We start from the raw sequence: 144,179 nt of genomic DNA, 5'->3' as shown, positions 1-144,179 counted from the left end.
CTCCGACCAACTTGAAAAAGATCTTGCTTCATTCCTCAGAGACAAACATATTCACAGTCTGATTTTTATGAGCGAAAAAATGCACGTCATCTACATTATAAAGACACATGGTGTCTTTCACCCCAGGACGGACTGCGACAACTTTTTCTGTTTTCTATAGGTAGAGCTTCTGCGTTCTGTGTTGCACAGATGCATTGAAATTAAGCTGACCAATCAGAGCTTTGCTATCATGGTTGTAAAACTAACAAATGAGCACCAGGATGAAAAAAGAAAAAAGGAAGACAAGCACACAGTATAGCGCTTAGTAACCCCCTCTTGAGCACCAACATTGAGCTGTGGAGTAGTGCATTCTCTGGAATGATGGTTGGTGCTTCATCCAATACTTTTGGGATGAGGTAGGGCAATGATCATCCAACATCCTGACTTCATTAAGACTCTAGTCGCTAAGTGCAATCTAATCCTTAGAGCAATCCTCCATAAGAAAATCTTCCCTGCACAGTAGAGACAGTTTACAGAATAGACTCTTTTTGAACCCCCTTAATTTAAGAAAAAACAATGAATAAGCAGGTGTCCCAATATTTTTGTCCAGATAGTGTATGTAGGTGGATGATTCATAGGTCTAGCCTTCACACAAACAAACTTTGCTACTACTTTTAGGGACTGGTCACAGCTAAATTCAGTAGGAAAAGCAGAACGTTTTGGTGTTACTTATATGTCACATCCTCTGATTAGCAAATGCAGTGGCCTAATTGGATTGAGATTTGAAGAGTGTTTTTGGTGGTTTATGAATGTTGAAAAGACAGAAAGTTCTCATCTGGATTAAGAACAGAAAGTCCCTCAGGAGACCGCCGGAGACAGCCTGTCAAACTTCTCCAGAAGTCAGAAGCCAAGAACATCTTTAGTCCTCATGTAACCCTATAGACCAAAAAAGGCTGATCCGTTCAGAAGCTGCTTTATCTCTTTTTGTCAACTTGAGGCTTGAGGTATGACTGTGTAAGGGATTTGGGTAGGGCTCAAGTTTTGGAACGTTGTCCCTGTTTCCCCTTTTGAAGAAAGTACACTTTGGAACACTTTGGAACTATGGTCACAAAAATAACCCAGGAAAAATAGCAAGTACCTGTGCATTCTCTCACGTAAGAGGCAGCAGTTCAACCCTGTGGTTATAAGAGACGTTTACGTAAGTCAAAAACATATGTTTTTAATTAATTCATTTATTTATTTTTTGTCATTTCAGTTCCTTACATATGATGTGATTTAGCATCTTTTCAGTTTCAGATATATAATAAATGAAAAAGAATGAATGGAGTATTTTACAGACAGAAACTCTAGCATGGTTCTTCAATGGCTTAAGTAGAACCCTTTTCTTCTTCTTTAAGCCATTGGAAGTGTGCTCAGCTTTTTATCCTCTGTAGTTTTAGAGGACTCATATTTAAATTTCAGTTGACAGTCACAGCCAGTTATTCTCCATATATTTGACAGACACAGTCAGTTTGCTCAACTCTGCTGTCACTGCCGGTTCTAAACACCATACTCTGCAACGGGCTGTGCTGATTCTCTGCAAAATGAATGCTTTATCCCCATGGTGTCAACTCTCTATAAGAAAGCATGCATGTGTGTGTTCTTATGGTTCAGTTAAAGTGAATCCACAGTGCTGGTGCTGGGTCATATGCATACTAATATCACAACAATACTGATTTTCAGTTTTAGTAATATGTATAGATATTCATCATATTCAATGAATTATCAGTGTAGATTGTTTTTAGATCTTTAATTTCCATTTTGTGCTCCTGAGTAGTGCAATTGTCTAGGTTAGTCCTTATTGTTGAGAGGTTATGAGTTTGATTAGCCACCTGTGAACTGGAAGTGCATGAAAACCCAACTGACCTCAGTCTCTCTGGTAAGGTAGCATGGCCCTTCCTCCACCCCATCACTTCACACAGTTCTAGCCAGTGCGGGATAGATTAGCCAACGTTATTTATTTTCCAGTTGTCATTCTCCAAGTGCAGACTTAAGAACGGCCTTGGCATCACTGACACTGTAGTTAAATGATTTAGATAATATCTGACACACAGACAATGTGCAGTCTCTATTTGCAATTTTAGGTCTGAGCCATGTTGACTTTCCTGTGGTGTTCCCCAGAGGTCACTACTTGGCCCTTTATTTTCCAGTATACACAGCTACCACTCCCAAATCTACCTATACAATAAACCCACAGACAAACTCCCACATGATGCTTTGATTAACTGCTTGCCTGATAGAAAGAGCTGGATGTCTTAAAATTCTTTGAATGATAAATCTGAGGCCACACTAATTGCATCTCCAGACACCGTGAGGTAAATCCTACATTCCACCCAGGCTGTCCCAGATTTTACTATGTACTTTGTCGCCCAGGTTAGGAATCTTGGTTTCATTCCTGACTCCACAATGCCATTTAATAGTGTTTAATTAAAAAAAATCAGCACATTTTCATCTTAAGAATCTGACCAGGTTACATTCTTCCTTGCTGCTCTGTAGCTAAAACCCTTATTCATGCTTTTTTTATATCCAGGCTTGTGTACCGCAATGCTGTTCTTTTTTGGGCTTCCTGCCTGTATACTGTAGAAGTTGCAGTATGTCTAGAACACAGTTGCAAATCCAGTTAGTGGGAACATGCACCTCCAACTGTCAAATACATGTTATAGCTGTCTGATTACTTAAAAAAAAAAAAAAAAATATATATATATGTATATATATATTTTAATTATTATTATTGTACTCATAAAATGCATATACTGTCTAGTATCACCTATTAGTCATTGCATCACACACCGTCACACCTCACACCACTGCATTGCACACCCCAGCATCACACAGCCTTTACTTTTTACTTTGAGTAGTTTTGGATATCGAGACCTTTTGACTTCCACTCAAGTGCATATTTGGCTCAATTCTTCCACTTTAACTGAGTACGATTTTGTACACAAACCTTTTACTTACATTTACTGTACTTATTTCACCCCTGCCTTACAGTTCAAAATACATCAAAACTAAATAAGTCGTGTCTTTTTAGAAACCTGTATTCTGGGTAATGTTTACAGCTTTAAAATTCTATCAGTGTTGAGTACTAACATGACTTCTTGACAATCCTAAAAACCATCAAATACTGTAATACAGTAATACATCTGCTACTGAATAATATCAGTGCTGCACAGCTCTACACAACGCCTCCCTCTGAAACAGGAGACTGGATCTGGAGCCTTATGAAGATGGCCAGCTCTGCTTTTTCTCTGCTTTTCTCCGCACTGCAGAGGAAGGTGAGCACGAGCATCATGTTCGCGCTGGGCATATCGATCTAGCTAAAGCTGCCGTACCTGAAATAGCACAGAAACAGATGCAGACATGCTGCTGAATTGACGGGAGGAGAGGAAGTGTTACATTCATGAACAATAGGGGCGCTCATAGATGGGATATCGCACACCTGTCCCACTGTCTCCTGCTGCTGTTCACACATGTCAGGAGGAGGTGCGGACAGGGGCGTGTATATCTGCATGACGTTCTTAACAAAAGACAAAAATACCCTGACGCCACTGCTCTGCCACGCTGAGCTATATATGTGCTCCCAGGTGGCTTTGTACGAGGTATATCTCCGTCCCCATCTTCCCTGAACACCTGAATCAGCCATAAATCAAACACAGGGGATGGAGCTGGTTTTGGGGGCGGGGGCTGTGAGGAGGATGGAAATTATTAATGAGGTGTTGCGTGCCGAAAGATCTCAAAGTGATGAAGTCAAATGGCCGTGTTATCCTCCCACTGGAATTTAGGAGCACGGCCTGGCCTCTATTTGGGGGAGTAATCCCGCCCCCTCCATCCTCCCTCTCTATGAAACATCCTCATGTTTTCATGTCTCGTAAAACCACTGGCCTACTTCGTCTGGAAACAATGCAAATCCTATAATCCACATATTTTTGACATGGTGTGATTAAAATGGGAACTGAGACAATGAGCTCTGTTTTTAATAATGCAACCTAGCACACTTCCCCAAGGACTGGGGGAGCAGACAGGAAGGGAAAACATGGAAAAATAAGGAAGGACATCCAGTAGACTAGTTTGTCTAAGCGAGGCAGGAGAGGACGTTTTTTACTTTATTTATTTTTATTTTTTCATTTGTCCTTTTTCAAATGTTGCACATGACTAGATATTTAGGGCAGACTTTCTCTAGATCCAGATTAGGTCTAACCTTAGACTAAAATACTATCCAAGACAGTATTTACAGAATTTCACTGTGTTGCCTTTAGAAATAGCAAAACATAGCAAAACTCTGAAACCTTTCTTTATGCAAAATTTGCAAACACTGTTATCAAATGCTTACGTCTTTGTCCTACTATTAGGTTTTCCAGTGTCTCCTTGTTTTGTATCATTCTTAATCAGACAGCCTAAGTATGAACTTGTCATCTTGCCATAGTCACATATGAGTCTTATATTGTTCTGTAGCAGTCAGAATGACTTAATCCTATATTGTCCTGTAAGATTAAATTCTTCAAAAGATCAAAATCTTACTGTAGACCTAGGATTACATTACTGACCCTACTATTACCCAACATCTGGGTCGTTAAAGCATTAGAGTAGCAACTCATTGTTATAAATCTACACACCTACAATTATGAAAAATGATCGGCCCCTGGATGCACAGAATGTGTTTATCAGTAGATAGGTGCAGGTGGTATCGTATAGTTTCCGTATAGTTTCTTCAAAGCAGATGTGAAGCCATTGTATAGGGTCACTGACTCTGAATCGATCACACATAAGCTTAACTAACTACTTAGTTAACTAAGTAACTTAGTCTTTTCTATTTGCCCATTGCAAAGTATTGTCTTTGTTTATTCATTGCATAATGAGCATACATACCTGTTGGATACTTGTTTACCTGTTGGATACCTACCTGTGTGGCCTTATTTCGTCCATTTTTTTCTCTTTTGGATTGCCCTTGGACTTGTTTTGTTGGTTGTTTTTTGTTTTTGACTGGGGTCACCTTTTCTAATTCCTATTGATTGCTAATCACATGCTTCTGACCATGTCTGAATGTTTACTCGACTACTGTCTTGGGTGATTCTAACTCTAACTGAATATTTTAAGTTGTTTTACATCCATGGGCATCTGTTCAGTCCATCAATCATTACATTACCAAATTGTTCAGTTCAGCAAATAAAAAAAAGTATACACATTATGCTAAAAATACTGAAAACCACCATATGTAATGCCATGATTAACTAAAGTTTCCTGTAGAAGATTAATGAACATATTTTCACTTACAATTTCAGGTCAAACTCTTGCATATGACTGTAGATCAATGTTTTTTTTATTGACCTATGGCAACTTCTAAGGGCTAACAGGAATGCACACTGCATTTTTACTCATGTTTGAATGTGGCCTTTGGCTCATGCCGGTCCTTCTGCAGCCCTGTTCCCATTCACAGAGTAGAACTGTTCCTTTTGTATGTCACTGAAGGGACGCATGCCGCTTGTCTTGCACTGCCCTGTAGCCATGTGAATAAACAGGCTCTGATAGCCAACCACAGGCTGCTTTAAGTATGCCCCCTAATTAGCATTTTTGGCGCCCCTCACATCCTCTTTTTTCATCCTGAATGGAGGGATGGTGTGAGAAAAGCATGGGGGGTTGGAGGGAAGAAGGATAAAAAAAGAAAATAAAAGTGGTGCTGGAAAGAGGAAGAGATACACTGGCCTGTAATGCCTTAAAGCGGGCTCTAAGATAAGAGCTAGCTCTAAGCTGCATCATTAGAGCACCAGAGCCATGAGAAAGAAGGGGTGGAGGATGGGGAGTAGACATTGTCTACATTTAAGATGGTTGTTTGTGTTAGCCTGTCCCTTTTGCAATTAAAGAGCATGACATTTTAAACACTGCAAATAGCCTCTGCCCCAGCACATTCATATCTACCCCAAGGACGTATTAATCAGTGTTTGTAATATGAATGAAACCTCAGACTGTGTGATGCTGACACACAAACACACTCTTAACCAGAAATGTAGAGAAACTCCAAAATCTAAATATCAGGGTATTGATGATAAGGATGTTTTTTGCACCCTTATCTGATCTGAGTACCTTAATACTAAATATTAGCAACCAATCAGTTTTTTTTTTATTTCTATAAATAATACAGCTACACAATTTAAGTGAGAGCTGCAACAAATTAATACTGAAATAAAATCACTTAAGTAAATAATTTTTACAATGTAACATTTTGTACAGATTTTATTTGGTTTGCTTATTGTAAACTTATATAAACTTATATTTGCTTTATATTATTAAACTTTCCTTGAAAATAATAGAATAAATGCAGCAAGGGCTAGGTATGGACAAACATTACAGAACAGTCTGTGTAATACAATAAAACAAGCACATAAGCAAGTATATTGCGCTAAATAAAACATATGTTCATCCCTTTAGTTACAGCCTCATTTACATGTTAGATTGAAATGTAATGTGTATAGCTACCTGTCTAGATAGCTGTAGCCATAGCTATTTAATAGTATATAATATGATGGCTATGGCAGAAATAATATTACTAGTTAAATATTTATTGTGTAAAAAAGTAAATGACTATACTAATGATATATACTAATAAAATGCCAATCAGAAGAAATCGCATAAAATTCAATCTAGCAAGAAAATTGGTGATATTATCTTGTGCTGTGTTTATGCTGATGTTTACCCTAACTGGGCAAATCAACCAAGCAGTCACACACTCTTTTTAGGGTAAAACAGACATTTAGTTATTTTTCTAATAAAAATGTAATTTTTAAGGGGTGTGGAACATAACATTTGCTCATTTTGTCATCAGCTTTCCATGTAGCTTATCTGAAGAGCCTCAACTTTCAAAGAAAAATATCATTTCACAATACTGCAACAGAGTGGATATTATCAGCATTACATAGTCTATTCAATGAGGGTAAAACAGTCAAATGTCCGAAGACGGGTTTTGTCAGGTTCTTATTACAGCAATTTGATTGTGAAAAAAGATCTTCCATGTTGTTACAATGCATGTTTAAGGGTTAAGGAAGAGTGGCTTAATTACAGTCAGAGCACAAGAACCACATATATTCTGTTTCACTGTAAAAGAGTTCCACACTGCGGACCCAAACTGCTTTGTTATCCTCTGAAAATGCTTCTCATTGCTGCAGGTTGGTAATAATGTTCGTTAATGGCGCCTGGAGGACACCATAGAGCACTCTTCCAGAACAAAACAAAGGATCGGAGCTGGATCAGGCTTAAAACAGACAATACCCAAGCCATTAAAATATGCCTGGGTTGGTCTGACATCCCTAATTCATAATATTAATACACACTCTTCTCCTCAAACTTTTCCCAATTTTTTTCACTCATTATCACTTCTGAAAGTTCTTCCTCATAGCATGGATAGATGAGAGCTCAGGGAAGCTCTCAAAAGTCTTTGATATCTGCCCAAATCCCAAATTCAGCGAGTCAAATCACATACCACTTGTGGGGACGCTGCTGGCTGTCTAGGGACTGGCAGACTTAGCTGTGTTTTTAATCTTTGCTGCACATGTTGCACACGATCCCATGCCTGACTTTTCAGCGTGGGAGGCCATTCAAGCATTCAGTGTGGTGTTTATGACCAAAGCACAGCAAATTAGGAACTAGAGGACCTAACATCAAACCACTTTCTTATCAGCAGCAAAGGCAGAGAATGTGATGCAGTGCATAAGGAAGCGCCCTGCAAGTTAATGACTTATTTCACTGGCATGTAGAATTACATTTTCTGGTTTAAAAGCTCTGGTTTTGTGTGTTTTCTCAGTGTGTGGAGCTCTTGTTGGGTTATGCATCCCTGCCATGCTCCCCGTTGCACCTGCGTGTATTTAAGAGCCGTATTTAAATCACATTGCAGGTGATATAGTGGATGAAGCATGGAAATCACTGTGCTTGTGTGAGCAGGCTGGCACAGAGATTTATTCAATCCCATTTCACATAGCTTTATGCACACACACACACACACATACACAGACATACAGCAGAGCAGAAATCTATACAGACTCCTGCTTTCTGCTAGCTCTGCACTTACCAGCAACGACCATATCATTAACATGTCCAGTAACACTCGTTGCAAATATGTGAATGTTCACAACAACCTCTATAGACATTCCATGGTGAATGCAGGTGATGCTGAATATAAATGCAGGTAAGGCTGAGTGTATAATTGCAGACTTCACCTCAGGATGAGCAAGACCATGTCATACATTATTGCTAAAGAGAGCCAAAAATAGATTTAAAAAGGAAGCATTACCTTAAGATTCCTGCAGCTTTTTTCCAAGCACACTCTTGGGTTGAATTTAGATCCAGTGACTGTGAGGGCCAGTGAAGAACACTGAACATGTTGTTGTTTTTATGAAACCAGTTTGAGATGACTTTTGCTTTGTGACATGATGCATCATAATCCTGAATGTATCCATTTGAAAGAGGAAAATTGTGGTCCTGAAGAAATGTACATGGTCAGAAACAATATCCCAATTGGATGTGGCCTTCAAACAGTGATTGACTATTAACGGGCCCAAAGTGTGCACATGTACACCAACTGGACTGCTGACCCAAGACATGTTGAGTCCATGGATTCATGCTGTTGGTGCCAAACTTCTGACCCTACCATCTGTGTAATCTCGTAGAAATTGAGATGAATCAGACCAGGCTATGTTTTCTCCGGTGTTCACTTGTCCAGTTTTGTGGAACTTGTGCTCACTGCAGCCTCAGCTTTCTGTTCTTGGCTGACAGAAGTGGAACCTGATGTAGTCTTCTGCTGCTGTAGCCCATCTGCCTCAAGGTTTACATGTTGTACATTCTGAGATGCTTTTCTGCTCACCACAATTGTACAGAGCGCTTATCTGAGTTACCACAGCCTTTCTTCCAGTTTAATTTCCTTCATTCTCTGTTGTCCTCTCTCATCAACTAATAGTCTTCATCCACATAACTGACGCTTACTGTAGACACTATGTGCATGTGCATAAACAAACCAGCTCTCTTGTCTCACAGGATTGTATAATTATCTACCAACATAGCAGTTAGCATGAGATGGATATAACCTACGGCCTACTGGTCACTTTATAATTTAATATAATCTTCCTCTTTACTATGTGGGAATGTGCAGTCGATAAAAAATGACTGACGATGGATTCAGATGGGACTTTAATCACAGAGCCTCTCCATCTAAAACTTTTCAATAATTTTGAGTATTTAAATTATGTTAAATTAAAAAATTTCAATCACTACTATAATCACTACTGCTCCTTTATATTTAGAACTGAGTGAACTGCAATTGTTTTTATTGCAAGTAAAAAGAGAATTGCTCCATAAATGTACTGGGTAATATGAATGCTGTATATTTCTCATACAATATTTAACTATAATTGTTTCATATATTCAGTTTTATAATGAACAAGTCCCAGGGTTAAACTAAACTAATTTCAAGGTGGGTGCTTTTGGGAACAAGGTGGGAGATTGATTAATCAGCGCCTTGTGATTAAGTGGCCATCCAGCAGTATTAACACCATCATTCGGCCCTACTGCCCATCCGTCAGGTCCTGCTGCTAGATTTATGGTCAGCAGGGTGCTTAGGCAAGGGAAGGCTGGGGTCCAGAGGAGCCAGGCCCCAACAGCCACTCTGACTTATGAGCCCTACTATACTTGTGTGGAGATTTATGCACTAGTTGAGATCCTGCCCTGGATCCCACACCACCAGTGCTTGATGAAAATCTGGGATCAATAAGCAGGCCGAAAGGAATGGAGCAGGCGGGAGGTGGAATTTACTGGACTAAAGGATCCATGAGCTCCATTAACTGCTGTACAGCTGTCTCCTGCTGCCATGTCTGATAGCAAAGGCACATCATTCTACGGTGTTGATAATTGGTGCTATCACCACTAATCTGACATACTTGCACACACACACACACACACACACACACACACACCATAAGGCAGAGCCGCCACACCCTAGTTGTCAATTAAGCTGTCAAGAACATTCTGTCAGTCTGTACTGAGCGACAGAGGACCTCATTAAACTTTACAGCCACCATATATTATTCTAGTTCAACTATTCTAGACTGTACCGCTTATTGCTTTCGGTCACTGTGCTACATACACATGTAGGTGCTAGGACCTTTACACCTTTAAAACAAGTAAAAGAAGACTTTAATGCATGTTTTAAAAGATGCAGGTATTCGGTGCAGTTCTTGCAGTTCACAATGTTCCGAGGATATATTGTTTACTTAGGAAGCTCAGTAAAAAGAGCTATACATGAATCAATTCTACTTACAAATGCATGGGCAAGTTGCTCTGCATCGCTCTGGGATTACAAGATTTCTCAAATGATAGAAAACGTCTTTAGTAACTACATTGCTTTCTTCAAAATTTATTGCCAACGTTTTCATTTTTAATTGTAGACAACTATGAGACATCCACTACAAAATATCTACTACACACTATCAGCAGTGTTTTGAGTTTAATAATGGAAATATATAATTTCATATCATTAGTATAGCTATGAAAATTAATCTTATATTTCTTGTTGATATTACCTTTAAGAAACCCGTTCAAAGAGAAGACTAAAGGTCCTAAAATTGAACCTTGTGGGACTCTGGTTACCTCCTGCATCACCTCCATCTATACAGACTAAATACAGACATCTATGAAGACATTTTTACATTCTGGAGAAGATATGAAATATTTAGTTTGTGGATATTAACTCAAAGCTGAAATTCATTTTTGAGTTTTATTTCAATGTATGGTGTAGCTCCAGAACCACTGTTGCCTGCACACTGTTTTTAGTGGTACCATTTCATTTTAGGATCCAAACATGATACAAATGAAGTGTAACAATGCTCATTATGCTTCCTACACCTCCTGTATATTTGTTTTGACCTGAAACATGCTGCATTCTATTGTATCTCATTACAGGGAGGTGGCCCCACCATGGGTTATGAAAAAGTCTTTGCTGCAAACACTATATTTTTCAGCACTCTGCCATAGCAAAACACTCAATTCCATCTACAGAGAAAACTATTTACTTAGCTCAAAGAGAGGCAAATCAGGATGCTCTCTGTGTCACTCTCCTGCTACCAATATGTAGTAGGCTCCAGCAACGTCTGGGAGAGGTGGGATGTGTGAATTCGGGTTTAGACTGCTCTACTCAACTCTATTGAAATTACTAATAATCTCAAGGGTGGAATTAGTACATTTCTCTACAGGCCAATCAGGACTGGTGGTGAATAATGCTCCACTGTGTCTGGCTTAGAGTTGCCCTATTTGACTGTGGCTCTGGGTCAATTCTCTGATATCCCCCCACTGGCTCAGACCAATATTGTCTCAGCGGGGTTGAAGAAGGCATTCTGGTTTTGTTTACCCAACCATCGCATCGCAACCCCAGGACCCATATTTGTGAACTTGCAATTGGCACATGATAAGAAGGCAGGATTTGTATTCATCTAAAAAGGCATTGTGTCAGGAGCCGAGCTGAGCAAATAATTCCGCCTGCCGCTCGCTCCCACTCCGTCCATTAAGTCGCAATAAAAGCGGCTCAGCCTAACACAAGCAAGCATTTGGACACAAAATCCCATATTCCCCAGACTAATTCAAAAACCAGAACTGCATTTGAATACAAGTTGGCTTGTGTAACACAATCTGCAAATAAAAAAGGAGAAAATAGTGCTTGAAATAAGCAGGGAGCTGGAGTCCTCATGTTACTCAATTAAAGGGAAATTAATTAAAAGTAAAACAAAGTGTGACAGGATCAGGTCCCTGTGTGCTTGACTGCCGTTGGGAAATTTGTACTCTCAACCACCTCTCATAACGCCTTTAATTAATTTCCTGCTGCTGCAAATTCTTCACATTAAAAACTTTAGAACACACACGCCCTCTTCCAACACACACACACACACACACACACACACATACACTTCATGCCACTCCACCAGAGCACCGAGGTGCTGTTTTCTCTTGTTTTATCTGTAGCCAGACCAACAAAAAGATTATTAATTGATGCTGCCAAATTGCATTAAAGGAGTGACTGAAGCATTGAGACTCGCAGCGCTCATTCATAATTGTCCCTCATAACCGCTTGAAGACTGCGGGATAGAACTTTTGGAAGTTAAAGATTTACAATAGCAAAATAGAGCTCTTCACTTCAAAGGAATCACTAACTGATTTCAGAGTGCAGACACAGCAGGGGCTGAGAGGCAGATAAGGACGCAGAGGCGAATAGCCCACGCGTTGAGATATAGATATAGGTCTTGTATTGGTCTCCAGCATCTCAATGCACCCTCTCACCCTTCTTACGGTGCACTACAGAGCATGTCCAGGCCTCAGGAACAGACGGAATCAGTATTTTCCATAATCATATTTGTGTTCAGAATTCCTGCACATTAAACAGCACCAAAGCAGCATCTGTATGTCTTCCATCTCTGATTTACCCCATACATTATTCACTATCAAAACGGTAGTGGACAAATAGTTTCAGGCAATGGCAAGTTAGTCAGCTAGTAGCTGAGAATTCTAATAGCTGGTTATGTCCCAAACTGTGCCAAAGAAACACATAACAAAGAGGCTGTTGCTAACTGTGGTTTATGGTATGTTTTTAATGATAGTAATTTATTTGGACAATATATTGTCCCAGAAAAAATGTGATGAATGACATTATTGTACTAACACAATAAAAATACATTTTTATGCCTCTAACATAAAGATAATAAAACAATATAATTATAAAGTTACACCCTTTTTAAGATCAGTACACTTCTAATTATTTTTCTGACATTGGAATTGCAATATAAAATATGCTTAAAATTCTAAATAAATAAAGCATTGATAAAATACAAACACTGTTTTTAAAATAAATGTATATTTTTGTATTTTATATGAATAGATAGACAGTTATGTGTCATAAGTAAAGCATCAACTTAACAACCTTAACAACCACCATCCACCATAGCAACCACCCATAACCCAACCACCTGAAATACATTACCAACCGCCTTAGAAATCACCTGGTATATCAAAACAACCACCTAGGAACATGTTAGCCACACCATAGCACCCACTTAGCAAATGCCATGGCAACCACAGGGGCACCTTAGCAACCACCATAGCAACCACCCAAAACACATTCACAACCACTTGCAATACCTTACCAACCACCATAGAAATCACCTGGTATATCAAAAAGACTAATTATATTAAATAAAATACCAACACAAATGAGACGTAACTGGAAACAGTTTGAGCAGTAAAACAGATCTGGCTTTGCACTTTTACACAACTAAGAGTATACAGCTTCACATCCCCCTGTGCCCTGTCTTTTGATGCTATATTTGAAACAGGTTGGCTATTTGAGCTTGAGTCTAGCAAATGTCAGCTGTCAGTCATTGCTGAGTTACCAACAGAGAGCATCTTGAAATGTAGTGTCCTAAAAAACAGTGTTGCCTTGTTTTTCTTGCCTGTTTCCAATGTAGAAAATTCAAAGATATTTCTATACAGAGAGCAAAAGAGTGAAGCATTCTCATCATGTTTCCATTGATACAGGGGAAAGAATGAGGGGAAAAGAGGGATGAAGGAGATTGGGCCCCAGGGGCAGATGAGCCCTGACAACACACAGCACCACTGCAGTGCAGACGGCTACACTCTGCTACAGAACCTGTATTGACTTCCACTGAGCAAAGAAAACTGCATGAGGATTCCACAGAGCTCAGTATTCAGTTCACTGAGTGTATGACAGATTGAACGTAATAACAAACCAGCACTGTTTGACATTTTCTGTTGCTACTGTCAGCAGGCTTATGAGCAGACAAGTAGTGCAGCTCCACAATAGCTGTGTTAATTAAAGGAATGGTCTCGTCATCATAAGACGAGCAAAAACCCAAGACTAATGAGTTTACCCACCCTGATGAGCACCAGTCTGGGGAGAGATCAAAGGGCTGCGCATCCTCTGCAAAATTCACTCCGGAAGGGACCACACACACATACAACACACACCGCAATTAAAGCAACACAGCACAGACCCCCCTCAAACACCTGGCCTGAGAGGTCATTACACACTACTCAAGCTCACTCTTACTAATTAGCTGAAACACTTTACTGAGTGGCGCTTCCAGGTTTTTAGACAAGCAAAGGCATAGAGGGTGCGAGAGCACACCAAGGAGCGGTACCATCTACACTATACGGACAAAAGTATTGGGACACCTGCTCATTCATTGTTTCTTCCAAAATCAAATGTATTTTACTGTGAATAGGTAAGCAAATAATATGACCTGATTTCCAGAAGGCATCAAGTTAAATATGACATATTTTTAAGCAACATATTTAAGTAAGATTATTTCTATCTTGTACATTTTCAAAATAACTAAAAAGGAAAAGGCATCCTCTATTTTATTGCTTGTAAATACTTTTTGAAGCCATCCAAGGCTACGTTTACACCGCAGGTAACAGTGGCCCAAATACAACCTTTTTCCCATATTTGAAAGCTGTGTTATCTGTGTGACCATGTGAGCCACTTTCACATGTTATATTTAAATCCAATACATATCTGGTATGTGGCAGTGCGACTCAGTCCAAACAGTCAGATCAGATCAGATCATTTATGCGACTTTTATGAAATCCAACTCATTTGTCATAAATGCATGCCAAGGAGATTTGATAAGGAAATCAGATTTTTCTCACTTCACCTGTTGAGTCTTTAAATTCTCTAGTTTTGAATTTTTGCTTATTTTTCTTTATCCTTTATTTATCACTACACAATAAAATTGTGCAGCACCACTCCTGAGTCTGCTTAACCCTTAACACTCCAAGGCTTATTACACACTAAGGTGTATTACTCTGTAACTACAGGGACGTCTGTAGAAACTGGTGGGGCTATTCTCTGGTAACAGAGTTTGTAATAGGCTTTTTAAGGGGAGTTAATCTTCTTGAAGGTTCTTTGCAGTTTGCGGTTCTGGAATTTCTATCAACAGTTCTCTCTAAAAGCTTTTCTGGTTCTAGTCTTCCAGACTTGAACCTCCATCATTTCTGTTAACTGCCATTATGAACTGAAGAAATGGCTACCTAATAGTGCCTCACTATCTTTTTCATTCTTTCTCCTGCTTTGTGGACATCAATTGCTAGGAAAAGAAAAGGAGTGCTTTTGAGCTGCTTAAAAAGAGCCTAGGCTGCTGATTGTGAAACAGAGGGTTTGAGATATTAGAGTATCTATAAATCTGACCGTTCCTATCGATGATTGTGAACCAACCTTAGCTGTAACAAGCTAATTAAGGTCTGAGACCTTGGTAAAAGTCATCTGAGACTTTTGCACCTGAGACCTTGTCCTGTGTACACATTCTTGGGCATCACAGCTCGACTTGGATCCTGAACTGTAACTCATAACTGTGAAAATGTCATCGTTGTGTTAGATAAGATAAGATCTGCAGAGCTGAGCTTAAATGGCAGTGCAGAGCAAGCTCTTTCTGCACCTCTTGGCCACTTAGAGCAGAGTGAGGAGCGCTGCTGTCCTGATTTGGGGAGCGCGTGCTGGTCGGCAGGACGCTGGCCAAGGGAGGCAGAGCTGCTGAAGCAGGAGTTTTGGAGGTTAGCCCTGCGACAGCACTGCAAACACTCTTCATGTCCATTCCTGACATGAAATATCTGCTGTGACACCCCGCAGAGAGAGGGTGATTCCATAAAAAAAATCTGCTGATATGTAGAAGTGTCTGTGTCTATTACCATGCATCCATCAGGACTGGTGTCTTCATGTGGGACTTTTTCAGAGGGCAGGACCTTAAATTTCCACTTACATACACAGACTTTCAAACACCTAAAATATGCTACTCTAGCAGGAACAAGACAAATATATATCAGCCTTGTTTTTAGCCCAAATTTACCAATTTGAGTCAGTAATTAACAGTGTGAATTAATAGATTTTATATACACTATGTGGACAAAGTATTGGGACACCTGCTCATTAATGTTGTCTTCTAAAATCAAGGGTATTAAAAAATTCTGATTTTGCTGGAGTCAACTGTCTACTGTCCAGGGAAGGGGTCTACTAGATTTTGGAGCATTGCTGTGAGACTTTGATGGCATTTAGTGACAAGAGCATTAGTGAAGTCAGGATGTTAGATGATCACCATCCCACCTCATCTTCAACTCATCCTAAAAGAATAAAGGCAGCTCCAGCTGCTATTTCTACTCATCCCAAAGTTATTGCATAGAGAACCATCATTCCAGAGATGCTGGGGGTCTTTTTACCCTCTTGCCCATACCTGGCATTAACCATGGTGCCTAAGGTTCATGTTTATCTGCTCCAGAGAGTCCTATTCTATTGGCAATACTTCTCTACATGGAGTGTATGCACATCTGCACATCTGTGTTAGTAAAGGGTGCAACTTGAAGTAGCTGAATACATTCATTAGAAGGGATGTCCACAAACATTTGGACATATTGTAAGCATAGTGACATTTGGCAGAAGCATTTGTCCAGAGTAACAGTTACAGATAGATAATAGATAGATGTAGTCAGCTGTAGCATAGTTATAGGGTTGTGTGCTCGCTTGGGCAGAGTATTAAACGCAAGTATTGTTGTTACCCAATAAGCAATACCAACCAACCTTTGATTCCAGTCCGGTAAAGATCTCCATGTCTACTCATGCTTAAGAACTGTTGTGCAATGTTTGCATCTGGTGAACATCCTGTAACTTTCTTTCATGACTTAACATTGTTTGTTCCTAGAGGTTTACATCAAAGTTCTGGGTGCAGGTGCTCATTAAAGAATATAATGAGAAAGTCCTCATTTGCAGGGCTGAAATATGGGCCTCCTATATGAGTTGCTTACTTAAGTGATTGTCGCCCCTCACAGACCATTATCCAGAGTGAATATGCTGAACTAGCATGCATTATGCATGAGAGAGTAGATGTTACTGTCGTGTTTCTCTGTGCACTTTTAAAGCCAGCATCCTGTTCTCCGTCCATAATAAAAACTGATACTTTAATGCTTTAAAAGGGGTGGGGGCTGTTTGCATTATGTTACCCCCAAACATGATTGAAAGCCAAATGGCTGCAGTAGGATATAGTTCAAATATAGTAGTATTTAATGTGTCATGGACATCAGCATGGTTTGAGATCAATCTCAGGCCTCTTTTCCATTGCAGGGCCAAATGGGTAACCGTTCCGGTGGCTTTTCCATGCAGACGCAATTCGGCATGGTGTGCTTACAGCAGCACGGTCAGCTAAATGGTCTTTGGGCCAATGAACCATTTGGTGGGAGTGCTTAATGGTGTAGGGATCTGCTGATTGGCTCCATATTTGAGCCACCATTGTACAGCAAGATCCGGTGTCCTTACATTTCCAGTACAGGAAATGGCGGAGACTGTATCGAACTCTTTATATGCACTGATCATCAGTGTGATGACAAGTACACTTTAGTGTTCTGTAGCATAATAAAATTTAGCATACTTGAGTCGGCTCTGGGCCTCGTCCAACATCACTACTGCAGCGTTAGCATGGCTCGGTTACTGGGATTGTTCAGCATTGCTACTGTGGTATTAGCACAGCCGGGCTACCGGGCTCATCCAACATTGCTACCGTGGCATTAGCACACTAGCTATGGGCCTTGTCCAACAGACCTACTGCAATGTTAGCACGGCTCTGTTACTGGGCTCGTTTAACATCGCAACCGCAGCATTAGCACAGCCCAGCTCGCTTAATGGAAACTAGTATTATCTTTCTGTATATCATCTTTTCTGTAGGGACTACAGCTAAAGCTATCCATTATATAGCTATCCAGTGCTAACTGCATGTGCTACACCTGTTTAAGTGGATGCCAACATTTTTGGGCACACTACATCTATAAAATGGCCTCGTTGGCGTGGTTTGAGATGAGTGGGATTTTTGCATGCAGATTATACGATGCTAATGGGTGAATTGCAGCTTCAGTAAGTAGTTGTAGTGCAAGACTAAAGAATGAACCTGTAATGTAAGTTTTATAACACGCCATGCATTTCCTGGTCCTGATTTAGCAACACAACAAATGGACAAAGAAACCAGAACCAATAACCCGAGTCCGCCCCAGTGCAGAACACTATGGCACATCCTAAGTAAACATTTGGCCCTGCAGTGGAAAAGAAGCCTCAGTGTCTTTTAGGACTGATCCGTGCTCAGTAGAATGAGAGCAAGAGAAAGTAGATGGTGCTCCATCACAAATTCATAATTGCCTTTTAATTACCATCCAGCCAAAAGACAAGCAAACTGCCATTTCTAAAGCCCTTCTACCACCCAGGACAAACTGTAAAAAAAATGTTTCTGCTAATATTATCCAACTCATCTGCTCTCCAAGGCCTGAGCCTGAATCTCATGAGAGCTGGAGATTGATCAATTCTCTAATGAGTGTTGAAGGCACATATTGCCAGACAGCGTAATCTGGCTACACAGGGAGGAAAAAGCTCCTTGAATGCAAATTGCCTCATGCATGGAAACCTGATGTGTCTTGCCACTCGTAAAGTCGATCGAGATTACTCATGTGCAACTCCACGCTACATTGTGTCTGCTACCAGGTGAAATGCCAAAGGTCAGACGGCAAAAAAGGTCAGTTGGTATTGGGGTGTAAACCTATTTGATAAGGTCTTGGGTGGACTGGACCATTTACACAGTAATCCACTTTATCCTCCCCCAAACTCCCCCAATCCTTTTACTATAAGCCTCCTTCACAACCTTAGCCTATACGTCACAAAGCCGCTCCCAAGGCAGACAATTAAACAGACAATTAAAATCAAATAGCATTGTTCCCTCTCTACAAAGCTCTTTCCTGAAATAGAGTATCTTTGTGTTGGAGCACGTGTTCAGCCATGACAAGATAAGACCTGTGCCACACATGCACACTTGTGGACATCCTTTCTTGTTTACTGCACAGCTACTGCCAAATCTGTTATTGAGCCTAGCTCCGCCTAGGAAGAATTAATGCTAACCTACAAATGTGTCAGTTGTGTAAGTTGCCATCTGTGGTTCACTGACTTCAGGTGAAGTATTCAAAAGATCCAAGACCCCATTTACACCTGGTAATGTGACTAGTATCTGGATTGTATCCTGATAAAATTTGCATAACCACATGCATTTACACTTGGTAGTCAGTTGCCGGTTAGTCAGACAGAAATTTGACTGCTATGTGGGATGTAATCTGCAGCCAACCTATTGGCACAATGCCTAATGCCAGGGGTGGACTGGGGGTATAAAGCCCCCCAGAATTGAGTTGTGGCGCAGTAGAATTGTGTTCTCTCTAATGATGGTGCTCCATTGAATACTTCTGGGATGAGCTAGATAGTTGGGGATAAGGTCACGAACCTCACGAACGCTCTTGTCACTGAGTGCAGTCAAATCCTAACAGCAATTCTAGTAGAAAGCCTTCCCTGGACACCAGAGAGTTACTTCAACAAAGGTTTTTAAAAACTTTGATTTTGGAAAAAAACAATGAATGAGCAGGTGTCCCAATACTTTTGACCTTGGATGCAAACAGACATCTAAAGAGCGTAGCCTGACTAAAAACCTTTGAACAGTATGAAGCTGGTGAGGCAGCGGAGATTCCTGAAACTCTTGATTGGCCAAAAATAAGTGTACCTTCAGTGTTTTTACCATAGACCACAGCAGCTCATCAACTGCACTAGCTACCTTTTAACTAACCTTTTAGTTATCCTGATACAATGGCACCTGGCAAAGGGTGGAATCTACATATTAGGCAGCAAGTGAACAGTCAGATCTTAAAGGTGGTGTGTTGGCAGCAGGTAAAAATGGGTAAAGCATAAGGAATGGAGCCACTGTGTCGAGGGCCAAATTGTGATGGCTAGATGACTGGATCAAAACATCGAGCAGGTCTTGTGGGTTTTTGTTCTGGTATGCAGTGGTTAGTAGCTACAAAAAGTGAGGAAAGAACAGCCAGTGAACCGGCAACAGGGTCATGGGCACCCAAGGCTCATTGATGAGCTCCATGGAGGCTCCAAATTGCAACCAGCTTACAGGATTTAAAGGATCGGCCACTAAGGTCTTGGTGCCAGATACCACAGCACACCTTCAGAGATGTTGTGGAGTCTATGCCTTGACAGGTCAGAGCAGTTTTGGTGGCACAATAGGAACCTACACAATATTAGACCGGTGCTTTTAATGGTGTACTCAAGTGTGTGTTTAGTGTAGCCAGCAAGGCTGTAGACGTCTCTGTACATGGCCAGTGTTGCCTCATTAAGGCTTTTGGTCTCTTATCTGATCTAGGCGGCCTAATTTCTCCATGAAGCAACAGCTGTTTTCTCCAGACTCCAGTGCGGAAAGGTAATTTTAGATCCTCTCCTTATAAATGGTCAGGTAAACAAACATGGGCAACCCCTTCAACAGTGGCACAGAAAATACAGTAGTGAATACAGTGAGTGCTATCACAGGCTAATTATGGCTGGATAATGGTATTAGACTATTAGAGGGCTGCACAAAGGCTTATGAGTAGGCGAAGCATTCACACACACACACACACACACACACACACACACACACACACACACACACACACACACACACACATGCACAATGCTGCTACAAGCTAGTTTGCTATATAAACAGAAACCACCCAAGTACACTACCAGTCAAAAGTTTTAGAACGCTCCCATTCATTTGGCAATTAAGCAGTTCATGTCCAGCGAATAATCTGAAATGATACAAAGTCCAGTAACCTAAAATACTGACTGAGATTGAAAAAAACTGAGGTACGGCACGCTCTACCCCAGTATATACACAACATTGCATGTCTGGATTGCTCTCATTAAGTCTAGAAAAAGACAACTAATTAACTAACGATTGATAGACCATCATAACTCTTAAACTTGGAGCTTTTTCTTTAGAGGAATCACAGTTAAAGCCAGAGTGTGGTGAGTACAGTTCCTTACACAATAAAAAGACTCTTGGAAACAGGGGATAAAACTGGTATAGAGGTCAGACACACTCAAATCCACAACAGCATCAGAAGACAAGTTTCTGAGAGTCAACAGCTTGTGTGTTAGACATCTCACATGCCATGACCTTGTAGCCCAGCTTAACACTGGACCAAGTCTCAGTTTCAACTGTAAAGAGAAGACTTGCAGTTGCAGGTTTGACAGGTGGAGTTGCAACAGGGCTCTGTTTCCCTGATCCAGATAACCCTCCCAGTGGACTATTGAAAAAATGGTAGTGTTCTAAAACCTTCGACTGATTATGTATCTGATGTTAAATATTACAATTATCTCATCATTAACTATATATATATATATATATATATATATATATATATATATATATATATATATATGTTAGGGTAGTTAGAACAAGCAGTACTCCAGGTCCAGGGTTAAAGACCTGTGTATTAGACCAATGCGTATACTTATGGCATATGTGACCCTACCCCTCTGTTGTCTAGCGAGCTGGCATCTAACATTCTGCTCAAAGATATTTGGATTTTTAAATCATCCTGTATAAATAAAAGTGTAAAGCATATTAATGTGTGTGTGTGTGTGTGTGTGTGTGTGCCAATGCAAGTGTGTGTGTGTATCTTTATATAAGTCATGTGTTTGGGAACAGTGTGTAGCTTGTGTGTGGGGCTCTTAGCTGAGGCTGCTCTCAGAGATTTACTGACAGTGTGACAAGTATGCTGATGTGCAAACAGGCCCATGATAAATGTACACGTCATTCAGGACACAAGAGGCCCGTCTCTCACCTACAGATTGCTGGAGCAGCTCGTTGCGCACTGCTCAGCAGGGACACAGGCCTGAGGGAGACCACTGCACACGCACATAAATATTCAGTACACTTACATGTGTTTTTATATAATGCCAGAATGTGGGGTCAAACATTTGTCCCAAATGTATTGTATATATTGTAACTACCTATAGGGGATCACCTGTTTACTTTAGTTTAAAAAAATTAAATGCAGTTTTTTTTCAAAAAGCACTTTTATATGCGGAGGCCATTAGATTTGTCCTGACAAGGTTCTCCCTGATTTTCTTTGGTTTTTGTATAGTCACACCATTTTTGTCCTGTACATTTACAAACACACACACAAACACACACACACACACACACACGACATACACCATTGTTGCTACAGCAGGCCTAGAGTGTGTGTTTATGTGCTATAGTTACCCAGTGGCATGCAAAAGTTTGGTTACCTCTGCTAAAAAAAATATTTTAGTGTAAACAGCTAAGGGGGTAAGGATTTCCTAATTTTTCCAGAAGGTGTAAAATAGAAGGTGACACATTTCTTTTAATTTTTAAAGGGCGATTACTTTATATATTTTTTAATTTCTATATTTTATTTCAATGTTTAGAATTTTTCCATTTTGTCTGTGGGATTTTCGCCCTTTTTCGACTGTGAGAATCCTGGTCTTGCATGCAATGCAAAGATCTATGCACAGGTTTTTGATGATTTTTAGATTGGGGGACTGGAAATGCCATGGTAAAACCTTCAGCTTGCTCCTCTTGGGGTAGTCCATTTGAATTGTGATTTTGATGTGTGTTTATTATTGATGTATTATCGATATCATTATGTCTGAGACCTTGGTAAAAGGTTTTTGAGAGCTTAAATTTCTTAAGGTACCTAAAGTTTTGAATGTTGCTTTTCTCATTCTAAAATTAAACAAACTAAAACTCATCAACTTTTTTATGTCTGTTTTTGTTTGGGTTTTTTTTTTCTCACCCATTTGGAAACAATTAACCAAATTAACTCCTCCCAGCACCAACAATGCTTCTGAAACTAGGAGGGTGAGAATTTAACACACCAGGCACTGCCTCTTTTTTCGAACTGCTCTTTTTTCAGGCAGCCAACTCACTGGGAGGAAAGCGCTAGATTCCCAGCTGAGCAGCACCAGAGTGCTGCAGCACTTCAAGAGTGATGATGGGGAAGAGAGCACCAACTACCCACCTGAGGAGAGCACGGACAATTGTGCTCATTCAGACTCCGGTCACTGATGTCAAAGTGGCATGGCTCGGGATCTGAGCTTGCGACCCCCCACACTATGGTGCATTAGACCACTAAGCCACCCTGAGCCCCTAAATTAATCTGGTTTAAAATGTTGAAATGAGTGTGTCATCTTTATCTTTATTTCTTTTGCAGATCAGTTCATCTTCTCCTCACCTAACTATTCACAGTGACAGGCATTTTTGACAAGAGGTGCCCAAACTTTTGGCTACCACTGTATGTGACCCCGAAGAAAAACGTTCAATATAACAAGAGCTTTTGCATTCTGTCTGAAGTCTGTCCAATTGTGCTGCACGTTGACCTTTACGTTCATTCACATGTCATTGCTGAATGTGTCATTGTGCATCTCGTCAGAGGGCGAGTCAGCTCTCTCTCACTCCAGCTCCAGTCTCGAGAGGTCAGCCTCACGGTAACCCGAGCCCCTTTGCTTTATAAATACATTGACATTGTGTTGTGGGAACTTGCGGAGGTCAGGGATTTTGAGCACGCTTTTTTGCTTTCACAAGTGACAGGTAATATTCTGCTAGGGCACTGGCTCCACCCGGCACACCTTGGGATGTAGATGACAGTGCTTTGCTGCGGTAGTGTAAAGCACAGGTCAGCTTTTTAAAGGCACCAGCAGGTGCATTCTTCCTGGGGAAAGCACCACAGCGCTGTCCTCCAGTATGCTCTCCTTTTCCTTTCTCTTCTCCTCTTCCCTCCTACCCTCTCCTTCCCTCCCCTTTTTTTCTTCCTCTCTGCTACCGTCTTCTCTGTCCCTTTGGACCTCCATCCCTAGAGAGCTGACAGCAGAGATAGCTGATCAGGATGTAGACAGCGTGGCTTATCAAGCCCCTGGAAAGCTCTCTAAGGACATTACATATGGTAAATTAGCACTATTTCTATGGTTGTTGGTCTCGGATCAGTTGATATACTGTGTTCCTTTGGTCAGAATGGAATCATTACTGAGTCCGTAAGTGGAGTGCATGCTGCTGGCCTTTAATTTTTAAATGAGCACACTTATGGGAATTTTAGAATATGTGGCTGACAAGTGTATACTGGCCCTGAGTTTTGCCAGTGAAGACAATATTTGTTGTTCAAAAGGATATGAAGAAGACCAAAATGTTGGCATAGCCATTACAACAATTTGTAACATCCAGAATAAAACAATAAACCACTGGCATACTAACAACCAGACTTTGAACAAGATGGCCAAAACATCAGCAGTTAAATATAGAAACATTGTGAGAGTGAGAGAAGAAAACCCCCAAAAAACAGTGAGTGTCATCACCACCAGCCTCCACAGGGAAAGGGAGGCAGTATCACATTCCACCATGAGACTTTGAGAGCAGAAATCTAGAGGCAATAACAAGCAGAAAGCCATACTGGAATTTACAAAGTTCAGAAGGAGCCACAAATTTTTTGGAATGATGAGACCAAGATTAGCCTCAACCAAAGTGATGGAAAGGCCAAAGTGTGGAGACAGAAAGGATATGCTCATGATCCAAAACATCATCTGTCAAGCATGGTGGAAGTACTGTCTTGGCCCAGGCTTGCATGGCTGCCTCTGGAATGGGCTCACTAATCTATATTGGTAATGTAATTTATGCTGGTAGCAGCAGAATGCATTCAGAAGTCTACAGAAACATCCTGTATGCCAATTTACTTCAGAAATGCATCTGATGTAATGGGGAAGGACTTGGCCCACAATACACTGACAACACAACTAATCAAACTTCATCAGGGGGACATGTGGAAGGATTCAGACAATCACATTCAAGTCAATCACCAGCTCTTAACCCAACTCAACATGCAGTTTGAATGACCAACTCTCCGCTCCTGCTTTTGGTGTAAACGCTTAAAAGATTAAAAAAAAGAAAAGAAGCAGAAAAACTGCTGAAAAGTGCAACAGATAACAAATAACAACAGAAAAAAATGACTAAAATATTGGATATATGAACAATCAATACAATGAATGCATAGTATTGAATGTAACATTACTTTCACTCACAGTCAAAGTGACAGCAAAGATGCCTGAGATACAGACAGAGATGCAATAGTGTGTTCAGTTTATATCTTAAATTCTTTTAAATCATTACAAAGTGAGAGAATTACCACCCGTCATTATATATCCTGACTGGCCAAGACTTGTTTCAAGCCATTTGTCATGAATTCAACTTTATATATCATATGAAATAATCAACTAAATGTGTATACATGTATACGTATTGTAACAGGATGTTCTGTTGGGTTCATCCTTAGAGAATGTTTTGTGTGACACTGTGGAGGTATGCATCACACAACATAAGAGGTAACACAGGCTTGCAGTTCTCTTTTACGATAGAGCAAACGCGCAATGCTATCTGCTCTTAATGTCACTGTAAATCTGGCAGTGCATTTTATGAATCTACACGAGTTTGTGTAGAGCAATGAGCTAAAATACTTCAGCTGATATGGAAAACATTCAGTTGAAATGTTATCCTCCTTTGGTCAGAATGGGAGACTAAAAAAAGCTGATCCAGAGTCAGTGAGTGGAATGGCTGCTGCTGCTAATAAGCTGGCCTGGAGCAGCTCCAGCTCCAACCCTCTCTGGTCTACTGCCAGCCCAGCCAGCGCCCAGCACTGTATCATAACGAGAAGAGGGGGAGGGGGATTAGGGTCAGCATTGCTCATTAACAGCCAATGAATTCTTAATAAGGTCAACAAATGACTCAGGAGTAATGGATGCGTCTTTCATAGATCTCTTGGAATGTAAGGCAGAAACTGCGTGCGTTTGCAAGAAACCATTAATACTGACACCCACTGCAATAAGAGTAACTGCATTTCCCATTGCTGATGTGTAGTGTGATGCAGAAGTGTGCTTGGATTTCTCTAGCTGTGTGTGTGTTATTTATATATATATAAAAAAATTAAAAAACAATCCCACACCACACTGTATCATCAGCACATTTAATATTTATACAGTGCTGCACATTACATACAGCACCATTGCAAAAAACATGCATGCATGAATACGCCATATTTCTGGGTATGCAGTAAGGAGTATAGGTTTACCAAACCATATCAAGGCAAACTATACCCAGGTAGGAACACTAAGGTGGGACATAATAATAGAAGAATAATAGAAGGCAACCAATTTGATTCAGAGGATTCAGAGGGCTGTGATGATTAGATGATTATTGATGTCTTTTTTGTTGTTGTTTTTTTGTACACTTTTTTCTCACTGTGATTCTACTTGGTACTTTTAAAGCAACATTTTTGTAATCATCCTTAATACATATTGAAGTGGGGCTGCCAAATCTTCCACACTGACACAATAAGCAACTTGAATGTTCTCTAAAAGGCCAGGTTTAGCGTGTGGGCATAGCATTTCACATGTAAGATTTTACCCACTTCAGCAGCGACAACCATGTTGGAGCATTATAAGTAACCAAAACTACATCTTTCTTAGTGGTCTGCTGTTCCTCTGCTACATTCTTTAACAGCTTAGCCAGATCTGCACCCATCTGCACCCTTGTTTGGAGCACATGAGACTCTGTATCCATAGCGGGAAAGCCCTGGTTCTCAACAACTCAAATTTTCAGCAATAAAAGTTGTGATTGAGTTTAGAATTGGCTTTGCCCTTTTTTTTTTTGTGGAAGATTTGCTCGCAACGGAAAATGGCCAGTTGTACTTGCAGCCAAACAGAGCCTCAGTGCTTCCATAGGCTAGCTTTTAATGCAGAGGGTGTCGGTAGGATTTCTCGCTCCTCCATCTTGACTGTGGCACTGCACCTACACACTTCCAAGGTCTGCCATTTGTGTCTGTCAGCATAATGTTATACAATTACCATTCAGATAATCGATTTTTGACATTTGTGAATTGATCCAGAATCATCCATATCAACATGCATCTAAGAATCTGTTTTCCCCACCCCTAGTGTATACAGAACCATGACTACTCAGAAGAACCATTAGCAGATTCTTTGTAGGCAGGGAATCAAAATGGCATGCTGCAATGCTACACTATACCAGCCTAATCAAGACTTTTGGTCTATGAAAAAATTAAGAAGATGGTTAGAGATGTTATATGGGCCTTCATCTGTCCACTGCCCAGTAGAAAATCCTACTCACTGTGGCTTGGTGTAGAATCCTAAGTGTGATGATGGTCCACATCTAGGTGCTCCAGAGCAGACCTCACGGATGTTCCATGTATAGACCTAATCTAAAAGTGTTGGCACACATTGCTATGTCGGTACACTTCTGTCCGAAATACAGCTCAGTTATTTCATAAGCAAATTCATAAGCAGTTTCCATATGGATGCACATTTCTGGATGCTGGTTTAGTCACTCTAAAATGCTATATTGCACTCTGGAGCTCTACTAATGTGTGTTCAGCATTGTGATCTTGTGACAATCAGCAATGTGAAAGATGTCAGGTGTTATCAGTCACAAAAAGAATGCAACCACATGCTACAATTAGGAAGCACTGCGTCAGAGTTAGACCTCTTAGACCTCTACGTCCTCCAGGAACATACTTCTACTTTCTTAAAGAAGTTCAGCTTGCAACTACTCAAGGCCAGGAAAGGAATGATGCTTAATATTTACCTCTGAGATCCTTCAAAAGCCTTTGAGAAGGTTACCTTATGTAAAAGGTTCTTTACACATCTCTTTTACTATGGCAGTTCCTTAGGGAAGTCAAAGTGGTTATTCAATGGCATTGCTTAAAAAACTGTTTGTGGCACATTTATTTTTAAGAATGTACTGAGGTAGGTTAGGGATGGTAGGTTTGGCTGGTAGAGGTGAAACATGACATTATTAATTAATTACATTGCCCTTGCTTTGCTGATGTATGATGATATAGCCAAAATTCAGAAGCTGCTTTACAGATAAACAAAAGTCACTACATTTTGGTGGCAGATTTTGGCAAAACAATCATTTAGACTTTTAAATATGAAATGATGAATCATATTTAGTGTATCACCTGAAACACAGAAACTCTTTTTAAATTTCAAGTAGATCTTCTCATTTTCCAATCTGGATTATCCGCATAATGACTAAATATACATGCATTACATTCAGCTTTGCAGTGATTGACACTGACTGACATGGTGGTGGTGTGTTAGTAGTGTGTGTTGAACTGGTACAAGTGGATCGGTTTACAGCAGTGCTGCTGGAGTTTTTAAACATTGTGTCCACTCACTGTGCACTGTCCTACATAAAGTCAGAGACAGAGGCTCTCTGATCTATTGTTGCACAGTTTGTCAGTTTGTGTTGGTCATCCTCCAGTCCTTCATCGGTGGGCACATATTTTTGGCAGTGATGCTGAGGAGTGATGGTCCTGTAAGGTCCTGACCATTGAGAAAGGACACTAATAAAGCATGCAGAGAAACAGATGGACTACAGTCTGTAATTATAGAACTACAAAGTGCTCCTGTATTGTAAGTGGGGCTGATATAGGCAGTGAGGGTAGAAACAAAAAGATGGTGTTATTGTTATGGCTGATCAGTGGATGCCTGTCATTACATTTATGATCTAAGCAGATCTTCTTATAAAAGAAACTGTTGAAATCAACATGACAGACACCAATGAAATGAATGAAAAGTATTGCAGTGATTTTAATAATGCTAATATAGAATTAGTCTCCCCAAAATTGGGGGTAGTGTCCCTTTTCTAATATTTTCATTTACAACCATTGTGGCATCACATAAGTAATTATGTCTTTAAAAGAAATGTTAATTAAATTGTGGAATTTATTACTTGTAGAACCTTCATAAACATGTACGATGTAGCAGACATTAATCAGGACAAGCATTTTTATTCAGTTTTAAGGCTGTGCATTTCCACTCCTCACTAGAGATTAAGCTTTTGAAGGGACGTCTGATAGCTTTAGGGGGAATAAGATCAGCACTGGAACAGTGGCGTTTTAAATTGTCTTCTTCTCTCCCGTCCTCATTAAATGCACATTAATATTGTGACAGTTGAACCTCCTTTGTAGTTGCTTTGTGTGGAAGCCGTCTGAAAGCAGGCTCCGGAACAGCTCAGTAATGGGTGCTATGGTGCTGTGCTCTTGCCGAGGCTGTAAGCATATTAAAGTGACAATGTGGTGAGAAATTACATTTACACAATTTTCGCCAGTTGCAGTCGATCAGTCAAGGCATGTTTGGTGTCTGACGTTTGCTCCTTTAGGTTTGCACTAAAGCTACAAGGCTAATTAACATGAGGCTTATACCTCACCATTTAGCACCGTGCAAAGTAATCTCAGCTAGCATGACCCTGTTATCTATCAAAGTGTGTCATAGAAGTAAAAACAGTAGCTGAAGCAGTGGACTTGGGAGTGAGGTGGCTTACAAGGTGGACATATATTTTCATATAATTAAAATGGGCCACCTGTTCTCCCCCCAATAGTTTGCATTAATATCTGTAATGGAGTAAAATGCATTATTCATAGTGTCATGTTGCAAAAGCAATTATCTATGATTAATATGACAATGGGTATTACGTTCCCTGATGTTCGTTTGGCGTTTTGAAGGGTCTTCTGGCTGCAGACTTTTTTTTGTTGAGACTCCCATGTCAAACATGGACACACCCAGCCTGATCTCCTAGTGAAAATGTCCACATTGGCTGTTTTTTTTTTTCATCTCATGAAACAACCCATTGCTATGGTCAGAGGAAACATGGCAAGTAGAAAAGACTACAGCCGACTCATCTTAGAGGCAACACACAACTGACAATCGATTCACAACAGTCGACTCGTCAAACCAACCTTATTGTAGCCAAGAAAAAATGACAAAACTTTAATCGACACAGAAGACTAATCTTACCCTAACCCTAACATACACCTTCATTTACACCTAAGACATATCTTAAGATACACCTTCATCTACACCTAAACCTAATCACAACCAATCCTTAACCTACATCTTAATCCACACCTAAAACTAACCCTATCCTAACCCTAACATACACCTTAATCTACACTTAAAACTTATCTTAACCCACACCTTAATGTACACCTAAACCTAATCACAACCTAATCTTAACCCACATCTTAATCTACACCTAAAACTAATCTTAACCTAACCTTAACTACACCTTAATCTACCTCTAAACATTATCACAACCTAACCTTAACATACACCTAAATTTAAACCTAACACTAACAACAAAAACTAATCTTAACCTACACTTTAATCTACACCTAAGACTAATCACAACCTAACCTTAACATACACCTTAATTTACACCTAAGACTAATCTTAACCTAACCTTAACCTTCACAGAATCTACAGGGTTGTAGGTTTGATACCCAGGCTTAGCAAGCTGCCACTGTTGCTCCCTGGGAGCTGGAGTTGGCTGCCCACTGCTCTGTGTGAGAGACCATGGATAGGTCAAATGTAGAGAACACATTTCACTGTACATGGTACAGTGACAAATACTTGCACCTTTAACCTTAACCGTAATAAAACGAGTAATACTTGCTGTTTCTCCTCACATGTCAGTCCATTCATTTCTCTTTTATAAACTCCTAGGCTGCTACCCCATCCAAGGCTGTTCCAAAGTGAAGGACCCTTCGTACACAACCCAGAAATGCAGCTTGTGTTCAGAATGTTTTGAAGGATGCAGCTGGTGTATCCTAAGGCTCCTAAGAAGTTTTCATAAGACAACCCTTACTGAGGACCCACCCTACCTCGGTTGTAGCCTAGGTTTTGGAACGTAGCTATTATCTCCCAGCAATTTTTTCAATTTTTCTTTGAGTGCACGACAGACAGGTGTGAGTTTTTGTGTAGATTTTGCTCAGCAGCAGTACCAGTGGATGGTAGTATAGGTTGTAATTTTGGACTGGAACAATCAACCTACATGGACGTTCCTATGTGAGATCATGATAAGTGCTATTGAGGCATTTTCGCACACATTTACATTAGTGTGCGCGTAAACAAAGTCTTGCTTGCTTGATTTTACAGAACCAGCTGACTAGGTTTGAGGCAACTGTGTGATGATTTGGACATGCATTTTTTACGATGATTTTAGGTGACTATAGGCTTCTATTACTCATAGTGCCACTGCACGGCTAAATAATCAAACTTTGCACTCTAAACATGTCCTGGCAAATCATCTACATTTACAGAACAGGGGGAAAATTGTGTGAGATTATCATGCTGAATTCTATCCATCATGCTAAATCCCTTTAAGGGCTTTATATTGGAATGTACTGAAGGACTGTACTGCCAGAACCTGACCCCGACCTCACTGTTTACCCAAGCTATTATCACCATAACAGACCTTTTGATAGGCAGTGCTGGTTTCACCTGGTGAGGGCACTGTCCCAGCACACGTTCTCTGTCTGTACCCCTGTCCTCCACATATAAACAGAGTGTGTGGCACGCAGCCTCTCAGATGACAGAGCAGCGGTTGATGAGCTGTGGAGTGACTCCGCCAGCAGCCATGCTCTGCCCAAGAGCTGCTCAAACAGACAGCGTCAAGTGAATTGGCTGGGCACAGCACGATGAGAAAATGCGGCGCAGCTCCAGCCACAGACTGGCACGGCTTTGTGTGTGTGTGTGTGTGTGTGTGTGCATGTGTGTGTCTGTGTATGCATGCATGTGTGTAATCATCTGGTTGGCGTGTCAGACTACAATCTCTCTCTCATTTCCATTCACTGCTGGATGCAGGGTGTGTTTGGAGTGCATGTTTGAGTGTACATGTAAGAGTGTTTGTGCTGTGTGTGTGTGTGTGTGTGTGTATGTAAGAGTGTATTTCTTAGCATGTGTGTATATGTTTGTGTGTGTGTGTACATGCATGTCTGTGTGTGCTAGTCGACAGTGGAGCCAGATCTGTCTCAGTCAGGCACATCCTGTTAATAAGCCTCTGACAGACAGGCGTAGCTGAGCACACACCCAGCCTCAGCACATATACACACACACACACCATCCCCCCACAAACACAGCGAGTGAAACATGTCTTCTTCAGCATCTCTATCCAGATGGTGGAGCTTTGTCATGTGGAGAATCAGTGTATTTTGTTTAAAACATGAAAAGGTGTGTGTGTTTCTCATTTGCAGATTTCTGCTCAGATTTTAACACAGTGCTGTTGAGCACTGGTATGGTCTGCACTGATGTAATTAGGGGGTTATGGGACTCAGTCTAAATGAATGAATTAGTCAATTAAAACATTAAACTAAAGCATTATGTGGCATTTTTACCTCAAAATATCCGGTTTTACCTCCAAAATCGTGGTGATGCATCACTGGCTGGTATTAGGGAGGCTACCCCTATTATTCCTACTCTGCACTCTGGTGAGTCATATTTGTGTAAATGTTACTCTACTGCCTCAGTCCACATGCTTCTTTAACTGCAGAAGCCAGGTCTGAATCCATCAGCTTGTCAAGAAATGCATGTGTAAAGCGTGTCTTTTAGGAGACGCTCAAAGTATGAATTAAGTCTGTGGATCACTTTAAGTGTACTTTGAGGCAAGTGTGGAAGTTATGGCACTCCCAGAGCCACATGTGGAAGCACTGTTGTGAGGATATAATTGCATTCAGCAAAAAAGTAAGGTTGAGATCTTGGATGATCACCATCCAAGATTCCCTGTACTTGGTTGAGGTGTGTTAGAGGACAGGAAATACATAGAGGCAAGGGTACTCCAGGACCATGTTGTAGCAGGTGGAGAGAGCAGAGAAGGAACAAGGGAGGGGATGAAGAACTAATGCTTGTTTGTATGCAGGACAGCAGCTCTGTTTGAGGTATAGGCAATGTGTGGGTGGTGCACCTCATCACCAACTCCTCATCCAAAAAGTATTGGATGGAGTGACCATCCATCATTCTATAGAACACAGTTCCACTGCTGCACAGTTCAGTGCTGGGAAGGGGGCTTTATACCCCTCTAGCCCACACTTGACATTAGGCACGGTACCAATAGGTTTGTGTTTGTCTGCCCCAGAGAGTCCTATTCTATTGGCAATGCTTCTTATCAGGTACTAAACAAGCTGTGTGTGTGCATTTTGCACATCTGTCTCAGCAATGCCTGCACCTTAAAGTAGCTGAATGCGTTCATTAGAAGGTGTGTCCACAAACATTGGAAATATGGGTGCAAGCTAGTATAATATTAGCAAGTTTCATTAGTGAGTGTAAAGCATGATGATAAGAAAAAAGGCCACAACAGAAAGATTGAAGAAGGCAGGAAGATTCCCTGCTGTACTTGGTTGAGGTGTGTTAGAGGACAGAAAATATATAGAGGCAAGGGTACTCCAGGACCATGGTGTAGCAGGTGGAGAGAACAGAGAAGGAACAAGGGAGGGGATGAAGAACTAAAGCTTGTTTGTATGCAGGACAGCATCTCTGTTTGAGGTATAGGCCATGTGTGGGTGGTGCTAGTGGGAGGGGGAGGCTTGTGACTGGTGGACGGGCAGCATGAGCCGAGCAAGACAATGATTGATGTGAGGTACTGGGGATTGAACACTTCTGGGGAACAGTGTTAGATTAACAGGCTTTGATTTGCTGCAGGCAGCTGGAAATGAGAACAGGAGGGGTCAGGCTGACTTCTTTGCCTTAACCCCAAGATTCAGCACAGGCATACACTACACAGGGCGATTTCCCCCTTCATCATTCGCTTCAGAACACTGGAAGAGACAATCATGTGTGTGACGCTATAGCTCTTATTCATGAGTCACTTTTCTGTGGATTCTACCACACTTGTAAAAATTCATTAGGGATCTTTTTCTGTGTGTTTGGGCTGAGTGTGAATTAAGTGAAATAAATAAACAAAAGAAAAAAAAGAAATATGACATCTCTAAATAAATCAGCAGCCTGAGACAACACCCCTGTGGGCTTAAATGAAGCTCTTTACACAGTTCTGTTTAAGTAAGTACCATACAGCCCATATATTCAGCTTTCAGATTTCAGTGGATTCTACTTTTAACCCATTTGTGTCCAAATTTGCTCTTTAGATTTGATGCACATTGACATCAAGAGTATGCCTTTTAAAAACACTGTATATCCAAATGTTTGTGGACACCCCCTTCTAATAAATGCATTCAACTACTTTAAGATGCACACATGCACACATACACACACAGCTTATTTAGTCCCCGTCTGTCAATAGAAAAGGTCTCTCTGGAGTAGAAAAATTAACCTATTACCGCCATGCCTAAAGCCAGGCATGGCTAGAGGGGTATAAATCCCCCAGCATTGAGTTGTGGTGTTTTCTGGAATGGTGGAGCTCCACTCAATACTTTAGGGATAAGTTGGGGAGTTGGGGGTGTGGCAAGGTGGACATCCTGACCTCATTAACACTTTTGTTGCTGAATACCATCAAATCTCACAGCAAAATACATTTTGGCTCCTGTTTTCTACCCCCAAACCAATGTGAATACAATGCCCAGTAATGCAGAAATACTACTTACAATGTGACTTTGTTTTCAGTTTGTTTCAATCCATGCATTATGTTGATAATCCATACATTATCTTGTGAAAGTCAACCTGCTGCTTCTTGATTTTGGCACATTTCTTACTTGTTTTTTTTTGGTTTTGTAGTTTTGAAGCTACAACCACCAATTTTACACAAATTACATTATTTTCAGCCCACCTGTGTGGCTACACCCTTTCCTTTTGGTATGACCAAAAAATACACATCATGGTAAGAATGTGGTGGTTTCACAGCATATAATGGTTTGTCTTCATTTTAAATCATGAATCCTATTAGAAACAGTAAGTCTGTTTTTATAGGTTAACAGTGGCTTACATTACTACTAATACACATATTTAACAACAGACTTGTATATCAAATATTTTTGTGTGCAAAACTGAGCTAAATAGTTAATGAACAAAAAGTCATTACTGTATTTTGTAGGATGGAGACATCCTACATCCTCACCTGATTAACGCTTTTGTTGCTGAATGTAATCAAATCTTCACAGCAATGCTCCAAAATCTAGTAGAAAGCCTTCCCTGGACAGTACCCTCTGCTGACACAGATGTGCAAATGCACACACAGTCTAGTTCCTGTTGTTTGCCAATATAATAGGACTCTCTGGAGAAGATAAACATGAACCTGTACATGAGGGGTACAAAGCCCCCCAGCGTTGAGCTGTGAAGCAGTGGAACTGTGTTGTCTGAAATGATGGCGCTCCATCCAATACTTTTGGGGTGAATTGGGAAGTTGGGAATAAGATGGGGTGGTGATCATCAAACATCCTGACTTTAGTAACGCTGTTGTCGCTGAATGCAATCAAATCCTCACAGCAGTGCTCCAAAATCTAGTAGAAAGCCTTCTCTGAACAGTATAGACAGTTATTCCAACAAAAGCAGGATAAACTCTTTAACCTTGATTTTGGAAGAAGAATGAATAAGCAGGTGTCCTAATACTTTTGTCATGCAGTGTATAAACGTGTCACATTCAGTTAGCTGTGGGCTTATTTAACAGCCTCAAGTAATTTCAACAAAATAGATCCCACAACTGTGCAGCTTTTGACTGATGAACGTCATCGTTTTTCGTTTGATTGTTTGCAGAAATCACTGCAAGTCATCATTTTATTGTTCCGTTAGAAAATGCGTCATTGCTCCTGTGGTTCTAAATGCCATGTGGCAGCGAGGTTCCGCTGTGTGTTGATGGCTGACCCACTGAGGGACTGAGTGTTGTCCTTCAGCTCAGAGCACATCCTCACACCCACCCACACACACAAACACATCCTAGGCTTCAGACACTTCAGCAGTGGTGTGAGGGAGTGCGTAGCAGAGCTTGCAGTGAGGATGAGCGGAGTGTGGGGTGTGATGGTGTGATCCAGGCGAGTCGTTGGTAGGGCAGTGGTGCTGCGGATGAGGCCCAGGCCTTTGATTCGCCGCTTCATTATGCACCCACACCCTCACATGCTGTCAGCCTCAATGGCAGCCCGCAGTGTCATAGCAACGGGCCTGAATGAGTTGGACACAGAAGGGAGGGCAACGCAGGCTGGCAGTGGGGCAACACAGCTGGGCTGAACGAGAGGGCCGTCTGACTCATGCTGCACCGCCTGAGGCCTACTGCCTTATAGTGTGTGTGTTTTGAGTGTGTGTGTGTGTGTTGGGGGGCATTGAAGGTGTGGGAGTGTGCTTTGTGTGGTATCATAAGATGATGGTTAGATAGCTTTGTAATGGCCGCCCTGCTGAGCTGATATGTGAGAACAAACTGAACTGATCATAGAATCCAGTGATTTCCCTCACAGATAGGGCTGTTATTCATTTGAACAAAACACACTGTCAGGGATGCGTGATTTACACCTCTCACGGCTAATGACGTGAGTCATTGTGGGAATCAGGGCTCAGTTTTTGTGTTTCAACCCGAGCATAATGTCTCTCATCTACAAATGAACTAAATAAAAATCCTCCTTTTCTTTTCTGTTGTGTACAAAATGCACGACCATAGAATAGCTGGGGTTCTGAGTAACAGCAGTGTTTTTATCAGTCTGTCTGTAAACCTTCTTTTTGTGCAGCAAAAATAAAAACAACCACATTTACATCCATGTCGGTATACTACAAAAGTGCAATTACAATAAGTAAATGTTGAGGTTAAATCATTCACCAAAAACCAAAAACCCACAAACGAACCCCTTCTAATCCTGTAAGAGCAATGATTTACACCCACCACATCTAAAGGCCTTTGCAGTCATGTATACTTCCTTGCATTACCAGGCTGACTGTACACCCATTTTCCTTTGATTTATCTTCATGGATTGGATTACACTGCTTTCACGTGGATTGCACTGCATTCACTCTCCCAGGATGGATCCTTACCTTAAGGATCCTTACCTTAAGGACACAACAGTGCTTGAGGTTCATGGCATGTCAGTTCAGTGTACCAAACTCTCATTATTTAACCATGGCAAGAAAAATACAAATGACAGTGTAGGCCCCTTTAACATGATTATGTTAATAATGGAGAAAACATTGTTCCTACACAAAGACCAGATACGCTAACGCAGCTACCTGCATCAGCAGTTGGCAGTCAGCTCTCGAGAATGGTATATGGAATTAAGTCGTGTTAGACATGCTGGTTTTGGAGTTTTAAGGTAAGACACATAGTGAGCTAGGTGGTAAAAGTATTGTCAAGTTGTGAGCTGCAGGGAATGACATTTTTATGAACCCCTTGGCCAGGGTCTGCTGGAGGGTTCCCTGCAGTATAACATCAGAATACCTCTGCCAGTTTGGATTGGACTGTTTTCCATGTAGTTGCTGAGTAATAAGATATAGCATGTGATAATCCTGTGCTTTAAGGGATTTTTTTAGGAGCAGTTTTCAATCCCCAAACCAGTGTGAATACAATACATGAGTAATACATAAATGCTGCATACAGTGTGACTGTGCACCAGTTGTGTATGTAATTAATACAATCCATCCATTATGTTGGCTTGTGAAAGTCAACTTGCTGCTCTTCTTGATTCTGGCACATATCTTGCTTGTTTTTTTTTATATATAATTTGAAGCTACAACCACCAAATTTTACAAATTACTTTATTTCTATCTATTCATATATTATTATTTTTTTGCCAGTACAATTGACTGAAAAATTACTATTGGATTGCCTTCTTTTTCTAGAACAAGAATCCTATTAAAAACAGTAGGCTTGTTTTATAGGTTAACAGGTTTATAGGTTACTACTAATACATACATTTAAATAAATAGACAGATAAACCTGTTATAACTGCATTCTTTAAAACATATCGTTTTAAAGCTTAATGAACTGAACTGTAGAAGGGAACTTGAAAGTAAATGTGTTTAAAGTTCAGTTTTCCATCAGAAAACTTTTAGATCCTCAATATTATTGTAGCATGTTCAGAACGTACATGGCATCCTGCAAGTAAGTGTATGTGGGGGCTCCAAATGGGTGGTCAATGCTGGTTAACCTACACTACATGGACAAAAGTATTGAGACACCTGCTTATTTATTGTTTCTTCTGAAATTAAGAAAAAAAATAGTTTGACCTGCTTTTGTTGGAGTAACTGTCTCTATTGTCCAGGGGTTCTACTAGATTTTGGAGCATTACTGTGAGGATTTGATTGCATTTAGCAACAAAAGCATTAGTGAGGTTAGGATGTTGGATAATCACCACCCTGCCTCATTCCCAACTTCTTAACTCATCCCATAACTATTAGATGGAGCACCATCCATCATTCCAGAGAACACAATTCCGCTGCTCCGCTGCTTTTAGATCCTCAATATTATTGTAGCATGTTCAGAATGTACATGGCATCCTGCAAGTAAGTGTATGTGGGGACTCCAAATGGGTGACCTTTCCCATATCTTATAGGACTTAACGTCTCTGTCGGAGTTCGCAGACAGAAGTGAGCTGGTTTACTTTAAATCAGACAGTAATGGTTCTAAATTAAAATAAATTTCAGATTATTTTATTCTTACATGATTCTTTCATTATTATGATATGTATACATTTATAGAATATTATTATGGTATGTAAGAAACAAGGGTGGGCGTAGGGAGAATTTGGTATACAGAATGAACCCATACCATCATATCGCCCAGCACTACATATAATTATAGAAAACCTCACACAGTATAGTCACCTCTTTTACTTTAAACATCTAAGACAGGACTCTTTACAGCTCTTCTCACCCTTTTTCCCCAAAGACATGCAGAGAGTGTAGAAAAATATGCAGTGTCTTGCAATCTCTACACAATCTCTTTAAGACGTGTTCTCTTCGACCCCTTCCTGTTTTTTATTCTGCAGGGGCTTTGCTTTATGGGGCACTTTTGCCTTCTTAATGCTAGAATTATGAGAAGTTGTAAATTCAGGCATTTGGAAAAATGTCACTGAGCATGTACAGTAAAGCTTCCTGAGCCTACGGCTAAAACACTGTGAGAAATTTAAGATGCTGACCAAGAGATGTCTTAGTGATGCTGAATGTCTCTCTTACTTCCTGTGAAAGCATGCAGGGCCAAACAGCGCATGGATGAAAATCATCTAACTGCACATGAATGATTAAAGAGGAAAAGCTCCGCCTCTGCGCAAGGTCAGCAGATAGGAAAGAAGGAAAGGTCGATTCTGTGTGTGTGTGTGTATGAGCGTGTGTGTGAACGTGAGAGAGTGTGTGTGTGGGAGGGGGAGGCTGTGTAATTGATCATGGTTGAGAATGGGCTCATGAATAAAGCATCTTTTCACTTCTTGTTGTCTCTGTTACAACGGCAGCATTTTAGAGGGGGGAGTTTACTCCGGGAGGGGATTTTCACACCTGTAGAAAATGCACATTCAAAGTGTCCATGTTCATCCCATTTATCTAGGGCTGCCACTATGAAAAACATTAATGCTGGCTAACCTACACTACATGGACAAAAGTATTGAGACACCTGCTTATTTATTGTTTCTTCTGAAATGAAGAAAAAAAAATAGTTTGACCTGCTTTTGTTGGAGTAACTGTCTCTACTGTCCAAGGGAAGGGGTTCTACTAGATTTTGGAGCATTACTGTGAGGATTTGATTGCATTCAGCAACAAAAGCATTAGTGAGGTTAGGATGTTGGAAATTCCCCACCCTGCCTCATCCCCAACTTCCTAACTCATCCCATAACTATTAGATGGAGCACCATCCATCATTCCAGAGAACACAATTCCGCTGCTCCACAGCTCAATGCTGGGGGCGTTGTACCCCTCTAGCCCACTCCTGGCATTAGTCATGGTGCCAATAGGATCGTTTATCTGCTCCAGAGAGTCCTATTCAATTGACAATACTTCTCTCCAGGGACTAGACAAGCTGTGTGTGTGCATTTGTCCATCTGTGTCAGCTGTGAGTGCATTTGCACATCTGTGTCAGCAATGGGTACAACTTAAAGTAGCTGAGTGCATTCAAAAGGGTGAATTTAAAGGGGTGTCCACAAAGATTTGGACGTATACTCCATTAATGAAAGGTGTACACTTCATGCAAGATGCCAGACTAACAGCTACTACATACATAGTGGAATTAAAGCCCTCCTTTTATTATTTCCTATACCTGTGTGACCCAGGAGTAGCACAGATACTGTGCATTGCCTACATAAGCCTACGTGCAGTGGGGAAACCTGTGGATGAATGGGAATAACCATTCATGCAATGCTGTCATGCTGGTGCGCTGCTTGTCTACTTCTAGTCTGAGGTGACTGCTGGTGCTGCGACCATGGAGCAGCAGTCACTAATCCTGGCAGAGATTAACCCCTGCAAAGGCTTTGCCTCTATTTTTAGCCCAGTGAAAAATGGAGACTGCCTGTAAAGCCCCCTGCTTAAGCCCCCCCAGGCCACACGAGTCACACTCCCCACTTTCCTTTCACACATAAACACACTCACCAGTACTGTACATCCTGTCTTATCATGTCCTGCATGAGTGGGGATCAGGTTGTGTGCGGGAGTCCGCTGCGTGTGTTTCTACAAAGTGTGCATTTCCTTCTGCTGCTTTTTTTTCCCACTGAATAGTGCACAAGAAGACGAGGGATCTTATGAAGTAAATGATCATTCCAAGGTGACATTGAGACGAGTGGAAGTGGGGGGAGATGGGGCTCCTTAAGAGAATGACTAGCTCAGCACTGTACCGCAGGATGTGAGAGTGCACTACCACAACTCAGTTTTCAGGATTGGATTACAAACAGGAACACTACACTAGACTATATTACAAGACCTGTATTTCTTTTAATGGTCACCATTCTGGAATTATAAACAAAGTTAATGCTGGTTAACTTGGTTAGAAAATATTGGGCTAGATTATGGGGATTATTATGGAGCACTGCTGTGAGGATTTGACTGCATTCAGCAACAAGAACATCAGTAAAGTCAGTATATTGGGTGATCACCACTCCACCTCACCCCAACTCCCAAACTCATCTTAGAAGTATTTTGGGTGGAGCACCATCATTATATAGAACACAGTTCCACAGTTCCACAGGGCTTTGTATCCTTCTAGCTCATGCATGGCATTAGGCATGGTGCCAATAGGTTCATTGTTTGTCTGCTCCAGAGAGTCCTATTCTATTGGCAGAACTTCTCTACAGGGAGTAGACAAATTGTGTGTGTGTGCATTTGTACATCTGTGTCAACAATGGGTGCAACTTAACGTAGCTAAATGCATTCATGAGAAGGGGTGTCCACAAACATTTGGACATATAGAATATGACATATACAAGAAAATGTAGGATACTGATAGGAAACATAGATCTTTTTATCTTCAACACAACTGTTTATCCAGTATATTTTCATTCTGTAAATGTATGTTTATGGTCTCATATATTCTCGTATATTTCATTCTCCACTAATGGATTAAAGTGATCGGGAGAGCAGATACTGGGCCCTTGCTGTGCATGCCTATTGAAGTCAAAGAGAGAAGCTACGTAACCAGTCTGCTTTGCAACCCCAGCAAAGCTTCCTCAGTAACTGAAGTTGAGTTGCTGTGTATAGCAGACAGCGCGTCATGTCGCCACAGTGGCCGTCTGCATCCGTGTCAACAGTCTGGGAGATTGACAGACAAGGCTGAAGGCATCACATGTGAGGCTCAGCATGGCCCTGGCGCTTGTGCTGTGAGGAGGGGCCTTCAAAGCGTATCAATCTCAGCTGCGACACGAGCCCTACCCCACAGCTACAGTCAGCCTCCTCATCACTGATCAGCACCATAGACTCGATGAAGCGTCTGGCCTGGCGTCCCAATGAGGTCGACTGGCAAACTTTCATCTCCAATCCTGCATATAATCATGCGTTTACATTTTCAACGCCACATACTTTGGAAATGTTTTCCACTGTCAGAACATCCAAAACATGGTTTGGTTGCACTGAGCCAGCATAGATGACTTGAAAAACAAGGCAACAGCAAGAAGACGTTTGTAAAAATACATGCATAAGTTACCCGTGTGGTGCAGAATTGGCAATTTTGACCCCTGGTGATGCTACAGTCATCTGTGGCCAGATGTCCAAGAAAGCAAAACTGGCCTCCCTCGTTGGATGGAGTAGTTAAAATTGGGGCAAAAACATTAAAAATAAAAAAACTAACAAAAAAAAGCACTCACATGAAAGTGGATATATATATATATATATATATATATATATATATATATATATATATATATATATAAACTTAACAACAAATCATTTAATGAAAGTTATGTTGAAATGTTGATTCAAATTCTATTTTTTGTGCAGTCATTACATAATGTAAAGAAAGACTTTACATTATGTAGACTCAGTAATGGTCTGCTGGTCAGGGATGCATTATACAGGCCATCTGACATAAACATTTAATGTAAAGCTATTTATTTAAGCAGCAAACTTTAATTGCTTGGGGAAATTACTATTCTATTAGATAATATTATTTAGAATACACACAAATAAGCAATGATACAGTAAGCTGTGATTATTTTGTCTGTTAAAAAATGTTCAAACATATAAGAAACCTCTACTCCTGGAAGCCCAGTATATGTAGTTACTATCCAGTACCAGCTTTCACCAATCTGTTAAATTATTTTTTGTTAAATGGAATTATTACATCAGGTGTGCTAGTGCAATTCAACAAATCCATGCAATGGCTAGAGCTGCACTGAGATAAGCCTAGTTTCTTCTTCGGCAGGACTAGTGTTCTGCTTGGTTCATATCCCCTGTAAATTTTACAGATACACTGCATTTAACATATTAATGAGTGATTTACAGACCAGTAGTATCACCTTATATTCTATATTCTATTAGTCTGTTCGTCATGAGCTCAAGGCATTTACAAATTGAGTTAAGGGGACTGTAGTCATTTGGGAGAAAGCGTATCTTTGGCAAAGCTGTGGTAAGATATCCAGAGGAATCGTATATAAATGAAGTAAGAGCAGCCCAAGAATCAAACCCTGAGGGACTCTACAGGTCACAGGGATGCTCTTAGGGACATTACTTTCTATTTCGACCTACCTTGCAGGCAGGAAGTAAATAATTTTAACACTGTTCATGAGAATTCAATCCAAAAAGTGATTTTTAGAGGATTTTTTAATAAAGATCTCTAATAAAGTTCTACTTGAAGTCTCTAATGCCCCGTCACCTCTACCTCAACCAATCACCAATCATCTTGAAAAGACCTTTAATTATACGCCTTTTTTTTTTTCTTATTTCAGATGCAGATGTTTCATATTTTCCCTCTGTCCTTCCCACAGGCCCAGGGAGTTGGCTCCGCCCCTACCCTCTCATACAGGATCAGAATCTGAGAGGATACAGATGTTACAAGACCTGGGCCAATGTCAGGCCAACACCAAAGACTTTAACTTACAAATATTGTTTCTATGCAGTTGTTAATACTTTGTCATATTAACGTTTTTCCTGTCGTTGGCTTATCTCTAGAGAATTCTGGTAGAACTAGAGTTCTATAACCATCTATATGCTTAAATTGTTGTTTTTTTTATTTGTTATTTTCTATGATGGAAAACATCTTATATATGGTTTCTTAACCCCTAAACCCCTTAACCCCCGCAAAAGGCCTATTACACACTAAGTTGTATTATTCACTACAGGGACTTCTGGTGGGGCTATTCTTTGGTAATAGAAGTTTCCTCTATTGTAAACACTTTTGGCACACCAGCGGTGCATAGGCTGTTTAAAGTGCTTAAAAATGCTTTTAAACTATTTTTCTGGCTGGTATAGAACTTTTTCCTAGTACTGTACACATCATTTTCATCTGGAAGCACTGAATATGCTAAAAAAATTGGGAAGAGGATACACCTCTCGATCCTTAATACTTCAGGTTCACACAGGCCCCTCCCCCCACACACCCAAACAGTCAGCAGTTTTTTTGTTTTTTTTCTGTTTATTACTCTGAACATTATAGTGTCGATTAGCATGACAGCCAGTGCTCGTAAACAGTGGTGATTTGAGTGGCTAATGGGGGGCGGGCGGGTAAACTACTGGGAGAATTATGTGTGTCAGCACTGGTGAGGTTAAACAAAGCTCAATCCATCACTGTGCTCACCGAGGCTTCGATAATAATTGGGCTAGGATAAATGGGCCATGATTTCCAGGCAGGAAAAAATGAAGGCATGCACGCCAAAAGAGAGCAATGGGAATCCAATAGCCAGTGGAGAGAAGAAACATTTTTAAGGGAGGGGTGCCTTTTCTGTGAATTTCACACTGGACCATGACACAGCAGCTTCTGCTCCAGTAGAGGAGGAGTTTCTGTTTTATAATGAGTCTCTAAAAACCCCAGTGGAGCCCCCCCCCCCCCCCCCCCACAGAACTTGAAGTATAATTAGTTGGCCTAAATGAAACAAGCCAATGGCTTAATCAATAAAGATAAATGCTAGTGCTGTGGTTTTGTGCATTGTACAAATGAGTAGAAATCTGATGTTGTTGTGTTAGTTTGTAAAAGAGGTGCAGAGAAACAAGTTGAAATGGATGTCTGACAGCAGTGGAGTTGTTGATCCGCGGGTGTGAATGATACATTGTGCCACTTGTTTTTTTGTCCTCCATGTAATAAGCTGAGAATACTGATCCATCTGAAGTCAGGGTTTCCTAACGTATGAAGGGGCAAAGCCCCTCTCCTCCTGCAATTACTGAGACATAAGCCTGCTGGTGTGAAGAAAGCAAGCAAGTTAAACCTTAGCTGAGCTAAAATGAGTGCAAAAAAAGTGAAACCCTGCAGCTGAGAGAGAGAGAGCAGGCCAAATGGAGACGGCATCAGAGGATACAGGGAATATGTGGCCCATAACAGTTAAAGGAACACTCCAGCAACTTTTTCTGCCACATCTGAAGTCAACAGTCAGTTACCATGGACAATTGTTTTTATTTTCCCCAGTACTTAGAAAAGAACAGAAAGCCCACTGCCTCAAAACACCGCTTTACTAAATGCCTTTGGGCAGGTGTTAAATTCCACCATTAAATGTTTATGGGAGATAGATTTTTCAGTTCTTCAGTTCTAAGGTGTTTCTAAATTAAGTGGTAACTTACCCCTTAGATAACTCAGAGGAGACTGGTCCTAGGCTAGGCATACACTGTGCAATTTTGGAAATCTTGTTATTTGGTGATAGTGCACACTGAACTAAAGCCTGTGATTTATATGCTCACACTGTACGAAAGTATTCAGTCCAGCTGCCACGCTGCCACATGGGTGCTCACACTGCATGTGAAGTGCAGCCCCTAGGCAGAGTACTGTCTACATGCAAGCACTCAGTTCAGCAGAATATGGCGCCTTGTATATCAAAAATGTTGACAAAGAACATAGCTTTGCTAACTTGTGCTGGACCCACCGGTGGCTGGGAAGACGGTACGACTTGACTGTCTGTGTGTTAATAGGAACTGCCCGTGATGACATCAGCAGATTAGGGCACAATTCAAACGGATCCTGAAATTCAGTCAGCTACGCAAAATCGCTGTGTGGCTTTAGGGAAGAATTTGTGGTAATACATTACCCACATAGTAATGTTCCTGATCACCAAAGATACCAGAAAATCTTGGGGAAAGATGAATTTAAGGTTTGCAAAATAACGATTGACATGCCTCTGAGCCAATCAGAGCTAACTCTAAACACTACTTCCATAGCCAGTAAAAACTCTGGTGGTAAATCAAATCTGAGGAAGTCAGATACACCATCTTAATCCTCAGGGTGCAGGGTGGTGTTTTTTCCCACCAGTTTTAAGCCATTGCCAGTTGTACTATCTAGCTCTCCCCATCACACAATGCTACCAGTGCTAGAATTTACTAGCACAATGCCATTGAACAGTTCAGTGCACTTGGAGGAGAATGTTAACTGCTAATTCTGCTTCACGTAACAGGTGCCCACACTGGCTAGCATCATGCAGAGTGATGCCAGAAGAGGAAGAGCCATTTTACCACTTTAGTAGTTCCTTAGATGCCATACGTTTTATTGAATTGGAAGTATGTGGAAGACCACATTCACGGCTCAATATCAAAACTAGTGCTCTAAACTTGTGCTCTAAAGTAAGCCATATTTGCCTATACACATTTTAGTATAATATAATGTCCAACAATCAAAAGTTAACTTTGTGATACAAAGTTCTTCAGTCTGTCAGCACAAGTGCTACAGTGTTACCAGGGGGTCTGAGCTGAACGTTTGCTGGACGTAGCATCAGAAACTAAGGCTATGTTCACACAGCAGGTAAAGTGCCCCAAAATACGATTTGTTAAAGCTGTTCACACCGTCTGTTTAATGTGACTCATTCATTTGAACAGTTCACTTCCCTAAACTGACGCAGTCAAATTTAGTCAATTCATTAGAAATTTCATCAATCACGGATTACGGTTGCGCTATGTGCTTTCTAATTCAGTTTGAGCAGAGACATCACTCAAATATTTATGAGGTCTGTTACCTCGCTATCCTGCCACCGAAAACCTCCCTCACTGCTGTCATCCATTTTCCCTTCTCAGTGAATGTTGTGGTGTAAAACTTGCATGAATTCCGATCTGGCTGTTCAGACTGAGTCACATTGCCATGTGTTTGATATGCTTCGGATTTCAATCCCACACATGGAGCTGGCCCAAATTGGATTTAAAAATGCTGTAAACAGATAATGCATCTGTGTCACATATACGATGAAAAAGATTGTACGTGGGACACTTTTACCTAAAAAAAGGTGAGTGGGAATTGTACGATAAACCGCTTTGTAATTGCCTTGCTCTTGTATTCAAAAGCAACAAGATCTTATCAAATTCGTACATATGCCACTAAAGTGCACCCAAAAAAATTTTACATTTGCATGAGCTCCCGTCCGATTTTTGGACACATTTTATAATTCACAGGGAGCTCCCATCCACTGGTAGCGCTGTTTTGCCAAATACACCCAGGCTGTCATGTCTTTAATAAAGAATTAAGAAAACAGAGGCACCAGAGAATTCTGTTTTTCTCCTTTGTGGAGATTCTAAAAAAGGAATGAATGGACTGGAATTTCCTCTAAGAATTGTTATAGATAGGATTAAGTTTAGGTTATGGTTAAGGCTGGAATTAGAGTTAGACTAAGGGTTAGGTTAAGTACACCAGGCTGTCAAAGGTTGGATACAATTTGATAAGAAGTGCTGTTGGAATATAACGGTTGTAGCTTTAAATTCATATTTTATATTTATGTATTTCACTCATTCATAGGAATCAGCAACTGGCTTCTATTTAAGTAAGCTTGAGTTAATAAGTATTCTGTTCTTTTCAAAGTAAAAAAAGAAGATATCTAAATGATTTTTCATGATAATGTTATGGAATGATATGGATGTGACAGATGAAGAATAGGAAGAAAAAAATCTCACTTTGTTCTTTTTCTTTTTGCCACTTAATTTTCTCTGTGCATTATAGCTTTGTTCTCTACCCTCCTAACTTATTGTACCCTTCTCTCCCCTATTTATCTTCCCCATGCTTTTCTTCATCTCCCCTCTCCTGCGCTCCCCTCCCCTCCCCTCTCCGTGTCACATCGACTCTCTGCAGTATGACTGGCAGCCAGACTCCCACTGAGGCCCAGATGAGCCGAGATGAGGCGGAGTCTCTCCACAGGAGTATGTGCTGCAGTCACCTCAGGTACATCGAGCAACGTGCCGCAGAATTCACTGCATGTGGAAGCCACTAGCACTCACTTCTGCATTCATGCCTATTCTCTATATGATTAATCTATGTGCCTGAGCCATAGTGCATGATTCATCTATCAGAGCTTAGATTCTGCTGCAGACAACAGTATTGTTGAGACAGTGTATAAAAAAAGAAACTATCTAGAAATAATAGTGCTTGGATAACTCTATTGCTTCATATTGCCTTGTGTTCTGTTATGAGCACACTATATGGTCAAATGTTTGGACACCCCTTCTAATGAATGCATTCAACTACTTTAAGTTGCACCCATTGCTGACATAGATGTGGACACGCTCAGCACATCTAGTCCCTGTAAAGAAGTACTGCCAATAAAACAGGACTCCCATACATATACACATAAATATGAACATGAATTGATACCACGCCTATCGCTAGGTGTAGACTAGAGGGGAACAAAGCCCCCCAGCATTGAGCTGTGGAGCAGTGGAACTGTGCTGTCTGGAATGATGGTTCTCTATCCGTTTGGATGTCCTTGTTGCTAAATGCAATCAAATATTCACAGCAATGCTCTAAAATCTAGTAGAAAGCCTTCCCTGGACAATAGACAGTTACATAAATGTCCTGCTAGATGTTCTGAAGTGTTCTCCTGCTCAAGTGAAGGTCATGCAGGGGCAGTGTGTATAATGTTGCCTTAATTTGTTTCAAGGCTAATGAGGTTGCATCTGATTGACAGAATGACTTTAGTGGAGGAGATGGGTTAGGAAATGCTAGTAAGGCAGGCTAGCATCTGTCACAAGGCAGAGACATTATTTTTAACCTTGAGTGAGATAATTGAAACAGTTAGTGTCATATTATGGATATCGATGAGAGGATGTAGAAAGATTGGATTATAGCTACCGGCGGCTGTCATATCAAGATGTAGCCACTATTTGCAAACACACACACACATACACACACACACACATAATTACTTGGACAGTAGAAATGGACCATACCATACCAAAGATTCTTTTTGATCAGATCCAAAGTAATAGGCTAATATCCACAACAGAGATCCCCAAGGCCACATGGTACAGTTATCTGTACCATACAATACACTTTCTTTGAGGAAACCAAGCAAGCTCTCCCATTGGTTTGACCTTCATGAGCTGGCTGCATCAGATTAAGCACCAACATAATTAGTAAGTGAGGAATAACCAGTCAACCACTCTGACCATCTGAAAGTTGGTCTTGCCAGTTTTCAGTCAGTTATTAGAAATAGAAAAAAGCTCTGTGCCTGGGTTTCTTTCTGAAAGAGTCGCTGTAAAACTGCAACTAGGGCTGGGCAAGATGACAGAAAACGAGATATAATGAAAATTGTATAACAGTATCATGTTAACCCAAAACACAGCATGCTGGATATCTAAACAGTAAATATCAAGCTGTGTTTCTAAGGAATATATATTTTAAAATAATGAACAGTTGCAGTCTGTGTGGTATGTCACTGACTTTGACTCAGATTATGTTGTCTATGATATGAAATACAGTCATCATTCTGCTACTTTTAACTGCAATGTTTCTATGGCATTATTTGTACAAGACTGTACTCATTTGAGCGTCATCTCTCCAGAAAGCAGACCATTTCATTGTCCAGTTAAAGTAAACTTTATTGTCATTTAGACAGAGCAGGAGTGCGTAGCTAAACATGATTGTAGACATATCAGACAGCACTAACAGACATAAAAATATACGTCGACTGGAATAAATAAATAACATATATAAAAAAATATTTATACAAGGGAAAAAAAAATATTGCACATACTAAGATTGCACCATTTCCACACAAACGACCCATACTTTCTTTTTTGGAACTGAATTGCACACAGCAGGTGTGATATTATGAAAATGGTAAAAAAAAAATTAATCTTAAATACACATAAACTGTATAAAACAGTTTGGAATTTACCGATATTTAAACTACTTTACCCAGCCCAACATGCAACACATGTGCTTAATCTAGATCTGCATGTTTAATCTAGAATGGCACTGGTGTTAGTTTTGACTAATTAGGTCATTGAATCATGTCTGAACAGCAACCATATAAACAACCACCAGTGATTGTGTCATTTTGCACACTTGATTTGTCTGTGGATCTCTGTCTTAAGATCTATGTCTTAAGAGTTTATTAACTCGTTACATTTCCCAGTGTGAACACCATACATGCAGTAAAAATGGCCTGAGCACTACAGACCTGCTTAATTTGTTGGTACCTGTTCAGTCCAGCATTCTCCAGTGTGGTTTCTGCCTTCATTAATATGAAGAATATTTGTCTTTCTGAATGTCAGCATAAGCTGCATTTCCTACCACTGAAAGCTGAAACAGCAGTTTTAGCAGTGTCTTCTCACATTCCATTCTGCTGTTTTTTTTGTGAAGCGTGCTAGAATTGGTTGCTAGCCAGTGATTTTTGCTTCATCTCGTGTCTCCACTCGGCAGTGTTAAGTGTTAATTACCATATAACAAAATTGGACTGTAGCATAATTAGCAGTGGCATAATTAGCCATGCAACACGTTCTCCATCACTGTGCTAAAAAATGAGAAATCTCAGTAAAATTATGGCAATCCGCTGCAGAGGTTATACTTCTGGAATTTTGAGTGAGTGAGAGCCCTGAAGGATCACGAGCCTGCTGCAATGATGGAGCATTGCAGTAGGTTAGTAATGCATGTAGCAGTTGGATATTAGTGAATACCACAACCTCCGCACCTCCATTGACTCAGCAGTTCAATGGATCTTAGGCTTGTTTAGGATTGTTCTTCTGATTTTCCAAAGCTCCTTTTCTGTGCAACTCCCGATGGAATAATGTGAAGGCTTTCACAGTGATCTATGTGTGTTTAATTTCCCTGAAGATATGCTTTCTTCAGTCCTAGAATTTAAACAGAATTATTCATAAGATCAATTTAATTGAATCTCTTCTGTGTCCATTTGTAAAAAATATATATTTTTACAATTTGTGAAAATTCAGCGGACGTCCCACGCAGATGTGTTCATTACAAAACTCTTGATTATATTGTTTTACCCTCATGTTCTGGTGTGGCGGTGTGAGGGAGAATGAGAGTGTTCAATTAGTTCAACAAGGCCTGTGCTGTGGAGAATACCAAATGTGCCATTAGGGACAAATGATCAGGGTGGAAATGTTCTTAAGTGGCCCAAAGTCATTACCCCTTACCACTGGTCATACCACCCCACTCACTAAAACAACCCAAGGACTTCCTATTGAAAGTGCTACTTTCAGACTTTCAGTGAATGCTGCATTTGTGTATTTGAATATACACTATATATTTGGAATTTGTATCCAAATGTTTGTGGACACCCCTTCTAATAAATGCATTCAGCTACTTTAAGTTGCACCCACTGCTTACAAGGGCATAGGCCATGTAGCAAAGTATTGCCAATAGCAGATAAACATGACCCTATTGGCACTATGCCTATTGCCAGGCGTAGGCTAGAGGGTATAAAGCCCCCCAGCATTGAGTTGTGGAGCAGTAGAACTGTGTTCTCTGTAATAGCCGTGCTCCATCTACTAGTTTTAGAATGGGTTGGAAGTCATCATCCAACATCCTGACCTCACCAATGTTTTCCTCATCAATGTCACTCTTGTCGCTGAATGCAATCACAGCAATCCTCACAGCAATGCTCCAGCAGGTGTCCCAATACTTTCGTCTGTATTTGTACAAACATTTTTGATGTTTCTGTCAGTCCTTGACTTTAAACTAAATGGAAAAAATGTAATGATGATACAGAATATAACCGTAAGACTCATCAGGTAATTAAATACACAATCACAAAACAAAAGAAACAGCCTTCAGCTACTAATGGTTAAAGTGACCTTGAGTCATGGAAGCCGGCAAACACAAGCTCGTTGTCATGGCTATCAGAGAGGTGGGGAAGCTCCTCTCCATCCCAGCGTGCCTCGGGCCGAGTGTAGCTCTGCTCCTCTCCATACTTGCAGAAGGATTTAGTGGGAAGATGAGTACAGCAAAGCAAACAAACAGTGTTTGCTGATGGAAAGAGCCAGCTAAGGGCTGCAGTGTGTTCAGTTGAGATGTGATCCTATCCTCATCTGCTTTCATCCTCGGCTGGAACGAATGCAGTCTGAACATTTCCTTACAGCATAGTGGCTCTGCAGTGTGGGAGGGGTCAGGAGTTCAGCTTATAAGAGAAGCTGATAGGAGAGACTTCTACTGCATATAGAGGCTAGCAGCTGGCCTAGGCCTTCTAGGTATAAACGCACTGTGCAGGAATTAGGAGTATGATTTTTTTTTTCATGTGCAATATATGTACACATTTGAATCAGCTGAATTCAATTCAGTTCAGATGACTGTTCTTCTTTGCAATTGAGATGTACTATGTGTCCAATTGTTTATTGACAGACAGCCTTTCTAATGAATGCATTCAGCTACCGTATGTTGCATGACATTGCTGATACAGATATTCAAATGCACACAGACACAGCTTGTCTAGTCCCTGTTGAAAAGTATTATCAACAGAATAGGACTCTCTGGAGCAGATAAACATGAACCTACTGGCACCATGCCTAATGCCAGATATGTGGTGGTAATGCATTGAGCTGTGAAGTAGTGGAACTGTGTTCTCTGGAATGATGGATGGTGCTCCATCCAGTAGTTTTGGGGGGAGTTGGGGAGTTGGGGATGAGGTGGGATGGTGGTCATCCAACATCCTGACCTCATTAATGCTCTAGTCGCTGAATGCAATCATATCCTCACAGCAATGCTCCAAACTAGTAGAAAGCCTTCCCTGGACAGTAGACATTTACTCCAACAAAAGCAGGACAAGCTCTGTTTTTAATACCCTTGGTTTTGGAAGAACCAGGCATACTTTTGTCCCAATACTTTTGAGCATTTATTGTACATTTTTGATGTTTCTGTCAGTCCTTGACTGTTCTGAATTCAATCAAATCCCTTTTTAATCTTTGGAAGAAACAAAGAATAAGCAGCTGTTCCAATACTGTCCATATAGTGTTTATTTTGTGTATTTTACATTAATTGAGTTTTGCATATATATATCCAAAGCATTGACTACAGAGGTATAAAGCCCTCCAGCATTGAGTTATGGAGCAGTGGAACTGTTTTGTGGGGTGATGGAGCTCCATCCAGTACCTTTTGGATGAGTTGAAGGGCAGTTCTGGGGTTAGTGGGAGGGTATATAGTGTACAGTTCTGGAAAGAATAAGAGACCTATTTGTTTGCATTTCTTCAAACAAAGCTGAGTTACCTGAATTTGCAGACTATGAATGGCATGAAGTCACCCAACAATGTGAAAGACTAGTAGAGAGCCTGCCAAGACATAAAAGCTGTGATTAGCAATCAAGATTATTTCACAACAGTGATTTTTGAATGCTCAAAGTTCAAATATTAGTACTGTATTGTTTAAATTTGAATAATAACTTCTTTGCATAATAATTATTATAATAATTTATTTTCTTTGCATTATTTGAGCAGTTGTAATTTCTGCAAATAAATGCTTTGAATAGCAATATTTCTATTTGAAATCTAAGGGAAATGTTGTCCATGGTTTATGAAATACAGTGTAAATGTTAATTTCCTTAACACATTGCCTATAATTAGTAAAACCAGAGAAACTGATCATGTAGGGTGGTCTCTTCTTCTTTTCAGAACTGTATTTACCTTTAACAGCATGATTAATCACACCAAACCTAACACTAGAATTTCAGCCATATGCATTTGCAGTGTAGCTTCCTTCTAAAATAAACTACTCCCTTTTTTTTACTTCTGGGCATCTGTTCCCCCATCACTCACTCAGCCATGCTTCATTAATGATGTGGAATTTTGCCATGGCCACACAGTACACTGACTTCTAATGACAGTCTGTGACAGCTGTCTGCACTGAAGTAGTTTGTTTTGGTTTCTCTTTCTCAAATGAATCTCAAAGGTGAGAGAGAGAGAGAGAGAGAGAGAGAGAGAGAGAGAGAGAGGGAGAGAGAGAGTTTACCTCTGCAAGTCTGATGGTGATCTAATGCCATGAGATGTTTGCCGGGAAAACACACAGTTTACAGCTGAGCGCGCTTTTGATGAAGACACAGCAAATTGGAGAGACATGAAGGAAGTTGCTCTGAGAAGTGATGAAAAAGATACAGTACCTATCTTATGGAGCTGGTCCTGCTTTCCACTGAGGCCTTGTGCTTTATTTGTTTTCTGGATGTTTCTAAAGCATCATTTATTTATTCTCACAGTTGAATACAGGCTTTTCACATTTGATAGGCTTATTTATTTGGATGTTTATTATCTGATTTTTGTATTATCAGTGTAAAAGTGTTCAAGTAAATGCTTCAGTTTTTTAGTTTGGAAAACCTGTCATGTCATTCACTAAATACTAGGTATCGGTGTGATATCAGTGGTAATATATATATATATCAGTTGTATTAAAGTTTGGGCAGTTTTTACACTAGCGCTTTCTCTGAGACTTTGGTGCGTTTGGTCAAGTGTGAAAGCTGTTTTTGAGCTCTGGAATGGTCTCTGCTCCAGAAAATTAGTGATCTAGGGTTCATGTCAGGCTATGAACTCCAGGAGCTGGGACTCATTTTGTTACGGGACTTCTTCAACTTATTTCCTGCATGGCTAAAAACCTTCTCCTATCAGAACAAACACTACAACATTCAGAAACATTGGAAGTAACATTCCCAAAAAGATCAAATTAAAGGCCGATTTTACACTTGTCCCGAATACACAAGTCCGAATACACTGTTTACTGGTTTTCGCTGTTCTTGGTTGCTTGAGCATCTGTATCCAAAACTGATGAACCTAGGTTCTATCATTTTGCACAAATACACACAGAAATGTGGTGTTTGAAACTGCTCACTGTTTCTGTGTGAAAGAAAACCAGTGATAATGAGCCCCTCCTCCAAACAAGCCAAGAATCGGTCCTGAGTACGGACTTGTGTATTCGGGACAAGTGTAAAATCGGCTTTTAATTTGATCTTTTTGGGAATGTTACTTCCAATGTTTCTGTAATGTTGTAGTGTTTGTCTTACTGGGAATGTTGTGTGTGAAATGTTCTAATAACATCGTGATGCAAACCGTTATAACGCAACACGTTTTCCTGAACTTTCCTTGAACGTTATTTGTGCATTGTTACAGGATAACCTTCTTGAAACTTTTTAAAAACGTTGCTGAGCGTTATTAGAATGTTTTCTCTCAGGTTGGAAGTGGTGCTTTAAGTGGTTCTTTAGGGATGCCATAGAAGAACCACTTTTGTTTATAACAGAGATGTGTGAGTGTGGAGGACCTTTACACTGGGACATCATGAAATACTACATCAAGAAATAGCACACCTCTGTTACAAGCATGATTCTTTATGGGACCAAATGTGGTTCTTCAGTGGCATGACTTGAAGACCATTTGAAGCACCTTGGCAAAAACTCCTGCATGAGGTGAAGACCTTGTCCTACTTTTCTTAGAAGCAGTCCATGTTGCCTCCGAGTTGCCTTGGCCTGATGAGTTCATGAGCGCTATAAAAGGTACAGGGTGCAGTGTGTGACTGACTATTAGTCAACGAAGACAGCGAGTCAGAGATAGTGCCTGGAAGAGAAATTACGCCGTTTATGTCTCATATATGTCAGTGAGTGAAGTGTTAAAAAATGGCGAGTGCTTGTGGCTCATGTTCTGTAGTTGGTGATTTGCAAGGTGTTTAAAAGGCACAAGCAGCTGTAAGGTAGTAAATAGCTTTACAGCTTGCGTTCACACCTGCTCCTTCTCTAAGTGTTGAAAGAGCAGTGTGGAGGAAGGCAGCAAATACGTATTCTGAGCATATTGTGGGTAGAACACCACCTTCAGCATGGAGCGATCTGGCACAGGCAAACGTGGTGACAGCAGAGTGAGTATCTGCAGGACAAGGTCTTCCCATGAGGGGTTGGAACGCAGGGAAATGTGTGTCAGAGCAGGACGTACTGTACCATGCAAAAGTTTTGAATCACTAGTCATATTGCTTTGGATATTTTGGAAACAGTAATTATGTGTACTTTAACGTTTATGTAGATTTAGCACAATTGCATTTTTCATTAAGTATTTTAATATAATAATTTATAATCGTTTAAATATTGTAATTCTGTATGTATCATCTCCTTTGTCCTGTGTGTTTTTAAAAATAATATAAATAACACTTAACATTTATTTGTTGATTATTTCTAATAATCATTTTTTGACAGTAGCAAACCAGGCCATATATCACATATATCAAACCTGCTAGCACCTTTATGGGATTCTACTATTATTTTAGAGCTAAGCTAATGGTTATGCACATCGACATGAATAGAGAGTTTTTCTGGCTGAAGCTTAATCTGAAGCCAATCCATGTTTTATTTGAAGCTTGTAGCTGATACATGCTAATGCATCAACTGTGTATGTGGCAGTTTTACAGCAACTCTTCCAGTAAAGATTTCTGACACAGTGCTTCCGCACCTGTTTTCAATTCCTAACCTCTGATAGAAAGGCATTGGTTTAACTAATTGGTTACATGTACACCCTTTACAACACTATAGGAGGCAACAGTGTGGATTTAGCCAGTGAACAACTGTGGCATATACAGCACCACGCTGTATATGCCACAGTATATGCCACATCTCTAAACTCTGCACAGTGCACAGGCACAGTGATTTATATGCTTTCCACTACGACCTAGCGCATTCCTGATACCCAACAATTGGCTCGTGAGGTGATTTTGAGAATGTGAAGCCCCAGCAGTGTGGCGCAGGCATTTGGGTTTTGACTCTGAATGTGATGATGTAGGGGAAAGTTGACAGTGAGCAGTCAGCTCTGCGGCAGGAATTTCCCATAGCTCTTGTGCTGTGTGGGCAAGGAGGGGCAGAATCAGGCCAGCAGACAGCCAGGGACACACACCATGACTCAGATGAAGAGCAGGAGATGGCAATACAGGGGGCGGCAATGTGACGTGCTATAGGAACGTGACAAGGCCAAAATAATGCAGACTGTTAGATCATGAAAGCTGTTGTGACAAGACGATGAATGTGCTGATGTTTCCTTGCCTCAAAGTATATTTGAATGTAACAGGTCAGCCAAAAAACAAGGTCGGCGCAGGTGAACCTCAGATATCTACCTTAAGAAAGGGTTATCTTCAATTTGTGGGCTTGTTAAAATTGTATGAGTAAGTATGAATTTACTAACTCAGGTCTTCTCAGGCGAAATGTTTGCACTATATGAGACCAGACCTGGCACTTTGTTGAATACCTTGAATAATAGATTTGAACATGAGCCAGGCTTTTATGGTTCTGCGAGTTTCTACTCTCTCCCTGCAGCAAACACATCATGGCTGATCAACCATGAGGAGCATCTTGTTGCTCTTAAATGCAGGGTTGCACGGTGGTGTGTGAATGTAGGCCATTTCTGTAATCCTCTACAGATGAGGTCACTGCTGAATATGAAGATGGCAAAGATGAGATCATGTCTGGCGCTGGGGACATGCTGGAGACACAGGCTTTTATATGATCCTCTGAAGGCCTGAAGCCAACCCTTCTTCACTTCACTGCTGTTTCAAGACAGTCTAGGACTCAGGGTGGGTTAGTAATCTAATCTGGTAGACCCTGGGGGGCATGAGTTCAAATCCTGAGCCATGCAGCTTTGCCATCAGTGTCCAGAGTCTGAGAGAGCACAATTGGCTCTGTGTGGGTAGATATCGCTCTCTCCCCTCGTTTCTATTAAAGCGATGTTGGCTGGCACAGGCGTCTGTTAGCTGGTGCAGTGAAGCTGCAGAGCACTTTCAGCTGCATCGGCTGGCATCGCATGCATCATTTTTTTCTTTTGTTTTTATCTTTATTGGTAACTTTTTTTACTATTAATTGCCAATAAAAGTTCTTTAAATTTCTGGTTGGATTGCCAATACTTATAGTTTGCATAGCTGCTGACTGGCACACGCTATGGGTTTGTGTACTGCTGCTTGTCCGTGTGTGTAAACACAGCCCCTTTGTGTTCTTTTGACAACAAATTACCACACACACACACACTGTCATTTTGTTAGGAAAAGGGAAACTTTTGCTAAAACTGAACTCATTTTATTTTATTATTATTTAAGAATGTACTAGTTGTAGTAAAAAAAAAAGCATTACTCCATATTTTTTAATTTATTTTGTTAAAGACAATTAAAGAAAATATTGCAATATTAAAGGATTTTTTAATTATTTAAATGATTATAATTGTAGAAATTCTTTAAATTCCTAACACACTGACAGTCGAGTAATCTAAAAATAAGTTTGATTAATCGACTAATTGGGAAAAAAAAGAATCATTAGATGAATCAATAAAAAAAGAATTATTAGGTGCAGCTCTACTGAACACACCTCATTTCGAGACCACCACACCCATCGGAGTAGATATATTCCCAAGCACCATTGCTATTTAAACGGTGCAGGTGGAAGGCGTGAAAATAGACTGTAGGTGGGGTATAAGATAGCAATGAGCATCGTGATGTAGTCTTTCAGTCTTCTCTTTTATACTCTCTGGTGCTCTCTCTTTCTTTATTAAATGTTGTGATGCTTCCTTCTCCCCTTTTCACATCACTCTCTGCCCCCCCCCCCCCCCCCCCCCAACCAGTTTTTCTTATGTTATGTTATGTTATTTCTTATGTTATTTGGAATAAACATCAGAGAGGGTATCATGAATGGTTGTGTTTCATAACTCTATAATTTAGTGTATTTTGTTACTTGATGATAAAAATGTTTGTTTACCTGATAAATGTTTACTCTTTTACACCGTTGGTGTTTGATGATCTAAGAAATGGAGAAATGAATGGAAAGGAAGCTGACTCCCTGAAGCTCAGCCTTTGCAGTGAGCCCTTGCAGGCTACCACAGATGTGTGGCAGTCCCCAGTGGGAATGCTGGGCAGGATTAATGTTTATGTGAATGAAAAGCAATTCAAAAAAAGGCCTGGCGAGGGCAATCAGAATATATCTAGCATTACTGTATAACATCACTGCTGCAGAGTAGACCACGCCAATGCTATAGCCCACTTTGGGTGCAGACGATTGATAGCCCTTCCACACAAATGCTTCCTGCATAAATTGTGTAAAGGCATGATGGGGATGAGAGAGCCGACGGCACATGAATCACGAGCTAAAATGGAATTCAATACGCAGCCAAGAGATGATGGGAAGCCTTATTCTGTCCCATGGGCCACTCCAAGCTCCAATTCCATCTCAAATGCTTAAGAAGCTGAATAGCATTATTTTTCTCCATTTTGATTGGATGCTGGTTCTGTGGTGGACATATGGCTAGTTTGAGAGGACAGCTGCTTTTAGGTTCAGAGGGCTTTGGTTTTTGCTCCTGTTCCTCAGTGCCTTGCATTGATTGACCTTGCATGTCTGTGATGTCCTTGGAAATTAATTATGCACTCATGGCTGGCCGTTACCGTATCTCATGGTTAGTCACATGAAGCATTGTCAGTCCATCTCCAGTAATAATGGCCCAGCAGGTTAGAAGTGCCAGCCACTGTTCATATCCAAAGAATGGTTCTTGCACTCAAGTCAAAGGACATTTAGAAGAATTGAACAGGGTTGGTATAACATTGCGGGTGATGTAATACTACTGCCCGTTCATGCAGTAGGCTGAGGTTCAGTTCCCTACGCAAGCAAGGACACCATGCTATACCAGTGGGAATCTTTGAGCAAGACTAATATTATTAGATTGCTCTGAATAAGAGCATCCACCAAATGTAAGAGGGGAATAGTCAAGTCCTAGGCCTTCTGGGAAAGCCTAATGATTTCTGAGAGGGAAAAACAACTATAGATATATATAAGCAGCCTACATGCTGCTACTGAATTGATTTCTGTGTAACAGAATCAGGGCTGTTGTATTAAACTCTGGAAGTATTGGGGATTAAATATTTAGTTACCATCTAATGGCATCAATGAAACTGGTTTCATTGTTAACTTCTGGTCGGACATTAAATGGGGAGGGTGTCCAATGGCAATTTTGCTGCAGAAATGGTTCCTTGCATGGCTAAAATTCTAAAATGGCTCTTTATATACAAGGCTGACATCTAACATCCAAATACAAAATGTCACTGCTGCACACTGTAGCAAATGATTTGTGCGAAAGCAATCAATATAAAGCCACAAGTCAAAACCATTTTCTATACTGTATAGAGCCTTTCTGTAGGATAGTCATAGCAAGGCAAGCACTCTCATTTGTTAGACCTTAATGAGCTGAACTGAAGGTCTTTGCCTGATTAACCACCGGCCCCATTAGGCACTGATTGAAATCACGCTAACTGACTTATAACAGGTGGGAACAACTTCATGAAAAAAAAACCTCACTGCAGATACCAGTCAGTCTAACTAGATTTCATTGTTGTTGTTGTTGTTATTGAGTTGTTAGAAATGGAAACCAGTCACTTTAACACTCCTACAGCCAGGAAATATTGTAGTGCTGTCTCTTCACATGTCCATGTTTCATGAAGAATATATGAAAAAAAAACACGCTAACATACATTTTGCCTTGCCATAGACATTTATAGCCAAACTGAAGACTTATGAACACACTTTACATTGAGGGAATGTAGAATCTAGAACATACAACACATCAGTTGATCTAGCAAAAAGGAGAAGGAGATCTTTTAACGCTACTCTAAAAGCTGACCACCAAACACACCCAGCAACATATTCCTCCATTTCTATTAGTTTCATGTTTACAAAAGGAGCCCTGGTTTTAAAGTGCCACACTGGGAGAGATAAACTACGGATAGTGCTAAAGAAATTAAATAAAATCACCAGATTAACCAATTACTGTGCAACAAGTAATTCAAACACTACTCCCTAGCCAATTACAAACTTTACTGAATTCTAATAAGCATAAAGCCTGCATTGTGCAAACAATGTATAGATGCACCTGTCTTATCTATTTGAAACACCAATGTGGTATAAAATTCACATTAAAACTTAAACAAGTTAGTTTGCTCACACAACATAGGCCAGTCCAGACCAGTACACTCAATCCAGCATCCACGGAACCATGTATAGCCACCCTCTCCCACAGTCTTCTTGAGTGGCGCCTTATTAAATGTGCAGAGTCTTATTAAGACTAGTAAACAGACACACCTAGGAGGACACAAGTGCACTTACAGGAACATACCAAGCAATAAACCAACTTCTGCTGTACCAGTAGAAGAAAAACCTGGCAGTATCGAAGCCTATACCATTATTGAAACTAAGGAAAGAGCATCTATGAAAACCTTCTGCGTACCTTTGTTGTGCTTAATCACAACAGGCAAGTGACACCAAGGCATAAGACGGTTATTTTGATTGTACATGCATTGAAGGTAAACTAGAGGGTTGTGATTAGTGTACACAACTATAGATGTGGAACTGGAGCCAATTTACACTTTGAATGAAGTGTCTGCTGTAATGACACTAACAGTGCTAGAGTCTACTTTTTAATCACTGAATAGGTTACCAGGTGTTTGTCAAACTTGTGAAAAATAGCAGATAGGGTGTTCATTCCCATCATCACCTTCTTGTAAGACTGCAGAACCAGCTTCAACATTACTTCCATCAGCCACTAGTTTAGAATAGTTTAGAAGATCCCTAGTCAATAGCACATTTATGTTGTCAATGGCTGTAACTTTTGCATCTATAGATTTGACTTGGTTTCTTTAGATCAGGTTAAGTAAGGCCTGTGGCAATCTCTCAGATATGTCCTTGAGGTTAATAAATGACTGGATCAACCCAAAGAATGTATCAAAGGTTTATGTAAGCATGTAACCCACCACACCAGTCCACACCAGGTAGAACATTGTTAACAAGCTTCTGGAATTGGTGGTCAAACTCTCACTGTACACGGTAGAAAACTATCCTGTGTTTTAAAATTAAAAGGCCCAGATGCTACCTGGCACCTACCAGGAACATTTAGGTATGTTAGGTTTACTTACATGGTGGGTACAGCCATTACTGGCAATCTAGATAGATGCCTATGCTCCAGTACCCAGTATTAGCTCAGTAACTGGCCAACAACGCTTCTTTGAAATGTTGCCATTGATCATTCAGTGCATACCAAGTGGTGGTGGTTTTGTCGGGGTATGATCCTTTTTGTGTTCTGATTATCATGTTTCAGATTTGTTTGTTCTTTTGCTCTCATAAAGCTGAGTGTTATAATAGAACAAACTTTTCTTTCTATTAATGTTTTTTAAAGATGCAATAGAAAGCTGCTTATTGTCGCTTTTATTGCAACTCACCTTACTCCTCTTTTGATGTAAATCTGTCTGTTTTTCTTTATTTTTGACCTCAATTTAATGATAAATAGACCAATAGAAATGCTCCAAAATGAGGTCTCAGGTTTACTGTATGTTTGTTATACTATTATCTAAAGTCAGGGAATTGGGGATGAGATGGAGTGGTGGTCACCCAGCATCCTGACCTCACTAACACTCTTGTTGCTGAATGCAATCAAATTAATCAAATCAATCACAGCAATGCTCCAAAATCTATTAGAAAGATTTTCCTGGGCATTAGAAACAGTTACTCCAACAAAACCAGGATAACTCTTTTTTTTAATACACTTTGGAACAAACAATACCTTAGAAGGTGTCCCAATACTTTTGTCCATGTCCGTGTATGTTGGTGGTTTCTATTCCTTCCTACAGGGCAGCACCTGATAGCACCCTTAAGTGAAGTGTTGCAATTAAAATTGTATTTATTTTAATTGCAATTATTAAAAATACATCAAGAACATTGTAATACAGCATCAGCAATTCAGTGTGTTAGTCAGTATCAGAACAGATGAGGTGATACTGAACCATCTCTGAAATGTACTGAATACTCATGTCCACGAAAATAAGCATCTTTTCACAGACCACTGATTTCTGAAACGTTAAGTACTTCTTCCCAAACTGGCCCAAAGGCACTGTACTAATATACACACATATGCACACTAAGCGCCCTCGGGCATGACCTCACACCTCCCCACTCAGCCACTCAGCCCTGCTGCGGTGCAGAGGACATCCCTCATTCTGCTCTGGCGCCACTCGCTCTGCAGCTGTTCCTGCCAGTCATGTGACTCTAAAGCCGTCTTTGGAGGGAGACCAGCTTGCATCCAGTTGGGACACATGCAGCACGAGAGAATTCCCAAACCAGCCTCAGTCTGAGTGCCCTCGCCCGAGTGTTAGTGGGCCATGCTCTCTTAGTGCTGCAGCTTTACAGGGCAAGCAGTTACTAACATAACTGCTTACTGGAAAAACTTGATTTTGTTTAGACCAGACCTGACTGTTATGCTGACAATTAGTTTAAATGTAACTGAATGAAAGTGTTATGTCGAATCCTCACATCCAACATTATGGGGTGTTCTTCAGTGTTGCAGTGGCAATTCTTCTTCCCAGTACTAATTTACTGACACATTGTGCTTGTAGGCCAAATCTGGTTTATTAATATTTAAAGCTGCAATTTGCGAGTTTGATTTTGGGGCAGTATGGCTATAAATCAGGTAATAAGGTAAAAATGGCCATTCAGCAGGTATTGTCCATCTGCCGACAAGTGGCATTCACATCCCAGACTACCATTAGGTCAGTGCTTAAAGGCTCCCTCAGCAACAGCATCCACCTGGTCACTTTGGCCTCCTGTTCTCAAAACAGTCTTTGCTCGTAACAATTGGCTGACTTCTCAGAGCGGGATCAGCTCATCTCAAAACATATTAGAAAACTGAGGGGCTGTTTATAAATAGATATATAGATACACAATATGGACAAAAGTATTGGGACACCGGCTCATTCATTATTTCTTCTGAAATCAAGGGTATAAAAAAAGACTTTATGCGGCTTTTGTAACGGTAACAGTCTCTAGAAATGCTTTCTACTAGACACTGAAGCATTTCTTTGAGGATTAGTGTGGTCAGGATGTTGAATAATCATCCTCATGCTAACAGTATGGGATGGAGCACCGTCATTCCAGAGAATACAGTTCCACTGCTCCATATGCCGATGCTTTATACTCCTCTAGAACCACGCCTGACATTAGGCATGGTGTCAGTAAGTTTGTATTTATCTGTTCCTATTCTATTAGAGAACAGCTAAAATACTGACAACATTAAAAATAGCAATGCACCTTCCTCCACACTTCATGACTACACTACACTACACAACACTACACAAGTACCTAAATCAGGTTGAAAGTGATAACGTTTTCCGTTCTGGGTGTGTTGCTCGCAAAACACCACTGGTTCCTGTTTTCTATATCGAAACACAACACTATGCAATATGTGGTGTAAATGACTGTTTGGCCTAAACACTTTTAAACGTTGTGTTGCCCTGTATCCTGTATCCACCCCACAGTGATCAGGTGTGTCTGCTTCCAGTATCTCTTGTTTATACATGTGTTAGACACGCGTCTGCTGCCCAAAAAGAAGATGATGTAATCTGCATTTGGACCACACTTAGACATTAGCATACTTAGGTGGATTAATTTGGATCTTTTTTTGATCATTTTGGGCAAAGTTCAAGAGGCTTAGTGTTAAGGCATCTTCTGGCAAGCTGGACTCATGGTGTGAATCCACAAATGCTTCTACAACTTAAACTCCAGCCTCAACTGAAATGCTTTCAAAAGCCTATCAAAGCCTAACAGTGTAGAAATATTGTCATGAATGTCACCTCACTATCATGTAAAATTGTGCATATTTTCAAAAAGGGAAACACCTTCTCAACTTGCAGTGAGGGTCAAAATAAAAAGCCATTTTGGAGAATTTCTATTGGTCCATTCATTACAACAACTCTCAACAAATGGAGATACCAGGTATTTGCATAACAGGGACAATATATACAGTATAACGTTGTTGTCATGCAAAACACTTCTATCTTCAGTTTTTAGCATAATTAGAATCATGCAGTTTATATTTACTTTGTGTCAAACTTTAATGATGAATGGACCAATAGAAATACCCCAAAAATGAGTAAAATATTTTTTACATTTTTTTTTCTTCTCCTGTAAGGTTAGGGTTGTGATTTTGCTGCTGTCCAACAAAAAAACATGTATCTGCATGTATCTGTTTTTAGTTGTTGTTTTTTTAACCCCCTAGCTGCTCTGTACAGGGTGTAAATAACCCTGGATTAATAGACTACTTGTTTTTCATTGGACAGTGACGATATAAAGTATACAGACGTATTAAAACAGCACTATTGCATCAGAACGCAAAAGCTCAGCAGCGCGGAAACACGTGGATGCCTTATTTACAGCACACACAGCACCACAGTGAGTGTGAGAATATGTCAGCAATCAAAAGCCCCAAGCCCCATCTGTGAAGTGTGATCTAATCAGTTAGCTCGTAGAGCTTCAGAAGAAATGTGTCCCTCACACTCGAGTGCCATACGCACATGAAGAGAGAGCAGAGGGCTTCTTCTCCTGTTCTCCAGAACAGTGCAAGCACAAGAAACAGAGTCATATTGGGATTAAAAATAAAAAAATGTCCACCTCGAGAAGCTCCAGTAGGCTGCAGGGTGCGGACCACATCAATCAATAGATGACTGTGGAGTGTGCAGTCTGTAAGAGCTGCTTACACTTGGTTCCTTCTGCAGTTTTCTAGTATTGTTTGTACTGCAACCTCAGTCTGACTGTCAGAGTGGATAATTAAATCTCTCCTGTGCTCTCTCACTCTCTCTCTCTCTCCCTCTCTCTCTCTTTCTGTCTCATTCTGCTGGGTTGGCCCTAATCCTGGCGGACAGGGAGCACCTTTGTTGCTGATTAAGGCTTGTCGTCCAGCGATTTTTATTGGCTGCCAAATGGTGCGTAGCGTATACATTTATCAAGAACAATTGGTTATCCAGCCAAGGGTGTCCGCCCCACCTGCCAGCTGGGATAACAGAGAGAGAGAGAGCGAGAGAGAGAGAGAGAGGGATGGTGGGGGAAGGGGTGGCAGCACAGGCTAGCAACAAATTACAGATGGCATCAAAGGAAATAATTGATTTAAATTCATTTCGTCAGGGTCTTGATCTCAGGCAGTCTAATTGGGGGCTGCCTGCCTGACGTTAGTTTGCAGTGTAACGTCTCAATAACACAGTTCTTTCTGTTTGCAGTATGAAGCTGCATCTCTCAATTATGAAATGTTATCCAGCACAACAGGCTAAAAGTATGGAAGCAAGCAATGATGCAATACAGCCGCTGCACCGGGAATAGTTCACTGATTAATTCTCTTTAGCTCATGCACTGTCCATTATATGCTGTTTGGTATGCCGTGAACATAGCGCAGAATGACCAGAAGACAAAGAACTGCTGAAAGATGTCTAATGTGTTATATGGGATAAACTGTAGCTTTCAGGAACAGTTAGTTGCTCAATATTGTGGACATTTACACCCCATTTACTCCTGGTCACTTTGTGTGGCTAGTATCTGGATTGTGTTCTGATAAGATTTTAGCCACATGTATTTACACCTGGGTAGTCAAATGTGTATCTGGTTAGTCAGACTGAAATTCGGAGACTGTGTGGGAAAGAGCATGGAAATTCGCTCGTAGAGCTGCAATTATTAGTGGTGTTTAGGTTGTACTGGGAGGGGTTCTGGTTGCTGAATGTGTCTTAGAGAGACAGATGGGTTTTCACTGCTATAATGTGGCTCAAATGCATCTCAGACCACCTCCTGAAGTGGTTTGAGTGATGGGATTTGTATCTGGTTGGGTGTTTTTACACTGGCATTTTTATATGGTTTATATCCAGATATAATCCTGATACTTAGAATGTGTGAAGTGGCCAGGTGTTAATGGTCAAGCCATTAGTCTTAGTCAAACCATTTGCTCGATGTTAGAAACACACTATATGTCCAAATGTTTGTGGACACCTCCTCTAATAAATGCATTCAGCTACTTTAAGTTGCACCCATTGCTGACAGAGATGTGCAAATGCACACACACAGCTTGTCTAGTCCTCTTAGAGACGTATTGCCAATAGAATAGGACTCTCTGAAGCAGATGAGCAAATAAACACCGTGCCTAATGTCAGGTGTGGGGTAGAGGGGTATAAAGCGCCCCGGCTTTGAGCTGTGGAGCAGTGGAACTGTGTTCTCTGGAATGATGGATCTGCATCCAATACTTTTGGGATATGTTGGGGAGTATGTTGGGGTGTGAGGGTGTGGGGTGGTGATCATCTAAGATCCACACCTCACTAACGCTAATGCTAATGCTAAAAGTCTTCCCTGGACTGTAGAGACAGTAACTTCAACAAAAGCAGGAGAATCTCTTATTTAATACCCTTGATTTCAGAAGAAACAATGGATGAGCAGGTGTCCTAATACTTTTGTCCATATAATGTATGACTGTCTATTACTCATTGGAAAGAAATACATTTTAATGCTTCTTTAAACCAAGTTAGCATCGTTGCCAAATGCTTGGCCTACTTGAGTATATACTGTGCATAACCTCTGTATCTGTATCTGAATTTCTAGGGGAGTAGTGGAAGTTCCAGACTTTGTTCTAGGGTTTTAAAAGACTTACACAGAGCAGCTTATCTTAATAATTTACATGTATTAAAGATGCCATAAAATTGATGCATTTATTGAGTATTTAGGTAGTGGGCAGATATTGGTGACTCTGTTATTATGACAGAATGATTGTCATTGTGGAAAAAAATGATGAGGTCTGCTTTAATTGGCTGGTTTAATCACTGTGGCAGCTCACAAGAGCCTCATAGCATAGCATAGCTTAATTTTAGTGCTGTAACAGGATTTGTTTGATAATTATTTGATACATTTTGGTAATTATAGAAGTTTTACTAGACAGTAAGTCTCTGTGCTTTCTCATGGCAGTGTGCAGTTAGAGAGCTGAAGGGATTGTAGCTGGGTTGGCTTTTAGTGTAGCACCTGTCTAGCATCCCCTTACTTGCCGAGTTGAATGTAACCTTCTGATTTAACCTTATGAAAACTGCCACAGGAAGAGTCACAGTCATGAGGGCTGGTTCTTGTAGCAACTCTTTTTCTTTAACATGTCTAGCAGTGATGTGCTGCTTCTCTCAGAGAGCTATTACTAACTAATACTGAAGGTATCAAAAGAACCACCATTCACTATTCTACTGAAGCAGCCCTACACATTTATCACAACTCAGCTCTGACAAAAGCAGGGCTTTCTCTAGTGTGTGTGTGTGTGTGTGTGTGTGTGTGTGTGTGTTTTGGGGGTGTAATGATACAAGACCGTTACATAAAATTGTTGGGTTTTAAAATGTAGTTTTACTTATAAAGAATTTTCAACAACTTCATGGTGGGTCAATTATTTCACTGTATTGAACTTTGTATTGCCAAATAAAACCTAGCTTTCCATTCTAGGGCACCTTTTCTAGTAAGAACAACACCCTGAAGGCAAACGCAGAAGACATTTGGGCTTGAGGAGTTCAGGGTGGCTTCAGGGTGGCGTGAAGCCCCCCAGTAGCTTGAAGTGAACCTTAGAGAAGACGGGAGGAGATATGTGGAGGGGGTGGAGCTATGTGTGAAGTTCTTCCTCACAAAGGTAAAGTGAAAAGGGGAGGATATAGATAGTGTGTAAGGAGTGAAAAGGTGAAGATTGGGCGTGGTCCTTCTCCCAAAATGATGTCATAACTCCACTTACAAAATTGCTGCAAAATAAATAATAAATAATATAAATTAAACAATAATTTAATTGTAATTTCTACCATATTACCCATATTTTATTTTGCTCTCTTAAGATTTGAGACTATCCTGTAGGTGTAATACATTCTGTCCTTTCTTTATTAGGAATAGGTAACTGCTGCCTCTAAAGGGATCAGTGTAACAGAATGTGAGATTGCTTTCTTCTTCATCAGCTTGTGAAGATGAAAATCTGTCCAACCGAAAGAGATTTGGTTGTGGGCTTTATTGACAAGAAGTCAGTAATTTTGGTTGTTTTCTGTGTGTGCAGACACGGCATAGATTCAGGCCACCCTGAGTCATTTTAGAGGTGAAAGTATTATTTTAATATCCTCTCATGGGCGGAGTCTCATTTCAGACGGTTTTTCATCATCATTATTATGAGGGAATTATGAGGGATGATTGTTTTGAGTTTGCACCTCAGCACCACATATCACCTTAATAAATATAATCCTAATCTAGTTCCATAATCCAGAGGTGATATTAAATTTGCTTCCCAAAATTAATCTGCTCACGCCTCCCTCACTGACAGTCAAAAATGATCTAAATCCCCTCTTCTGATGTGTGTGTGTGTGTGTGTGTGTGTGTGCGCGCATGTGTGTTTTCACAACAGGGCAGTTATTTGGAGGGCAGATTAGGTGTACTGAGATGACACTGGCTACACCTCATGTTAAATCCAGTGGCATACATTTCCTAACAGGAACCTTCTTCTGTAGGACCTATGATCTGCGATGTTTGATTAAACTGGGTTTGGTTCACACTGGCAAGAAGTTCACCTTCATGGTATATGACTGTGTGTGTGGGTGTGTGGAAGCAGACGGCAGGTTACGTGTGTCTGTCAGAAGCTCAGAGGGATGACTTGCGATACGCTGTAGAGTGTGTTAGTATGACGTGACTGCATGGTAAACGCACTAATTTCACAGCTTCAGGCTCAGTGGATCAAAAACACCAGCCCTCAGCGTTTTCCACTCTTTGTTTGCATTCCTTTGTGCTGTAATCTCTGCAGAAGCAGAATTAAAGCGCATCTGCCCCTGAGCACACCTCTTCTTTTGAGTGTGTTTTAAAACAACAGGAAATAAGAGGGGTCTTTTCAGGGCAGGGGGTATAAAACAACACACTTCTTATCAGTGATGTTAAAAGGCATAGTTTGTGTTTGTCCGATTTGGGAAGTTGTCATTTTAAAGTGTAAATAAAGGTGCAAAAATGTTATGATTTACAAGTCCTTCTTTAAATAAAATATAAGAAAAAAATGAGTTTTTGGGTGGGATGTCTACTGTGCTAAAATACATTTCCATGTCTGTTACAATATTATTTTTTTCAAATTGCTGAAAGTTGAGGTTCTGTTCTGGTTCTGCTGTTAGTAAGGTTCTAAGCAAATGTGCACAATTGTATTCATTATTGCAGCAGTGGTGTCTTTATTTGCATGTTTTGCTATTATGTGCTTTGTTATCCAGTGTCGACCAGAGGAGGATGGGTGTCACCCTTGAGCCTTGGTTGCTTTGGAGGTTTCGTCCTCTTGCTCTGAAGAGGTCCATTGTTAAAAGTATTGATTGACTGATTAATGAATTAATAATATTTTACTCTTTGAGCAAAAAGGGTTTTTGGTACTACAGAAAAGCATAATTTCTATAAAGAACCCATGTGCAATTATTTTTTTTTATCACTGAGTAGAACCGTTTAAGCATTCGGTTTTAGTTATAGTTTTATATAGAGCCAGTGCCTTTTCTAAGAGTGTAGCTCTATCCATGGAGCACCTTTTATTCCTTGTCTTTGGGGCTTTAAGTCATTCATTTAAAAGGTTTTTGTTTTTTTTACTGACAAATATGCATTGATATTGCATCCGAATGACACCAGCATGTCAGAAAATCATGTTGTAATGGCTCAAAAACAATAACAATTGTTGAATTAAAATAATAAATAATTTCAGTTGTGAAACAGCTGAAATAGAGTCCGAAGCTGTTAAATGTTAATATTATTATGTAAATATTATTTTCTCTCTGTGTTTTATTGTAAGTAAAGAGTAACTTGTAATTTCATTGGCCATATGACTTGGTTCAATGTACAAAGAAAAAAGAGAAAAAGCGTTTTTCCTACCCACAGACTGCACTGAGCCTTATTTCCCATTAGATCATTTACAGATCATTTATAATTCTATATCAGCTTCTGTAATGAAATATTGATTAGTCTTCTTACTTCATAAAGAGTTAATGGAAGACTTATTGTACATTTAAGCCTCAGATTAAAGTCCTTCATTACATTTATGACTGTGACTTAATAAAAAATGCTCAGTGTTGTCGAGCAATAATAAACAATTTTACTTATAACATAAAACCATAATCATTATTATTGCCGCACAAAAAATCTTTTATCTCTGTTTTTGCAGTTTTTGCTTTTCGACAGAATGTGAATCTGTCAGTTGTTTTTTTATCTTGTGCCGAAATTTCATGATTAATGGACTAATAAAATGCTCCAGAATGACTAAAAATGAAATCTTTTTACATTGACTTCCATTGAAAGACAAGCAGTGTTTTCTTTTTGCTGTAAGGTTGCAATTTTAAAGATACTAGGTTTTTGCATGTCAGTGACTTTTAGATAAAACAATATGAGATAATAAATATTAAAACATATGACTGAAAAATATATAGTTTTATTGAATGTATTGAATTTAAATGTAATGCTATAATGCTTAATTCCTCCTGGTGTATAAAGAAGACTAAATGAACTTTAATGTCTTTATTTAATCAAATTATTGAATCTACACTTGCGTGTTCTGCATTGCATTGCTTAATCATTATTAATACATTTTATTGAGAAGTATTTGATATTAGTACAGACTGTCATTATCGTGTAGTGAGTAATAAACACTAACAATCAAATAGAAGATTTTTAAGTAAGTGAATGACATCATGATTTAATAAACCAAAAAATGATAAACATCCATCAGTAAACACTGTTACCGTAAAAGGTGGAGTTGTAAGTAATGCATTGTAAGTATTTGGTGCATTGCAGAGTTTCACCCTCCCCTTTAAGGACACTGTAGTCAGGAAAAGAAAAGAAGAATCAGTTTGGTTCACGAACAGAAGACCACAGCTAAGTAAATGACACATCAGCTCTGTTACACGTTCTCCTCTGTGAGAAATCGGATTTAATTCATGGTACTTCTTCCAACTTCAGTTCATTCAGTTTACATGTACACAGATGTAGCTACACTTGATTAGAAAATAGAAAGGACCGGAGGCTTGGTCGGTTAGAAAAGGGACAGTCGAATGCTATCCAGTGCTTTCTGTGGGTGCAAGGCCCTTTAGATCAAGAACGGAAATCTCACACTGCTCACACAGAGCACCTGCAGGGTTTACATGCTATTGTTTCTTGCTAGATGCAGTTTTCTTTGACCTATGACACCGTTCAGTAGAACGTGTCTGTAATTAATGAACCGGGTTGGTCTCTTAAATTCTCTGGCTGATGTTGGTGGAATTCCTGAGGATTGGGTTTGCGTCCTACACTGAAACTAAACCACTGCATTGAATTTACATGATTTAAACAAGACAAATCCATTACCTAAACACAGGTCTTAAAGAGCAAAAAGAGCAAACCTTAAAAGCAGAAACTGAGTTGGTGGATCAGGTATTTTTTGAGAGCAGCCACTTGCCACATTTTAATCATGTAAATTCGAAGACTTTTTTTTTCACTGTAGATATCTCAGCATTTCTCAATGCTACGGCTCTCTGTGTCTCCTAATAAAATGAACTGAATCAGTGTTTTGTAAAGGTACTTTCTCTGTGTATATATAAATAGATAGATTTATATATTTTCTCAGTAATATCCAGGAGTGGAGGAAACACCCCTGTGTGCATATGTGCTGGGACGGACCCCTGTCTCCCCTGTCTGTGCTGAGCTTTTACCGTTGTGCTTCGTTTCATGAAGTAAATTCGGTCTCATCCTCCACGGATGCAGAGGAACATGTAGGACAGATACCGTGAAATAGAGTCAACCGAACGGAACCAAGCCTCCCAACACACACATGATGTAAAAATGCATCACAGCATGCATAAATGCATTCATACATAACCCGATACGCTAGTCATTTAGATGTAGCCATGAGAATACCAGGATCAATATTGCAGAGAGAGAGAGAGAGGGAGAGAGAGAGGGAGAGAGAGAGAGAGAGAAGAAAGGAGAGAGAGATTTCTTAAAAACCGTCTTAATTAGCAACACATTTTGTGTGTTATGGCCAGTTTCCAAGACCCAGATTAAGCTTAATCCTGGACTAAAAAGGCTTTTCATGGTAAATCAGTATTAATTCACCAATTTAGTCCAAGACTAGGCTTAATCCATGTCCACAAAACCGAGCCATATTGTTTTAAATATGCATTAAAAGTAACACACAGCTGGACACACAGATGTCTTAAAGACTGGAGATAGGAAGAGAGAGAGAGAGAGAGAGAGAGAGAGAGAGAGGGGGGGGGATTCAGTACATGAGTCATGTACAGATATTTTCACATTCGGAAGGGGAGATGTTTTTTTTTATTAAAGCTCTTTTCTTTTGGATCTCGTACACATTCACAATCTTTCTGCTCTGCTATGAAGTTCCTTTAACGTATGACACTCAACAGACAGTGTCTTCTTGTAGAGGTCCTTGGGCTCTTTTGACAGTTTCTCAATCATGAACGTCTGCATCAATCGCACAGATTTCCAGATTCCAGATAAATACGCAGTCTTGGAATGTTGGTCGTAAGACAGAAGTGGAGGACAGAAAACGAGGGGGTTGTATATTGCATTGCACCGTCCGGCCGGCCAAGCAGGCACATTGCACTTCTTCTTCTTATTATTATTATTATTCTTTTTCTTTTTATTCTTTTTCTCCTTTTTTTTGCCTTTATGATGGTTTGTGGTGGAGTTTCTGAGCTTTGGAAACAGTGAAGGTCCCTCTGAGCTGGATATTGATAAGACGGACTCCAGTCCTGCTCTGCAGAGTCATCCTGGCAGGTGCTGCAGTGATCCGCCCCCACATCATCCTGGATGGTCAGCCAGTCAGCCAGTCAGCTAGTCAGTCAGTCAGTCAGTCCCCACGCCTGCCGCTATATCCACAGTGCGGCTACAGCGTTCAGCACTTTTACACTGCTTCCACCCGCCCAACACTCCCACCCCCACCCCCACCGCCACCCCACCCACCGACCTTGAAGAAGAGCACAGAACCCTCCCCAAAAGCTGGAGACACTCCTTTTTGCGGTCTTTCTCAAGCAATGGACAGAAGCAGGAACAAAACGAGGAGGGGGGGATGACCAACTCCCAAGGCAAATATGAAAATATGACTGACATCAACTTCCCTTTAAAAGTCTCCCTGTACTTTCTAATATTCTCTCTTAAACATGCAGCTGCTTTACTTCACCCTAGAATTCAGAAAAGCCATAGAGAAAAAAGGTCCTGAAAATAAACCGAAAGAAAAAGACAGGTATGCAAAAATGCTCTGCTTAAAATACTTGGGCGTATTTGTGGCGCATATTCGGAGTAAATGGGAAGATACATTACCTACATACCTAATTCTCCCTAAGATCAGTGACAGAACATGAGATTTCAGCACATTTACTTTCATAGCCAAGGCCTTAAAGGGACAGCTCCCTGCAGGTCACAGAGAGCATATGAGGCGCTTTCTCACATCCACACAAAGCCCTGCAAGGTCTTTTTTTTCTTCCTGTTTTTAATCTTTGACAGTGTGCATCCATTATTTCCACTCTTATTCTGATGAAAATAGGCTTTGTTCTCAAAAAGCCTGGGTTGCACACACACACGCACACACACACACACACACACACACACACACATTCACATACACACATACAGCTAATTCAGTGAAAAAAAAGAACTGTAGCACCAGAGCAGGTTCTCACTGTCCATGATTTGATGAAGTTTGTTTTTTTCTTTTGTTTTGTTTGTTAGAAAAGACTTATTTTGTGCCATTGTTTCTGAGCTCCTTGAATCTGGTGAAGAAAGAGATGTAGCTACTTTACTGTACCGTGTAGAAAAATCAGGACCAGCTCTTTTTTTTTTCTTTATTCCGGTCAAAGTTATGCAAAGTTAAAAGAGAGGAGGAGGAGGAGGGGAAATGCAGTTATATCATTTTGCATGTTTGCATTTAAGTCGAACAACGAATACAGTTTAGAAGCGAACCTGGGCGGCGTTTTCAGCACAATCCAAGCAAGGAATCCTCTGTCATAACGCATAGAACTCGTATCGCCATTATTAGAGAGATCTGTTATTATATCTATATGTATACATTTATATATATATATTTATTTATAGATTTATATATATTTTTTGTTGTATGTACAAGTATGGCACTTAAATGACATGAAAGCAAGAGAGAGAGAAAAAAATAAAAGAATAAAACTTCACTGCACGAATGAAAGCCGTGGCGCTTTGGTGTGTTTTTAAATTAAGGAAATTTCGCAGATCCAGCAGAGAATCGGCGCACAAGTTCACTACAGCCATGGAAATGGAGACTTACGTTAAGGTCAGTGGTGCAACACAGGCAACCAAATCAAATACATGTAAAGCGTGAATCAAGCTCGCGTGGATTCAGGTATTATTAAACATCAGGTCACGTGGGACGGCGTGGTTTACGGTGACATGAGAACGATAGACCCATTCGTTTATTCAGCTCCCCACAAAAACACGGGAGCGGTGTACCCTTTTTTTTGTTGTCTGGTTTTTTGTTGTTGTTTTTTTTTTTTTGTTGTTGGGGGGGGGGGGGGTTAAGCTGCTGCAGTTGCGAAAGAAATAAAAGCAAGTGCCCTTCCTAACATTTTATCTGATGGCCCTTAATACCTGAATCCGTCCCGTTGTTTAGCCTATTTTGGAACCTAATCCACAGCTATATTCTTCTAGGCTGGATAAATCTGCGCTAAAGCTTCTCCTTCGACCGCTGTGCGTTAAATATGGATAAATAGGATGATGTCCGAAACGAAAATCGGTGGAAACGGTTAAAAACACCGAGAACAGACGCGTTTGGCTCCCGGTGTTGACTCTTATTATTATTGTTGTTGTTGTTGTTATTATTATTGTTATTTATGTTACTTTTTTAAATATATATATATATATATTTTAGTGCAAAACGTATTTACTCTGTTCAAGTACAACTGAGCAGCACACTATAGAGTAAATACGCGACCCGGAGAGCCGGTTGCGCTTCTGCGAGGTGGCCGAGAGAGTTGCACCAGTGCAAGAAAGACATCGCTTGCCAACCAACCCCCCTTTGTCAGACCATCCTGAAAAAAACGCCTAAACAAACCCAAATCTAACCCACCCGTCAGAGGCGAACGGGATCCGTCCGTGCCCGTGTTGGATCTTCAGGAGCCCCGTCCCATGGGGGGGGAAACTCTCCTTTTCCCCCCACTTTCTCTCCCTCTCTTTCTCTCTACCCCCCAAGCTCCCTCTCTCTTTCCCTCTCTCTCTCCTCACCTACACGTAGGCAGAGTCACTGGACTGAGTGCGGCCGAAATTGGGCACGCTCATGCGGGGCAAGTCCTTGTTCCTGATCTCGTAGATGGACTTCCTGCGGGCCTGCACGCCCCTCACGGCTGTCTTGATCTTCCTCCAGCCCAGGTGGTTGAGCTCGGCTAGATTGAGCACCACGCAGAAGCCGCTGACCGCGAACATGAACACGAGGAAGACCGTCTTCTCCGTGGGCCGCGATACGTAGCACTCAACCTCCTTGATGCACGGGTACCGGTCGCACTCGTACACTGCGGGCACGTTGAAGCCGTACAAGAAGTATTGGCCCACCAAGAAGCCGATCTCCAGCGCGTTCCTGAACACCACCTGGATGATGTAAAATCTCGAGATGCCCTCCTGGCGCCTCATTTTGGACTTGGTAGTCCTCATGGTGGCGTTGGGGATCTCCTTGACCTCCAGGCAGTCAGGCTCGGCTTCTTTAGTGGAGTTCTCCGTGTTCTGCAGTACTCCGTTCACGATGGTGTTTTTGATCTTTTTGCTGTCCTCACGCTTCATCGAGTCTTGGTCCTTGCTGTCCACCGTGAGGAAGACGGTGGAGTAGCGCCTCTCCTTCTGCTTGGCCGACTGATGGACTGAGTAGGTGATAAAGCACAGGCTCGGGGTGCACACCATGATGATCTGGAACACCCAGTACCTGATGTGGGAAATGGGGAAAGCCTTGTCGTAGCACGCCTGGTTGCAGCCCGGTTGTAAAGCGTTACAGATGAACATGGTTTGCTCGTCGTCGTAAACTGTCTCTCCAACTATGGCTACGATTAGGATCCTGAAGATCACCACCACAGTGAGTAGGATCCTGGAAGCAAAGAAGAACAGAAGTGCATCAGGGTTTGTCCGATGTACGGTATCAAATCAGTGGCGTTTGTGAACGGATGGCGCTTTGAGCCGGGGAGCTGGTGGGAGCTGTCCAGTGCTGAAAGTGAAGCGCCCAGCGCTCTTGTGCGTCTGAACGGAGGCTTTCTCTGCTTATAAACCTGTGTTCTTAAAACAGCATCTAATAAACAACATCACATCCTATACATAACATATTTATGTGTGCTTTGGAACAGATTTTCTTTGTTTGGGAGAATTGGACCGGGCGTTATAGCCAGTCTTGACGCAAACTGCCATGAACGACATGGCATCCAACAACTACTACTGCCACTCTGCTGCACTTTCACACAAACACTGAACGCTGAATACACATTTCCACGTTCACAAGCACATAAATTCGCCTTACCTTCCTATCATAGTGGAGTGCTGCTGGACAGCAGCCTCCAGGAGCCTCTCTAGTATGGTCCATTCCCCCATTTCTGTTCATCCGGAGACAAGAGCACACACAAAGCCCTCTGCACGAATTCCACGGGAAAAACGAAATAAAATAAAAGACCAAACCAATCGGCAGTATCTCCTTTTCCCTACTCTCCAGAGGCCCCGATTGTATCTGTCAGGCGCATTGATCACAGAGCCCGTTCCCCCTCCTGCGCCGTGGTAGCGCGCAATGCCAGAGGACCTCTCGCCGTTCCCACTCCTGCCTCGTCTTGGTGTCCGAAGTGCTGATTAATATGAGCCCTCCTATTTTCGATCTTCAGATCAGGTTGATAGGTCGCGCGGTGTCTGGCTGCTGGGAGGGTTGGATTTAATGTCTTTGCCAGTGCTAATCTCCCTTTAAGTAGTCTCCTCCTGCGTCACACGCAGACAGGTTCGTGGAGAGCTGCCAGTTTACTACAAAAAAATGAATTTCTTATTTGCAATATTCTCTATTCTCCTTTGGAAAGAGGAAGAAACTGTGCTCCATCGCTGAGCTCTGAGTGAGTGTGGGAGAAAGAGAGTGAAAGAGCTCGAGACAGAGGGAGAGAGAGAGAGAGAGAGGGAGAGAAAGAGAGAGAGAGCACCGGCTAGAATAACTCAGCAGCAGAGTTTTGCTCACTGGTGCTGAAACTAAATAAACTGAAGGGTGTGGGCTACGTGAAGGGGCTGGGCTGCGCGTTCTTATTGGTTTATAAGACAGGATGCGCTCTTCCCCACACCCCCACCCTTTAACTCTGAAGCCACTAACTTGTTGCTAGCAGGGCCGCGCGTGTCATAAAGAAAGTCATTGGCCCCAGGAATCCCCTTCCCCTCGGACAGGAGTGGACTGAGCTGCACTTTTCCACCGGATTCATTGATCATAGCGCGTTGGATGCAGCGTTCCAAAAATAGAAACCTGATCTCTGCCCCCCCCCCCCCAACCCCGCCCACCCTTTGTTTCGACAGCGCATGTACATGCAGGTCCTCCGCGGCTGCTGGATCACGGCGCAATGAATTGGCACTGGACTATTTTAAGGAACGGATAAATATGTCAGCTAATGTGATTCGAGATCGGGTTGAAGGTATTAGTGTAAGCTCGTGAGTAGGCCTGCTGTAATGACTGAGTGGACATACATTCGAAGACTTTGGTACAGGCGTTGGGGGCGTGGGGTATGCGGGTTATCCCCAAGTTATGCTATGGAGTCCTGTAGACCCTCACTCCCCCTCATCCCCCACCACACACACATAAAGTATAACAAAAATAACGCGAAAAAAGCAAACACTGGTCGCGAGATCATGAGAGTCCACCTACATGATCAGATGACCGAATCACACCATTTCTGCATGAACCCATTATCATTTCAAGGACAGTATTAAGGGTGGGGATTAAGGCAGCTGCTCACGTGACATTGTTTTCCCCCTCATTGAATGAGTGAGGGTGCATTATCCCAGCACACTAGCCTAATCTTTTGTAACTTCAAGTTAAATCCTTTGCAGCCTCTCAGTGAACTGTCATCACTTCAGAGACATCAGATATTCCATCAATGGATGAACGGAGTTTAAATATTTATGTGCTGCATAAATTATGCTGTATTTGCACATAAAGCTGGTATATCTGCATATGCATTCTAAAACCTCAGCAGGCTTCTCTTTATCACAAAACACCTGATTTCATACTCAGAGGCTCAGAGGGGGGGGGGGGGGATCCTGCAAACTGAAGGTTTTGTTTGTTTATGCATCTATAAAAAAAAACCCAGCACTAAAGTCTACCTCTGTCTAAACAAACAGTTTGCAGATACTGGAACTGAAAAGCTGGCAGATCTGTTAAGTGGCCGAAATGTAGGAATAAAGATTGATCCTGCTGTTTAGAAGCACTTTCTGTGAACAATGGAGTGATATTCCTGCTTATTGATCCATATCTGCTGGAAGGTGGACAGAGAGGCCAGAGTGCACCCTGTAGAACACAACAGAATTACTCAGTTTACAATAGCATGAACTGAATGGGCTAACAATAGAATACCATAGAAGAAGGAATGGAGTAGAATAGAATAGAGATACTCAATAAAGTAAGATATTTATTGAATTAATAAATGCCCAATAATAAATTACCCAATTTACAGTTGAATGGTATCAAATTGGAAACAAAGATGTAAGAAATGGTCTAGTGTCTGAGAACTGAATAAAATGTACAAACGAATAAAACAGACTAAAATAAAATCAGTGTATTTAATATAGAATAGCAAAGAATTAAGTGGCTGGGAATAGAATAGAATCCATACAGGTAATAATAGAATAGCGCAGAAGATAATCAAGTGCCTGAAAACAGAATAGAATAGAATCAAATGGGTAAAAATACATTAGAATTTAGAAAGTACTCAATCTAGTATAGTGTGGAACAGAATAGAACAAAACAAACATACTCCATATAAAATAGCATATAATAAAATTAAGTGGATGATACTACAATAGAATAGAATAGAATAAACATATTCCATATAAAATAGCCTATAACAGAATAGAATAGAATAAACATATTCCATATAAAATAGCCTATAACAGAATAGAATAGAATAAACATACTCCATATAAAATAGCCTATAACAGAATAGAATAGAATAAACATACTCCATGTAGAATAGCCTATAATTGAATAAAATATATAGGATTGCTGGGAATAGAGCAGAATCAATGTGCTCAATATGGAATAGCATAGAATAGAATAACTACCCACCACAAGGTCAACTGTGCTTTCTCAGGACCCTGGCTGTCTGACCAGGATTCGAACCGGTGATCCTCTGGTCATAGTGTCAGTTGAAGTTCCACCTTTTTTCTGAAAGGTGCTTCAAAGGTAAGACAACTATTGCTACATTTATACTGCAAAAAAGCTTAACAATGTCATTCATTCATTTTCTCATACAGCATCTTAGACCTGGAGGTTACAGAAGAGGTGAGAGGTGACCAAAAAACAGGACGAGAAGATTGGAAAGCTGTGATGGTGTTTTATTTTCCCAAGGCAGTGAGAGGTTCACAGTGTCTTCTCAAATGAAAAATAAATCAATTTATATTAGTATTTAAAACAAAACATAAAGAAAACTTTATTTGCAGTGGTATTCAGTAACGGCACCCAAAGGATTTTTTGCCTAAATAATCTAAAGAACCAACAGTATCCATGTTCTTCACATTTAAAAGCACACAGGTACAATAGCCTTCATTTGAACTATGTAGAAAGTATTAGCCATGTACTATGACCCAAGCATAAAAAGAAATGAATGAAAATAAATGAACACACATGGCAACATTACACTGGACTGTCTTATACTGACCTGCACCCAACACTAATGCATTTAAAGCAGTTTATTCAGATGGTAATCTTCATGTGACGGTAATAAGAAAAAAAACTTGATCACAACCTTCCCAAATCTAGATTACAAATATAAATTACAAATATGATTTTTATGGAGGCATTTGTTTTCTGTGACATTGCTTAATGATTTTGTAGTACCTTTATTTAGACAGTGTAGACAAGCCAGGTGAATTTTGAAAAAGTGGACTGGTGAGGACCACAATCAGCAGGAGTATGTTTGGAGAAAAATAACTTAAAATAACTAACAATTTCTTGAAAAGAACACCCTGCCAACTGTGAAGCAGGGCAGTGGATCTGAAATGCTGTAGGTTGTGTTGCTGCCAGTGACACTGACAGTTTTGCCTGAGTAGAGGGAAGAAAGGATCCACAAAGTGTCAGCAAATCCTAGGGGCACATGTCAAATCTGTTGAAAGGAGATCCACAAACAACTTGTGTTATTTCACGATAACTTTACAAACTAGGCTTTGATTGCTTTAATACAATAGTTAAAAATATAGTAAGAAATAAATGGAGCCGTGAACGTAGTGTTTACTTACGCCATTTATTATTCCTTAACAAGTAGCTTGTTCCTACGCCACAGCAATGAACTCCACTTACTGCACAGCCAACTCCGTTTCCCACTCCAGAGGTCTTTCTTGTCAGTTTTGCTTTTTTGTGTGTGTATATTCTTATCTGAATCCTTTTAGTTTCCTTTTAGGTCGTTCTTGTTTTCTGTTGCTCAGGGCCTTTTTTATGTTACTTCTTGGTTTATTGTATGATTTATAACAACAGCGATACAATGTTTTGGGGGGGGGGGGGTATGAGGAGGGCGAAATAATAGCACAGTTAGAACGGTTCTAAACCAGTCAGCTTGCACGGCCAGAACTAACTGTTGTATAATGTACATTAGTGCAGTGATATAGTAGTTTAGATGAACAAATGCAGCCTTTTGCTTCCACCCAAATCTCACAAGCCATCAGCTTTTGTGCTCATACAATTTTTACAGTATAACAGATTTTGATTTGAGATTCAATTTGCTACACAACACTGACTTCCTATTTTTAAATGGTGGATTTTTTGTGTTTTGTATTAAAATTGTGTGTGTTCTAATGAACATGCACCAAAGTCTGGATGTGACCCCAATATTATGAGGCAATGAAGATGAATGTGAGAGGGGAACTTTTCTCATGGTATATTTTTACATCCTGTACTGGACTAATGCTGCACACTTTGACATACTTTTACTCTAAATTCTAATGAGCACAGTTGATTGACAGCCCCTTATGCAACACTCCCAGCCTGGCACAACTAAACACAACAGCCCAAGCAAAGTGAGGAGAAATGACTGAATCAGGCTCTCTTACATATGCAGGTGGTGCTGTAGAACAAGGGTGCCCGTTCCTTGTCCTGGATATCTAGCACCCTGGGGGAAACAGATCAAACACACCTGCCTTCAATATTCAAATACTGCAGAATTACCTGGATCAGGTGTGTTAGATTAAGGCTGGAGTGGGTAGATCTCCAGGAGCAAACCTCTCAGTGTCTGTCGCTCACTAAAATCATTGTGCAGCCTATTCAGAGAACACACACTAGAATGATCTATGATGGCATGGCTAAATGGATAAAGTTACAGCTGTGTCTTGTGATTGGTGAGGAAACTGCATATGTTAACATAGCCACGATTGAGTAAACCTCCCAGTTTACATTGGAGAAGTAGGGAAAATAATATCAGTTTTTATTGGTTACTGGAAAGTTATTCATGGGGATTATAACATGGCGACGATTGCAAAGAATGCTTTTTTGTAGGGGGAGCATGGATACAGTTGGCAACATAGATTTTAATGAGTATCTTGTTTAAACATCAGCTAGTTATGATCTATGTCAGAGGTGGGCAATTCCTGTCTTGGGGGGCCAGAGTCATGCAGTTTTTCTTTTGCTGCTCAAGCACACCTGATGCAGCGTCTGTCAAGTCTGTTGGATCAGAGAAATCATCAAACTGTGTTACACTCCGGCCCTTGTTCCCTCACCTCTGGTCTACATTGTCTATAGTTAAGCTACTTGAACCCTGCCCTAAAAGTGTGACATACAATCAGCTGTGTAAAAAAATTAAATTCAACAGTTAATCATCTGTTATTCAGAGATTGCCATCAGTCTATAAAGATAGATTTGGCTCATAGTGCTTTTGAAAGTGTAAGCATGTACCCTAGTGTGTGTCCAGACCCAACCTTTCAGCAAAGAATCAAAAGCTGATCAATCGTGTACAGATACTGTATGATGGACAGTAGTTTTGCTCTTCCTGTCACAGTGCCCATGGCAAACCTTATGCCCTTTCTAGGTCAGTGCAGACAGAGGACAAACATCACTTCAATCAAAAATAGTGAGTTGAGCTCCCCTGCGTGACACTGGCTTTACATACAGTATGGGTTCATATGCACTTATGCAGCATTTATGCCAACAGGACATAACTGTAGGCCAGCGATCAATGACAGCCATTTATTGGTGTATTCAGGGAATGTCAACAAAGATGGAAGGTCATAAGAAGGTCAACACTTGCAAAGCTACTGATACTGAGAAGACTGGACAACCCTTCTAATGAATTTAGTTGCCTTCAGCAACTTTACAACCAAGTTGCACCCATTCCTGACACAGATGTGCAAAAGCACACATACACACACAGCTTGTCTAAACCGTGTAGAGAAATACTGACAATACAAAAGGACTCTCTGGAACAGATAAACATAAACCTATTGGCCCCATGCTTCATGCCAGGCATGGGCTAGCTATAAAGCCCCTCAGCATTGATCTGTGGAGCAATGGGACTGTGTTCTCTGGTATGATGTGCTACATCCAACGTTTGGGATGAGTTGGGGAAGAGGCGAGGTGGTGACCATCCAACATCCTGGGCTTTCTAAAGCATTTGCCACTTTATGTAATTAAAACTCTTCTTTTTATACTCTTCAATTTTCTGAAGAAATAGCAAACATTCTATATAAAGAACTATAATAAAGAACCAGATTATGTCAAAAACAGAAAAACACTCAGTGTCTAAAAGTTGTCTCAAAGTTTAAAAGGTTACTGTTACTAATTGTTGTTGACATGGGTGAGAAATCATTATTTACAAATGCATGTAAACATGAAAACAGGTCATAGATCCCATTTGAATTGAGTAAATTGACACTGGTATGTACCAACATTCCCCCCTCTGCTACGGAGATGGCGTGTGTCCTGAGATTCCCTGAGCAAGCAGTACAAGAGGGTCCTCTCCCAGGCTGGAGTGCGAGGGCCAAATTAGAAAAGCGACATGGGGTTAATTGGATGCTGCACATTCCGTTTCCTCTCGGTGAGTACTCCTCATATTAGCCCAGCAAGCCAGGAGGACCTTTTTCCACCCTCGATCTCACACTCCAATGCAATATTTACAGTCTGGGCCTAATCTCGGCCCTTGTCACACATGCCTCCTTCACACCATGCTGTGCCCTCTCCACATCGTCTGCCCTCTGCCAGGGAATTGGAAGGGGAAAAAAAATAAAAAACAAGAGCAAACCTGAAATAAAATAAAAAAAAAGGTGATATTGGTCAGAACCGTCTTCCCTGCAGAGCATTTGTCAGAGTTGCGCCTGAACCCGGGCAGTCTAACTAGGTCTCATATGGCAGTCCCATAAATATTGCACTTGAAGTTTTGGGAAACAGCCACATATTTTCCTTAAGGATTAAGGCTTAGTGTTTCACTTGAAGGAATTATTGTCACTCGGCACATCACTCAATAGTGAGATGGAGAAAATGAGGTTAAACAGGCCTTTGAAATGAACATGAAATATTCATGAATCAAATTTGAATGGTTTAATCTACGAACGCTGAGCTACCCTCAGCTTCATGGCGTACTTTTCAAGGATATCCTGGATGAGTCCAAACAGGGATTTGAAAGCTAGAAAGCCGTAAACGTTCTCAAAATGGATGACATAGCAATGTGTCTGTCTTACTAAGATGTGAGCATTACTGTTTTTTAAATAGGTTCAGTTAAAAAGTAGCCGAGCAGCCTTAAGCCACGGAAATACGAGGAACCACCATGCCCAACACCTGCCACGTTTAAAACCTTTAATTTATTCCCAAATGAATCAAATATATGCATTTGTGAGCTGTAAGGATTCCCATCCTGTTTTGGAATGTCCTCTTGAGTTTTACACTGGAGCTATTAGGGCGAAGTAGCCAGCAAGTGACGGCGGCCTTTGCCACACAATAATAGAGAAACTAATGAAGCAAACTTCAGACACGTTTTTGTCTTTGGCAACTGCTGGGATTTGCCATAAGGGGGAAAACTATGTAAATTTGATACTTGCTGAACTATTCCTTTAGGTCTCCTCTGGGATCCTGATGCCCTCCAACTGGGCAAAATTCTGCCCTCAGCCTCCAGAGGGCAGGAGTGAGTGAGGCTTCAGAGCAGGACAGAGTTCTGCTTGAAGAACAGAGATGAGGACAAGTAGCACTGAATTACATTAAACATACTCACACATTCCATAAGCATGTCTTGTTAACACTCAGTGATTCTGGTTAGTTTAATGCAGGAATGCAACATGCACTGCCAGAACAGCCACCATCAAAAAGCTTTGAGGAGAACCTAGAATTTTCCCAACTTCCTTCATCTAGTTCAGCTCCTCAGCAGCTCCTTTGAATTGGGATTCTCTCAGATATCCTTTAACATCAGCAAGATGAAAGAGGACACTTTCTGAGAGCGGACTTCTTCCACCAACCTTCCAGAGGACAAAATATCACTTCAGAACCTCAAGACTTGACATATTTTGAGAATACAGTACACCTACTCATACAATTATGCAATTATCCAATCAACCAATCATGTGACAGCAATGCAATGCATAAAATCATGCACATTTGGGTCAGCAGCATCAGGTATCATGGGTAAATCAACCATCATGAGGAATGAGGAAATATGTGATCCCAGTGATTTTGAGTGTGACATGATCGTTGTTGCTGCTGATCTGAGATTTGCAGCACAACACTCTCTAGAGCTTATCAGAATGGTGTAATTAAGAAATGCATGCAGTGAGCTGCAGTTCTGCAGACGAAAACACCTTGTTGATGAGAGAGGCAAACAGAGAATGGCCAGACTGGTCACTGAACTGACAGAAAGGCTACAGTAACTTAGATAACCACACTGCACAACAGTGATGAGCAGAAAAGCATCTCAGAATGCACAGCACTTCCAACCTCGAGGCAGATGGGCTTCAACAGCAGATCACCACATCGGGTTCCGATTCTGTCAGCCAAGAACAGAAAGCTGAGGCTGCAGTGGGAAAATTACAGCCTTATCTTATGAATCAATCTTTCTGCTGAGAGGCTCATAGATGGTAGGGTCAACAACTTTGGTGTCTACAGCATGAATCCATGGACCGCACCTGTCCCAAATGAACAGTCCAGGCTGGTGGAGGTGGTGTAACGGTGTGAAAAATTATTTCTTGGCACTTCTTTGGGCCTGCTGTTACCAAGCATCGCACCAATGTCAAAGTCCATTTAAGAATTGTTGCTAACCATGTGCATCCCTTCATGACCACAACTGACCCATCTTCTAATGGCTACTTCCAGCATGATGATGCACTGGATCTGAATCCATAGGACACCTTTGATGTGAAAGGATGGGAGATTTGCAGCATAAACATATGCCTAAATCACACACTGAGAAATGGAAAGATTTTGAAAGAAATTGCGAAGGTACAAAGAAACTAATGTATGTATAAACCTTTTTATTGAATTTCTGGGTGCTTCCTCTAGCCTTTACAGTGGTCCTTGTTTCATTAAATCTATCTTACATTTGCAACCATATGGTGGTTGTTCAAATATAAAGAGCTCACAAGTTAATTACAAGACAGGCAACAATTTACGTTGTTAAATACATCACAGCTTAATTCTAACAGTTTCAATAAACAACAATAAAAAAAACAGGACAAAACCAAGCTCTTCCACACATGCCTCTAAGGTGAACAGACAGGCTATGCTCTCAGCAAAGGGGCTTTCCGTGCCTCATGTTCTGGGCGCAGGTCCGACCCAGGTTGGCCCCCTCTAGCAGAAGGTCTGACAGTCGGTCCAGCCCAAGGCAGGCCGTGAGGGGGACGACAAGGCCGTACAGTCCACCCAGGAAGATACTGAGAGGCCAGCCCAGCACCAACAGGACAATCAGCCAGATAATGGCCCAGAAACAGGAGCCACAGCTTGCCATTCTAGAGAACAGAGAGCAGAAATTGTGTTATATGAACATGTTCTGCTTGACATCATCTATTCATTATTACAGTCATGTTTGCCATTAGTGACAGAGAGGCATTGGGGTTGTGACAATAATTACTCAATTTGTAGCTTGATTATTCACATACGCTGCTCAGCATAAGTAAATAATCAAAGAACGCTCAGTGTAGATACCAAAAGACATTCCAGTTGGCACGAACAAGCCTGTTAGACAGTAGCTTCTCCCTGTTTTTTTTTCCTCCATGGACTTCATTTTTTTCCATGTGGAAGAGGCACACATTCTGTGAAAAGACTTTCTCACATCAGGGCTTACACATGGTTTTCTTGCCATGCGAAGCTGAATAGTGCCTTGATTGGGTTGCTAGATCCTAGAGATACTAGTTGTCTTCCCTCATAGACTTTACGTTTATTATGTTTTATTTTTTATTAACTTTTGCACTGCAACACAGATCTTAACCAGTGAAATCATGTTAAATGCAGTCAAGACATCTGGCATTTCTCATTTTGATTATTGTAGGAATATTATAAGTAGAGTTACACAAAGTACGAGCAGTTTAATACTGTAACAGTGAAATCCAGTAACCAATTCAACACTCCAACTCTAACATTTAATTCTTCATTTAAATAAGACAGTGCCAGGTTTACATTGTACAAGTACTTTTACTTGTTTTGTCATAGTATTGTTTGGAATTGAGCATTGAGATATTACACTTGGTATTGAAATTCAAGCCAATTTTTGTTCTTCACATTTTTTTTTTTTTACAATAATGAACCAACCTTTTCTAGATGTTGTACATAAATACATTCAAAAAGTGAAAAGGTCTTATTCCATTGGGATTTTTTTTTGTCCACATGATTTCGTATACACATAAGCATTTTATAGAGCAAAATTTAAATATAGTAAGTGTAGAAATAATTTAAATAATTATTTTTTTTATCTCAAAATAAGTGATCAGCTATACTGACTATGTTTAGATAATTCTGCTATGCTTCCTGTTATTCTGTCTACCTGAAATGATATCTACGCACTGCTAGTGTGGGGAAAAATAACATTGCTCTCTCATCACCCTATGCAGTTATACTCAATCTACTATACAGACATTCCTTTAAAGTGGTTTCCAGATTGTACAATCCACCGAATGCAACTTCTGGCATGTTGTGTTAATGCTCATTCTCTGTGGGAATGAGAAAGGCTTGCTTATGTCATGTGGGTTTTTTCTGAAAGCAACACTTAATGAGGATCCCATGGCTGAGCTAAGTTAATTATATAATGCCCAACTGCTGCTGAAACTGCTGGAGCTGAATGTGAAATTTGAAAGAAGGAAATGATATGGAGTGAGAAGTATCCATAATCAAACAGCACCTCAGACTTTACCTACAGAGAGACACTGTTTTTCTATCCTTGGTCCAAAACTAATTTTACTTAAATTAAAGCAGTGGTGAAAAATCTGTGAATGAAAAAATGAAACCACAGGTGGTCAAAAACAGAGACGTGTACCAATTTCAATTTTAGTTTCCATTCTTCCATCTGATTTCCTGGTTCTGCCTCTTTAAGTCATTTGCTGCAGCAGTACTGGGAGTGCACATGCTGTTAATAAAACTCGTGACATGCAGTGGTATGGTTAAAAAAAACAAACAAAAAAAAAAACACCCACTAGAGCACAAGTCACTAACTCTGAACTCCTGACCAAGCCAAAACTGGCAAAATGTGCAAGTTTCTAAACAGAAATGGAAAAAGCAAAAACACCACCACACAGAAAAGAAGAGGTAACAGCTCTATCTGTAGATACTTCTTCAATAGAAACAACGGTCAGACGACTTGTAGTGTAGCAAGCTTTAAGGACAAACACCTGGCTACAGTTTAACCCAAGGTGTAAATCTGGAACTCAAGCCAACAGAACAGAACAAAGCAAGAAACCAAAGAAAGAAGAAAACAGAGTGAAGAAAACTGTACAAACCTTGTGAAAGATCCTTCTCTAGTGAAAAAGCTTCTTCCTTATATGAAGATTTTCGGTTCTTCAAGAGTAAAACAATCCTGACCGTCTTCGGGATTCCAGGATCTCTCTCGTCCTCTCGCTCTCTGTGTGGAGATTGCAATCTGGCTCTGTCCAAGAGAATCCAGCAACAAATTCCTCCTGGTTACTGCTAATTTCCTAGGAAGCACTAGATATGCAGTCAGGGAGGGGAGATGGTTAAGAGCCAACCGAAGTGTAGTAGGGGAAGGAAGACGTCCAGGGCAAATTGCACAATTCACATGTGACTGTACTCACACCAAAAATGTGACAGAAATTTGTCCAAGCCCTTCATTTACAAAGAGATGTGGCTCATCATAAGACCCATAAAAGCTGTAGTATGAGAATAATGAAATGTCACACGCTGAGAAAAGCAGCGAAATTGCTTGGCACATCTTGGTGCCGCATGTGATTGAGTGACTGACAAGGTTTTCACCCTCTTTCACCCCCATGTCAATCACTCATATAACACACATATAACATCATGATGTGTTAAACAGTATTTGAGAACTGGACAAAACTGACAAGTTACACTAGACATAAGGGACCAGTGAACACTGTAAACACTGGAGGTTTAACAACTTCATTTTATTACAAAAGAGGCATCATTTGTTACAAAAGATTTCTTACAAATGGGAAAAAGCTCTGCTTTTCTCAGCAGTATCAATGGAAACCAAATCAAGATGGGATAAAAAGGAGATGTTTCATATTATTAAAAAAAACAAACAGAAAACATTGAGAAAAAAAAACAAAACAAAGCAAAAAACACACACCAAACCATCCATTGGACAGTGTGGTATATCAGGAGTCACCAATCTTCTCTGCAAAGGACCAGTATGGCTGCAGGTTTCATTCCAACCAATAAGAATCTCACACACAATTAAATGTTTAAAGACTGAGACCAATTAGATGTGTCTCTGCTTGACTGGAATGAGAACCAGCAGCTTTGCTGGCCCTTCACAAATAAGACCGAAGACACCTGTGGTAGAAGACCCTGACCAGTGAACATCATGGATACTGTGGGTGGGTTCTCCTTAGGGCTCCTCCTCCTCACTGTCTCCGCTGTCACTGTCTCTGCCTGGGTGTTCGGGCATTTTAGCATGCTCCGCTGTTTGAGATTCCTCCTCCATCTTCGTCTGAGACTCCTCCTCCATCTTCGTCTGAGACTCCTCCTCCATCTTCGTCTGAGACTCCTCCTCCATCTTCGTCTGAGACTCCTCCTCCTCCTTCTCCGCCTTACTTTCACTCTGGCCTTCCTTACTCTCCCCAGCTGCCTGAGTGTTCACCTGATCCTCTTCCTCCATATTCACATCAGGCTTTTCTTCTGCAATCACCTGCCGAGGAGGTGGAAGAAGCTTCTGCTGCTGCTGCTGCTGCTGCTTGTAGGCAGAGACATAAAAAACATCACATGATTGTCTACACAATGCACATCATGATTTCAAGCATGGGCATGTTGACATGTTATTACTGAGATGCAAACGTGCCAGGATGTAGCGTGATCAGATGAAGATTGGATCACTGAGACCACATCGGTTGTGGTCAGAAACAGACATGACCACATTCAACACAAGTGAGAATGGCATTATAAAAGCGCTGTACTTTTCCACAAATTAAGCCGAATGCCAGGAGAACATGAAAGATCAGGCATGACAGGAATGACGTCTTTCCCATTAGCCTTGGCATCTCTCTCTCATGTCCAGAAAGTTCCCTGGACAGTAGACGCACTAACTACTGCAAGTCAAACCCAAGCCTTCTCATCTTCCTAGGATTCAGACGATTCTTTGCCAGTTTTGAACAGTTGCTTCCCATATTAATTTCATGTTCACAGCAGGTTACAGCATAACTAAAATTATGTATATTTTGAGGGGCCATTTATGTGGCATGGAGGATGTATCAGGACATGTAACATGTTAATGCAAGAAGAAACACAACGCTAGCTTTTTTTCCCTTTTTTAGACTAAAGCAGATGATCTTCTTCAGCAGCGTTTGTTTCCGAATGCTCGGATATTTTCTTGCATATAACTCTCACTTCAATGAAATTTGAACAGGATTTAAACTACAAAAACTGACAGCAATAAATACAAAAGCCATTCCTGCAATCCAGGCTGATTTTAAACACTTTTGCAAAGCATAGAAAATTGATATCTGCCTTGTTACCCACCTTTACCTCCATGAGAAAGCAAAGCTTTCTATTCTACTGCAAATAAGTTTCAGTAAATAGAAATTGCTACATGGAGTTTCTCAAAAACTCAAACTCTTCCTCCAGCAGGGAGCTCCAAGGATGAAAGGAGAGTGCGAGGGAGTGTAGACAGTAGACAGCATGTAGACTGAGGATATTCAGTGGCAAAGCACTTCTGATGTGGGAAAACAACAGCAGCAGCTCTAAACCTCCAAAGCCATTTTAGTCTAGTGTGGGTGTTTGGAGAGGAATGGGAGGAGCTAGGGCCTCTCAACACTGCAGCACAGCAGGCCTTTATTAGAAGCAATTTGTTCCCCATCCAAATGTTAATGGCTTGTAAAGTTTCGAAGTGCAGCGTTAAAACAAATCTCTCACATTTGACCTATTTCCAGCTCCATTAAACTTTCAAGATAAAAAAAAAAAAAAAAACATTTCTCTTCCAAAAAGAAGTCTGGTTTTGATATGAAAAATAGAGTGGTTTGGTTCACAGGGGGGCAGAGGAGCCGGTATATTTATATATATATATATATATATATATTTTTTTTTTTATTATTTATTTAATAACAACAATAATAATACAAAAACTAAATAAATAAATAATAAAAAAAGTCCTTACCTGTCTGTACTGCTGGGAGCTCTGTATCATATGCATATACGTATTGTAGACCAGGTTGGCCATCTCGGGCATATTCTTTATAACTTGATCTGGCTTGTTTGAACGTGAATCAGTCTGTATGGAGAGAGGGAGAGAGGAAGAGCGAGTGAGAGAGATTTACTACATTTTCCTTCTATAAATGATGAATTCAACACTACCTCTATTTACTGGATATGACTGTTTTAGATAGATGTGGATATTTAATTAACACAGCAGGCAAGGAAAACAGAGGAATACATTATGGATAGTGGCTATGCAACTACACAGGACACCACAGGATAAACCACTGAGAACTGTCAATCACACTATGAAGTGTATATTTGTACAAGAGTGCCAAATATCCTCACTCAGCATAACGGCCTCATAACACTACAGCATCCATTTAGAATAGAGGCCATTACCAAGCTTTTATGGTTAAATCAATAAAACATGGATTCTGAAATCCCTTTTTTCAGGAAACTATATTTCATAACTATATTTCCAAATGGAATTAAAATGCAAACACATAGTTTAATCTGATAGTATCAGTAGGACTAACAGATGCAACCAATCACTGTTGGGTATGCTAGGCAAGGCTAAAGTGGTTGGGAGGGGATTTCTTGATTGAAGAGATAAGTGGGCTTTGTATAGGGCCCAGAAGAGCATTCCCATTGGGCCTGGCCTTCAATGGCAGAATTCACTGGGGAGGAGAAGAGTAGTTGTCATACACGCCCCCTGCTCTAAAGCGACCACACAGGGGTCTCCTCACACCAGCCTGACTGCTGTTCAACAGCAACTTTCACCTTCTGACATTTTACCAGACTTTAGACTGTTTTAGAGCACCTAATTAGATACCTGCATAAAATCCTTCAGCATGTACAGGTAGGCTTGACCAAGAATGACAACGCTGACATTTTAGTTCAGAGAGTTCACAGTGAGGATAATTCAATTCTTCTTGAGCCTACAATGAACAATTACCCGCTCTTAATTAACTCTCAATTAACTCCTCTTAAATAAGTGCCTCTGTACACCAATGTCATTTTCAGAGTTCATCTCTAGTACATGAACTAGTCAAAAGTGACACACTGCATTTCAGAATAACAGTGCAGACAAAGTTGAGGCAAGCTTTGAAAGGAACAGCCCTCTTTGCTTTGACGCACAAATCATATTCTAGCAAGTGAAATGCTCTTGAAAGTGGTTTAAATATTAATTCAACATTAATGTAATATTAAAGTAATTTTATACAATTAATTCATTTATTTCTAACATATATTTAACTTGTTTTGTTTTCTCAACTAAAAGCATCTTTGCTTTTGTCAAAAAATACTGCTTGAACAAGCTAATTAATCTGCCAGTGGAATAAGGAAGGAGAAACATCAGATATTTAGACTAGATTTCAAAGGATTTCTCTTGCTTGTTTTACATTCACTGTCTTCACCAGCTTCATGAAAGGACTCTGGATGCTTTACCGGTTTGCACTTTGTCCATCCTCAGACCACTGTTAGTAGATGTGGTTGTAATGTGGTAACCTGGTCATAACTGGGCCCCTGTTAAAGAGGCTCAGGTCTTGGGCACACCTGACCATTTCTCCCCCAGTTACCACTGAAAATATATCCCAGACTTTTACATGTATCACTAATTACACTGAACACTTCATCTGTGAGTGGTCATAATGTTTTGGGTAATCAGTGTATATTTCAATATTCTGATAAAAAGATGAATTGAGGTCTGTCTTTGACTAGTACTGTGTGTGTGTGTGTGTGGTGTTCGAGAACTCACTGATGTGTAGTACTCATGAGGCCGAATGTGCAGCTGCAGGGGTCTTGCGGTCAGCTGGTTGAAGGCGGGTGTCAGCTCAAAGCAGTTTTGGAACAAGGAGACCCGAGCAAAAATGTACAGCCCAAGTCGGGCTCTGGACATCGCCACCACCAAACGTCGTACATCTCTGAACAGACAAGTAAAAGACAGCAGATGATGGAATGGTGGTGATTGAGGGAGAAAGTACACACACACACACACACACACACACACACACACACACACACACACACACACACACACACACACACACACAGGTTACTGTTCCATCTATCCACAGGAATTAAAGGATTTAGAAGGGTTAGTTTTTCCATGGTTGGGGATATTAGGCCTTTCCCAGCGATAAGTGTGTGTTTAATAAAAGATGTTTTACAGGCTGGTCTGTCAGTCCCGGTGGACAGCCCTATTAATGAAGCCAATCCGGTTCATTTAAAAAGCCTGATAAGACGGCTGCGCCTCCTGCTGAAATTGGCTCTAATTTTAACTCCTTCATCACACTCCAGTCTCATCTGCTTGTGGCTTTCTTACACAGCCGTACACACATTCACATATTAAACACATACACAAACGAAGACAAACATTTCAGACAGTGGTGAAACCGAATACAGGTGGGAGGTAATATTTGGAAGTCATTTTTGTGTGTGCAACTGTGCGTGTGTGGAGAGGGGTGCTTTAATAAACAAGGACGTGCTATAGAAATAGCTTCCATGGGGAAAAAATTAAAAAAATAATAAAAATCCCACAGTAATAAAACCCATGCTATCCACCAACTGGCAACATGTCGAGCAAAAATGCTGTCAATGAAAAGCTACTATTGCCTTGGGCAGAATAGGTTATACATTATTTACTGGGTTTAGATGTTAAAGTGTGTGCTTTTGAGCGTGAGTGTGTGTCTAGATGGTCTACTGCAGGGGGAGTCAGCTTCTCCTGCAGTTACGTGCATCTTCCCAGGTTACTGGCGCAGTAGGAGATAACTGCTATGGTGAAACACAACCCCACCATTAACGCACAAGTGTACAATTTCTCAGTGTCTGGGCGGATGCAGCTGCCAAAGGACTTGAGCATGAATCACTGCTTTTCCAATCATTCACAGGCTAGTAGAGAAAAGGTCAGCATGTTATGAATGAAGCAGAGGGAGGAGGAGGAGCATCTATATGAGGAAAAACAACTATGCTGATTTACATGCCAATAGGCTCGCCAAACCCATGTAAGCACCCATGAAATATAATGCCTCCTTCAGCAGCCCTGACAAATGCTGCAGTCATGGAACAGGGCTAGAAAATGACTATGAAAATGACTGAACAAGGCTTCTACAAGCACAAACCATGCTCAAGCCCACCAGACTGCAGCAGAACATCTGAAGACAGGCTTGAATTAGGCATTTAGCATTAGAGAAAATGCGAGAGAATTGACAGTCAAAGGTAAAACAAGGGTTTCGCTGTTATATCAGTTCAGCACTGCGCTGCGCTTCTGAAGCGGCTGGTAGTCTTCTAGAAGGCCTCGGTGCTTTTAAGGACATTAAGCAAGCAGAGCACAGATACAAAGCCATAACTTATTCATTAGGCTAAAGCTCCATTTTCAGACTGCAGTTTCAGCTTGCAGGGCTGAGCCTCTGTCAGCGCTCACAGTAAACAAGCTTCTATACATCAGAACACAGCAATAATTCTCCCAGTGAGGGGGAGAAAGAAAAAAAAAAAAAAAAAAAACTAATGTCACTCTTTAGCTGTGAAATATTCAGAGAATTACAATAACAATCATTTGTTTCGCAGTCGGCTGGAAATGAAAAAGCTTTGCGTTAAATGCGCATCAACATGCGCGCGCACACACATCAGGGAGCAGGGAATTATGAACCCAGCTCTTAAAGCTTATAATAAAATGCATTCAGAGACCAGGCTTTGATCATGAAGCCTCGCTTTGTTGCTTTTTGTCGATATTTCAGCACGATGAGGTATAATACATTAGCTTCACTTTGACAAAACATTATGCGTTTGGGTTCCACTGAAGTCATCTTGCTCATATTATCCCTCTTCACTCTCGTATGAAGACTTGCATTTGAGCTGTGTCTCTCTGAATGGAGTTCACTGAGGTCTAAATGTTTCTGAATGGGGGGGATTGCTTGACAGCACTTAAGACTCAGGGGGTTGGCGGTAAAAGGAAAGTGCTTACCTCAAGTGTCCAACGGCTTTGGTGCGGACCAGCGAGAGGACGATGTAGTCATTCTGCTGACCCTGGAACCTGTCCACTGTTGTCACCTATGAGAGAACATCCCAGTGTTAAACACAGACGGCTCGCCTCCAGGCTCAGGGTGCTGTTTTTGCCAGCCTGCCCCCACCTACTCTTTAAGAAGGATTTAGTTGAAATGTTTAAGACCATATGCTTTCCCCCAAAAAAATGCTGGGGCTTGCAGCTTTGGGGGTTGTTTGTTGTTGCTATCGTGCTAAAGCAGGCTGGCGGGGAGTGGAGCTTATACGGGTATTTACCTAGCAGCTTACCTGACTTTATATGATAGGCTCTCCTGTGCTGGTTAAGCAAAGTATTTTTGGTCAAGTTAGAGAAACTGATAGGAGACGGTATTTGCATGCATAAAGGACCTGCAAACCAGCCAGGTGAACTGATCCTCTTTTAATGCAGGTCTTAAAACAAGCCGATTTGAAACGCTGCATTTCTGAAGTTTGTATAGCAATGATGAGGAAAGGGGACAGTATGCTGCACAGGCTCTCACTTAACACAGAATCAAGCCAACTTACACTTTTGTTGCTAAACCTTGTCAGATATAAAACGACCACAGTCTTGTTTACTAATTTACTGGCTAAGTGCTACATGCTGTAATTCACCATACTTTTTTTTAGCATCTTTCACCCTTTTCTTCTGGCCAGTACCCTACAGGACCATCACAGAGCGGGTATTATTATTATTATTATTTATTTTATTTTTTTTTTAGAGACAGAAGCTCATCTGTTGCTGCACAGTTTGTGTTGAGGATCCTCTAGCCCTTCATCAGCGGTCACAGGACGCTGCCCACTGGACACTGTTGGTTGGATATTTCTCTTTGGTGGACTGTTCTCAGTCCAGCAGTAATGCTGAGGTGTTTAAAACCCCAGCAGCACTGCTGTGCCCAATTGCCTTTTTCCAGCACAACACACACTAACACGGGGTCCTGAAAACTGAAGAACAGGGTGAAAGGAGGTTAAACTAAGTAAGCAGAGAAAGAGATAGACCACAGTCTGTAACTGTAGAACTACAAAGTGCTCCTATACGGTAAGCTCATAAAATGGACAACGGCTATAAAAAACAAAGAGGTGGTTTTAATGAAGTGACCGATCGTTGTAAGCGGTCTAGAGTTTCAACTGAAAGCTTGTATCTTCCCTGATGAAAACATAATTACCATACCATTGCCTGTGCAAGCCTCTAATATTACTGGATCATTTTTAATGATATCTATATTCTGCACAGATGACATGCAGCATTTAACATTCAGTGGGTCTTCACGTCTGGTTGGAAATCAAAATACTGCCATCCTTCATCTGGGCATGCTTGTCTATTTTATTTTCTTCCAAGAGCACATCTAATGAGCTCTAGAGTGTAGGAGTTAAATACCTGAATGTGGGTAGGGGCATTTAGACTGACCTCTGAGATCATGCATGCTTGCAAAATAATCTCTTTTCACCAGGACATTTACTGACAGGTTCGTCATCTTTATATGATTCAAATGAAGGAAAAGACAAGAACGGTGGTCCCAGGTAACACAGAAATGGTAAAAGCTCTAGTAAAACCACCAGTAATCCTCATTTATGAATGAGCACGTTGCTACTTCCTCTTAATGTGACAAATCCAGCCCTTATTGTCATTTCCTTCTTATATTAAGAGATGACAAGCCAACTCCTCAGTACAACTCACAGTGATGGGCCTTTGTTCCATCACCACTAATAAAATGTAGGACACTTTGATAGTGGCTAATGGCTTCAGTATTGAAGAAGCTGGATTCACGCAGATAACAGAAGACACACACCCGAGCGTAGAGAGAGATAAGCTTCTACAGGCTGATAAAATCAGTGTAGGTAACAGAGTGCACTGCCTCTGTCTAAACAGGGCCTGATAAAGAGAGAAACGAGGCCCTGTAATACCCACTAAAGTGCTCCCTGACATCTAGCCAACACCCTTAAATAAATCTCAGCTATAACTATTCCCACACATTCAGTCCACAGAGACAAGCCACTGTTGGAGCACTTTTTTGGTGGAAAGGTAGAGCATCTATTTACATCTTCCTGTTTCTAATCAGACCAAGTGCAGCAACAGAAGCGACATGTTCTATAGCAGAATGAGGCAGTGAGGGCTGTACGTTTACACAGACCAATTCAGTACACACAGACTCCTCCTGCGAAGGCAGCCTTGTATGAACCCCTCTCCTTAACCAGCAGAGCTAGAGACTGGCTCACGCAGCCAGGCTGTACCCCGGAGGCTCAGCCCTGACGGGCTAAATATGCCACACAATTTCATCCAAAATGCTTTGCCCCCCTTTTTCCACCCGCTGGTGCTACATGGAAGAGTAGTTTATTTTTAGACTTCATTTGGGAGTTCTTCGAGGCTGAGCGTTTTGTATTCTGATAAGCAATTTATGCAAAATCTACAGTACCAGGGACCAAAGTGCAGGGGTCATGACATCACCTGGTGTTATCGGGCTATAGTAGTGAGGGGCCTACGATGCAAGGCTCTTTACAGACCGCTCCTGCAGAGGTACAATCTGGACAAATTACAGTTGTGATTAAATTTCTGAAAAGTACACCATTAATTCATTACAAAATACCTATTTTTATTCATCAGCTGTGAATAGCAGGTTTCATTTCTCCTGTTACCTTGTATTTTAGGGGCAGCTGTGGTCTAAAGATTAGAGAAGCAGGCTTAGGAGCAGGTGGTCACTGGTTCGATCCCCAGGACCAGCATCCATGACTGAGCACCCAACCCCAACTGTTACTCGCTGTTACTCGAGGTGGCTGCCCACCACTGCCACTAATGGGTCAAATGTTTAGCAATTTGTCACACTTTATTAATTTAAACTTTCATATGATAAACATATCATAAAGAGAATGTGAGTACACAGCTGACTTGCCCTAACTGACAGCACCACAATTTCTATGCTGTACCACAAAATTACATAAGAGAATGTCTCTAAAATACAGGAGCAAGTCAGATTCTGAATTCTTTCTACACAATATAGGGTTTGGAGTAGCTTAATCAAAGTTTTGACTTGAGGCCCTTTGAGATTCTATAGAGATTGATCTTGAATTAAAGCAATGAAAGTGACAGATGCAAAAACTGAGTCATAACGCGTTTTTCACAGTACTGCTTATTTTAAAATGCTTTATTTTAAAATACTTTGAAAATGTCATTTTTATATAATAGCTAAGGTCAATACTGCGATAACAATTAACAACCGATATATTATGCAGCACAGGACAGGAGAAGAGAGCAAAGGTGCTCCAGGAGGAGGGTCCTCCAGGAGGACTAGACAGCAGGTCACGGTAAGACTCACTGATTACAGAGGCAGCTCCCTCTCATTAGCACCCCCGGCCACTTTCAGCTGGGGACTGGGACCAGGGCAGTCGCTGCCTCTTAGCAGATGGTCACAGAATTAAAATATTTATTGGCAGGTCTCAGGGAGCGCCAACGTCTGCTCCAGGCTGCCTTTTCCTGCCTAATTTATGACTTGCATACTCAATCCAGAATGGCTAATTGTCCCATTTTTAGCAGACTCTGGGGTACCAGGGTACTGGGGTACAGTGGTGCAGTGGAACATGAGGGGAGCCTGGTCACCGAGTGTTGTTTTTACAGCGAGAGGTTCTGTCTCACTTCTTATCTCATTCCCTATTCCCTGACCGCCCTTCATACCTGCCATACTGCAGACTTTGGCCTTGTGTGTGTGTGTGTGTTTCTGTATGTAAGGCTGGGATGGCTGTACGTGCATGGCTGAGTTCTGAAGCGGGGAGATAAGTCCAGAGGGAGGCATGGCAGGACAGATCTGATCCCTGCTGCATTAAAGTCCAACCTCGTCACCTCCTCCGGCTTCACTACGAATACAAACTAGCCAGGCACTGATTACCCACATCGCTTTCACTACGGGTTCTATTAGTGTCAATCTAATTCGGCCTGCACCCACATGGGAGGAAGACAGCCATCGTTTCAAATCCAGTTCACATTAATGTGATTTTACTTTCATCATAAGGCCTCTTAACCATGTTAAAGAGCCCAAGAGGACGAGGGGAAGGCACTTTAGAGATTTTAAAATAAACATTCCTCCCAGAGGTACAGAGCTGAAATTCATCTCCATATTTCGCCACACTCAGGGCCAACATGCATATGTAAATGTGTTGCTGGCTTCCTCTGATGCGGCATGCAGCGTGTGCTCACTGCTTCCACCTCCTCCACTGTTTGACCACAGTCTAGTAACGGTGCAGACTGTAGGATTACATTTGCTAGTTAGTCTCTTTCCTCCAGTCTCTAATTAGAACGCTCTCAGTGTCTCCTGATGTGACATTTCTTTTCTTTTAGCAGTTTTGACAAACTGTCAGCAGTGCTCTGGCCAGGCGCAGGCCTGAGTGACCTTTCTGCTGTTCAGCACTTTCCCCCTGCTTCTGTTTCTCTCCCAGCCTGTCATCCAGATGAATAAACCTGCATCTCCTGCTCAGACAGCCCTAATAAGAGCCAGAGACCAAACCACGACGCACACGCACACACTTTGATGGATAGCAGTTTCTTCAGTGTTATTTGCGCATTTATGTTTCTAGAGATTCAGAGAATGACAGAAAAGCAGAAATAAGAAAGACAAGAGTCTCTAAACAAAAATTTAAATAATTTGAGATGAATATGAGCAGAACCTAATCAGTATTACATTATATGCATCCCTCTAAAAAAACATGCACAAGAAAAATATCAGCATTGACCCAAAATTTCCATATCACTGCTAGAGCTGAGCGGCACAACAGCAAACATGTATAGCACATTTAAAAAATTATGACTATCTCCATGGTGAACAGTAATTTATTCATCATTTACCATGTAATCCAAGATGGCCTCAGGGTGGGGGCACTATGGGAACTAAACTCACTTTAGTTCAGTTACGTGACACAAATCTGTGACGATCAGAACACGTTCGGTATCAATTGTTAAGTTAATCCGAAGACTGTTAACTTGACTTTGTGCTGTCAGGTATGAGGCTTTACCCTCTAAACGGGTGCAATTTGAGTTAACTTTAACACTGTCTATTGTAATGCTTGGTCTGCTAGCTAACTTATGTAAGCCTAGCTGGCTGGGTACAGGTCCAAACAAGACATGCAACAGAACAACCCTCTGTCGTCTGACTTAAGTCTCTTAGATGCAGACCAGTTTTGTTGATGCTTGGGTAAGTAGCATAGCAGTTATTAAGACTTACAGATGCACTGGGCTGTGTAAGCTTAGCGAGGAGGCTACAGATCAAGTACAACAATGGGGGAAAACACAAAAACCTCAACTTGCTTGACTTCATCAGATTTAATCAGATTTGAGTCATCTAATCTAATCTAAACCCTAATCAGTGCATGCATACAGAACCTGAGCTTATAGCACTGGCTTGTTTAAACTGTTATTAAAGAGTAGCCTTAGCCCAAGTCTTAGCCCTCTCAGCCCCTTTTAAAAAATGCATGTTAGGGGGTCCAGAACAAGCATACAGGTCCAGGGCTTAGTGAAGAGTGAGCGGAGTAGAAACCAGCCACGGCTTTGCTTCAAATGTTGCCACAGCAACCAATGGAGTGTCATCATTCGCCCATGGCTACATGCTAGAGGCAATAAATCCTAAGTTCATGCTAGGCAGCTAGCTAAACATGATGTTGCAATGTTTGTATTTGCTAAGCTAAGTCAGTATCATAGCAACAACCATCTGTGTCCAAACCCCTCGACCTGAACAGAGAGCAAAGCCTGTGACATGCCCAGTAAGCCTCGCTCTCTCTGAATGGCCTCTACGAAGACTGGAACAATGCTTTCTCCTGAGTGACAGTGTAATTAAGAGCACATGGCAATGAACAGATATTGGACAGAGGCCTCTCTCTCTCTCTAGAGCTGCCTTGTCTCAACATAACCATTGTCTTTCTCTCTTCCTCCATCTCTTCCTCTCACACCCTAATTCAGACAGATATGTAGACAAATGCCAAAGCCTGTGCTGCGTGTAACTCAATCAGCCCACTCAAAGGAGAAAATCTATTTAGACCTGCACTGGTAGAACTGCTAAAGAGCTTAAACACTAAAATGCATGTCATTAATTGGTGCATTCAAGCAAATGTCACAACTGTCACACAGAGGAAAGAAAGGCAGTGTGTTGCAGGTATGTGCTTACTTTGCTGGGCTGGCCGAAGAATGGGTTGTTGGCGCAGCGCTGGTTGATGACATCTCGGATTAAGTGCTTCTGGCCGTTGTAGGTGGTGAGGATACTGATCCGCTCAGCTGGGTAACCCAACAGCCTCATGTACATGAACAGAGCCACGGAGTACTCCGCCTCAGCCAGGTTCTACATCAACAGAGCAAAGAAAAAAACAGGTGTGTGTCAGGTTAAGTGACTGTACTGAGGCGTTCTGCAATTCTACAAATGTGACCCCAAGATCTCCCAAGATTTCTTAAATCTTACCTTTTTATACTAGTGAGAAGTTAAAGGAATTTAAATAAAAATGGAAAAGAATCTGTCACTACTATTAATTACCAGGACCAATTAATTAGGCTGCATTTACTCTGTTTAAGAGTAGAAAATATGATTTATTATTATTACAATAAAGATAGTCTTCAGCACAACCAAAAATGATTCTTTTTGTAATTCGTTATTCTTTTTTTATTCTTTATTTTGTGAGACAATCAAAGAGAGACCACACACATCCATCATCTGGGCCAACTCAGAATAAAGTAGAGGGGGGTTGGAAGGACAAACAAACAAACAAACAAAGATTTTACAACAGCCTCTGAAACCAATTCGTTTTGGAAGAGAACACAGTTACAGCAACACAGCATAACAAAACAGTCAGTGGTGATTCATTGTTGGGTACTTGCATAAAGTGTGGCTGTAGGTGTTCTAAAACAAATACTCATTTCGACCAAGATATATTATCTTATCTGACCCTTCCCAACTCCCCATTGATCTGAAAATGCATTTCAGTATTAAATATGTCCATTAATGCGTTATGGACCTTTAACCTGAAATGCTTTATTACTGGACATTCCCTAAATATATATGCCAATGGTTGGCCGTTTGATTCCCACATAGTCTCCAACATTCACCTACATCCCCTGTAAAATATACTTTGTTTTGGAGTAATAAAAAAAATAAATTAATATTATATTTCTATCCAATCTCCCCACTATACACATTATATATTAGTACACTTCCACTGAAGACCACTGAAACAATTTACTCATTTATTGAATTTAAAATGAAGATGAAATCTCTTCCGATCACCATGATAAATTGTCAAGACACCTCCTCTACTTCGCTATCCTGATAAAGGGTGTGTTCCAGAGCCTCCTTGGCTGTCATTTTGCAAATAGAGTAATTTAAAAATTTTCCATTTACATGTTTATTACACAACTTAAGCCCAACAGAAAAATGTTTCATGCTCTAGAAATGATAATATATTTTCCTTATATGTCTACATTTTGAAACAGGTCAATTTGACAAGCAACATAACAGGAGATTAAATAAAAGGTAATGGTACAGTAATTTTAAGGATGCCCTAAATGTTATCAACAGCTCTTATAGCACTATTAAAATCTGCCATGCTTATGAGCAGTGGAAGCAAAAAGCTTACTGTGGTACAATCAAACTATTAAGCTCTAATATTTCATCTGAAAGTAGCATTAATATGACAAGCGATAAGATCTTTACAAATTCCTGATTGTGGCTGTAACAAAGCACAAAGTCTGCCATCCTCGGGCTCTGGTCAAAATATAAAATCACATAAGCCAATGTAAAACCAGCAGCAGTATCTGAAACCATTACAAGAACAATAAAAAAAGGAAGAGAACTGTGAGTAGTCATGTGTGAGCGCAAGCATACGTGTGTTTGAATGTGTGAGCAAATAGAGAAGTGTATTTTCTAAAGCTCACTGACCTGCCACTGAACCATATACAGAAATACAGAGACTTCCATTCTCATTGACTAAAAAAAGAGCGACAATGAGGCCTAAACAGTACACACACTTGCTCTCTCTGTCAGATATCATCTCATTTTCTGTATGGTAATGAAGCCTTTCAACAGTGAGCAGCTGCTGACAGAAGGCTTGCACTGTTAAACCACACAGAACTACTGAACTGAGGTAAGTACTGGTAACACTTCTGGGGGATAAACACCACTTTCAGCCTTTGTATAGTGTTTATAGAAGGCTGATGTGGAACGGTGCAGGGTGAGACTACAGTTCTCACACTCAGATCTGTACGTTTCTCTTTCTCTGTTCTTCAAAAGGCTTATTAGGGCCATCATTCAGACCAGCTCAAACAAAACTCATCATTTAATATACTGTAAGTAAGTCCACATGGTTAACAGAACACCACATCATACTGATCTCCTGAAACTGTCCAATGATAAACCTTTAATTGGTGTAATGTAGGTTCTGCTAACACTAGGTCTTTCCGCAACTGTCAAATTAAATGTCTAAATTTTGACATTCCTTTATGTTCAAATGTACTTTTATATCCTGCAACTGGGCAAACGCTGAGAATCAAATATTTATTTTATTTATTTTTTATTTTCTTATTATTACTACTGTTAATATTATAACAATTATTAGTAGTAGTAGTATTATCATCATCATCATCATCATTTTTATATATTTAACAAAAAACATTACATCTGCATATTTATTTCTATTTTATTTAAATTTCAAAAAATGTTTCATGAAAGCGGACAGTTATCTAAGCATTTTACTGATAGCTGAACTGTGTATGACTATGTATGTGAAATTTTAAACTGTGAACTTTGACAATACCTTTTAACAATGTACAAAACAAAACAGACCGTCATTGTTACATATAGTCAATGTGTAAAAAAAATAAAGTAAAAAAACAATTAAAATTTAATAAAATCAATTAAATCAATTAAAACATCTAATTTCAGAAGGGATTCACTCATACTACCACATACAAAGACAATTCATAAATGAGCACTATTCTGTATTTGTACTCTGTATTTGTGTACCCTCTGTAGTTTTCTGACTTGTGATTGGGAAATCAATTTAAGCTTGCAGGTCTACAAGAAAACATGCATGAGTTTCACTTTAGTTACATCATTAGTTGACTCGTAAGAGACAGACTTCCTTAATCCAACAATCCACTGACTTGCTGTAAAATGACAGAAATTACAGAATGAGCAGTATAGTCTCCGCAGGCTAAAAATCACCCATCATGCCACCTTGGCCTCCAACAGCACTACTCACAGCCCTTCTGACCCTGCGCATGCCATGCCATGCCTCCTCACAAATGCCAACGGCATTCATTATGCGTTGGTCTCATTTAGAACTGCATTAATTCTATGGAGAGCAATTCTGTGACCCAGGCTCTTCGGCATAATGTGGGAGATAACGGATAACACAGATGGCCTTTGGCCCATTTGGCTTTTACACAGGTGAAAATGAAAGGACAGCATTAGCATGTCTCATGAATTCCTCTGAGCCGCTCATTGAGTTTTAGTACATTGTTAAGGTTACAGAACGCTGCGAGGTCGAAGGTGTGCATTTAATTCGGTGACTGGTAAGACTGGACAGTGCCTGTTGGGACTGTGCACATGCACATTTCCCCCCAATGCCACTCCCCTTTCCGCACCCACATAGGATACACACACGCACGCATGCACACATGCAAGCACGCAGACCTACAGTTACACATAAAACACACTCATCATGCTAACAGGACAGCAGTCATTTTTCCAGGGGGACTCCATCTCCCCTCGCCTTCTTTTTCATGTCCTTACAAAAAAAAATGTGATCTAATGTGCTGCAACTGAAGAGACCCTGGTAACCATGGCAACAGCCTAGCCTCAAACCACGGCCCCAGTTTGACTGCAGCGGCTGAAGACGGGCATGTCGCTGAGAGCAACGAGACGAGAGGAAAAAGAGAGAGGAAACGGAGGAGTACGTCGCTCTTTTCTCAAGGGAAGAAGCTTTAATTTGTGGCATCCAATATACAACAGTGCGTTCAGTAGATGGCAACCAGAGGGCAAACCAGCACATGCCCTTTCATACACACACAAGCTAACAAACCACATGCACCGTGGCCACTTCAGCACGCCTCCTCTGAGCAATGGCACCTACCCTAATAACATCAGTCTTTAACAACCATATGACCAAGCTCTCTGGTCAATTACACTGCCACAGAGAAAATCAATCGCTCACATTGGTTTTGGTTAAGTGGAGTCAAAACCCCTGTTCAAACCACGACATTTACAAGTGTAGGGCAGTTTTTCATATTGCGTCCGATCTAGCGCTGAACCTAGAGCCACTGAACGCAAGTGAGGTGGAACATTAGTGTAAATGTACTTTGACTAATGAGGCATAACTAATGAGCATGGGAATAGCTGCTGGGTAGTTAGGAACGCACTGCCATGGCCGGAGGTCCTTGGAGGCCTATAGGGCTGCTGATGGCCGTTTGTTCAGCTGCTGCAGGAACTGACTGTGCAAGCAGTGGCTTCTTTACTGCCTGATATTACAGCTGTGTGTGTGCACTTGCTTATAATGCACATAATGAAGACAACTCCTCCCACCAAATGCCTGGAAACTGCATCAAGCAAATGTAGCAAGACTCATGTGATGCTCCTGCCACATGATGTCTAAAGCACATGGGCACTGACCACTTAAGAACAATGAGAACTTTCAGAGAGACGCAAACACACAGAGGGAGACACACAGACACAGGTTCTGGGGGGAGTGAACCTAAGTGGTTTTCCTGTGAACATTCATGTCTTCTTCAGTCCTTCAGTCCAATTAATTAATCATATGATGTTGGCTTGTAGCCATCGTACTTAACTCTATCTTAAGCTTTGTTCAGATGGTGAAGCATATTCTGCTCATCATGAGTCAGTTTTCCTCTACCCTGCAATCACTGAGGTGTCCTTCTCCTCCAGAAAACAGGGCAACCACTTCGTGGTTTAGATATTTATTTTTGAGGAATATGCTTCACCATCTAAACACAGGCTTACGGACACGGATATAGTTACAGAATATAGAAGGGTCCTCTTTAGCTCTTTAAAGTCAGGCGCCAGAGTAGGGCTGTATTTCTAAGTATCAAAAGTCAGTTCATTTAATTACTTTGCAAACTACAGACATGAATTTTTGATGGATGAACGCCTGAGCATGGAGTTAAACACACACACAAAAGTTCACACTGACCTGGTAGAAGTAGGGGTTGGGTTCAGACTCCCCGACGCCATTGAAGTCCTCCACGTTGATGAGTTGGAAGTCATAAGTCAGGCCTGGGTTGGGTGCCTGGAACTCGGGTTGACTCTGGACATGTGGGAGGTTTCCCAGCTGCTTGTAGCGCCAGTTATACAGATTACACAGACTGCAATGCAATAAACAAAGCCATTGGATTTGTCCTCAGTATCATTTGCGACTAAATTAATAGAGGGAAGGGACAAAATTTCATCCCTGTGCAGCTCTCTACTACAAACAAAGTAATAACAAGTTGGCCAAACACACCAACGACAATTAACTTCAATCTACAGCCATCAGGAAGGGCTGTAATTGGTAAAACAGAATTATGGCTGAATTTGATTGATGAACAGCCTGACCTGGCCCGCGCTCTGCCCTGAGCATCCAAATCCACAGTGGGCACTCCCAAGCGCACAAAGCGAGTGAAGAGAGACTGCTCCATGTTGGAGTACTTCTGGAAAGCCATGTTCTTAATGACAGGAGGAAGCTGGTGGTGATCACCTATCATGATCCAGCGTTTCAGTCGACTGTAGCCGTCCTCTGGGTTCTGTCACAAGGAAGACAGGAAATTGCATTATGTTAAAATGTAGACCTGAGGTACAATGCATTCAGAAAGCGGTATACATCCTGTTTTTTCATTGTAAATGTTTAAGTTCTAATCGGAAACAACATAACAGGCTATGTTTAGTTTTTCTTCCACTAATATAACTAATATGACAGTGAACAGTGAGCACACGTGCCTAGAGTGGAGTACCGTTCACACACTGTTCATGTCTGATCATGGAAAATTAGTCACATTAGCTCATCAACAGAGAAAACCTTGTCTACTTAAATCAGAAAAAAAACAATCTCCGTCATATGTTTGTCTATTTATGAAACTTGCATCCAAGCACATTCACACCTTCAACTCAGCATGCAGATCACAGCTGCAAGTTTGGGTTTGTGCACATGCAGATGACTTGTTCAGTGGTGACTATGGAGTATCAGGTGTGTTATATGATTGACACAATATGAACAAAATGTTTTGTCTATTTTAGGAGCTCGAGTAGTACAGTCACATAGTTGCCACCCTTTGCCACCCTGAAGACCTGTTTTAAACCAAAGGCTTTGTCTCTAGTTCTCAGCCAAAACAGGGACAGGTGGCTGAATGGCAAGGGGAGTCCTGTACAAACAACACAGAGCAGTTCGAGTGGGTGTTTACGCCTTGCATGCCTGACACTTCTCAGCAAACAAGACTCCCTCCAAGAGTGACTATAAGCTCTAGACACACACTCAACTCCCTCTATCTGGATATGCACGGTCTACGATAATATCTTAACTGTTGTATTAACAATGTGCGCGCTGACAAGTATTTCAGTCACTGCAAGACCAAAAACGCCTAGTCCCCATTCATTCACTGGGTCACGTAGTAAGATAAACATCTACACATGCCCACCGAAAGTGGGAATGTTCTGTAGTTCAGTTATGATGAGCATTTTATTTTCATGCCTTCTTTACCTTAAGGGGAAGCGTCTGTTTAAATGCTCTCATTTGAAGTATCTGTTGGAAAACCCTGCAGGCTACCTTGAAAAGGTTTACACATACTTGCTCTGCTTGACCTAGTAAGCTAGTACAATAGTCTGCACACACACACAATTTTGAATAAAGCAAAATATTGTCTACCTATCGTCATCATCAAATGCCCAGAACACATACTTTTTTTGTCAATATCGCACACCTCTAAGACTGACCCACACTTCAAACTCCAAAACTGTGTCTACTTTGCTGCTTTCATTTAGCATCACAACAATGAACCAGATGTGTGTCTGATAAGACAAAACTCATTAGAATGCAAATGAAACTCACAGAAATGTATAAAAATCAAGCATGGCCAAATAAATTAAGTACCACATGGACCAATCAGCAGAGGATATACCTCTATTATGACCCACAGGAGGCAGCTGGTTGAAAGGGTGCCAACAACCTGATCTACAAAAAACATGACGCTAACTATCTCAGCTACCGTTTGCTGAGGAAAACACTTCACTTCAGTAGCAGTTGGCTAGAAAAGGACTGGTCTTAGAAGTTTGTGGTAAAGCACCTGTGCATCAAGTACCTTCTTTCAGAACAAATGAGTTTTTAATACTACAGTTAGCTATCCAATGATCTAGTGCCTCAGACAACTGGTAGAAGACCAATACATGTTTATAAACAATGCTCATCAGTTAGCCACTGTAAGCTGACAAGCTGACACTCGTGAGGACCTGCTTGGACATCCAGTGGCAGAGTACCCAAGCAAGTACACTGCTTCGACAGTATGCATTCTGCTTCAAACCACATGAAAGAGAACTGCTGTGCTGATTAACACACCACTACATCACTGCTTGACTGTCAAAATTTGATTGATTGAGCTGGGGACTTCAGGGACTTACTTCAGTTGAAGGCTAAACATGAAAGATAGCTGTACCTGCAGTAGGAGAGGAATGAAGGTTTCAATCTCCAGGATCTGAGCTGCTTCTTCCATCAGAATGTTGTCATACTGGAACAAAGAACAAACATAGGTTACAATGTGTGTCCATACAGGAGCTGACATTGGCCTTTTAAACACATGCTTGAAAGGTTACCTTGAAGCCCAGCTCCACAAGGTCGTGCCGTTTGAGAGCAGCGTGCGTGCAGGTCATGGCAATGATCTTTGCCTCCTTAACCAGCAGGTATTTAGATCTGTCCAGACCGCTGCGCAGCAGTTCAAAGGCCCTGAACTCCTGTGGGAAAGAAGGCAGCAAGAAGGCATTGTGATTACAGATTCACACACATCTAAAACAGTAGCCAAACTCACGGCACCTAGACAAGAGCTACACGTATACTAATTGTTGACACAGAGCAGATATAGCACAAATAAAAAGAGTTGATGGAGTAACCAGCAAGATCTGAGCTTTAACAGTACGAGTGACCGTGAGCTCACTGTTTAGAAAGCAACAGGTCACCGTTGTCCTTTTCACTTAAGTAGTAAAACTCTTTGCTGGTGATTAAGGTCTTTATGACCTAATTAATATGCATTAATATGTCTTTTATGAAGGTAGTCTTATTATAAAGTTGTACCAGATTGGGTTGCAGCAGAGAGCAGATTTCCTAACAGTGGGTGAGACCAAGAATAATTTAGACATGGGTGGGATGGGTTAATGCCTACAGTATGAGAGATCTGCTGGTCAAAGCCTATGGCAAATTCTGTCAAGTAAAAGGGGCTGGAGGTGAGGGGCTAACCAGTGGGCTATATCCGGATGCTACGCTGGTGGTTAGGGCAGAGGCAGCTCTAAGGCCACTGGGTTATAAATATTTGATGAGTTACTATTTTAACATTAATATTAAACCAATCAAAACATGCAATATTGATGAGGATATTTTTAACTCTGCTTCATTCCTGTAGGGTGAACAGCAGCTGAGCTGCTTCTCGCACTGCAGGTAGAAGCCAGGGAACAAAACAAGACAAACGCTGAAACAGTGCTGCTGCAGCAGGTCTTTGAAATACAAGAGCCTTGCGTTTATTACAGCCATGTCTCGCTGTCGGCCTCTGCCTTATCAAAGGAAGAAAAATGTAACTGGCAGTGAGAGGTTCTCTTTCATATTGCCTTGATGGAAAAGCATATCTAAAAGAAAAGATCAGCTTGATTGAACAAGTGTGGCAGGTCAGTGCAAATGCTCTGATATAAGCACCAAATTACCAGGAAATCAAGTCAAACATACGAGCAAAGATATTACCCCAAACCCCAATAACTCTGTTATTGCTTTTGAGGCCAGTGATCCCATAAATGGATAATGGCAGTGTTATCTCTGTATAAAAGGAAGCCTGGCCTTGGGCACTGGGGGACTAGGGTGGGGGGTAGGGGGGTCAGACAAATACAAGGAGGATGTATAAAAACAGCCAATATGAACCATCATAGCTTTTAGCAAGGGACAAAGCATCTGTATATGTACATTACATATAATAATCAGTTAATACATTGGGAATGCTTTATTGTGATTGTTCCCCATATACATTTAATGACCAGCTTATCTTTAACCAATATTCAACTAAATGCCTTTTAAGTATCTATAAAAAATAATTATAAAGGTTTCTATTAAAGATAATGCTAAACCGAGGCCTAACCTTTAAGGAATAGTTTTCCAAAAAATCTAATTAGCATGATTTATCACTAAAGGATAAGAGATGTCAGACTAAAATTGCTAACAAACATTAGACGGTCACCAATCTTATCTCTATAAATGCACACTCAATCCACTGCGAGTGGTATTATTAAAAAAATTTCTGAACCACAGCAACTCCACGTAAAGTTACAGAGAGGTAACCGCTGAGTCTTCAGAATATTCAGTTGACTAGAAGCACACCTGCATAGGTGCTGCTCAGGGCCTAACCCTGTGCCACAAGTTAAGGGCACAGCTCACACATACTTACTTCCAGCTGGGTGAAGATCTTGCGGATGTGGCGGAAGCAGCCCTCGGCTATGTCCATGTCTTCCTCAAAGGTCTGGCCCTTAAAAACAGGCTGGGGAGCGTTAGAAAAGTACTTATGGAAAGGGAAGTGCGCAGCCACGTCCTGGGGGTTCACCTCCCCGCCTGGCTTAGGCTTGACCTTGCTCATATACTCCTCCCAGCGAGAAATCACCTGCAGGACAAAAAGACACACAGAGATATAAACCATTGCCTTTCACATGTGCTACTCCACTGCAATATTACCAAATATTACACTAAGACCCTTCTCTCAGACTGATACACATTTTAATTAGTACTGTGCATTTTTCATGGCTAGCTATACCACTGCTTATGGCCAATAGCACCACACCCCCTCGGCAGGCCAAAAAGAATACAGAGCCTAGATGATCTAAGCCCTGAGAAGGCAGAGAAGAGAGACTACAGATGCTATGAAAACTGAGAAGAGGACATTAAATAAAAAAATTAATAAAACAAAAGGACATGAGTGCACTGACTTAGGTGTCTGAAACCTGAGCTGGCAGAGCCACTGGGCTCCATAAGGAATGACAGTTCCTGCGTCTGACAGTGTGTGTCTGCTATTCTCATCCGCTCAGCACTGCTCCCCTGTTCACTGCTCATCTTTAAGACTCCTTGCAACGACAAGACTCCCCTCAAAATCCCCTCATTCTTCTCGTGTATTCATCCAAGCTGGGCTACGCTCCTCTCCTGCCTCTCAGCATGACAGCTTGCCGTCTTTGTTTAAGCCCTGCAAGGATTCGCTCTATTTTGGGCAGCATGGCTGATGCAATCAGAAAAAAGGGTTTCTGTCTGATCTGGCATTTTCCCTTGTGTGTGTGTGTACAGTAATTACACAGCTCAAGTAAACAGAAGGTATAACACTTTGGGGACTTTGTTAGGACTAAGTGTGGAGCAGAGATGTGGAGATGAGAGCGAGTTGAAGCAGCAGTACCTGATAGAGATAGAAATGGCCAGCGGTTTCACAAGTGTAGGACACATCTCCTGGGACATCCAGGCTCTCTTGCAGGCGAGCCACCTCTCTGAGCAGCTCCAGCCTTCGGGCCAGGACGTAGTTCACTCGCCCATACCTGAGTTGCAACATGACATACAGTTAGGGTTGGAAAAGCATGTTGGCACAGGAAAACAATGGCCAAATTTATGCCATACTGAATAAAAGATATTTATGGTCGTATATTTATGACCACATTTATTCCCAGATCACTAACTAAACATCATTAACTATAAACAGATCATCTGCTTACAGAATTTAAAAGTGTACAAATGTCTGTTCACATGTACAGGTGTGCATGCAGGGGTGAATCAGGTGATGACATGCTCCCTGAGGCTTTCGCCCTTGCTTTGCACAATGTTACCTAATGATAATAATCTTTGTGCAAAAACCTGGTATCTCCCAAACGGCAACTTCACTGGAAACAAAACTTCATAACTTTTAATAGAACTCAATGTTAAAATATTTTGGAGCATTTCAACAGGTCCATTCACCATGGTTATTCAGAAAATGACTCAATGTAAAGAACAACTGTCAGATTCAAACAGTCACAAAGTAAATAAGAGGTAAAAATTGGATATACATGGCTTTTGTGTGAAAACGACAATATGTAGCAATGTTTACATCACTGTTAATGTGCAAACAGATAACAGAGATACATTTAGATTACATTAACATAAACAGATAAGTTGCAAACCTTTAGAAATATAAACTAATTCTAAAATGTTTCTAAAGACGTTTCTTTTTATCGCTGCAAATATATCTATGAATATATCAATTCTAAACAGGGGGTTTACCTTCACATAAGTTATTTAAACACATTGGTTAAAGCAGAATTATGACAGAATTGGTCTTTTTGTTCCCCCTCCTTGGCTCCCCCTACAGTCGGGGAGTGTAATGCACTTCCAGACCAGTGCAGTAAACAAAGCAAGCTTCAAGTCACACCTGATGGTCATGCTGACAAGTGGAAGTGAACGAAGCATGTGGACTGATGCAGCAGAATAATATTACAGCATTTAACACAAATATGACTGTGCTTGTGCAGATCTATCAGTTACATAGTGGCAAGGACAGACACCTTAATCCCTATTACAGTCAGTGTACCATAAAAATTAGCTGTTTAAGGTCAAATTGCTACATGATGCTCCATTAAAAAAAAAATCACTGCTGAAAAGATATAGAACTCAACCTACATTTCTAGACATGTAGTCCAGTCCTACAATGTGGGCTGTAATGTGTTGTGAGTGGATTTTGAAATAGGAGGTTTTAAACAGGAACACCTACATCAACTATATTTGTGCACGGTCATATTCTGCTTCTAACAATTTATGCATAAATAATATTGTCAGAATAATAATAGTATAAGTGAGGTAATGGTGTCTTATCGAATGTCAATATAAAAATTTACCAAATGGACAGTGTTCTATTGCAATTATATTACCTAATATATTTATTCAGCATTTCTGTTTAGATTAATTAATGACCTCAATCATATAAAAGGGTACTGTAAAGCACTAAAACGCTCTAGTTTTAACAAAGGTCAAAAAGTCTTTAAGTCCTCTGCTTTCATAATACTGAGCCTGTCAGGAAAGCAGAGAACAACAGCTGAGCTCATGTGCTTGTGTTTCCATGTGCTCTCATGTCAGGCTTTAAGCCCATAAGGGCCCCCAAAGAGAGCCTGACGGGAGGGTTAATCAGCAGCTACACAGCACCACAAGGGAATGTCACTGCTCTGCAGCACGACAAAAGTGAAGCCAAATGTGTGATCTCACAGCCCGTGGACACTCTGGCTGCTTTATTAATCATTCAGCACCCTCAAAACAGCTCAGGGCATGACAAGCATCAGGCATGTACTCATATCTAAAGTTAGGGACAAAAACACAAAAGGAAAAACTCCCAATTACGCTCTAGACAAAGTAGTCTGCAGTCAATCGAGATTGGTTTTTCAGCACACTTCACCCTTATGTACTAATACCTGACACTTTTGTGTGAATGAAAGAAGCAGAACTGAAAGGAATACTGCAGGTGTGGATGTGAACAGAGCCCCCACTAAGATTTCCAGCGCATGATTCATGCAGCATTTTGCACATATATAACAAGCCAGAAAGTGGAGCCCTCGTTTCATGCTACTTTGGTTTCCTGTTAAAACCCTGAAAACAAATTGGAGCTCATGCAATTAAGAGCGCTGAACTTTAGAAAATTGTTTTTTATGGCTGTTTCACTTATTTTTAATAACTAATTAAAACATTCATTTATGGAGCAAAGGGTGAGTGTTTTGATGGTGCCGTAAACTTCCCTTGCTGTGCTTTGGAGGGGGCTTTTCATTTTTCATCTTCTACGGCGTTAATTAAATTCTCTGCCTTCTCCTCCCTCTTGCCATTGGGCTGGAAACCCAGTGGAATTTGAATATTGTTAGCTCTTGTCCTCGGCGCCTGCCTGGGCCTCCTGCTATCTGCATAATGCAATCATGCCCCTCTAGAGCAGATGCAGTCACACACATTCATCACCACTGATCGTGCGCCGTCAGACCCCAACGCTTTCCATTAAAAGGCCTACATGGGTACACACGCTGCCCTGCGCGAGTAATGCCGGGATCAGTCAAAAGCACATGCACACGCATGATAGACAGTTTGATTGAATCTTTTTATTCATATGAAAACACCCACAGGCTACAAAGAGGGCTTGATGTCTTAATATGGACGGCCAGAGTAAGTAAGAGGCAATGGGTGGACACCATTTAAACACTCTCTTAGTCTTACCTGCTGAAGTCCTTCTCTGTTTCTAGCTCCTCTTCTCCATGGCCCAAACGCAGCAGGTGGCGCTCATCAATGTCCAGGGCCATAATTTTCTCAAACAGTTGGTTCAGCGCCTGAGTAGGAGCAAGACACATGTACATAAGCTGGGTGTAGACACACTATTTACGAGAGGGTTGTTCACACTGACGGTGTGGTGTCATTTGGCCAACATCAACCACAGGCACCGTTCAAATAATAAGGATCTTCACAGCATGTGGATATAAACATGAAGCCCCTGCCTGGGCATAAACTGCAATCTGTGATTTAACATCTTAAAAAAAAAGCTGTAGAAGGGAGAGCGGTTGGTAATTTTCACTGCTGGAGTTTGCTGGAATATTTTCAGTCTGACTGATGGCCACCGTGGCCCAGATTTGAGAATTCCCCCAGCAACACAGGCTAAGCCGAGCATTTCGGGGCATGAAGTGATCACATTTCTCCGAACGCCATTTCAAATCCAATCGTGTGGTGATTATGACTAAGGGAGTTTAAGGGGGGGGGGGTGCAAGAGCATGCAGATGTAACGAGATGCTAAGCCGCCCCAGGCGGTGGCAGACTCTACCTGATTGGAATGCGTCACAATGAGAGTCCTCTGCTCCGGGAAGTTGTGGTACAGGTTGGAGATGATCTGCACAGCGACGTCTGTCTTGCCCGTACCTGGGGGGCCCACGACCTAGAGACAGGGTCAAAACACAAGATGAAAAGCAGAACAGTTAGATAACTAATACAAAAAGACCCTGCTCAACAGGACATGGCGCTCCTGACAAGCTAGAGCTCGGCCTGTCAGAGTCGCTTGACCGCTCACAAAATTAGTGTTTGCTCAAAGCCGTGCCTGTTCTGTTCTTTTCTTTTTCTACTTCTCTCAGTTAGATGGATGGCGTCTCTCGAAGAGCTGCCATGCTTGGCATGCAAGGTTGATGCAGACTCAAGGGCGGAAAGCTGTCAAATAGGGGAGCGTGGATAAGTTCTGTCTGGACACTTAACTGGGCTGAGTCTGTTTCAAAGCATATCTAATTTGAATTAATGAGGCCTTTCTGAACATAAATACAGACCGGTCTAAAACCTGAGCTACCATAACAGCGGGAGTGTTGTGCCAGGAGGGCTCTAGACCCAGGGCACATCAGATCAAGTTTGAAGATCTAAACAGGTCAATAAAGTATCCCTGGTGAAGTTTCACTCCCCATTCCATACATGGAAACCTTAAAACAAGCCCCTTTTGAATGCACTGTTTCTCTGACATCATTACAACAAACATATACATGCATAACTCCGCCTATTCAGCCTAGTGCAGTTTAGCTCCGCCCATTCATATTACAATTCTTATGTGTTTCAGCCCTAAATGCTTTTTGAATAAATAACAATGCAGGACAGCCAGAATCAGAACAGAGTCCACTTATCCAGACACCAAAAACAGCCCATTTCAATCTAAGACATAAAAAGAGATTGGAAAATAGGTTTGGAGAAAAAAAAATATTCATAAAAAAATAAAATACAAGAAAAATATGAACATGTATGATATGGACCCTTTTACAAAAACTAAGGTGTTTATTAAAAAAAAAAAGCTATTTAAACACTCTGCAATTGATCTATATTTATATATACAGATTATGATGGACTCCACTACAGGATGCACTGGAGGTGATTTGCTGCACCATAAAAAAAAAGAACTACTAAATTCTAAATGTTCCAGCTTAGTCTGCAATCCACTACAGTCAGCAAATACAACTCCCAATCACACACACTTATTTATGGGCCACATTTATTTTTACATTTATTATTTATTAATAAAAGCATTAGTTGGTAATCTGTATCTGTATTGGTATCTTTATAGAAACTGTTTTAATGATACCCAGCCCTACTAGTGATCGGCAGAACGGTGGCATAAAGCAATACAACTTAATAGGATGTAACATAAATTCAAGATTCAGACAGTTGCCCAGCATACAACCAACTGCAATGTCAATGTGAAATAGTAAAGGGAATAATATATCCCTTTATTAGACAATTAGCTATCTTCATTACACATTTGTTTGTTACCTTTTGCAAGCCAAAATCATATTAATAAGGTAACTAGGTCTGTAATGAAAGCCTACTTATGATCAGTATATCTTCCTAGTTCCAAGTTTGTCATCTGAGAAGCAGCTTACATGTCAGAAAAGATGTGAAATGGAAATGCCCATAGGAGTTTAAATACCAAAAGACCAACACTGAAGGAATGGGGAACCCATGGTTCGGCCATGAACCTAATCCACACATGCCAGCAATCAGTTAAGGTGGAGAATGACGGGCACTGAGGCATACTTGTTTTACAACTCTATTGATATCCATCCTGCCTTATTCACTCTCAGGCAGCCACACGATAAATAACAGCCAGCAGCCCCTGCCAGCAACCAATCAACAGTGTGAAGATGGCCCTCAATCAGCAACCGGAGCAGGCAGTGTAAAGCAAGGACACCTCAGCTCCTCTGCTGGAAGCCTCTCACAGTCATATTTCACTCTAATTTCACCCACATTTACATGAATGATGGTGATGCTCCATGAGAAACAGCCTGGATTTCCAGTGACCAAATCAACCTGGACAGATAGCAGCAGAAACTGAAGAGCAGACTGATGCACTCCTATCAACTACACTGTGAAACTACACCAGACTGGTTTCTAATGGCTAGGTCATGGAGATTGTATCAGTCCAGTAACAGTGTTCAGGTACATACATTCTCGTATGTAAACCTGCATGACTGTGAAATAAAGAATATGCTCACTGTCACAAAAGCCTTGTATCTCCGTTTTTTGGCACGGAATCTGGCCGTTCTTTAAATCGTGTTAAAATCTCATGATGAATAGACCAATAGAAATGAATAATTTGTTTCCTACACAAACATCCACTGAAAGTTAAGATTTGTTTTTTTTCCTCCTGTAAATGTTACTTTTTGGAGATACAAGGTTTTTGACAAAAAGCAATTATTACTCTTATTCTAACTGAATCAACAGTTTATTAACATGCAACAGTATGAAATATGACGATGAAATAGTGCTCTTACCATGGTGAGACCAGGTTGCATGCCCGCACGAATCGCCTCAATCTGGGTCGGGGTAAACACAATGGTGTTCCTATTCAAATGCACAACAACAACAACATCAGGATCACAAAGTGCCTGTGAAGCTAATGCCTTCTTGCATTCATTAATTTCAACATCAAAGAAAAGCTGGGAGGAGCACAGTAATATCAATATTACATCAAGTTGTTGACTATTTAAATCTTGTTTGATGATACAAACTCCAGTAACAATAAAGCTTGACATTTTGCTTGTAACCGGAGCAGATCAAAGAAGACTGAGTAACTTTTAAGGTAATTTCATGTGCCTTTACTCAGCAAGTTCAAACTTTAGTTAATAACATTCTAGAGCAAACTTTAAATAAATGCCTGGCTTCTAAACTTTCCAGAGGCAAGTGTTGCAAAAAGCCCAAACTAGTGTTGGAGGCCAAAACACTGCTGCTTAATCTGAGAGTCAACAAAAGGCAGGTGTTTTAGGTAAGTAGCTACAGGCACTCTGACAAGCGATAGAACCTGACTGTTGGTCATGAGGGTGTAGCCGCGAGCTTCAGCTCCATGCTAAGTTTATTCCAGCACAGCACACAGAGCCCCAGGGTCATCAGCCCAAAATGTGATTCCTAATGACCTCTCCTTACCGTTTGGGCTGGTTATAAGGGTAGGGTCCCCGGTTTGGAATCACATGCGGTTCCACTGTAAGTGTAAGATCTTCCTCCTTTTGCTCCTCTTGTTCATCTGCTTTTCGCTTCTTTCCTTTTGTATTCTGCACAGGGAATTGAATTCTGTGTAGAAACAAAACAAATTTAAATCAAGGTCACTGAATCAATGAAACTTTGGACGTCCAGATCTAATACAGTGGATTGGGTATTGGCTTTTTTTTAGGTACGATTCGTGTCTGAGCTTTTTCCAAAATTCCAAAAAACAAAAAAGAAGTGGAATGTCACCTTGACCTCTAAAACTTTACACAAGACTGGTTTAAAGAGGTTGCAGGATGGGTTCTTGAATAACATTTGTTGACCGGTATAAGGGACATTGCAAAAAATAAATTGAGTTTACTGGAGCAATTTAAATAAATTAGTAGCCATATAATCAGGGAGGTCAAAAATAATAAATATTTTATTTATTTAGTCTAATTTTATATATTTCAGGATACCACATTAAATAAGTAGTCAGATAAAAAAAGGATGTTGATTTTAATTGCCACTGTATCTTACATTAATTGTATAGCTGTACTGTCTACGTAAACATTGTATCGCGATTAGCCAATACAATATGAAGGCAAACAATTTGGATTTGCCCCAAGATGCATCTAGCCATTTTACATTTTACATTACTAAGTTACATGCAAAAAAAAAGAAAAATCTTAAGAAAGCAGTAGTCAGTCTGCAGCAGGCATGGTGAGCCTGACCTGAATGGAGGGACCTGTCGAGCTGGGTCTTCCTCAGTGATCTTCACTGTGTAACCTGGGAAACAGGATCTAAGGTGATCAATGGACAGGAAGGTGTCATTGAAGTCCAGAGAAGAGATCTGATTGGGCATCTTGGAGTAATGCGCACTCCCTGGATCACCGTATCCCAGGATGATGTCATGCAGCCAATCAGGGACGACACACTCAGTGTTCATCAAATTACGAATTGTCTCCAGCACAGCCTGGAAGAGAGAGAATTCACTGAGCCCAACAGTTACAGCAGGAAGATGAACAGAATGGAAATAAAAGGCCTTTATGGTTTGAGTAGATAAAATCAGTTTGATAAACGTCATCAATGAACACCTTTGAGACACATCTGCGCTCAACAGAACTAATTGCAAGGCTAAATGCATGGTTGTGATAATCTAATGAGCCATGCATTTCAATTTTATGCCCTCTTTTTAAAAGTTTGTGCCGCATATCAAGGCAGCACAAAATTAATTTACTCCCCATATTCATCAATGTGCATGCCTTGCTTGTATTTGATTTAGAGATAAATATAGTGACAGAAGAAATGGGTCATCCTCAAAAGATTCCATAACTAAATCATAGTCATTCCTAATGACTGGACATTATCATAAAAGCCCTGCCAAAGTGGTAATGCACAATAAGCAAGATGTTCTGACTGACCTTGAAGTTGTTCTCCTTGGGCTTCCGCCTCATGATGATGTTGAAGGTCTCGTAGGGGTCCTCTATACCATTCTGGATAGTGCTGGTCATATCCTGCTGGTACTGATTGGGGTCCAGCCACACCCGGAACGTTCTTGTGTCACCTCTCAGTTTTGGCTTTGGATCAGGACCTAGAGCCAAACACAAAAACATTATTTAAAGCACACCTGAACAAAACCAAGCTGGACCTTTGTCCAAATACTTATGTCAATCTGATGACCTGACTATTCATTGGGAGGAATACTGGCAATGAGAACAGAGGAGCTATCAAACTTGTTCTAGAGGATAAGCCTTTTTATTATTTTCATTTTGGGGCCTGAGCCTAAAAGTCTTAGTACTTTAATCCTGAGGTTGGATTTAAGCTGCCTACTTCACGAGCACAGTCACGCGCAAGCAACCTATTCTACTGATATATGGCAGCAATGCTAAAGGCTTAGGCCTGGTACCTCCAGTGATTAAGATGTTTGGAAAAGGAGCTGGCTCTTGTGCTGAAATTCCCATTGGCCTTACATCCACATCTTACAAATAGGCCCTCCCCCACCCCGGTCATTAAATGGCTCACGAGCCACTGCAAAGGTCTGGATGCAGCAGCCATCAGCAGGACCTAGATATTTTCACCTGCTGTATGCAGCAATCGGGGAGAGTTTTGCTGAAGCACAGCCCACCCCTGTAGGCAACTGAAACATTAATAAGTGTCTGCTTGTTGCAGCAGCCGCTTCTTACAGTTACTGAGCTTGCAATTTTAATACGAAGAGATCAGTGAGATAGGGGACGGAGGAGCTATGTTCCCAGACACATGTTCTGATGACAGGACTAAACGCTTAAAACGGGATGAGTGCAGGTGAGCCTGACATTACATCCACAAAACCTGTGCTAGAAGGAAATAGGAAATGCTGCTTTACTTTGTGACTTAAGCAATGAAACTGGGTTGATTCTATGCTTCTGAAAAGGCAGCTCCACAAACTAATGAATGAATGACTGAAATGTGTAAAATGCCATCCTGAAAGACAATGCAGTCGCAGGTCAGAGCCATCTTTTTGCCACTAACCACTCAATCATGCAAACAATTCTAAATTCAAGGATACACCTACGTAAAAGTGCCAGATATGGCCGTTTTCCACAGAGCAATCTTAATTGGACAAAAACTGGCAAAAGCAGTGTGACAGAATGAGGGTGATTGCTTCAACATGTCATCAGTATTTAGGCACCACGGCAGCAAATCCCTATTAACAACAAAAAAACCCTGAGTGAGCAAGTGAGTCTAAAAATCCTCACTGCTGAGGATTTACAGAGTACAGGATATTCTCGGATACCAACTGTGCTACTCCCCAAGGGGTTTTATACATATTGTCTCATTGAAAAACAATATTTTACAAAAAAAAGTCCCACAGAACTGAACAGCAAAAACAACTACTAAATAATTCAATAAAAATTGGGGGAAAAAAGAACAACATTTAAACAGCAAGGCAGAGACATGGAGCATTTTATCTGAGACGGAGACAGCTGACACCAGCATCTAGTATTTTGGAAAGGTTTTGGTATTTGGCATGGTATATAGTATTTGGTATGAAGCAATGAAGATGTGAATGACAAAAGATCAAGATGGTTAATAAAACAAACAAACAAACAAAAACAAAAACACGTCCACAGGCTCAAAAGTAATTGGACAAACTACCATTTATAAATAACTTGTTTTATTAATAATTAGTTCGTTTTAGTTGTTAGATGCAAACCAAACAAAATATTGTGTTTTCTCCTTTGAGATGCGTTGCCAGACAAAGCATTCATACGGCTACTTCTTTCAGAAGGCACATTATTAATAAACATCAGTGACCCAGTTCTATTTGCAGCTATAGATGCCTATGCCAAGATGGGCCTTCACCATGTTTGGCACATGATGTGGTACACTTCAGTTAACAAACCCTTCTTTCCTTGTCCATACTGAACTTAATTCTGGGTTCATCTTTCCACAGAATGTACTCATCTTGAAGTAAACCCTGTGTATTTACTGCCCTGCAGCTATCTCCAGACCTTTCTGTCCTTAATTTTATCATGAAATAACGAGGGAACAGGCCACGCCTGACCATGAAACTGCTTATTAGTCAAGTGTCCAATTATTTCTGAGCATGTGAAAATGGAGCGACTATGTAACACAAAATGACTATTCCTAAATGATTAATGCAATACCTGTTAAACCTCATGAATTAATGTTAAACCTCTATGTTTTGACTGTAACTTGAAATATGGCAGACAAAACAGCAGTGAAAGTGTAGAAGCATAAAAATACAGCAAAACTACCATTTAGCAGGAACTGGTATCAAACGTAACATTCAACAGACTGTACAAAATAATATCTTATTTTAATACTTAATTTGGGAGGAAAAGCAGATTCCTTCCTAAGCATATATTAGCTCAGGGGTAAATAGAAGCTTGTGGGTACAATACAATTGCTGTATTGTAATTTATTTTTTATTACTGTACTGTAAAATTCCACAAAATACTTTCAAATGTTCTATTTGAAAATTTTTATATGTAGAGAAGCATTACACCTGTATTATTGTGTTAAAACTAGTATCTATGTTTTAAAATGATGTGCCTTTAGATAACTATGACTTTTTTCACTGTTATACTGTTGATGGCATGGGGATATACTTGACCAAGTAACAGCATGGGACAGTGAAAGGCCTACCTTCCTCAATGACCCGGCCCTTATCATCCAGCATGCCTTGCACCTCACAGCCCCTCACGTACACCAGGCCGGTTTGCTCCACAAAGGGCTGCCGCCGGTCAAAGCGTGTGCCGTAGGGCAGGGTGGGCCGCACCGTGATTAGAAAGCAAACGTCGTGCTTCCGCAGCCCTGAAGAGGGTGGAGAGGAGGAAAGAAAGGGGGGGTTGAGTAGCAGAGAGCAGAAAGAGCCCCGTCAGCACATACTGATCTTTTAAACATGAAGCCTCTAATTATGCAGCCAGAAAGAAAGGGGGAGGGAGGGAGGCTCCCACCCTCAACCTCACACTGCAAATCTCACCTCTAAAACAAAAAGGAGGAGAGAGAGAGAGAGAGCAGAGTCATAAAGAAAAGGAGTCGAAGAGCTGGGGAGATGTTGCATTGTGCTGCTATAGTGCACCGGGGAACTCTTAATATCACAAGACCTGGAGCTATATTATTTAATGCAATGTGGGCTGAGCACCTGATTAATACTCAAAGTAAATTTATTCATTACTGCAGAGCAAGACATCCTTTAGCAGGCCGTCCCATAGGACAGGAGCATTTGCATACTAATTCACAACAGTACACTGTACTCAACGATCTTCTCTTTTGCCCCCACACATCTTGCATTTACTGTACTGACACATGCTCCAACTGGCTATACAGATGTGACGAACTAGACCAGAAGCTGTGACACATGAGGAGTGGTGCATGAGTAATGCTATGAAATCAACAAATAATTAATGCCACAAACGACAGTGAAGTCAAGGTCATAGATGTGCTATACTGAGTGAACGAGGCTGGGGAGGGGGTTAACAGGAAACATAAAAGGATTTACCAGCATGCTAGAAACCAATTCATGAAGACTGTGTGTGTGAGTCATGTGAGTAAGAAAGAAAGAGAGACACACTCACCTTCCCACTCGTTTTTGATGTGGCCTTGCACGTTGAGGTTCACAGTAACATCTGCACGGACTCGAGCAGGCCAGTTTTCGCCGATGTTAGGCTTGGCGACCTCCACAATGGAGAAGGACACAATAGTCTGTGCCATCCTGGCCCATCCGCCAAACACCACCCCACCATACTCAGACTGCCTGCAAGAGACAAGAACCAGCATTAGCCTGGAAATTTCTCTGACCTCAAATCAAACAGTAATCACACAGGAAATCAAATCACAATCAGACAACTGCAGGGCCAGATTGAGATCCTCTGGTGCCACTGGGTGTTCCAACTATGGTACCCTGTCTCCATTAACTCTGTAAACAACCCACTCTTCACCACTTATTGACAACAACCCAAAACCTTGCAACAGTTTTGCTGTCATTCTTCACAAATGATGCAATTGAACTATTGTTACTTTAACTGTCATCAGCTATGACCTTGTTAGGATTAACTAGGCAGGATATGCCAACAAGAGTGCGTCAGATCACTTGTCAACATTACTAATGTCATGTACATGAAAGAAGATGCCAAAATGTAATGTTTCTTTTTTGTCAGTAAACAGATTTGACGGTGAAAAGATTAAAGCAAGCGGAACATTTCAAAAGAAACATTTATTTATTATATATATATATTTTTTAAATCAACACAGGGTCACAAAAATACATACTTTTGGTGGTGGAGAGTGTTACTTTCAGATGAGGCAAAGTTTGGGGAAAGTAAGCCCAAAAACACTGTACCCACAGTTAAGCATGATGGTAGAATCATTATCTGTGGGTGTTTTGATACCAGTGGATAGGATAATAAATATTTAAATGGATGGAATAATAAATAAGAAGAACTACCTCAAACAAACACAGGAAAGTTAGCTGTGAAACAGGCCAACATTAAGCTTTTGAAACAGCCTTCCCTAGGTGTTAGGTGTGCGTGCGTGCATATATATATATATATATATATATATATATATATATATATATATATATATAGCAATGGCATTCACGTCTATGAAGAAGTCACAAACTTCGGACTACAACTGTACGCTAGATCTCAACTTGGAACACAGAAAACCAGAGACAACTATTTTCAGAATTAAAACAGAAATATTTATTGAATTTAATGGGGGTGAAAAAACTGGATATTTGCATGTTGAGAATATCCAATCAAATGTTTCAGAGTCTATAAAACTGATGTGACTGATTATAGGATTACTTACCATGGCTTCATTCGTAACACAATATCTTCTATGTCCTGTCTGATCTCATAAGTAGACTCCAGACGGAAAAGATTGAAGTTTCTCAATAGGTAATCGTGAAGAGTCAGGAACTGCAGATTAAGCTTTGGGAGAGCTAAACAACCTGTGAATGAAGCACATCATATTTTATTTCTGTGCATTTCATAAAGTACAAGACTTTTCTGTTAAGCTAGAGAAGATGTGGCTCATCACAAAAAGCTTATTTATTAAAAGATTTATTATTCAGTATGATTCAGTATGTTTTTTTTTTTTTTGACCAGGGTAATCCCAATCCCAAAATGAGTATTTTAATGCTGAATTTCACCTGATACTGATCCAATCTTTGTGTTTCTGTAAATAATAGTCAATCATTACTGGCTGTATTTGGTACAATTTAGCTCTCAATTGTTTTAACACTGCAGTGTAATAACGTTTTGCTTTGCTATAAAGGCACACTTGTATAGGAGGTACACACTCTGAACTGATACATTTGTTATTTGTTGATTTATGAGGTCAAATTATATTGTGTTGAGAATGTGTTAAAATTAGGTTTTCTATAGCGTAGTCTTAGCCTACATCTCTCTGATTAAACATACTATTCAGGTATAAAAATGAATGAAAGGAAAGCGATACACAGTTCTTCCTGTGATAGGTTTCATTTCTAAACAGAGATTACTCAAGAGTAAGGACACGAGAGTGTATTGCCCCATGTGGTTTTGGGGTCATGGGCAAAAACGGCAGAAAACAGATAAAATCCAGTCAAAGCACGGGTAGACTCTAAACTGTTGTGTTACTTTCTAAGAACACACTTTGCTGTTGCGAGCTATGAATAACGTTCATTAACTGTGCCCAGTTTATTCCAAAAAACGCTCTGCTAGAACACAGTGTTAAAAACTAAACGAAAAAAAAAAAGGAACCGGATCAGGCTTAAACCAGCAGAAACTCAATCCATTAAAATGTGCCTGGTTTGAACTGCAATCCTATAAAAAACATTATTTCTCTCACATTCTGACCTGCCTGGATGCTGTATGGGATAATTACATGACTGGCATTTATAGAAGAAGAAATGCTAAAGTTACAGCAAATGGCATTGAAGGGAGAGGCTGACCTTCGCCTGAGTAGTACTCGGTGGGGACAATGTTCTCATCCCAGATAATCTTCTCGGTTGGATAAAGAGGCATCTGGTTAAGTTGCTCAATCTGGGAGATTCTCCGCTCATGGCGAGACACCTGTGCATACATCGAAAGATCGAGAGAGTGAGAGAGAGCGTGAGAGAGTGTGATATAGAGAGAAATTAGGTTAATGAAAGACTTGCTCCCAGAAGGTCTGTCCTATGCTGATCCTCCCTCTACACAACACAGGTCTGTGACAGTCACAGTTAGAGCCGTGCAGAATCAGGTCACAGCACAATATTACATCATGTTCATTATCAGCTGCTCACCCCCAAACTATTACCAAGACACCCGTGCGTGACATTAGAGTTTACTTTTTCCAGAGATGCCAGCTGGTCACTGAGGAGAGAGTAAATCCACTGAAATCAGTGTGGCTATTTTAAATGTACGTCTGACCTACAACTAGAGATCATCGAGTTGTGACCTAGAAGCCAGATTAGAGAATTTACGTGAAAGCAGTTTGAAGGTTTACGACATTGAACGCTAGGAGTGTAACAGTGCTATTTTCAGTTTAATATGATTTTTGATTCTGAAGTCCCTATTCAAATAGATTTTCAATATTTTATGTTATAAAAATACCACTTTAATTTATGCTAAAATATACAGAATTCAGCCTCTGAGGGGCAGCTGTGCAGCATATCAGCAATACAGTTTCACTTTGAATTAATAGGTTTTCCATTTCTTCAGAACAATACTGAAATCCATACACCCTTAAATGCAATAAAGAATTACTTTAAAAAGAAGGTAATGTTTTATGATGTGCAAATTAGGGGTGTATGAAAATTATATACTGCAGTACTACAATATTTTGTTTTGCAATACTGTATCCACTCTCACAAGGTTCATTTTGTGTTGAGTTTAAACCCTCACCGCTAGATAACAGATCCCACTGTTCTGACCGCATACATGTAAACTTTTCATTTACTCTTTTACAATACAATGACAGTTTACCTAAAAGTACATAAAAAAAAATATATATAAAAAAAGGATAACAACAACGATATATTCTTTCAAAGTCAACATTACATTTTACCATTTTCCCTCAGCACTGAATATGGTTTTTGATAGTGGGCTGTGTTTAGGCCAATTTTTGAGCATAAATATAACAAGTCAAAAAACTGTTACAGCCCGTTTGTTTATGTTAGATTGTTTTTTTTGGGTTTCCAAGAAAATCAGAGTAGATTTGTAAATCGGAGTAGTTTGTAGCGTTCGGCTCGATAATGCACTTTTGTCGGCTTGTTCAGGCTAACATGCTTGATATCCACATCAAGGGGGGCTTTCCCTGCTAGCACCACATCATTGACCTTTCATCGCTCGCGGCGTAACCAGCAAGTTGACGGCTCTTATTGTTGAACGACGGGACTTTTTCCATGTTGACTGTTGCAAGAACTCTCATTTGTATTTTACACAGTGTCCACTTCTCTGACCCAAGTCTGTATAGTCAGCTATGCCAGGGAAAACAATTTCAGCCCCCTTTAATAAACACTCATCACTAACACTAGGTGAATTGACAGTCATTTCCACGATAAATCCAAAAAAAAAAGTACACTCTGTCTCTGTCAGTGACTCTAACAGAAAAGTAAGTGCAGAAACTGTGTGGGGTGTGGATGCTCCTGCAGTCTGAGAGATGAAAGAGTGTGAGAAGAAAAAGTGAGAAACGAGAAAGTGTGAAGCTGTGCCTGCTGAGCACTGGGTACAGAAACCCAGGTAACAGGCTCTTCCACTTCAAATTCTATCACATACACTCAGCCTCAAGCTGAACATGCTGCTAAAATAAAAACAGCAGCAGCAGCAGCAGAGAGTAAGAAAGTTCTCATTTACATCCCACTGCTGACATTCATAAGCTGACACATGGATCTCCAAGGGTCCAATTCTACAAAAAAAAAACAGTGACGTTTTGTGATCTTTGACTATTTGTCAGTGTGTGGCTTTGTCTTTCTCAAGTGAAACCACTGCAGTCGCTATACTCAAATAGTCACTAGATGTTAAAACAGGGAGTCGTGCAGCCTGAGGCCGAACATAAACGGCTTTCTATCAAACATACGGTTTATTGCTTGGGTGTAGGAGCTGATATTTTAAGACTTACAACAGTGGAGTAAGGAGTCATTTCACAGGTAGGTTGTATAGCTAAAAGGCCATACTGTAATTATCTGGGGAGATTAACCACACATATAATGCAGGCAAGTCTATTTGTTTTTCTTAATAATTTATTTAAGTTTACCACAGTTTCCACCCAAATTTGGAAGGCTAATTACCCAGTATCCATTCATGTGAACACCTCCCCTCAATAGCTATGGCCCCAACACTAGGAGTTGCCCCTGTTGGTAATTTAAATAAATTGCTATTTAAATTTAGCTTGAGAAGAAGATCTAATCTCTTAATTTTAAAATGTTCTAAAATATGGTCCAATGACTCCAATGTTGCATGGTAATGTGGTCGGAACCACCACTAAAACTTAGTCAATGGATGTTCTGATTGACAGAAGGTCTTTACAGGGGAAAAAAATTGAGCTAACTGACCACTGCCAAATATCTAGTAAGTGACAAATACAAAAGCAAATGACCACAGGGTCCCAGTCTCACTCTAAACCAGAAAGATGAACCTAAAGAGGACCATCTAATTAAGGGGGCGCAGAGTAAATCCGTTGTGTTAATATTTGGAATGTGAATAAAGACATTTTCCAGCCTCCGCTGTACAAATACTGCATAACTTACCAAAGAAAGCCTTGCAAGGTAGTTGCACCCCTGGTACACTGCTTTTACAAAATACAATGAATTAATCAGGGAGTATGGTGGGGAAGCTTATCCTTTCAAAGCTTAATTAAGTGCTTTATCTCATGTGTGACCTGCCCTGGCTCCACTGCAGCCTGCAGCACATGCATATTACGAAGGCCTAATCTTTTGAGATTTCAGTTGCTGTGGGCAACGCAGGCCACTTAAATTAGTGGACTGACATTGGCTCCAACAATGTAGCCAGTTAATTATGGTGGAGTCTTTCCTGAACCTTTGGAGGAGAGCTGGAGAGCGTAATTACAAGCAAAGCAAGACATAGGTGCTCTGCTGATGACCACAACGAGGGGGCATCTTATGTGGCCCGGTGAGGCACTGGAGAGGATATGCCATGAGGAAGTTAATGGGGCAATCAGAAAAAGGCCTGCCAGGAACCTCCGGCCATCTCCACATAGCGCACTTACTGGACAATTCAGTCAACGAGAAACTAATTGGATTTCAAAAATGAGGAGGCAACAAAGAGAGCTTAATCTGCATTTCAAGGTCAACATCATAAATTAACAGCTTTTTTCATGCCATACAAAACACAGCAGCATTATTACACAGCGAGGTTGCTGAGAAGCTATTGCTGTTATTATGATTGTTCCCAAAAATGATGGATGGCTTTGCTTTAAAACCTACCAGAAGCTCCAAGAGTAACTCTTTGTCATAGGATGTGTCCTGTCCTTCTGGAAGCTCTGGCAAAAGGCACAGGTACGACGCCACTCGGTGGAGGGTATTGGGACTGCAGGAAGTTAGAGATAAGACAAATATTGTGTTAAGAGCACTTGCACATTCATGTATGTATGTAAGGTAATCTGCTACTGCCATTCTGCAAGATCAGCACAGAAACAGATCAGCATCAATAAGCTTGGATTAGGAAAATCTAACTCCTGAGAGAGTGCAGGGATGCAGGGTATCACAGCTGCCATGTAAGGTCATCAGTGTCATTATCTGTAAGGAATGCTGCACCAGCTACTGTAGACACACACACACACACACCACAATATGCACTGCCTTAAGGATGAGAACACATGATACTGTGCTGATATCATTCAAATGATCAGTCTTTCATTGTCTTACTTGCGCCACATGATTTTGTGTTTTTTTGCATTAATTTAATTAATGCATTAAATTATAGGCTACTAATCACTGAATAATACACTGATGCACCATATATAAGTATTGGGAGACCTGCTCATTCATTGTTTCTTTCAAACTGACTGATACATTCTGGGTACGGGAATAATAGTGGATATATTCAATTTTGGGCCAAACCACTGCTTCAACATAAGACAATGACAAGCTAAGAATGTTACATTACGTTAATTTATAGGATGTCACTGTGCTAACTAGCAATGACCAACAGTGTTTTTCAGCACTGGATTAGATCTGAAGCCATGTCATGGGTCTGTGTAGCTGCCCACAGCGCTGCTTAAGCAAACGTCTCGGTAGCTCAAACAGCAGGCCTCTGAGAACCGTTTGGACAGCAAAGAAAGGGAGGAGGCTGGACTTGTGTCAGAGATAATACTGTATTTTGAGCAGCTTAGCTGGATCTCTCTGGTCCAAGGGAGAAAAAAAAGTATTAAAGAATGGTGAAGGAAAAGGGGCTTGTTGCATTTGATCAGCACATTCTGAGTTTTTCAAGCCTCCAATTAGACAGAGCTGAAGAGAACTGTGTGACAAACATAACTACATAGCAAAGAGTAAAACCACATAAGCGACTTTATCTGTAAAGACAGCTCAAGCTTTCTGATCAACACTTAACTCCCTAAATCTGATAGGCAGTGGGAATGGACACTGAATACTGGCAGGCTCTATTCTCTTTAGGCCACCCTACAGAAGAACTGAGGAATCAGCAACCATGCAGAGAGTCTTTTGTGCCACCCTCAGCATTGTACAAAAGCAAAGACCACTTAACGGAGAAGAATCTGCTCTGCTCTGATCGCTCTCTTTCTCGCCACGCATGGCGGGCTTTTCAGTGTGGCCGTGTTAACACGAACTGACAAACACAGCTGTTCAGAGAGTTTATTGTCAAGCATCAATTAAATTAATGAGGCACATCTTTCCATCTAGCAACAATGAGTCCAGGTTCAAGGACTTGAGTTCTGTCACTTAGCATGTCAGTAAACAGCTGTAATTCTCAGTACTGCATGCTCGACTGACCCTCTGCTGTAATGAAACATGATGGATGTTCGGCTGCAAACATGGCTGTAAATAATGTTCTAAACACTAAAAATGAATGAAAGGGGTAAAGAAAGGTGCGCACAGATGTGACTTAGTGCAACATGAAGTGCAGTTCTGCAAGTACCAACGTTTTTCCAACAATTAAATATGCTGGGCAGCAATCTATTAGCAGAAGACCTAGTACAAGGCCTGGGAAATCAGCGACAGCGACTGAAAACGGCTAATTTAAATGTGTGAGGACAATTCTGTGCCAAAGCGACGTAGCACTGCAGACAAAGTAAAATATTTCAGTAAAGTTTTACAGTCCAGTTTTCAGTTTATGTGACAATAAGGAAAACTTTGTGGGAGTGCTTTTTGAATATCATTCAAACATAGGAGTATTTTCAGTGTGTAAATGTTCAGGCGAATTTTAAAAGTCCTAACAGTGTCAAGAAGAGTTGGAATCCATGTCCCACTTCTAAACATAAAGCCTATTTACATCTAGCATTAACATGTGTTTTTGGTGACCGGCTCATACTCGGATTGTACTTGTCTGCATAAAAATGATCGGATTGCTCAAACAATGTTCAGGGATGGTCAGAAATGGATCCACATTTAAGACAAGTGGAAACAAGTCTGTTGTGAAAAAGATTAATATTAGTAATTATTACGGTGGATGTCTGCTTCCTCCCCCTGTATGTGTGTGTTTGTGCGTTATTAACCAGTAGATGGGAGTAGGGGTGGGTGATGGTATTTAATATATCACGAAATTAAAAGACAGTTTCTATTGTGATACAGTATTTGATACAAAGACTAAAAAAAAATTCCAGTAGCGGCAGATTCCTAAAAACTGCTATTCAAATACTACCCCATACGTACTACAGTGACTCATACACATAAGTGTGCCGCACTTCAACCAGTCAAACACAACTAATTACACTTCTTGAAGGGAAACGTGCAGTTGGTCAAAGGTCTCAGAAACATATATTGTGCGTCACAATACAATAAAAATGATGGCAGTACAACAGCAGTTTGTTCCCTTACGGTTTAAGTCTGTCACATTTTCTAGGAAACTATTGTTACACTACATTGTAGATCCTCCTTGGCTCCTCTAAACTGTTTAAAGTTTGTCTCCCTGAGCTGGATACCCATGATCAGAAACCCTTGTTTACCAGAAATAAAACTGAAATTAAGTATGAGTACATGTTGATTTGTTTATTTTACATGGGAAATGGGATACTAAATAATTGTTAATGCCAGGTGTAAAGGCTCATAATGTTTTCCATGAAGCTTTCCAGTGCAGAACACAAATTGCTTTGCTTGGATATTGGATGGCACATGCAAAAACCTTTAACCACTGCTCTGCCTCAGTTCTCACAGATCCACAGTGCAACAAGGATGGTACATTGTGGGAAGAGAAACAGTCTGGAAAACTGTGAGGACTAGTAACAATATAGGAATTGTTTTCAAACTAATTCTTTAAAGAAAGAATTCCTGGTGGCACTGATTAGAAATGACACTATACTGTATCTTACAACTGAGCATTACATACAGCCTGAAAGACTTTCCTGCCTGAGTTGATGCATTATTAGGTGTGATATCAAAGTGCTAATTAAAAAAAGGACATAGGCCATCAGAGAAAGCCTAGTTTTCTTCTAGAACCCTCTACTATATAACAGTTTTATAATAATTAGTTCTAACAACTGGTTCTCTTACCTGAGATGACCAAACTGTTTGGTGAGAGACTGCCGAGTGTCCACTGCTGCTACATTAGAAAGAGCAAAGTCCTGGAGCTCAGGAAAGTGTGCAAAAGCTGCTCTCTAAAAAAAAAACAAAAAAACAAAAAAAAAACACAAATTTATGTGATGTGAAATTCTATCTACAAAACACACAAAGTGCCTGATACTAACAAACCACCCAGGACCCAGTGACGTCCAAAACCAACGCCTAACCGAGCCCTGCATCTGAGGCCGTCCCTGAGCTTGATGTGGTTTGAAGCAGGTGAAGGGAGCATAAATTATCACAGTCCAGAATGTGTAAACAGCTTTTTTGAAACAGCTAGCTGAATTTATTAGCACAGCAGCTGTCTACACATCCTATCTGGTCTCTCATTGCAATACTGAGGTTTATTAGGGCTGCCGCACTGCTCTCTGTATACCTGATTAAGGACTGCAGGACAGATGGAAGACCAAATGAATGCATTTCAAAATGCAGGAGAACACAGTAGTTCGGTAACATCATGGGTAAAGGAGCAAGCAGTGTAGAAACGCAACACCACTTGTGAATGAATTAATTTATTTATGATTTTTTTCCAAATATGCAGGGTCTCAAAACGAATATAACATTCAGTGAAAAAACAGCCCAAAAAGGTAATTATTAATAAAGGTTCAGTTTCTCCCTGAAATAATATGTTTGTTCCTTTATTTACGAATTAAAAGGAAATAAATACTTTTCACACAGGAAAAATCCAAGGGCATCAAAATCTGTCACCACAAACACAACAACATTCCCTCCCCTTATTGATCAGACTTGTCCTGGGTTGAGAGCAAAAAAAAGTAAATACAGGGAGAAGATCCTGTATTCTGGACTACTGCTATAATTTAACACGGAGTAATGGCAGATGTGGCATTTGTTTATAGCTGTAGTAATTATCTGGGTCGATTAGCTCAAACCTTTGGATTACACCTGATAGTTGGGTCGAATCATGGTCAGATCACATTCTCACCACAAATGAAGTGCTCCAGATGAGGTCGCCCATATTAGAGAGTGAAAACACCCTGCCTGCCTGTGCCTACAGGTCAGTGTGGTTTAAGAAGAAAATATGTCTTTAATAAGTATAAATAATAACTTGATTAAAATGTTGCTGTTAGGAACATGGGTTCTGAATTTAGGCTGTACCATTGCCACCTATAAAGCACGTCCAGCATATTCACCTGTAGAGAAGTAATCCGATCATAATGGATATTGGTCATCTCTTTTTCTGTTAGTGCGTTCCCAGTTTGGTCATTGATCTCGAAGCCAGTGTAGAACTTCAACATGTCCAGCAGCTGCAAAAAAAACAAACAAAAAAAAAGGAAATAAAGATTTAGCACACCTGAGCAGGCATAGCATGAAAAAACACTGAACAAAAGAATCATCTTCATAAGCAATTAGTAGCGAACAAAATAATGATCTATCCTCAAACTATACAATAATGCAAACTTTTTCTATGGGTTTCAACCTGGCAGAAGAGGTGACCCTCCTTCTCACGCTGTGTGAGACTGGACAGGTGGCAGTTGACCACCAAGTGGGAGTCATCCAGCACAGTGTTGAACCAGCGGCGGGTTGGGAGAAGAGCCTGCCAAAAACAACAGGAGGTTAGGAAAAAAGGACATCAAGCAACACTTACATTAGACTACTTATTATAGGCACTTCTTATATTAAACACAAGAGATACTAAAAATATTAACAACAAAACGTGATCACTCTCTCATGATCAAATCTGCCATAAGTTGATTTGCAAACTTTGCGTATAACAATTCAAAATCAAGTTTGCAAACAGCTGAAGTATTTGACACATCTTATCATTCTTAGAAGCAGGGTTTTCAAACTCTAGGCTTGAAGCTGAGGAGAGTAAACAATCAAGAACAGCAAAGGTCACAATCTAAATATGAAACCTTCCTATAGACACTACTACTGCTACTGTGGTGCAACTCCAGTCAGACTGGCCTAATGTTTGGCTTTTACTGGCCTAACAGCAGAGAGACACAATACTCCTAACTGTACGGATGTGTGTGTGTGTGTAATATGTGTTATATTTTATATATATATATATATATATATATATATATATATATATATATATATATATATATATATATATATCTTGTTGAAATATCTTGTATTTTTGAATGTCAGTCGTTTCCAATACTATCCAATCCTAGTAGGGATGCATTATATCAGTATCAGTAAATTGCCTGGCATCAGATAGATGTTCAGATTTGATAAATATTTAAAATGAATATCTGATGCATATGGACGTGGGGGTTAACAGTATGTCAATATTTGATCGTATTGTGATACATTTAGTTAATAGAGTTGTTTTCTGAGTGTATTGTGTATGTCATCAGTGCTTAAAAAACACTGACCAACTGCATATTTCACTACAAAAAGTGTAATTCACACTGTATTTTAATTCATAATGCATGTTATTTACTTAACTAACTAGTGATTTACATATAGCCACATATTGTCATTTTAAAATCTTCCCACTAGACTGACATGATGTGAACTTTTTGTCAACCACTTCTCAACCATAAACGCCTCATCAGTAGATTACCACAACAAAACCATGAATGGACCCTTCTACATCAGTCCACCAGTCTGTCCACACAACAGCCATCTTACCTCCAGGTCAATCATGAGCTCTACGAATCTCTCGCAGTAGTGCACCTTTTCCATGGCGACAGGCCCTGCAACAGAAAAAAGGGAAACATAAGCCAGACGGCACCCACAGACCATAACACAGGACATGGCTGGACAGCCACAGCAAGCTGGACGGAGAGCATTGAAGACAGAAGTGTGTGTAACCAAAACAATGCAATGGCCACAGTTAGCCACTACCATGCACTGCAGGATGACAGCAAGTGACAGGAAAGATTAGCAGCAGGAGCCCTCAACCAGCCAGCCAGCCCCTCGCATGTCACACTGCCCATACCCTGGCGCAGGTGGGCAGAATGGGGGAGGCCGTGTCGGCCCGAATTAGCTGCACAGGACCGGTGCCGTGGGCGAGGGCCAGCTGCACGAGCTGCTCTTTCAAAAGGTGGGTCGGATCAGAGGACGGAAGAAGCAAACAAAAGAGAAACGTAGCGTGAGGACGGCGTTTCCTTCTCTGGGAATGAGGCCTGATAAGATGAGGGGCCAGCAGAGGTTTACAGGCGCCTTAGACTAGAGCTGTGCAACATGGACAGAATACCACATACATTGGTACGCAAAGTTTTGGGCACCCCTGGTCAGGCATCAGGGTCGCGAAAGATGTCTACCCAGAATCACTGGGTACAAAGCAGGAATATCCTCTGCACTCATCTATATAGCCAAATTGCCCTATCGTGTGCATTTTTTGGAGGTGGTATGAAATCAGAGTACCCGGAAGAAAACCAGGCAGACATGAGAAGAACACAACAAACTCCCCACAGACAGTGACTGAAGTAAGGATCAAACCCCCAACCCCAAGAGCTGTGTGGCATATACACTACCTGCTACACACTAAATGTACATTTGCACATACATATTATGTACTAAAAATTAACCAAAGACAACATTATGCTTTAGAACGTGCTGAGGAGTGCGGAGCAGGGGTGCACAACTTCAGTCCTGGAAGGCAGATCTGCAAAAGTTGGTAGTTGTCCTATTCAAACACATTCCCTGTGCTTGGTAATTAACTGCCCAGTTAAATTAGGTGTGTTCAAGCAGGACAAACTCTGCAAGAGACCAGCCTTCCAGAACTAAAGCTGTGTATCCCTGCTTTGGAGGACAGGAACTTATGTTCACTTAAAATCAACAGTACATAATTTGACCAGGGAAGCTCAAATTATTGCATAAGACTCTTATATGTAGCTCTAACATGGCTACATATTTAGTCTCCTAAACTTCAGATCAGTATTTCTCAACTGCTGGCGACTGCTCTGCTATTGTGGTTCATCAGAGTGTGTGTGAATGCTGCCTTTCAAACAAGTGGACAGAGACCGTCTGAGCAGCTGGGTCTCTGCCTGTTTCTAAAGTGAACTCTGGTGTAGTTCCCTATATAAATGCAATACGAACCAACCAAACGCAGAGTTGTGTATGGGTTCTCTCCTGCTCACAAAATGTACCATCAATTCCCTCGCTTACTCCTCCACATCTGCCCACTTCATCATGGGGGGAGTCTTCATACAGACCAGTCCTCGTTTCTGTGTCTCTTTTATATTTAGCGGGGCTGTGTCCCAAACCACACTCTACCACACTACTTTGCAGTGTTAGTGTAACTAGCCACCATTATTTTTGCATTTCTTAGTGTATTTGCCTCAGTGAAGTAAGGATGTGTGCAGGTTGGGATGAAGCCATAGTAACGGTAAACTTTAGCTTTAAGACATGCTGTAAAAAAAATAGCACGTTTCCATTATCACAATGGTTTAATACGTTCAATACAACATGGTGTAATAAGGCAGGTTTAAGGATTCAGGATTTTTGTCTTATAGTAATCTGTATAATTTCTGTAGGATCCTTACATGAATTTATTGCAAGCGCCATACAGGACTCCTGTAGCAGTGACGTTGCAAAGGACATCATAATCAAAATTGTGTTCATTGACTGTAATAAAGTCAGGGTTTTATGATTCTCAAAAGCCAACATATAATATGAGCAGCCACCTAAAGCATTTTACACACATTCATTATTTACTTATACCATAACACTATAGGAACAGAAACAAGCCAAGATACAGTCTAAGCTTTTGCTGTCACTTCGAAGTACAGGCAGGCAAACTGGGTCATGAGAAGGGGGGGGGTGAAGTAAAGCAACTGCTGTTGCTATGGCCAAATGAAAGCTTACCTGATGGTGGGATGGACATCAGTACAGCAAGGAACTTCTTTATGAGAGCACAGAGGAATGTTCTTTCCATCTTCGCTCTGCCATAGAGAAGTTTTTGGTGAGTTACACATTACACTAAAACTTGACTGCTTCAAGTAAAACACACTAGATTAACAAGGAAGAGAGCCTCCTTACTGCTCTGCATTCTTTGGGTCCATTTTCTCATAATTCTTCTTTATGAGGTTCCAGAACTTCTGCAACTTGGGTACCTTCTTTAGCTCTTGCTGGAGTCTGGACTGTAAGATGTAAAAATTCAAGTACAGTGTAAAATATCAGACACGGGTGAAATAAGAGCAGATAAAACTTACAAGCCCAACCTGTTCATTTCTTAAGAGTGTACTTTTAGAAAAGTTATTAAAACACTGAAATATTGGGAACAATATCAGAAACCAAAATGGTGTACTGTGTGCAAACAACATATTGTGCAGCCCTGGAATCTATAATTTGCTGCTGCAATGCTCACCGGCAGGAGGCACATCCACATAGGCAAAGAGATGAGCTGTTGGACCTGCTCTCGGATAAGATCCACCTCCTGCAACAAAAAGTAAAAAATAAAATCAGATAGGAAACATGCAAAATCAGTTACATACAGGAGAGTAACAGCACATCAAAAACCACATTAGCACTACATGCACTACAGTTAAAAGCTTCTATGGTCGCTGCCAGTAGAACGTGTTTTATATGATCCCATACATGTCACCATATCTGACTGACCTGGACCACTACAATATAGAACAGCACTGCCCACAAGTGGAGATCTTAAGAAATTACAGCCAGACGCTGTATGACACAGTCAATGGTGTAGATTGCAAACACAGAAGACAACAGATTATCATAAAGGCTTAATAACCAACCAGGCTGTTGAAACAGTGATCTAGGAAGACGAGCAAAACTGTCTGTTCCCGCAGCGACAGTCCAAGCTCCTCTCCTGTTAGACAGGCCTCCATCACACACTTAAAGAAGTAAGGGAAGTGGCTGGGCTTTTTCTTAAAGACCTGTTCAGAGAGAATGTGAGATTAAACATTACATACAAAACAAACAAGCAAAAAAAACATCATAAAAAAATCAAGTAAAAGCAGACAAAATGGCTCTCTATAGAAATGTCTTCATTTTGGCACTCACCTCCCAAGCAGGCACATTCTCTCTGACCTTCTCATTGACCATACAGCAAATGGACATCAGGTAGCTGTTACTAGACACCTCAGGGCTATAGTTAACCCACAAGTAATTCTCGAGGTACTGGCTACAGACCAACAACAAAAAAAGAGTCAATAAAGAAAAATTATGTACATATGTGTGTGTGTTTATAAACACATTAAAAAGAGAATAAAAAAAATATAATAATAATCACTCACCTAAATTCCAACAACATGATTTTTCGAATTGCAAATCTGAAACAAAAAAAGAAGAATTGTGGGTCAGTAAAACACAAGGCTAAAAAAGTAACAGTAGATGGTGATCCAAATTGGATGGAGTTCCAATCTCCACATTTTAAATATGTATGTAATACAATGACAGATAGACTTTATATCCAAATGCTTGTGGACACCCCTTCTAATGAACACATTCAGCTACTTAAAGTTGCACCAATCATTGGCAGATGTGCAAATGCACAAACACAGCTTGTCTAGTCTTTGTAGAGAAGTACTGCCAATAGAATTAGGGTCTCTGGAGCAGATAAACATGAACTTATGACACCATGCCTAATGCCAGGTGTGGATTAAAGGGGTATAAAGCAGCCCAGCCTTGAGCTGTGGAGCAGTGGAACTGTGTTCTCTACAATAATGGTGCTTCAACCAACACTTCTGGGATGAGTTGGGAATGAGGTGAAGGGGTGACAATCCAACGTCCTGACCTCACTAATGCTCTTATCACTGAATGCATTTAAATCCTCACAGCAATGCTTCAAAAGCTCAAGGTCTAGTAATCTAGCAGAAAGTCTTCCCTGAAGAGTAGAGACAGTCACTCAACTTTTTTGTTTTAATATGTTTGACTTCATAAGAAACAATGAATTAGTAGGTGTCATAGTACTTTTGTCCATATAGTGTATGTACATGACAAATTAGATATAGGCCAAATGTTTCCAAATAAGTGCATGAGTAAATGTGTAAAATAAATAAATAAATTAATAATAATAAAGCAGCATATTCCAGCAAACTTACTTTGATTTGAAAATTTCATTCTGATAGACGTCTTCAATGACCTGTCGAAAATAAAATAAGTGTGAAGTTTGAGGCTGACCATAGACTGGTTAAGGACCCTGACATATCATTTCCAGTATGATATTCAAAAGATACCATGGTACTCAGCAACTGTAACAATTATCATCAACATAAAGTACAGATGAGGCTACTGCAGTTATGGACTCGGAGCCAACCGTTTACAATGCAATACATGAGTCACTAGGCTATATATATACACATTCCAGATGGTCAGACCTTCATAACACAGTAACACATGAATGACATAACGGACTTAATTCTTACCTTACAGTCAAATGGCAGCTTATTCTTAGCATGTGGAGCCCAATATTTTACTGAGAGCTAAAGAAGGGAACAGAAAAAGAGGTAACAGCATTATTCCTCCTCTCATCCTCAGTATGAACAACATGCTTTCCCATATTTTTAGATCATTTCCTCAGCTTGTTATGTTATTAAGAAATGGAGGTAAAGTTGAGGTTTATGTTGAGAGAGAGAACTGCTCGATTTCAGGTATCAGAAAAAAAACAATACTGTGACATCCTGTTTCGTCACAATCTCGTGAAGTACTGTGAGATTCTATTTATGCCACATTACAAAGCAAGAAACACAACAGAAGATCTAAAACCTTGAGTGAAAAATGAGCCAAAAGAAAGGAGTAAAAGAAAATGGGGTCTAAGGATGCATTACATTAATTTAAAATCCACAAACATGGATTAAGCATAGTTTGGACTAAACTGCTGGCATAGAATTACTTGATATTCTCTTCAGTCCAGTCCTAGTTTTAACCCAGGACTGAAATACAATTCCTTAATCTCCAGAACTCGCCACAGAAAAGATGTACCAAACAATGTCAAGTTGTATGGGTTCGATAATATTATTTATACGCAAACATTAACTTGTAACTTTAAAGCTACAAGATCTGCTTCCTTTACATTACACCGTCTAAAACGATAAAAGATCTGTTACAGTACCTAGTTACAGAAACATTAGTTATAGAGGTAGGTAAGATAGGTGATCCCTTGTTTATGCCGTGGGCATGTATGCTAGTCCTTATAGAAAATTAAATAAAATAATTCTTGACATGTGGATACCTTAACAGCTTCCAGGCTTAAGGTCATATGAAGTTTACTACTTTACAACCATCAAGATTCAAGGTTTGCACCAGCATATGTTTACATTAGTGTAAACCTAGTAGTTCTGGTTTATTATTATTATTATTATTATAAAACTGCCTGCCCACGTAAATCCTCAAGTCTCAAAAGTTACAGAACTGTTCTTCATCGAGGACTGTGCAGCACAGGTTGTGTAGATGTGATGAAGATGTGTGACCAGCTAGCTTGTGCCCTCCCCAGCGAAATGTTAGTTAGCTACGTGGCCACCCTGATAATAACTTTCAGTAATGAGCTACTTATTAAACTACACTTTTATCCATCTAGGCAGACAGATTCATGTTTCACTTTCACAAAGTTCTTACCTGAGTCACATATTCTGCATTGATCTGAGACACTGAAGGAGCCGCGGTCTTCTTCACTCGAGCGTCCTTCTCCATAACGCCTCCACTAATGCCACAACCTGAGGACGTTTATTTACCTACAATTGTTGGAGAAAACCCGTCTAAACTCCATTAAACCCGTAGTTAAACTTCATTAAACACACAAACACCTAGAAAAGGTCTACAATGCTGCTAGCTAACATCCACTCCAGCTATCCTAGCTAACTTCTCCAGCTGAATTTGAATACAATCAGGCAGCAGTTAGCTAGCTGGCCGGCTAGCGCTAGCTAACGTATCGTCAGCAGGCTAAAGTAGCGCTTGCTACTATTCTAAAACAAATATCACAGAATAATATATTTAAACAAAGTCATTTTTATCCTGGTACAAAACATATAACTGATAAATACCTGGTTTAGTAAAACGTCATTAATACGTTGTTAGCTTGGGTGTGCTAACATGTGTGAGCGCAGTACAGCACAGTGAAGTTAGGAACTGGTTTCGTCATCTTCAAAATAAAAGCCCGTGACTTTTATTTTGAAGAGAGCTCGAAATAACTGACAAAACGGATTTAAATAAGCAAACACGTGTAAATAAACGTACAGTTGTTTATTAAATGTCACCATTTGTGTAGACGTTTTTATTTTACATTTCTAAATGAGAACAGAAATTTCAGTGATACACATAGGAGGAATTTGTCTGTGTATGTATCATGTATATCACAGACTAGACAGACTGGAAGATAAAAATAAGGAAATTAAATACTTTAAATAACAGACAGAAATATATTTAAAAATTCACCTTTAAGCTAAAATGAAATGTGTGAATATATTATTATTATTAGTAGTAGTAGTATTATTTATTTATTTATTTATAGATATAAATAAAATTGACTATTATTTACAGTATGTTACAAAATCATGTTGTAGTTGAGAGATGTGCACATTGTGGCTGCAGGCTTTTCAATTACAAACACCTGATTTCACCTTTTTTAATCAGTTGGCTCCAGTCTTCAGTCTTTTGGTATCAGGTGTGCTCCTGCTTAGTTAAAATAAATAGTAATACTTTGTCCTTAATATTTTAAGCAATATTCAAATTAATAAAAAAAAAAAAAAAAAGGAAAAGGGCCTAAAGGAAAGTCTGAGTACCCTGGACGGTCGGTATTCTGTTACACCCCCTTTGGCAAGTATCACAGCATGTTTATTTAATTTTTTTGTACCCAGTTAAAAGTCTTTCCTTTTACCAGTGAAATGTTCTGCATGTCACTGGCTGCAACACATAACCCAAAGCCTGATCTATTCACCCTTAACAGTTGGAAGGGTGTGCTTTTCATGAACGTCTGCACATTTTTTCTTATCCAAATAGACCTTAGCTCATAATGGCCAAAAAGGTCTACAGAACTTGTTTCCAAAATGCATCAGGCTTGTTTAGACATTCTTTTGAAAACTTGTGATGCTGAATTCTGTAATGAGGACGCAGAAATGGTTTCCTCTTCCAGGAGGAAAGTCATATTTGTGCACAGTAGAACAACACACCACCCCTCCAGACTCTGCTGGCTTTTCCTGGAGGTCTTTTGGAGCCTATCACGGTTTTAATTTGCCTTTCTAGTAATCGAGCAGTTCTCTCCCAACATAGACCTCAACTTTACCTCCATTTCTTAATAACATAACAAGCTGAGGAAGCAGCTACATAAATCAGCGTTCCTATCTTCTACACACTCAACTATTCAAACTAAAAGAAATTCAGTTAGGGCCGTCCAAACCTTTGCATGCCACAGTGCATTACTCTGGCTTGTGTGAGCTGCTCTGTTGTTTTAGATGTTTAGGACAGACGCAATGGTGTGCTGGGTTAGGCCGAGCTGCCTTACAATACCTTTCATCTGACAAAGATGTATTTTGCATACAAGCAACAAAACTATGCACTTAATGATTTGAGTGGCTGGGATGTCTAATTAAATCTTAGAGCACTCACAAAAGTTGTGCACATTTGTTTACAAAAGAAAGAAGCCCTTAAATTAGAGGCCTAATGACACCAATACTCATATTATACTTGCCTTTCCTGTGCAAAAGCAGTTTTGTACTATTGCCACATGAGGGCGCCACACTCCACTTAACACACTGCATCCAGTTCTTTTTTAGATGCTTTTTTTTTAAGCATACATATATTAGATTAAGCATTAATAAAATACATCCTACATGACAGTTTTCCCTCTTATTGCCCCTAAAACAGATCTGCCAAACAGTGTCCAATCCATCTTATGTAGTGGTTGGTGTGGCGCAACAGATAACACCATTACCTGCCAGTGGGCTACCACACCATGTGGGAGACTGGGGTCTGATTCCCGGTCTGGGTGGCTATGCTGTGCTACACCAATAAGAGTCCTTAGGCAATACTACATTGGCCCACCTCTGTAATATGAGTACCCTTGTAAGTCGCTCTGGATTTGTGCATCAGCTAAATGCTGTAAATGTACTGTACTGTACTGTAACATGACAAACAGAGAATGAATCTTCTGGACTAAAAGTGGCCTAGCAGCAACAGAGATCACCAAAGTTTCTGATTCTCTGAAAACATTCCCAACATTCAAGCTATAAAATGCCAGTCTGCTTCAAATTCCTCCCTCTAATCGTCTTGACCACATGAATGTGGATGTGAAGCATCTGCTAGCACCCGTGTGGTGGTGGTTCATTTCTTACAGATGAGAACAAAATATCTTTATTAAAACCAACATGAGCATCCGCTTACATTTGTGAGAGATGAGTCAGTAAAAAAAACAAAAAAACAAAACAAAAAAACACAATCCTCTCATGTGTAGGCAGACGTGCTGACAGAGTGATGGAAATTGGATTGTAGACATGCTGTCCCGGCTTGTGTCTGTGTGAGTGACACAGCTGCTTATTGTGGTGGCAGCAATGGCTGTCTGGTTCTGGGTGGCACTGGACTATG

General features: G+C 40.6%; 2 protein-coding genes and 1 long non-coding RNA gene across 4 annotated transcripts; all 3 read right to left on the bottom strand.

The window, feature by feature from the left end:
* Window positions 1–74,809: 74,809 nt before the first annotated feature.
* On the bottom strand, window positions 74,810–77,445 carry LOC140564696 (gap junction delta-2 protein). Its single transcript, XM_072690313.1, has 2 exons — window positions 76,787–77,445; window positions 74,810–76,363 (listed from the first exon to the last, which is right to left on the bottom strand). The coding sequence occupies exons 1-2, from the start codon at window positions 76,855–76,857 to the stop codon at window positions 75,517–75,519; spliced, it is 918 nt and encodes a 305-aa protein (XP_072546414.1). The 5' UTR covers window positions 76,858–77,445; the 3' UTR covers window positions 74,810–75,516.
* Window positions 77,446–85,915: 8,470 nt separating this feature from the next.
* LOC140564695 (uncharacterized) lies at window positions 85,916–88,652 on the bottom strand. The gene is made up of 2 exons (XR_011980540.1): window positions 88,390–88,652; window positions 85,916–86,409 (listed from the first exon to the last, which is right to left on the bottom strand). It is a non-coding gene; the product is annotated as an uncharacterized lncRNA (long non-coding RNA).
* Window positions 88,653–89,016: 364 nt separating this feature from the next.
* aqr (aquarius intron-binding spliceosomal factor) lies at window positions 89,017–141,727 on the bottom strand. Of its 2 annotated transcripts, none has more exons than XM_072690310.1 (36): window positions 141,644–141,727; window positions 141,219–141,334; window positions 140,030–140,086; window positions 139,706–139,746; window positions 138,899–138,934; window positions 138,666–138,786; window positions 138,398–138,538; window positions 138,007–138,075; window positions 137,679–137,779; window positions 137,505–137,581; window positions 135,324–135,388; window positions 134,158–134,274; window positions 133,871–133,984; window positions 132,654–132,757; window positions 129,414–129,516; window positions 125,940–126,060; window positions 124,814–124,955; window positions 123,577–123,755; window positions 122,645–122,812; window positions 119,917–120,086; window positions 119,227–119,468; window positions 118,457–118,600; window positions 117,808–117,877; window positions 115,332–115,442; window positions 114,737–114,846; window positions 111,921–112,056; window positions 110,934–111,143; window positions 109,108–109,245; window positions 108,951–109,022; window positions 106,864–107,051; window positions 106,463–106,634; window positions 101,437–101,607; window positions 95,241–95,326; window positions 93,036–93,201; window positions 91,239–91,352; window positions 89,017–89,822 (listed from the first exon to the last, which is right to left on the bottom strand). In XM_072690310.1, the coding sequence occupies exons 2-36, from the start codon at window positions 141,291–141,293 to the stop codon at window positions 89,478–89,480; spliced, it is 4,476 nt and encodes a 1,491-aa protein (XP_072546411.1). In that variant the 5' UTR covers window positions 141,294–141,334; window positions 141,644–141,727; the 3' UTR covers window positions 89,017–89,477. The 2 variants fall into 2 exon arrangements, with proteins under 2 accessions (XP_072546411.1, XP_072546412.1); XM_072690311.1 differs by having other exon boundaries at window positions 89,017–89,819.
* Between the last annotated feature and the right edge of the window lie 2,452 nt (window positions 141,728–144,179).

The sequence above is a fragment of the Salminus brasiliensis genome, chromosome 10 (assembly GCF_030463535.1).
Source record: "Salminus brasiliensis chromosome 10, fSalBra1.hap2, whole genome shotgun sequence".
Taxonomy (NCBI): Eukaryota; Metazoa; Chordata; class Actinopteri; order Characiformes; family Bryconidae; genus Salminus; species Salminus brasiliensis.
This window is presented reverse-complemented; position numbering and strand designations above follow the sequence as displayed.

Bases quoted from the DNA above. Each gene is read 5' to 3' on its own strand.
- LOC140564696 (XM_072690313.1), bottom strand. From the start codon at position 76,857: ATGGGGGAATGGACCATACTAGAGAGGCTCCTGGAGGCTGCTGTCCAG. The intron at 76,364-76,786 runs GTAAGGCGAATT...CTTTGCTTCCAG, and splicing joins CACTCCACTATGATAGGAAG to GATCCTACTCACTGTGGTGG.
- aqr (XM_072690310.1), bottom strand. From the start codon at position 141,293: ATGGAGAAGGACGCTCGAGTGAAGAAGACCGCGGCTCCTTCAGTGTCT. The intron at 135,389-137,504 runs GTAAGCTTTCAT...TTTCTGTTGCAG, and splicing joins GATGTCCATCCCACCATCAG to GGCCTGTCGCCATGGAAAAG. The intron at 133,985-134,157 runs GTTGAAACCCAT...TTTTTTTTGCAG, and splicing joins AGGGTCACCTCTTCTGCCAG to CTGCTGGACATGTTGAAGTT.